This window comes from Harpia harpyja, chromosome 2 (assembly GCF_026419915.1).
Source record: "Harpia harpyja isolate bHarHar1 chromosome 2, bHarHar1 primary haplotype, whole genome shotgun sequence".
Classification (NCBI taxonomy): Eukaryota; Metazoa; Chordata; class Aves; order Accipitriformes; family Accipitridae; genus Harpia; species Harpia harpyja.
The window spans coordinates 74360230-74504408 of NC_068941.1; the positions used below are offsets into that span (position 1 = coordinate 74360230).

The following is a 144179-nucleotide window of genomic DNA, read 5'->3' on the forward strand; positions in this document are numbered from 1 at the left end:
TGCTGACATTCTACTTTTCCTGAGCTTCCCAGGAGAACATTTAATCTTTCTGACCTTGCAGATATTTAAGGAACCATTCACAAGATAACATTGCATTGTGACAGCCAGCAGGGACTTTCTCACAGACAGTATTTTGCCTACTGAGACCACAGAAAACATCTGGATTCAGATAGAAAATAATGATAAAAAAGAGCACATTATTGTTGTTCAGCAGTATCACTCCATGATATATTATTATTTCTGCCCGTTGGAAACAATGCTGTTGTGTTTTAAAAGCAAAATGACTGTGACCTATGAATCTGCCAAACTGAGAAACTGTGAAACTGTGGTGGTAAAAGCATATGAATAAGATTTACATGTTGCTAAATGCAGACCAGCCCCTGCCATCAGTACTAGGTGCCTCTTCACATTTCTTGTCCCTTTGGAGGGAATGTGAATGTACTCTACAGACATGCTATCAGATTCAGGGGTCAACAGGGACAGCAGTCACTGGCAGCTATATCTAAAGAGCTCTGGCATAAGCCTCAGAGGAAAGCTGTTTGCTTTGCAAAGCAATAGGAAGAGACACAGGGGTTAAATAGTAGAGATCAGTGGGACCCTAGTGAAGCTGCTTTGGTCGGTCAGGTGTGGGCACAGCAGAAAGCAAAATAAATTAAACTCCTCCAGCTGGAAAATAAATATGAAACAGCAAGTGAATTTGTGCACTTCATGACTGAGTGAGCAAAGCTTAATTCTCTAATTATTACCTCTATTCTACCCACTGAGATAAAGAGCAAGTTAGGAGAGATAATCAGGTTCTAAAATACTGTGCCCTCTTGAATTCAGCCCAAATGTAACAGTCAGTAATCATTCCAAAACTGATGTATTCTCTTGAAAGATCTATAACAATATAATATTTGCTATTTTGCAATTTTATATGTCAGTAGCAAGTGAAGAAAAACTTCATTCTTATTTATTTTTTTTAACCCACTTTTCATTGCTTATTCAAATGGTTGAATTGCAGAATTGTGCATCTATTGCACAAAAGTCTGGTTAAATATTCTACATTACATTATTCTAAATATTCATATTCTTCTAATTTAATAGAAATTCTGCTAATACCACCCAGATGTCATCTTGCATTCACAGTCTTTAGTTATGTCAATGGCATATCATGTTAGGATTGATCATAAAATTCCCTGGTTTCACAAAGGCACTCTGTGCATGTAGCTACTCTACAACAAAAAAGAAGGGGGGGGAGGTTCTTTTTAGTTTTTGCAATATGAAAAGAATAAAAGATATCAATAGAATAATTCAAAATGCTACTTGCAGTCAGATTATGCATTAATTATCCCATGACCCTTAAGAGTGTCTGATAGCTAAATAACACTCTAATCATTTGTTTCAGCACTTCAAGATTAAATTTTATTCATTCAATACCTGCACTAGATAAAAGCAAAAAAATGGAAGAGATTTGATTTGGGTCCATACAATTAAGAAGGGTATCAAAGAAGCTGATCAGTTCCTCCTTCTTATCTTGTCCCTTTCTTCATGAAAAAAGAAAAGAGCAGTTAAGAAATAAAGGTCTGACTGAATAGCATCTAAACTTAACACAAAGAGGAAGACAGGCAAGTTCACGCAGGAGGCAGTCAGCCAGCAGCGTTAGCTACCGCAGACAGCCAGACAGCAAGTCAGCTGGCGGAGCTCAGTTTTGAAGAGGTGACACAATTCTGAGCACGAACAAACTTGCTACCACACTAGACCCCTCTCCAAAAATGGTTGTTGCGGTGTGCTGCGTGTAGGGAAAGTGAATTTGAGAGGAAAATGTAGAGCCTCAATAGCCAGAGGTGACTGGAAGAACGATCACCACTCTTCCAGGCGATGGCCATAGCAAGGGGACAGTGTCCCCAGCTTCCTCAGCAAAGCCGTGCCAGTAAATGGTGCTCTGAGCAGCACAAGGAGCTCCTTGGTGAGCTGGCTGTAGGAAGAATGAAGCCTGAAATGGCTTTCTGAGCACAACAGAAGTGGATCTGCAGAGCAAATTGCTCAGGGCTGGACAATGCACATCTCAGTGTTTGACTTCAACAGGCTCTAGGCTGACCCCGTAGGTTCGGCTGTAGTGTGAGAATGGGCAAGGCGTGCTTCTGGAGAGCACCTTCCAGTTTAGTTTCATTTCAAAGGAACCCTTTTTTATGCCTCGAGGCTGCTCTGTGATACCAACCAAAGTGTATGAAGTAGGAACAACTGGGAAATGCAAGGTGAAAGGGTGCATAGATTCCAGGATAGGTATCTTTCAAATTATTTTAGATATTAATTAATCCAAATAGCCAAATAAATGGTCATGAGTTACTTAGTGCAATGTTCGGTAGGAGACATCTTCTGTATGTTCTCCTCAGCACAATAAGAAAACTTTTTCTAATTTCATCTTCTTGTTGATTCATGCTGGTTTCCAGACTCTGATAAGTCTGAAGTCTCTACTTGTTCTTTGCTCAGTACTTAGTCAAATTTCTCAGGATTTTCCTGAGCAAAGACTGACGCAGGGTTCCCCAAGCTTTCTCCACTTGCTGCATGACATGCTGCCCAGGGGCCTCCAGCTCTGAGCTATGGGCACTGCTGTGTGGAGATACAGGCGCTTTCAGAGCAAGCTACCAAACAGGGAGTCAGAAGTAAAACACAGAGGAAAACAGCACAATGCTGACCATCAGCTCACCCAGTTTGTGAGAGGTGTGGAGGTTTCTCCTATTGCCTGGGATTACAATCCTTAAGCCTGGAGCTAAATGTTTCTACCCCATTTGCAAAAAGTAAAGCAAGGGAGGTTCCACCTCACAGGATCTGATAATCCAATTAGAGCATCCCTGCAATGTCAAAGAGCCAGGTTCAAACCACTCTTCTGGATGATTTGATTTTTGCCTCTTCTGTACTGGGGATCCCTCCTGTGGGAGCTATTCATTGTGCACACAGCATTAAACATTTAGCAGGGACCGAGACCTCAGCTTCCTAGATCTCAGCTGAGTGCACTTACCAGAGGCATAGAGACTCAGTCAGACCAATTAGTATTTAACTTAGAATTGACCTGAATCGAAGCTATCCGAACAGCTCCAACAGGAGGAATACCCATGGAGAATGGCTGATAGTCATTTTTCTGGCACATGGGACACCAAAGCCTGCTTCGAAAATAGAAATTTTAGTCAGGACTTCCCCTTTCCCAGAAAGCACTAGGTCATTTTGGGAGCCAAGGACTGTAACCCATAGGTTACAGGTGATCTTTGCATCCCTAATGCCTCAGGTCACGTCGTTAAAAAGTGCATGGGAATGGCTACTCTGAGGAAACAGCTCTGGGCCTGCATGGGCAGAGGATGGGCTCCAGGTGAGGCAATGGAGCATCAGGGCCCACGTTCACTCTCCCCCTCCACACTTTGGGTGAATCTAGCCCTGCTGTGCAGTCCAGAGCACTCTGCTGCTCAACAAATAAATAGAGCAAACGAATTGGACAAAAATCCAATTCTTGCCTCAGTAATGATACAATTCCCCAAGGTTCCTGATGCTGTCAGTCATTTCAAGATTACAGGTTTTCAGGACAAAGCAGGTGGATGAATATGACATCAGTGTAAAAACGTCAGTATCCACTCCCTGCTGTATTGCAGTGACAGATATGCATTTCTGCCATAAGAAGAGTTACAGAAACAGACAGGTCGTGCTGACAGGACAATACATATATTCTGTGGGAGAAGCTAACAGTGCCAAAAAAAATGGTCCTGCTATTTCTTTAAATTTGAGTGATTACATAGATAATCTCGTGTCTCTTTGAATCACAGTTTACAGGTCCTCACTGATCTCCTCATTCAATCTCAGCAGGCACTGTGCTGTTCTAGCATCCTGATGGGCATTTTCTCCCTAGCATATGTTGAAATTCAAATTCAGTCCCTGCCCTGTGCCAAAAAAAAATTATCTAGCTGTTTATTTGTCATTATCAGCTGACATTTGAGGCATGTTAAGAATTTTCATTGTACAGGGTATAACCAATGCACTCATATGTTAGCTCTGCAGTGGAGACAAAACCGTTCTGAAAAAATACAAGTTCTCCAAAGATTTGCCCTAAAAACATAAACTTTCTGTTAAGTTTACATTTTGTTATTTTAACATTTTTATGCTTTTCTATATCTCTTCTAACTTTGGAGAGAAAATGATGAAATCACAGAAGGCTGCTGCTTCAGAAATCAGGAAATCTCAGCAGCTTAAAGAAAGAGCTTTACTAGGTGACGTATTCAGCTTCACTTTCAGACGGAGAAGTCTGAAACAGCGTGGTACTTCTCTGGACTTCTGAGTGCTGCTCATTAAAACTTAGTATAAACTTTGTCCCATTTTGAGATACTTCTGTATTAGTGCTGACTGAGGTATTAAGCAGCTGTAAAATCTGCCATATAAAATTTTGAGTAATATAAGCTACTAACATATAAAAACTTGCATTAATGTAACATTCAGGTTACAAACAATAATGCTTAAAAATCAGGAAATAGCAAATTTATGGCAAAGTAAGTCAGCCATTAATTCTCTTCCATTTGCTCCATTATATGGATTATAACACAAGATTTTTCTGCCTGTTATTTTATTCCACGTGTATTCCTATTGATCGCTATAAAATAAGAGCATTACAGCAAATTATCTGTAATCATAAGACTACCTATTTTTTGCCTCAAATAAAATAGTATAATCCCATAAATACAGCTGGGCATGCACTGAATTTCTCTTGTACAGAAAACTCTTTAATTAAAAAAATCTTAATCCAAGATAGAATGAAAACCAAAATGATAAGAGAAATTAAATTCTGAAAGAAAATCAAATGGCATGGGTCTTTTAGCATTAAAATTAAACCATTTTATCTGGAGTTCGACTTGCTGCAGGATGTTGCAGTTGCTAAAAGTTCATATGAGTGCAAAATACATTTCAATACATTCACAGAAGAAGAATCTGTTGAAGTCCATTCAATACAGAGATCCATGCTCCACCTCACAAAGTTTCAGAGCAGAAAACTACTAGAGGCTGCTAAAATGTTCTGTGAAAGCATACCGAAGTGTTCCCTGGAAGTGGAACAGTTTGATTTTTCCCTAGATATCTGATATCACTACTGTCAGAGACAAGACACAAAGCTCTTGCATCCCTGAGTGGGATTGGTGTGCTGGTCCCTTGGAACCAGTAATGCTGATCTACCATAACTTTCTGTTACTTGGCATTTTGTTAAATTAAAATAATTAGGAGGGAAAATCACTTAAAACATAGTAGTGAGTTACACTGTGCTGAAAAGACCAGAACACTCCCTTCTCAATTAGCTTTCCAGAGCAGAATGACCAAGCACTTTCCAAAGTAAAACAGTTACACCAGGAAACATCTTACACCCAATGTTCTCTATTAATAAGCTTTGATGCATAAGCTTAGCAATTAGCAATACAGAAATTCTTGGAGTGAGACAAAAATTAACATTTTTGTTTGTACAGGACAGGATTTCCTTTGATCAATGTTTGTAAATGGCTGGAAATGACATAGAAAGGAGAGCAAACTGTAAAATTTCACAAATAAGTTTTGCATGCTAGGACCATAATCATAGGTCTTTCAAGAAAAGAATGCCCACATTTAAGACTCTACTTTCATAGTCTCCCCAGTACACAGCCTAGTTTTGCTAAGGTGCTGTAGCTGCCATTCAGCTGCACATCCATTCCGAAAGATGAAACTTGAGGCCATGGATAGAAGATAGACATGTGCAAAAATGTGCAGATTTTGCAGTAGCTCTTTTAATTATAGTTACTGTCTATTAGGAAAAAACAATGTGTTTAATACATTAAAAACAAAAAAAAAGAAAAAAATGGAAACAAGACTTATCCAAAAGGTCGTAGAGTATCAAAACTAGGATGCATTAAGCATTCTAAATGGAGAAACAATTTGGAGAGTTTTCATTTCATTCTTATTACTTTTGGTCTTGTGGGCTCTGTGGAAGATGTCGGTATTTAGGGGTCTCTAGCATTATGCTTTAGTCATTGTCGATGAGTGTTTACAGTTCTCCAGGTGGAAATAAAATGTTAGACAATAGCCAGCACCATTGTCACATCACTGGATAAGATTATTTTCCATCTCCAGAATTCAAAAGCACTACAAATGGATAACAACCCAACTTTCCACAGGCAGGAATTTAAGAACTTGCAAAATATGCCAGGTTTTCTCATTGAAGAATAATACCATTACAGCTAATGGAGAAGCAGAATGATTTGTTAAAGCTATTGGGAAAATGATTTCAGCTATAAATGTTGAAGGAAAAGAACAGGAGCTAATGAATGTAAAACTGTCTATGCAACTATAGAGTCATGCCTCATAGTGCTATTGGCTTGGCCCCAGCAAATGCTATCTTCAAGAGAGAAATTTACACTCAGTTGCCCAACTATTTTCCTCCAGCAGATGATGACGAAAGAATAAAAATGAATCAAGTTGCAATCAAAACATTACTCCGATGCCCACCTTAAAGAGTTCCTACTGCAAAATAAAAGAACAAAGCAAAATAAAGTGGTTTTCCATTTCAGCCCTAACTGCCAGACTGATTCTGGGCTTGTTCTACAGACTTTTTCAGATGAAATGTATTTTTAAAAGCCTTTGAAAGAGGAACAGATATACAGGATTCCTTTCCCTTACATGAGCACCTCTGACCATGCTGGTGCAGCTCGTCTATTTCTGACCTAATTAATGAATGTTTAATTAATTTATGTAGCTTCAAAGATGAGGATGGAGAAAGGTTTCTTCATCTCCAATTTGAGATGGAGAACGCATCCCCTCTCCCCACTCCTCTCCAAATCCAAAAGGGCACTAGGGGTTTGGTGTCTCTGCCCTGGCACAAGGGACGGGGCGCTGGGTCTCCTCGTCAGCAGACTCCTGGGCACTGGGTGAATGCTGAGCACTAGCCTGGGGCGTACACGGGAGCTGCCAATGAAATAAGTGTGTCGGCTTTAGAGAAAGACCATGACATGACCGTAAGCAATTGAAGAGGCAGTGGTACATAAGTTTGCTTTCATAGGAGACAGATAAGTTAGAAGGAAAATTCAGAAACCAGGATGATCTCAAGATTTTGGGCTCTGGAGGCAGTTGACGAGTCTGGATCTCAAGAACATGGTGTGTAATGCCTTGTAGAGTAGGTAGTTGAGAAGGAAACGCTTTTTCAGGCTTAAAAAAAAAAGTGATACTCTAAAGAGAGGAAAAAATGGTTCATTTATGCAGCCAAACCTTACACATCAAGAAGAAAATAAATTAGCTGTTGACATTTTACACTTTCGTGGGTGAATCCCCATGTATGAAGCACCCACAAATAAAAGCTTCGCATCCATTTTTAACTTCACTTTTTTAGGTGCTGAAACTTGCTGAAGCAAAAATAAAGCAATGAACTAAAGTAGAAGGAAGCAGACTGAAGTTGTTAACAGCCTAACAGCATGGCCGTTGCCTAAGGCCAGAAATAGCTGATGGATGATAAGACAACAGTCAACAGACAAATCCTCATTACAATTGTAAATTTTGTGTCCCAAACAATTTACTCTCTTCACTATCATCCCTACACTCACTTTTTGCAGCAGCTGCACTACCACCTTTCAGTGCTGGCATAGCTTGCCTATTCTGTATCCCTGGCACAGACCATAAGCTCGGAGATTGCCACTGTCAAAGTAAAATGATGTTTCTGGAGGAACATCATGGCAGAGGGACCAGAGGTAATATCCAGGTGTGTACTGGCCAGCCTACAGCATGCTGACAAGAAAGGCTGCCCAGTGGGGCATTTTCTGGGGAAAATAAATAGGGGAAGGGAGCACCGCCCATGAGCAGATGCGGTACACAGTCCGTATCACATGGCAGAGAGAGGATGAGCAGCCACAGTGTGTCTGGCTGAACTGTACCCTCATGTCCTCAGTTCACACGAAAAAAGTCTTCAAAAGAACATGATAGCATTTGAGCAGAAAACTGATGGAAAAATTAGGCACTCAGAAAAAGCCATGATTAAGTTTGACCCAAAAAACATCCTCCTGCCTGTCGATGCATATAAATACGTGGTCACATGCTCTTCTCCACCCAGGACTTTTTTACATACAGTCACATAATTATAAACTGTATCATAAAGCACACACAAAGGTATAGAATTAAAGATGCCTGGGCAATTTTTTCTCCTCCTTCCCTAAGCATCTGGTGGTTTTATTTGCAACATACAGAATGCTTTTTATACGTAGGATTGGTGTTGCTCACATTACAAATAGGTGAAACAGAATATAACATGCAGAGCTAACTTCCAGTCTGCTGTAAAGTCGCTGGAGTCACTAGACTAACACAAGTTGCAAACGTGGTCTGCATATAAACAAAGAATGTTTTTTTCTTGACTCATGTATATTCTGGTTGGGCACTGAGACAGACCAGCTCTACAGAAGAAACTTAACTTACCTTCCTTTAAAAGCAAAGTGGTGAGAGTAACTATCTAGCTGCTTGATTAATGAAAATGGTCTTCAGTGTGAAGCCTATGACTAACATGTTCAATAGGTCTCTTTATTGATAAATTACCATATATCTCCAAGCATGCTATAATTAGGTAATAGGGCAGAGCTGTAAATCTAATTCAATTTTTATTGATGTACCTCAGCTCTGTATCCCATCCTGTGGGACTGCTAGAAAACCAAAGAGTTGTTTTTATACCTTTCTAATTTCAGAGAAATACATCCACTGCACTCAGAAATCTTCTGGCTGCAAGCTATTGCTGAGTGCATTAAACAGGGAACTCATCACTCTTGCACCATTTTTGGTTAATTCTTCACCTCTTTCTCTTTGTTCCTGCCTTCTAAGCACACAAGAAACAGAGACAAAATGGAAAGGTACTTTCTCACTGCTTAGGTGTTGCTGCCTGAGCTTCTGTTTCCCATTTGATTTGAGCTTGGATTCACCTCACCTATAAATTCATTGATATGTTGAATCTGCCTGAAATACAGAGAAGTGCCTGTGGAAGAATGAGCCATCTCAACTCATCAAGGTCCTAAACAAAAAGGTATCAACCTCCCTGTTCTGGCTGGAAGGACTGAGTCTCCTTTTTTGTTTTGGGTTATTAGCCCTCGGTTTATAAAAAGTGCTGCAGTTTACTCATGTGCTCAGCAAGGTAACCTGAACAGAATTAAAATTCACTGCTGGGATCTAATTATCTCACCCTGCATGTCATTTTGCACAGTTCAGGAGGAGAAAAAAATAAATAAACAAATAAATAAAGTTTATCAAAATTTGCACATTGGAATAGAAAAGTTACTGATCCAGATACCCCTCAATTTATTTCACATGGAAGAAGTAGTGACCTGAATCATTTTAAAGGTGAAATTCAAAGATGAAGCAAACTTTTGACTAATCCTAGCTTTACATATTGCCCCAACCCATGAACCAATGTGTGTTTGCCATTCAGGTTCCCCCTCCCAATGGCAGAATTTCAACTAACAAACATTTTTTTCATTACCCTCCACAGTTCTTTTGCTTTTTTCTGTGCTTGCCTCTGTCCACAGCCTAATCATCTCCTAGGTTGCTCTGCAGCTAGTTAGGGTTAAACACTTAAGTAATGTAAAGAGATTTATTCTGTGGACATGGAAGAAGCCAAGATAATGCCGCACACCTACCAGCTGAGAACCTGGGCACTCCGTACATCTCTTTTTCTCAAGCACTGGGCTTGCATAGCACACCAGGATTCTTGGGTAATAAGTTCCAAGGGAAACATCAAAAAGGTAGTTTGACTGAATTAACTTCTCAAATGTTGCAATACATTGATATTTCCTTACAAAGGCAGATTCCAAAATTTAATTTCTGAATGTCTAAGTTACCTCTGAGAATTGGGTGGAAATAATTTTCATCTCTTGCATGAGTGCAGAGAGGTGATTTTAGCAAAGTTTATAAAACCAAATATTTAACTATTCCTTCATATGACAGTGAGCAATCTAAAGACTCCTCGATAAAACTCTGGATTTCTTTAACAATCTATAGTTAGTCTGCTACTATTTCACTTCAAATATTGATTTATTTGGTTTTCTGAGTTGTCTGTTGCCTTTCGATTATTCCTTGCCTATTACTCTTTGGGAGTCTTGCATATTTTTTCCACCGATCAGTTAAGTTTAAGCGCTGATTTACAGATAAGTCAGACTCTTCAAAAGCTGTGGCTGTTGGCCGTCAAACTGTCTTCCTTAGAGCCACTAAAACTGCGTTCCCTTCTGTTGGTATGTCTAACTGCTTGTGCACAGAAATATACGCTCCTTAAGTTATGAGATGTCGGAAGGCATCAAAGAAAAGGATTATAGGTATTAATAAGAAGCTGCTGACAAGATGGCCATTGGCAGAAAAAATCACCCTTTCATATAAGACATAGGAAGCTGGGATTTTACTTGCTGGATAGAAAGACATAGATAGGAAATAATTTTTATTTGCCATTTTATGACCTGGATTCTATTATTTCAAGACTTGTAAACTGATAAACAATAGCAATAAGAGAGGACTGGGCATTTTGAATATTACTGCAGGGCTCATGTTATAGCTTTCTTACTTTGCAGGAATGTATGCTATACTTTCATCACGAGGTAAATCTCATCCTTTGCCTAATTTATGGAAAGATAAAAACATCACTGGTTAGTACCAGCAAGCTTCTTCAGAGAGGAACACAATAAATCCACAAAGCTCCATACTTATAAATTGACAATACTAGATCATTTGAAAAAAAATGGCTGTTTCTATCTGGTCAGCATCTGTTAAGCTCCATGCTACTACAGAACGTGTGAGATTTTTTCCTCTAGCGTTTGCTAAATTTGACCCAATTTAATTTCAAAAATCAAGCAGATGCACATCTTAGAGAGATGAGAGAGAGAGAGAGACAATCTTCTTTATATCTGCCCTCGGAGATACCTGTACTGATCATCTCTTATATTAAACAACTGAATTAGTTGGCCCCTTCTACATGCTGATCCCAACTCTATTTCAGTTCTCAGGGACGCTGTCCTTTAATGAAAACCACTATGGAATAGATGTTTTATATTCTTTACTTATTATTAGCTGATTTCATTAGCCAGTAACTGTGCAAAATACATAACAATTTCTTTGGTCAAGGACAGCTTCCTAAACTTGTAAGACAAACAAGAGATGACATGGGAAAATTGGTGTGCCCAGGATCCCATGCTAGGTCAGGAGCGGCGTTAACTCAGCCTGTCCCTATGTCCCAGCTCAATCCTCTGTCACCTTGCGCAGCATCTCTGCTCATGGTGAGGTACAAGCAAGTGGCCAGCTTACAAGCCACAGTTACTGATCTTATATCTCACAACATCCACAAGGCCTTTTTGTAATTTACTTGATTCTCTTCACATGAAAGCTAATCACAGCAGCGAATAATGCCAGTTTTACCCATTAGCATCATTTGGTTTCCATACTTTTTAAACATCCAGCTTAATCTTTTGTCACTTCAAGTATTATAAAATGTCTCCTTTGGTAAAATATTGGTGACAGAAATACATGTGAAATATGTCTGCTGTATTAGCAGACATAGCATATTTTTTGGCATCAGTGGGTTCTCAGCCTGGCAAAGCAGTAAATTCTTTGTTTATATGATACACATTTTCATCTAAAATGCCTTATTATCCCGCTTATTGGGTAACTTTTGCCTATTTTATACCATCGTTATTCCACTTTCCCCAGGGAATCACTACTGATTTGAAGCAGTATTAGATAAAGATGAGGCAGTACCATACCTCAGAATGACTTCAACTTTCCTTTATTTCATGAAAGGTTGATTTAACATTAGATCAGGCATCTCTTGAGATCTTTCCATAAAATTGAAGTTCTACTGAAATATCATGTTTTGAGATAATCACATGCCTTAGAAGTCATGGATTATGTGTATCATGTAAGATATTAAACCTGTCAAGATGTTGGTTTTAATATGTCTTTTAGTTAAGACCGTATCTTGACATGAATTATTCCTAGCATAGTTTCTCACACACTGGTTCAGCAAGCAATCATCCACCACATCCATCATTTCTGTTGCTGTCTCACCATATGTCTCAGAGGGGGTGGAGGGGGAAGTTTCCAGTTAATCATTTTTTTGCATTTGGTATGCAAATCACTTAAAATTGAATGATGTGGCAATTTCAAATAGTATTGTCTTAAGAAAGACTGAAGTTTTAGTGCTGAGTTAAGTTTGATAGGTTTACTGGGTGGTTTGGTTTTTTTGCTCGCATCTTAACAAAATTTTACAGCTAGAAAAAATTCTCGTGATAATCTCTAGCCTATTTCCTCCTCAGAGATATGTTTGCAAGAACTGGTTTTATATTATCTTAGCGAGAGGCTTTTGCTTGTAATATTTCAAACCTTCATCTGTCCTTGGCTGCCATGACATTCATCCATCTGACAAAATGGAAAAAAAACATGCCAGCCAATGAGTGAATGGTCCTTTAAGTAAATTTGTTACCCAGGCATAAAGGGTACCGTGCTCACTGAGGCTACATTGGCAGCCGCATCCTCGAAGGTCTTGTGACTCCTACAGGCAATGGGTAATACAGGGCAGCAAAATTCACGAAGGGACATTCGAACAATAGAGCTTTTGGTTGTAAGAACAATCTGTTTTCATCAGCCGTGAATTAATCCACAGAACAGTGGCACTGTGTAGGTTGCTCTTGGCTCTCTGAAGATGCATATAATGAGATAAACAATGGTTTGTTAAGTTTCGGATTCATTTTCTAACCTCGTGAAAAGCTCTGCATACTGCTTCTCAATATTGGGAATTGTCCAGCCGTAAATGCACATCAGTAAAGCACAGAAGGCTCAAATTCAAAAAACTGAGCAAAGCCTGAATAAAATCTTTGCACAAAACCAGCAAGGCACTGAGACCTGAATTTCTCAGCTGTATAAGACAGGATGTCTGTGCAGTCAGGCCTCAGCTGGGCACAGAACAAGACAGAGATGGGGAGAAGGGATATTATGAATTTTTATCCTTCTGAGGTTTTTGTGAGAGGTCTGTGCTGTGCATAGACTACCAGGTAGTCTCTCAGGCTGCCTGCACTTTTTTTCTCTGTAGATAGTAGCAGGAATCCATGGAAGCTGTCACCACCAGCAACAACTGGTTTTGATTTCATACTTTCTCTGCAATTAAGACATATTTTATAGGCAGCTCTTTGTTTTGTGGGATCATCAGGTCAGCTCGGAGCTTAGCTCATGAGACAGATACAGCAGCTTACTGAGCATGTTTTCATCTTTCCATTCAGCAAGAAAAGCTTCATATTTCTGATAAGGGTTCCTCCCACACAGAGCACTTATGCACAATCCAATTAAAAAAAAAGTGAAAACGAATGTAGGGTCAGATTTTTTTTTTATGTTATCCAATGATCTTTCCATATAAAAGCATGCAGATATGTGTAGGAGAGCGGGTGGTATGCAGATTTCCTTCTGCCAGGTGGCTGTACAAACTGCTAGATGATACACTCTTATTTCCTCTTGGTCCCTCTTTGATCTATTGAATTTTGAAGGTTTTTCTGCGCAGTGGAACAGCTTCAGTCAAAAAGACAACAGATGCTCTCTGCCCCCTCACGCCCCACTCCAGCTCCTGTACCAGCATCGTAGTGGTTGGGCCTCTTATATGGGGGAGAGGTGAGAGATTTGGGTTTAAACCATCTCCAGCAGGGCAGGAAGCTGAGACGGAGTCTCTAAGACTCTTCACAAATGATCCAGCTTTTACTGTAAAACAAAAAAAAACATATAATAGCAGGCAACTGTGGAGTTTAGGTTCCTCCATATGTAAGTGAGAGCTGAGAAAATTACTTCAAAATTACAGTTTTCAGTATAACCACTTTAGTTTTGCCTGTTTTAGGCACCTACCTCATTTTTGCAGGAGATCCTTATACTATGTCCTGGAAAGCAGTCCCTCTAATTCCTGAGCAGAAGAGCTACAAATGCTACATTACCCACTATCAACAGAGAAGTGGCTGTTTCTCAAGCTGCCTGGATATTACCGGTGACCAAATTTCTCAGCTGAGAGTATTTCCGTTATTCAGAAACAGGAGGTCTTGTGGTTTAGTGCCTGTGAAGGCAATTTTGTCCATCATAAAGCAGTTCTCTGGAGCTAAGCTGCGCCACTGCGCCCAGAAATTATTAAGGTATTTCCCTTGCACACCGATACTTTGAGGCTGGGCCTGAACACTCGTGTGTTACAGTATGGGGCTCCAAACCTCTGAATCTTCATTAAGGTATTACCTTCTGTTTCGCACAAAGAATATTTGGCTGTTGAATGGGCAGTTGATGCCCTCCACAGACACCCGCCGGGGTCCTCCCACCCATAGTCACGGAGCCACTAACAGTCCTGTTAGTGAACCGCAGCTCAAAAACCTCTGACCAAAACCTCTGCGGGTCATGCTGGTATTTGGGTCTCAAAGCATTTGCCTTTCAGGTGTAGAGCAGGTAGGTCCAGAGCGGCCTGCGGCAGAGGGGGTTTCTCCCACAGCATCCTTGTGCTATATGCAGGAGGAGGACATACCACCTTTGTCCTAGATCAGTTGGAAAATGACTGTCTTTCTTCCCTAAAAAATATAGTTCTTTTTTATTTTACTGTTAAAGTAGGGCCTGCAGATGCGACCCAAAGCTTGATTCATCTCTTACAAAAGGAACAAAGAACCAGATGTGGATGGGAAAGGTACAATAGCCTTTGGCCGGGAACCTCAGCTGAGGAAGGCCTACGCAGGGCTCCATTTCACACCAGTCCTAAGGGGAAAGGACATTTCTTCTTTAGCTGAAAAAATAATGACCACTCTCTGAAAACCATATATTTTATTTTCCCTGGGTAACTCACAGGCATTTTACAATGGCAATAAAGTTTTAATTTAAAGCATCAATGATGCCATCTTTCAAGAGGTAATGCTTGGTTTAGTCTCTGGCAGCTCTTTGGTCCAAATCTCTTGGTCTTCACTTTTCATGGGCCATTAATGAAGAGATGAACTGCAGAAGAGAAACTTGATCCATTAAATCCATGCCATTAGTTCTTTTGTCCTCTTTATCAATCGTATCCAGATCCAGGTAGTGACTGGAATTTTCCATAAACCCCTATTGCTTGTTCCATTTTTCTTTCTTCTTTGGGCAGTTGTTATTTTAGTCTAAGCATAACTTTTGCCTACAAGATCTCTTGCATGGAGAGGAAACTTGCTATGAATACTGATATTTTATTGACTCATTTTATTTCTCAAAAAATGCTATGACTTTTCATAACTCTTGATCTGGAATGTATTGTTTTGTTGCCTAAAGAAACATTAATCATAAATTCAAGAAAGACAGGGGAACAGAAATAACAAAGATGAAACTGGAACAAGAAATGCATAAAACATTGGAAAGATGTAAATAAATTCACCAAACAAGCCTGTTAAATCCTAAGAATATCAATGATTTTATAGAAATAATTGCTTACATGCTAAAGCAAAATGTTTCTGATCATGACTGTTGTATTCTGTTTTGATAGCCCAAGATATTCCACTGTCTGAAGCATCTGAAGCATTGAAGTAATTTTCCTTTCAAAGTAAAAAGAAATACCAGATACATAAATAGAACTAACAATAAAGGCATTTTTCCTACCAAAACAAAAAAAACAGTTAAACCAATTTTGAGTAACTTATTTTAAAGGAGATGATGAAACCAGATTTTCTTTTATTCTGAAAAAAAAAAAATGCTATGAACATTTTTAGCATAAATAGATATTAATTTCAAAATCTCTTTACTTGACAAGCTATTTTCTTTGAAATATGAACCCAGAAAATTCTCAACCATTTCAGTATCTGAGACCTTAAAAGGCAATAACTTTTGCTTGGTGGCAACTTCTCCATGATAGCCATTTTGCTATGTATAATATTGTGTGACTTTCTTACGCTTGCTTATCACCTTAGAATTTGAAAGTTATTTAACAGTATTAAGGAAAGACAAAAATCATTTTCCAACTACAATGAGGACACTAAAACAGACAGACATGGTCAAGCCGAAGTTTCAAAAACATCTACTCTATTTTGGATGCTCAGTTTGAATTCTTCCAAGCTAAGCACGGAAAAGACAGAGGATCTGAAATTAATGGGCCTGTGTTAATGACTTAATCAAGGACACTCTGAGAAGAAAACTGCAGTAACATACATGAATTCACTCAATGCAGTACCGTTCCCATCACAGTGTGGTGGGAGGGTCAGTCAAAACTGGCACTCGTCCTTCTTCACCACCCTGACAGAGGGTAATTTACCCATACCAATGGCAGGAGGAACCAGCTGCTGTTATAACAGACTGGCCCAAATGTCTCCAATCTTGTAAAAACTGGCTAGTCAAGGAATCTCTGTCTAACCACATGGAGGTATGATTTGTGTTGAAATATCACTTAGAGGTTGTAACCAGGGACGTGGTCCTTCTGGTGATGGTCCACTGCCTTTCTTTCTGGGGCAGGAGGTCCTGGGCATAGGGCTGGGAGCAGCAGGACAGAATAGCTCGCATACCTGTGGTGTATGACCACACTGGCATCCTGCTATGTGGGCAGAGTCACTCGGGATGTGTGTAAGGTGGAGAAGGAAGAGCAGTGCCCATTTGCTCTTCTGGTGCCTCTTCTGTATTTACACATGGGTGGGAGTTTCGGCATCAGGTCCTGAAGTCCATCAGGTCTGTCACTTAAATCCAGGGGGTCTAGCACTGCTACCCAGCATGGAGGGGTTCAGGAAATGCACACCAGAAAAAATATGTTTCCAATGTTAAGAAAAAGAAAGAGAAAAGGATTACAAGAGCAGTGAAAATGCTATGCAAAGGATTTACCTATCCTCTACCTGTGTCACTTGTAGAGGATTTGGATGGATTTTAGCTACAGGGAGTCAACTATTCTGACTGTGTATACTATACAGTAAGGACTGCACAAACAGGCATAGTGTCCATTCAGGTAATGCAATCAACCTCTTATTTCCTTACATTACACAGCAGCACCAGGGGTACACATTGTCTCAGTTTGTCACATAGCCTACCTGCTTCCATGCTTCACCCAACACTTTTCCTCCGTAGGAAACTGAGCCCACAGTCTTCTTCAGCATATGGATGATCTTCTTCTCAGGGGCTGCTAACATCTCATCGGTTAAGTCAGGGTGCCAACCAAAAAATAATACATTTTTTTCCTGAAGCTAAAGGGCAAAAAATACAGCAGCAATGAAGCTTAGATTATGCAATTTATGCCATTTATTAGCTGCTAAATTTCATTGCAAAGAAGCTTCTAGTGTGTATCACTGTTTCTCTGTCTTTTCTTTCTTCCCTCCAAAGACATGAGTAACTCACATCCTATCTAACGTGGCACTGACCTGTAAAAAACACAAAGAACGTGTTTAACAGAAAGGAGAGAAACACTAAGTAAATGTATATTTATTTTGTTTGTCTCTGAGAATATGCACACACACAAACTCACATACACAGAGTTTCCAATGTTGTTTTACTAAAACAAATCTTCAGACCCCCAGCAACAAACAGCCAGTCACTTATTAGTAAGAATCCAAATGGATATTACAGAGCCTGACTACTTGTGCTTTTGAGATGTAAATATCAAAATTGCTTTTTGAAGAAGTAAAATGTAAAAGCAGTTAAAGTTCAGTATTCAATTTTTTCCTCTTCTTTTGATAAATGCATTTACATTTTAATTTTCAGTGTTTTCAATTTTCATCAATGAAAGGCTGTATTTCTGGATGAAAAGCACAATAATAAAATGTTCTCCACTCCATAATTTTCTTGTAATTCACAGAAATGATCTGAGGGCATATAGCTCACAACGATATATATTATAGTGTTCAGTGCAGAGAACTCAATTGTTAGGGCTGCAATTTCAAACATATGTATATTAATGAACTGGCTGTGGCTTCATTAGAAATTCCTATAGAGTTTTTTGCTGACATAGAATCATCACCGCTGTAATCTTACAAATCTGCAAAGATTGTCAGGACTGTGCATGTTATTTCATTTATTCAATCAATATAAGTGTCAATGCCAATTACACTGCAGAAATCCATATAATAGTCCTATTTTTTTAAGTCCATATGGCACCATAGATTATGAAAGGAACAGAACAATGCAACATGCCGTGTCTTACATAATTTGGCAAAGCAGCGTGGCTTTATTTATAAGAAGAACATACTATAAATCCTTTTCTGCTTTTATTGCAATCAGTTCCTTTCCTGCACTCAAAATGATAAAGCAGATTTTGCTAATGTGGAAAAAAAGGTCCAAACAAACGCTGGAAACATTATTGGTCTTTATCCATAGCATGGGATAGATTTTAGCTATACACCTTAATCACTCTGGCTACTAGAAACTGAAGAAAAAACATTGTAACTTGCCGAACAGACAACAGCATCTACAGTTAACAACTGTTCAATGCGGTACCCATTATAAAATGTAAGATTGGTGTGCAGAGCTATAAAAAGCATACAGATTCCATTCTCAAAAAAACTGGTACATCAATAAATAACGTAAGTTGAGAAACCAGCGGATAAGGCAAAATACGTAGGAGGTCAACAAAAGTCTGGTAGATAAAGCTCAGAAGCGAGGCTGAAAAAGCACAGAATGGAGAATGCATTCAGCACGCTGCCGAAGAATAGAGACAGGCTGCAAGTAATAACAGGCTTCCTTGGGGGAGCCTGCGATTTCTTCTCGGTACGGAGAGCTTGCCGCTGTAGGGAAGTGTCCCTCTGCTCTTGCTGAGGGAGCCCAGGGAGCCGTTTGAAGGCTTGCTCTTTGGGGAGACTGCATTCTTCTTTTCTGCAGATATGGCAATGGGGGGGGGGGGGGTCTGCTTGCAGCAGACACCTTGCCCTGCTCAAGTTCATTTCTTTTTCCCTCTCTAAAGCTTTATTTCTCCCTGCCTAGCTTTGTGGAAGCTCCCACGAGCACTCCTTGCACGTAACTTATGTCTTCTGATCAAGTTTCATTTTTCAGCTTTGGTCAGCGTTCTCCTCTCCACATGGCTGTCAGGTTTGTTATCCTTTTTCAGTGCAGAGAGATGGGACTAAGACGGACCTATAGCCCTCCCTCCTTCAGCTCTGGCACTTCCCATAGGCATCCTCCTCCGCCTCCACATCATCTCATCTGGGGAGAAGAATAGGAGGTGAAAAAGCCTGGCCTTAGCAAGCCAGTGACTGAGAGCTGGCTGCTTTCTGGAAAAACCTCTAAGGATAAGCATCAGGAAGAGCTTTTTGAGCTAAAAGTTAGAATTGGCCCAAACATCATGGTTGTAAAGGAGGCATGAACCACATCATACTGGAAATAACCACACACACAAAAGAACTGTTGGTCTAGGAGTCTAACTTCTTTTAAGAGAAAAGTCAATAAACATAAGAATAAGATTATGTAACATAATGCTCACTTGCTCAAATCTGGAGTGTCCCCAGCCCTCATACAACTGATACAATTTCAAACATGAACATCATATGAACAGTAAAGTACCTTAAAAATAGGAAGGAAGCGTATTCACTTCTACAATAATTATTCCTCATTATATTAACATAATTATATGTATTATTCTAAGCATAGTACATGCATATTTATTGACAAAGTGATGTCATCAATATATTTTTCCTGAGAAAGTGTCTACTGAACCAGTGCTGAAATCTGAGTATTTTAGTGGAATTTAACACATTGCACTTGTTCACTCGCAAGATCATGTCCTTCACGTTTTTGGAAACTTAGTCAAGATTGTTGTGTTCACTCATCCTAAATTTATTTGACCTTAATCCATGCTTGATGATGCACTGAGAAAGCCAAAGGGACATAGCAGACATAATAAGAGATGTGCCTCACGGCAGGGAGCAGTTTATTCTAATGATTATTTATAAACCCCTTCGGTTCCCCAAGATGTGCTTTAGCAGTTGATTAGAGTTTTTTTCAGCATATTAGAAGCTGTTCCTAATAATATGGTAGATTCTTCTAGGTCTTAGAATTGTTTAAGTTGCTGATTAATTTTGTATCAGTTGTGATACTAAGAGGAGGTACTTGTCCCTAGTCACAGCCCGTATAGCCAAAGAAAGGGAGCTTCGCTGCTGAAGACCTACCCCTAGTACAAGCAGGCAGTTGAGAGGCTTTTTAAGATAAAACTCCCTTTGATTTCTCCAGATATTTTTTTTTCCCAAGTTAAGGCTGCAGGACTTGGCTGTGAGTTTGCAAGTGCCAAGGAGCTGAACTGAGTTTTACTACTCCATTACTCATGTGTCTCTATTTTTCCCCAAACTCTTTATATAGCTGCCAGAGTTCCTCTGCACCTAGCAAGAGATGGATGAGCCAAGAAACACCTCTTTAGCAATACCTGTAGCACTTGCCAAGTGCCAAGTCATCTATTTTACGTAGGATATAAGCAGTAGCTCTGTGTGCTATACTGCAAGCCAACTGTCCTGTAAATAAACCCTGGTCTTTCCAAGTTGACCCTCTGCGCACATTTAAACACTTCATCCTGCAGGACTCGGGGCTGCACTGTGATGCACAGCAGCTAAGAGAAGGAGTCTGCAGCCAGACAGCCCTGCAGTAAAGTACTGGGGACATCAGCAGAGATGGCTTCCCAGAAAAGTTAATTACCAAAGTCAGGATTAGAATTTGACTACTTCTGCCTCTGTCCAGGAGGTCGCTACTCTCTCCTCTTGCCCAGGTTTGACTCTGGGATTACAGGAGCTGAGGTTTCCCTCGCTGTCCTTCTTGGCAGCTAGCCGTGATGGACAGCGAGTCCATGGTGGGGTGGAGAGGACAAGGGAAATAAATAGTGGGATAAGCCAAGCCTTGCTGTTACCTGTATATTGTATTCTCCACTACAAATGTTTGGCAGAGACATTTGTTTCTTAGGAACCACTGAAGCTATTTGTACGCTGCTTGTACTGCAAAACAACTGATTGTTCCTATTCATAGGCAGAGCTAATTTACCTTTCTGCCAAAGCAATTTTCATGGAAAACAGAGTTTTAGACAACAACTGCAAAAAATACCTTCTTTATAGAACGATACAACTGACAAGCAGTAACTTCCCTGACCCCAGTCCAAAAATGTAGCTTTTATGCAGGAGTCTGAAAAAATCTGTAATAGGTGAGGAGAGGGAAATCACTGCATCCTTTCAGGATTACTTTTTGCTCTTCCAGCACCTACTTCTCTGAGGGGCTGGATCCTGCAGGATGACAGCAATTGCTGTGGTTTCTGTGCATGCTGCAGTGTCACTGCTGGCCCAACAAGGTGAGATAAACTACATTGTGCTGACTAGTGGTCCCACAAAAGTTCTGTGACCATTACATGCACAAAGACACTGAGAATTCGACTTGCGAAATCCAGCGGGGGGGTGGGTATGATAATGTTTCATTAGTGGCCATGCAGTGACTTTCTTCCAAGATCAGGTTCTCCCATACTTGGGCAAAGCTATGCCACAGCAAGCTGCAGGAGTGGGCTTGTAACATGCAAATAGCTACCACAGTCAAAGTACAGTCCTGCTTCCACTGCAGCTGACTGCAAAACTACCTGACTTCAGCAGGATGGACATGTGTGGGACTGAATTAAGCCTACTCCCTCTTCTGCAGCACAGTCACTTCCCCCGTATCCCCCCTTCCCATTTAAGCGCAGGCACAGAAGCTTCTCACTCAGCTAAGGGCAGTCTCTTCAACCCACAGGCTGTGCAGAACACCTCAACACATCTGAGCTATGGATGCCTGCCCTCCCCATGACCTTCTGCAGCCCACAGTACCATGCCCTGGCTTATCCCAGGTACAAAGTGAAAAAAAAAAAAAAAACCACCTTACAGTGGGCTTTGGTTTCCTTAGTCTGTAGCTTCTGGATTTGGTGGGCTTTTCTGCTTGCAGTTGAGCTGACTTTCACAGCAAATAGCATAGATTAAGTTCTGTGCTCTGAGCAGGGATTTCTCATTTCATACATCATTTATAACTTTCTGCAGTGATTCCACAAAGTCAGTATCTCTCCATAACACAAAGATGAGAAGGATGGAAAATATAGCTGAAAAAGTGACAAACCTGCAAATTGCATTTATGTAGAGTTCTGGTGCCACAAAGCTTCTACAGCAATTTTATGGAAACCCAGCAAATTCAGTATAAATAAATTTGCAGTTTAGGAAAGTTATGCATTTATGGATTTCAGCACAGTGCCATATTACAGCTTAGCAGAGATGCTAAATATCTCTCACACAAAATGGAAATTAAATCTGCTGTTCTATTTTGTCAGATCAGGTCTTTGCCCATGGTACCCTGGGCATAGATTTCACTGCTCTTCCCTCACAGAAGTTGCAGTAGCAGTGAAAAATCACACAAACAAAACCCACTTTTGCAAAGGTTGCAAACACTAAGTACATCAGATGGCTCTATAACTGGCAAGTGATGTCTTTTTTCAGTTCCTGTTTCTCTGGGATATTCCATCCATCACTCGTTACCAGAAAGTGAACAGAGGCTACGACGGAAGAACCCCAGTACGTTTTGATGGCATCCTGATTCCAGTGAAGTAAGTAGCAAAAACCCCACAGGTTTTATTAGAGCCACAAACTGCTCCTTTGTACTCTGTGCTTGTTTTCATAGCCAGAGCCGGTTGCCAAAATGCTGGTCCTGATCCTGCTTTCATAGCTGGATAATCAGGAATTACTATGACCTAAATTAGTGAAGTCAGAACGGTGGAAATGAGAGGAGAACTGGGGCCATCTGCTGTGAATTTCCAGACATCAAAAAGGAACTGAAGAAGTGAGAGATTTTCTTACCAGCTTTCAATTCCTAATGGGCAAAGGTTTACAAAGAAAAGTCCTATCGTGCCTGTCACCCATATTTAACTGTATCTTAAGTCAACAGGAAATAACGTCAGTAGTATACACACACTCACAAACACACACATATGAAAACATAAAATTGAATTCAGGTTGAAATGCTTTTCATTTCAGTGCAGCATATTGCCATCAGATAAAGAAAAAATATATATTATTCTCTGTCTAGCTCTTCCAAAGGAAATAATACCAAAGGTTTAAGAACATGCATTGGCTTCCTTCCTGATATGATTTTAAATGTTCTTTTCCAACATAAGTGCAAAACCAAACATTAAGGTTGAAAATCAAGCACGCTAGTCACGCACGTTCAAAACTGATGTGAAAAACCTGGACTGCTAAAGCCAGTGGCACAACTCCCACTGACTTCCATGGGGCCAAGATTCCATCCAGTGTTCCTAGGAGAACATTAAATTGGCCACATTATGTATCTCATTTAATGGACTACGCTAACAGGCATGATTTATTAAGATTTACATTCAACAAAGAAATCAATTGAGTTGTGGAAAGTATTTAAATTAATGTATTTGTAACAATAGGACCTCTAAATTAAGGTAGCATTCAAAATCTTATTTTTGGTACTGCCTGACTTCTTGCTTTCCAAAGAAGTATTGCAGTAAGGGATTTGAACTTGATTTCCCACTTTTCCCACAATAGAACAGCAAAGGTATGACTTAACATAGGAGTTTTATCAAAAGCTTCCTTAAAAAACAAATGAAAAAAACTTCAAATCAGAATATATTAAGGCACAAATTGTACAGAGACATGAGTAAATTATTTTGTTCTTATTTTTCTCAAACCAATTCCCTGCTTATTTTTAACCTGATTACAAGTCTACTGGCTGCCAGTAAAATTTGGATCCAAATTTTTCTCCTGACCAAGAGAAATTGTTTGAATAGTAAAGTCAGAGTTTCTAACATCTTAATCAGGTTGCTTTCTGACTTTTTTAATAACAAAAGTAATTGGCTACATTAAAACTGGAATTCTTTAAAGTCCAAGATAAACATCATCATAAAATATCCATTTCCTTAGGGAAATTCTAGTATAAGAATGAAACTAATAGGATTTTATTGAAATTACTTTAAAAATCTATAGCAGTTAACAGATTAATCTACTTTCTGTAAGTTTTGCTGCATTTTAGATAGTTTTCTAGGAGGACTGGAATTACACATTCTGTTACACAGCCGCTACACCTCTTAAAAGGTTATGCATTTCTTGTCACTTCGCTGTGGCCAGAACAGACAAACAGGTCATTTCATTTGTTTTCCTATATTGCAAAGCTGGAACATTTTACTCATTTTGCTTTGTCCAGTACCTTTGTTTGGCCTCAAGCATCTCAGTAAGCAAGAGACTGAGCTGTCGTGCCTCGCCAGTCACGCCAGGCTGGTTGCATTCTCCTGCGACCCTGCAAAAGCAGCACATTGACTGGCGAAGGGTGGGCAGGCGATACCAGCACCCTAACCAGTGGGAGAAAACAGCTGACCCACAGCACAAACCCCGCAGATTCCCGGTGCGGGCAGCCACGGACGTGCAGGCAGGCACTGTGCCGCGCTGCGGGCCGGGGGCGATGCTTCTGGGTGCAGGCAGGGTCCCGCGCAGGAGCGGGTCACCCCGAGTGCCCATGCACAGCACGGGGCACGGGACACGGGACGCGGGGCACCACGGCACGCAGGTGAGGCAGAAATACTTTTCTCACCCCAAAAGTGGCCAACAGGCAGACCTTGAGCGTGTGGAAGGCAAGCACAAAGCAACCACTGAGAATGATTTTAACTTCCAAGAGCAAATAATTGCCACCTCCACCCAGCCCCAAACAAAATATTTCCAGGCAAATCTGTACTGAAAGGGAATAAAGTCTGGCCACTGCAAGCAACTGTCAGAAACTCTAAATAATGAGATTTGGTTATAGGCATTTCTTAATGCAGAACAGCAGTAGCAATGAATATGCTGGGACAATGCAGGGTTTTTTATTCTCTTTCTGTGGAAGAAAATAAATGGGGAACTTCATATATTCACTGGCTCCAAAGCCAAGAAAAAATAATCGCAACCACTCAGCATAACCCGTTGCACAAGCAAGTTGTATAACTTCTTCCAAGTGCTTGATTAAATATTCTCCTAAAAGATGTGCTTTACTTTTGCCATAAACACATCAAGAGATGCTGAATTTACCACATTCCTTGATAAATTATTCCTTTTCTCCCTGCTAAGAAACCGCATCTTCTTTCAGGATTCATTTTATCTAACTTCAATTTGCAGCCATCTTGTTATGCCTTTCTCAGCAAGATTGAAAAATCCTCAGCAAGAGCCTTGCTGGAGAACCGTGCTGCATTCTTGTTATGCCTTAAGCACCCTTCCTTCAAGCCATCTCTCAACTTTCCCTTTGATAAGGAGTTCAATCTGTTCACAGCTTCTCACATCACGACACTTCGTGTTCAGCCACTGGATCTTGTTTGCAGCCCCTTTTTGCTTCACAGCCCTTGCAGTCCTGTCCTTTAAATAATATTCCTGTCTTGTCTTGCATATGTTCTCTCGTTTGTGCTGCAAACTTCACAAACCAGGAGCCTCCCGAACACACTATCAGTATACTTTATCCAGCAAAACTCTCACAGAAACTCAGCTGTTAACCACTGAAATATGATCTTCTGCTGTGTCTCCCCTGCCCTCCAAAATGGCATGATAACAAGAAACTTTTACAGCAATTTCAGTACCGAGGCCTATTTTAAACAACATCAACTTGTTTTAAACCTCATCCTATGGACACACCATGCCCCGGATCTCCCCTTGAAGTATCATGGGAAATAGAGACCATCACCATAGTTACTTGGATTCCCTTCTCCTTTCCTTTCTGTTACTTTTCCCAACCACGACAGCTTCCCACCGGCATGATGCAAGGGGAGGTTTGTCCACAGGGCTGGACAGGTACTGCCCTCCCTTCCTCACCCATCTCCTCCCACCCCCATGGCTTCACCTGGCCACAAATATTTAATACCATGCCTCACTCTGTAATTTTTCTTGTCTGTGATTTTTTTTCACAGTGGAAAGAGAATACAGTTTATTAGTTGGATCTTGTGGGGTTTTCTCAATATTACTAGAAGCCGCCAATATTTTACCAACTAAAGGAAATTTATAAACAGCCAATTTCTAAATTAAACAGATGGCTTATTAAAAATGAGCAGTCGCTGCTTTGGCACACAAAACCAGTTTTAACTCTTTTTGTATTGTAATATTACTGGCTTTGTGTATGTTACAAGTAAGAAGAGTGACAGTTATCACCGACCCACCGTGTTAAGCAACAAATAAAAAAAAACAGTTGTGTGTTTTTGTTACAAATTGCAAAGATCCTGTTACCTTCACTTATATGTATGTAATAGAACTAAGTAAAATATCAAGCTAGTACTGAATTCATGAACAATTGGTTTCATTTATTGCCAAACATTTGCAAAATTGATCCAGACCTGCTAGACAGAAAAATCACCGTACTGGATTTCTGAAGTGACTGCTGATGCCATGGTGCACCTTCTTCAACTAACCCAGGGTTAGATTGCTCACTCAGGATGTGGGTAATCTAAGTGAGCCTGAGACTTAGAGATTTTTTTTCTTCTTAGAATGTTAACAAAAACCTCTTAACACATGAACAAAAACCTCAATAATTCAGACAGCCCAAACATGTAGCCTAAACAAACAATCACATATGAGACAGTCTTAACTTCATAATTGCAAAAATGAGTAAAGACACATTTTCTTGCAGCGCTGGACAAAAATCTGGAGAACTTTCTTTCACTTTTCATCAAAACTCCCCAAAAAAAGTTTCACATGCGCTTCATACATATATATAGACATATATGTATCAGAAAGCTGTAGATGTGACATTAGAATACAGCTTTAATTTCTAAGAAATTAGGGTACTTGGTTTCTCTCCATTTATCACATCTTATCCGAAGACTGGAAACAGCACACTAGTCTGATTCAAAACCTCACATGCCCAATATTTCCTAAGAGCTGAAAACAAATTAAAAAAAGACAGTCTTGCCTATTCCTCATCCAAAGACTGTGGCTGTTCGTCTGAACCAAACTCCTGATCTAAATCCTGAAACTTGTGAGATTTCCTTTTCTTCATCAGTGTACTGTATGAAACAAGCAGCTTTGAATATATTTGTTTGAAACTGAAGAATATAACTCCCTGAGAATATTAATAAACCTAAATAATATTAATACATCTATATCTAGGTGAAAGGTATGATAGTTCATCATCTGAAATAACTATTTGGATTTTCTTCACAAATACAGAGCAAGCAAGCATTGACCTCTAGAATTATTTTCGGCAGAAAAAGGGGGTCATTGCAAAAACTACATACTTGCTAGCAAGGTAGCATTTTTTATGGCCAAAGATTTGCATGTTTGTTGATTATCTAGTGTGTGCAGCTTCCAGAAACTTTAATCAAAAACTCACCGTGGCAGAGGAAAAAGTTATCACCTTAGTTACAAATACATTTCTGTAATGGATAGCTTCCCCAATCTTGCCAAGTTAGCCTACACTGTACTTTTCTGGAATGATGTTGCTGACACTATCATGAGATATTGGTATATTTAAGCTAAGTCTGAGGATTTCAAAAGACTTTCAAAGAAAGAAACCTCATGACTTTCTATAACTGGGTCTCTGTCTTGATGCTATGAATACTGAATTTGCAGTAATTTCATTTAGAGAGAAGCAGAGAAAAAGGTCACTTCAAACATGGGAAATTAGGCAATGTGATTTTACCAGAAATCACGTTGAAAGGATTCATTTCTTCAAAAATAAAATAAAAGAGTAGCTAAAAATATTAATCTTGTTCCACAGATGTTTGATGGAAAAGAACACGTGAAAGAAGCTCCCAGCCTGTGACAGATAGACTGATACACTGCCACATCCAGTCTATGATTCAATTAGACAAAGAAAACACATATACGTAGGCTGCATTTTTCTTCAGTTGTTGCCTCCCTTCCATAGGATATTATGTGTTGGAAATGCTGCAGCTGCTCAGTGCCACACCGAGGGAAATGGCTTGGGCTCCCACGGCTGCAGGATTTTGTCCAGAATAGCTGAAGACACTGTGGCATTATCTTGCCACCTTTTCCAGGCGTTAGCAGAATAGTACAGGGAAACAGAGCACCAGACGTCCTGACACATCACATGTGCAGTGATTTGATTTTTTAAATGCCTTTAGCCAGCAGGACAGCAACTGAGGGCATTTCTAATATCCATGTTTTATCAGATCATCCTCTTTAACCAATAGTAGCTTTAAACATTGATGTGTGTCTGCACATCCTTTAGTAGCTGGCCTCTTCTGTGATAAAACATGGTATTTTCTGTCTTGTAGATACTCTCTACCCTAAAAGGTTGTCATTTGTGCATTGGCCATACTGGATAACAATTATCCGGAGTAACAGTGATTGATATTTTTAAGTCTTAAAATAGTAGCAATGTGGCAAGCATCTAATTGCTGTACTTGGTCTAAAACCAGAAATAATATCCAGTCTGAGCTGAATGAAAGCCAGACAGTGACAAAACCAAGAGGATTTGTATGTGTGACAGTGCACTTGATTTATTGCCTCAGATTGCAAGCAGTAAAAGGCAGTGTCAGTACTCATTTTCAGGTGACAAAAGATATAAAGAGGTTATTATAAGGACTCCAACAAGTTTCTACAGGTCTGATCTGGGAGAAGATAGTAATGTTAGGTGTTACATAGGGACGGAGCAGAAACACAAGAGGCTGAGAATAACTGGCCATGGAGGAGCTTCCCAGAAAGCAGCTGAGGGCTTCAACCTTTGAGAGCTGTATACACCCAAAACACAGATTTTCAAAGCTTTTATCTAGTCCTGAGGCGTTTCAGCTGCTAACAAATAGTAAAGTCCCCAAGGCATGTAATATTTTGCTTCTAGGTGAAAAACTATGCTCAGAAATGAAGGGCTCAGCGCTGAGCTCACGCCTAATTCCCAGCAGGACTGGCACAGTAAGGTCCCTTGTCTCTCTCTGTGGTTCAGCCCCACAAGGTCACGCATCCTGGCAATATGTACCCCAAGCAGAGCAGACAGCGTACGCTTTGGATCATTCACGGGGGCTGTCAAGGGAAACGTGCTCAAATCCCTGATGCTTACACAATCCATTTCTCAGAGCAGGACCCCAGCATCAAACTCCAGGATCCTCAGAGGCGAGCCGCTGGCAATAAAAATCAATGGCAAAATCTCAGCAGAGTCAGATATTTCACACTTGTCTCTTTTATGCTTTCAGTGGGCCACTGAAAAAACACAGTTAGTCAGTTAGGGTGGGTTTCACCTTGTCTAATTTCAGCTGCCTGAAAGTTAAGTGCCTGTTCAAGGGGATATTGTCAACACAAGGAGAGAGACACTTGCAGGGGGCAATTTATCCCATGCATCTCAGACACCGACCTTAGGATCAGACAGCTCACTGTCTGGAGGGTTCTCTTTCTCTTAGTGGTTTGGGGTATGTCTGTACTGCAGGACAGTGCAATCCATGGTGTGTCCTGTAGTCCTGCTCAGCCTGTTGTCAGCCCGGAGAAATGCTGGGGCTCCTGGGGCTCCGTCCCAGCCCACAAGCTCAGGTTTTCCTGCAGAAACAGCCAGGGCATGCAGAGGGGCAGGAAAAACTCTGGTTTCACCCTAAGATGCAGTTGGGTTGCAGCTGGAGTAGACATCTGAGGATGAGGACCATGGAGGGTATTGCAGTGCTATATATTGTAATATAAACACTGCTTGGATTCACAGATAGGTGAGGACTCTTTTAGCCAGATAATTAGGGGAGATGAATCCAGAATGTAATGATACATACTTTAATAATACTTTTAATGGCACTTGTGAAACAACACCAGAATAAACCTTGAACATATTCTCTCTTACTATCTTTCAGACTGAACTCATGCTAATGGCAAATACGTTTTAATGCTGATTACATTTTTTTTTAATTTAATATAGTACAGTAGCTTCTATACAAATATAGTGCTGGATTTGAAATATACATCTTGCAAAGAAAAAAAATAGAGATATACAGGAATGCATCCACTACCAGTGAACACATTTTCCAGCTTCCAAAGTACTTCTCAGATTTCAGCATATTTATTATTACACCATATTTATTTATTTTAATTCACGTTCCTAATTCATATTCATTGAAATTTCACTTGAAACTTTACATAAATAAAAGAAAGCTGGTCATATTTGGTCTAGATTTTCTTCTTTTTTTTTTCCAACTAGAATTGGCCAAAACAGAGATGAAAAGAAGCTTCTTTCCCATTCTGTTTTATTCTGTTCTAAAAAGAAGGTCTTAACTGGTGTTACTTTTCAGAACTATTATATGAAATTATGTCAGAACTAGAAGCACATGCTGCCTTCAGATACATACCATTAAAATGGTAGCATTTAATATTACAATATTGAGGTACCTTTATTAGTGCTTTGTTTGCCCCAATTAAGTCTTTAACAGTATGCTACCCCAATGTTTTGTGGATTCAACACGAAATGAATGGTATTTTGCATACTATATTGTTTACTGAGCATCACAAAGAGGTCTTGCTGTATAAACAGCAAGAAAGATTCCTTATCCACACAATTTACAAATGTAACAGGCAACAGAACAGAAAATAGAGGCACAGAGAGTAGAAACTATGTATTTATGATAAATATAAGCTTATGGCCTATAGGTTAATAGCAAAGGCAGGATGAAGATTCATGTCTGCTGATCACCAAAGCAGGGATATCCACCTGACTTGTGGATAGAGGCAGGAACTGACCTGCCTCCAGACAGTGTTGGGCACACACAACTCAGCTTTCTTCCAGAAGATGTACAGGAATATTGTATTTTGTCTTTGAGTTCATATGGTTAAAATCCTAAAGCCAGGTTTCAGCAGCCTTTTAGCTGGCTCTGAATTTGCCAACTCTTCCAAGATCAGACCTGAGAAGCAAGCCCTATTTTGGGCTCCCACGAAATGTGAAGCATTTAAATAGACTAGGTGAAGATGGGTCTATTCACCAAGTACACTTATTCTCACGTTGTTACAGGTTTCTTTTGAATCGTCTCAAGTTTCTTCAGCACTTATAAGCTTAAGCATGGAGCTATCTGCATGACATAGGGTAGATGAGAGAGGAGACATGCACCATCAAAAAGCATTTATTCACTTACAAATGCTTGCTAAAGAAAATGCTTCAGAAGGTACCAAATAGATACTCTATTGCAAAACAGGAATTTAACTAATGTGTTTTGTTTTATAAGCATATAAGATAAAACTAATGGATAGCTGACATACAACAAACAATGAAATATGGGCTGAAAACCAACTATTCTGAGCAAATAAAAAACATTCTGCTGGAGCTGTCTTCTGTAATCCCAATTTATCTTAGTAAAGCAAGTTAGGACCTTTCTAGCCTCTTAGAGAACTAAACTACTTGTGCAGCTCCCTCATCCAGTCCATTTCATAGGTGCAGTGCTGTCACTGAGCTCTTGATCTTGGATAACATCCATGTCTGTACCACCAAACCGCTGTCCTAGCAGCCTTTTGCCCAACAGCTATAGGACTTTCATACCAGATTAGCCAAGAGCAAGCTTGAACATTTTTGGTTTTTAGTTACTACCAAAGTTTGCCTTTTGAGGAAAGTTGCACAGCAGTGGGAGACTCTCTCCTTTATTTCTGCCCTTTCCTTGATTATTTGGGGGCTGTCAGTCTGTGACACCTTTGGACTGCATGGTGTCCTCCTCTCCAGAGATGCCTGGCCACCAATAAATAGGACTGCCACTAGATTTGGCAGAAAAAAAGGAACAGTTTGATAAAGTGCCTGGCAAATTCAGTCAGTACTGGTAATTGTAGCTATCTGGAAGTCCTGGACAAATGCGAATTTCTGCTACAGGGGTTGACTCTACAGTGCCTGCACAGAAAGTTCAACACTTTTTGGCTTTGTTGCTTACATCCACTGTCTTTGCTGCACCAGACATTCTGCACAGTTACCTGGATTGCAGTGTTACTGTCCTCAACACATCAACAGATGTAAAACCTCTCTCATTTGCAATAATCACTGCATGTGCATGCTACTTGGCACATGTACACATAGCCTTGCCCAGGAGAAAAACAGAAGTCCAGCTTCTACAGAGCTGAGCCCCTTAGAAAATACTGACTATAAAACAATCAGGTAGGAAGGCAATTGGTTCTGGGACTTAAGTAAAGAAGCAGAATAGGTGCATATGCTGCCATTACAGCTTTAAGAGAGCATTTCTTCTTCCGGGGATGCAAACAGGACAGAGCCCTGCAGGCCCGCATCTGGACTGGACCCGCTATTGGCCATCACTTTGAACCTTTGCCTGGCAGATGCTGTATGAAAAAAAATAGGTTTGTACCATCTACGTACAGCATGTGCCATTGTGGGTTCACTAGAGCAGTTCTGATTTACTGTGTCTGGTCAGTGAACGGTACACTGAGCCGGGCAAGTCTTTGCAGCCAGGCGAGAAGCAGGACAGACAGGAACCTGGTGAGGCAGATCATTCTCAACAATAGTCTCTAATGCAGAATGAAGTGGCAGAAACAGTACATTATGGATATTATCATCATTATCTCTTGCTACCTCTAATAGGTTTTTATATCATTTTGCTCATTTTTATAGCTTGCTGGCTCAGAACCGACATTCTTCGTAATTCACTGGAGGAAATGCTTGATTTCTGCTCCCCTTGTTTTAACCATCCACAGAATGGATGAAATAGGGATGTGAGCGCTGGGGTAGAACAACCCTATCTTGCATGATTCAAACTAAGACATTTCTAAAGCATGGTATTTTTTATACACAAAGGGATAAAGGAAGCTTCCTTTTACATTTCTTTTGGGCTAGATTTTTTTTTTTCATTTCTTTCTGCTGATGAAAAAACTACAGAAAGGTGCAAACTGGGTGAAGCTCAATCCTCATGAAGCTGCAAGGAGGGATTCAGCAGTGAAAAAATCTTAGAAGACTATGATGTAAAATGGTTACACAAACCCCTGAACCAATATCTGTAGGATTTTCCCAGAAGAGAATTGATAGTCTGCCTCTTTCAAACTGCCTCAGGACATGGAACAGAATGATAACTCATTATGGAAATATCATAAATTGTTCCAGCATTTTTTATCATCTGAAAATGAAACCTCTTCTATGCAAAGGCTAACAACAAGTTAGCAATCTGTTTTATGATAGAAGCCCCACTATAAATACGAAATAATTTAAAATCACCACTATCCCGAGGGTGTGCCAAGAGCCTGCATTGGGGCAGCTTTGGGGAGCAGGTAATGCATGTTACTTTGTACCTCTTACTTCAGCAGTTTATTGTTCTTCTCATGTATTTGCTGATATAGGCAATGCCCTAGGTTTCTGCATGCTCTGCAGGGACGTACACCCCGAGGAGGGGGCACAGGGAAAGCAGGGAGGTTCCAGTTTGGGGACATAAAGGGAACAAGGGCCAAGGGTGTATTGCAGAGCACAGCAGGGCGAAAGCAGAAGCACTGGGACTGCAGAGTGGGAGCCGGACTGGGAGGAACTTGACAGCAGAGACGCATGAGTGTGCGTGGGGTCCTGGGGGAGGAAAGCCGAGTCTGGAAACATGGTGCAAACATCAGTTCAGTGGGAAAATGGGATTGTGCACGAAGCATCTGAGCGGTAGGAGATCGGAGATGAAAGAGAAGGAATCTGCCACAGGTACAGGGGAAAGCGGGGATACAGCCACCAGCAACACACTGCAATGCTAATGGACACCTGCAGCGTGGGGATTAGCTGCTTGCAAAATAAAATAAAATTTAGCTACTGAGTGACATTACTGAAAGAGGCAGTTTCAGGTGTCACATCCGCTGCTGTTTCACACTGCTAGGTCTTTATTAACCTGCCCACACATTTGCCTCACATACCCCACTCATACTGTTATTTTTGAGTATTCTGCTGGCCCTGTTCTTGTTACATTCAATAAGTATTTTTCAAAATGGTGGGTGTTTGGTCTGTTATGGGAAAGGAACAAGAACTCACTGGGGAAGGCAGGTGAGTTTTCTGCCTTGCTTGCTCTTTTCTAGACCATGCATTATTCTCTTAATGTCTTTTCTTATTTTTTTAAGGTAAGTACAGTCAATTCCTTACAGTCTCTCTTATTTAGAGATTTTTTTCTTAAGCTGTTTATTACTGACAGTGTTCTTTGCTAACCCCCTCTAGTTCTGCTTCCAGCCAGGCTGGGCCAGTATTGCTCCAGCTGTTCTAGATGAGGTCCAACCAGAAGCATCCTGGGTGACATGACAGGTGGCAGTCACACATCCCCTGCAATACTGTATACACGTACATGTGTATGTGTTCAGTGTTCGGTAGGAGTTTATATATCATCTCTAAATGTTATTATGCCACTTAGACAAGTACAAAGACTTGCACTTGAGGAGGAAGATAGTAGGTTTGGGATTATCCTCATTTCCTGTGGGTGTTCAGTCTAAACTTAGACAGGCTGTCAAGAAATTTCTATTCCCAACACAGTCAAACATAACCTTTATCTGTAGGAAGTTCTGTTACGCCAGAGACATCGAAACCTTGAGCACAGTCTTTATCACAAAGCTTTAGCTAACACTACATGTAAACTGAACCCCAGCCATCAGATGTCTGAAGCACAAGGTCCAAAGCCTCGAATTTTCTTTAGGGCTCTGCAGGTTGGTTTGGGGAAGAGAAAAGATATAGGTTATGTGGGCTCATGTTGTTGTTGTTTTCTGCAACTTGCTGGAACAGCTGGAGTGCCAAGCCTTTCCATGCAGGTTTAGGGGATTGCCACTGCCTGCAGGAAAGCAGAGTCATGGGGAATGGGTTGGTGTTTCTGAGATGGAGCTAGGGTCCTCAGGATAGCTGGAGACAGTAGAAAGCATTCTATACCACTATACTGCTATGCAGGAGCTTGTTTGAAATCTATATATTTGGCTGGCACTTGGGTTCCTATTGTCTAACCTCTTGTCTAGTTTTTGCAAATATAAGTTAAATAAGGCAGAAAAAAAGAATTAATCCTTCAGGGACTCTACAAATGAAAGAGTGCCATGGGGAACACTGACAGGTCCCAGATATAGTCCTCAGGGCTTATGCTGTTAAATTCTGTACACAATAAATGTTCACACTCGGCTGTTTTTTAAGGAGGACTGAAACATACACAGTTTTTTATCCCTCTCTGGCAAGTGGTGTCACTATAATGCTTCCTATATATTTCACAGAGATAATATCCTGCTACACAGTGCTGCATTTATTCTGGAGTACCTCTATGTAAATGAAACCATCAGCACCAAGGAAGCAATAGATATATCAGCCAAATACTGTTTCCTTCTCTGAGTTCTGCAAAAAGTTGTGTTTGCTGAACAAATATTGATATGATTATTACTTCAAGATCTTTTATTTCATTTGAGAGCTTATGTAAGAGTGTATTTAAGATCCACAGTTGACTCTGCTTTTTTTCTGCATGCAACCATGTTTTGCAAAAAGAGTTAGTGAAAACCTCATCTTTCCCCTTTAAGTTCTCCCTATTAAAGTGGATGTTGAAGGTTTGGTTTCATCTGTTGAAACTGTTACTGACAATACATTAAGGCCACACACCACTGGTAGTTTGCTCGTGAATACCACAAAAACAGTAGAAGCACATTTTTAAACTGGTGGCTTCTCACACCATTGGTTTTTCTATTCTAAAACTGGGACTAAATTCTGATTAAACGGATGTACATATGCAGTTGCTAGACAAGAGCTCACACCAGTACAAAGCAACGGAGCTGTGCCCATAGATTTCTTCCAGGTGCCAGTAAACACACCAGTCTATGTGTATTTTTCTTACAGTTACTGCTATAGTATTCTTTATAAATGAAAGTCCCTATGAATCCTGTCCTTAAATCAATCAGCTATAATTTTCAGCCTCAGTAGTGGTACAGTGTGATAGATACAATATGTTGTCAATCCATTTTCTTGATCACAGTTGACTGTCTTGGACAATGCTGTGAGTAGTAAGAAAACAAAGCATTGCTATTTCATAGTAATGCCATGGTACTTTAATGACAGTGAAGACTGTTGCTGAGAATCCTGCTTATAAAACTGACTTCATACAGTTCCATCCTAGGACACATTTTTTAAGCTATAATTATCTAATCGTGCACTCATCCAACATGAACTTTGTCTTCTCGTGAAAAGATACAATATTATATGGTTTAAAATAAAATGTGGAACTGCAACCATGTATTTCAGTTTTGCTTGCAATGCTAGAATACACACAGTTGTGCTAGCTTTTGAGAGGAGGCACAAATTAAAAATGCATGTTACGAAATGCATTTCATGTGAATAAATGTCAAAAGGCACACAGTCTCACCCCTTGACTAAGCTAAAGAATTAATTAATACATTAAAATGAAACTAAATAGATTACAATGGAGAAAATATTAGCAGAGTATCAAATTCAGATTATTATTACCTGCTATCCTACAGAGACTCTCTAAAAATGAAGGCTTCCATTTTCTTGTTTTTCTACTTCAACCCACCATCCATCCTGCTCACTTTTAGAAATCATATAGTTTGAGAGAGCTATAGTGGGGTGGCAGATATAGCCCACACATGCCTATGGGTGAGCTAGGATTGCAGAGTTGTTAAATCAAGAGAGCAGATCTTAGGAGCAACACTGCGCATTACAACCTCTGCATCACACAGCCCAGTGCCGTGACTGCAGGGATACTGCAGGGTGAGAGCACACCAAAGGTACAGCCCTGTTTAGAAGCCCTTCACAGTACTTCGCTAATAAAAATTACAGTTAGAGAGAAAGGAAAAAGAAAATATAGATTACCCTGTGCCACATTAACAAAATTTCCTACAACAGTGTGTTTTCTTAAGGATAAGCAGAATCCGAAATCTGCTGTGCTTTTTAAAGACAAGGAGAAAGAGCTAAGGCATCTGCACACATACAGCAGGTAGGTAATTTGGGAGTCCTTTTCCCTACCTGTATCTGGAAAGAAAATGTAAGTGTTCACAGTAGAAACCCCATTTTGGAAGCTTTTTCCACCAGAAGGAAGTATGTCACAACACTATCTCATGGACACTAAACGCACATAGGAGATGTGAAGAAGCTAGAGAAAATAGTTCGATTAATAGGAAGGCATACTGAGTTTAGCCGTTCCCTTCATGACCCTGAATCCCATTCAATCCATTTGGTAAGGGCACAAATAGTTAAATAATAGCACTTACTGAAGCCTCAGGTGCTCAGCTTGCTCAGGGATGATACAGGAGAAAACATCTAGCCAATGGCCATTTATGTGTTCCTCCTGATCTACTTACTGAAATGTTTTTCCCCACTGATAAAGGCAGTTAGGCACGATTTTCCATGCACCTGCTTTGGGGACTTGCACAGCTCTGTAACCAGTTCAGCTACACAGGGGGAAGGCTATAAGAAACTTGGGTTTCATTGTTTAAATTTTTAAAGCATACATTGGGGCTAGGTGAGATCAGATCTCATCCTAAGAGAGAACGAGACCAAACAGTGGTTGCTAAAAGATATGAGTATTTAGAATAGACTTCTGCCTTACAAAGAGGAAACGATAGAGACAGAAACTGCTTTCTGCTGGAAAAAAATGCACCACATGTGCAAAACTGGAAGATGCCTAGGGGAAAAGACAAAGTTGATATCAGTGTGAGTGGCATCTTGGGGAAAACCCCAGCTGACAGAAGGAGGCTGCATAGAGGGAAGAGTGCTGGGAACTACTAGACGACTGACTGGCACATATGTGGTTTCTGGTGATTAAAATAAGCCATTTAAAAACAGACCTGCTTGAAAAGCAAAAAAGTAAATGACATTATACTGGATGGAACAGCTACCAGATGGTCCAGTTACCAGCAGCTACTAGATTTTGTTTTTGTTTTTTTAAATACACACATGCACTCGCACGAGCAAACGCTCATGGGCCAAACTGGACTGTAAAAGCCATCTGGCACTGCCTGTGTAAGTTTACTACACTGCGAAACCTCATTCTCTCTGACATTATTTGTGGTTAGAGGACTAATTCCAGTTTCAGCCAGGCAACTAGGCTGCAATCTGGAGCATGAGAATCAGAGGGCATGGAAACAAAGCAGGGAGCCATAGGGTGGATTCTCAGCTGTGAAGAGACAATTTCCAAAAGGAAAATGAACTTCACTTTCTCTGTTCCCAACATGAGTAATGGGATGGTAAAAAAAAAAATTCCCCTCATTCTTTGCTGTAAATCAAGACTTGTGAAAGCCTCCCCCACCCTTTACACAAGGCAGAGATCCACAATCCTGTTCCAGCTAGGATTTTTTTTTTTACAGTCACCCACTGTTTTCTTCTGTCTTCTCCAACTCCTGTCCATTACAACATCACAGTATTTGATGAGTTTCTATTCTCCATTCACTCATCTACTCCCAGTTCAATTCCACTTCCCTGCTCTGGCACATTAAGGGGGTTGTGATCACCTCCAGGTGTATCCTAAAAATGAAGGAGAAGCATCTGCCACCATGTACAAATGACATTTGATCTGTCATCACAAAGAATTTATAAAATATGCTTATAGCACTCATCATATTAACATGTCTTGTACATCTTTTTCTTAACTTTTAAGGAAGCTGTTTAACAATGTGTATCTCAAAAGGATCTCATTCTGGTAGTAACTGGGCATTATTTTTATAAAACAATCAAAGCATTAAAAAAAACATTTTACACCTACCTATCATTGTACAAGAGACAATGTCCTTGCCCTGGGGTCTAATCTGGCGAGTGACTCAATACAGTCAGAATTCAGTTTAGTTTCATTAAATGCTCTCCTTGGCTGCAATGCAGAACTGGGTTTTGGTGTAAAGAAGGAAAAAGAAACAAATGCAAACAAATTTCAGATCTATAAACATGCATCAACAATCAGCATAGAGCTAGTTTTCTAGCATATTAAAAGCTACATCTGCACCATATATGTTAGGAACCTATTCCCTCCCAGCTGAGACCTGTATCTCAGGATGTAACAACAGTGCTTCAACACTGTTGCTGGACCAAAGTCCAGAGCCCAAACTGAGGCTTAACACATGGTACAAACATAGCCCAAAGTAAATGCTTGGCCCAAGTTTACTTTACAGTCCCTGAAATTCACTGGCAAAGCTTTGAATTGTGTGAACATGAACTAGCTCTGATCTACAGAGCATCTTGACAAAGCTTAAAGCACTGCAATCAATGTCCAAGCCACTAACATTGCCATATAGCCCACTTGTGGGGACAGAGAGGCTCAGGTTTATTGAATTTATCTATATAGACTTGCCCTTGCTGTACTTTGCCAAGAAAATTCAAGTCACAAATTGTGGCTGAGGGCATTTACACAGGGACTGGATGTGGTTCAGTTTGTTTTCAATATTCCGAGATGGCAATTTAGAACTCTGAATTAGGAGGTTATAAAATTCACGAGTCTTCAATATAACAAGAAAAACGCTTGTGAAGGAGATAGTGGAAGCTGCAAGCTCCCCTCTGTAAGGCTGCTAACACTTTGTAACCAATTCAACCCAAAATGTTCCTAGGAGAGTAACAAGTCAGGGAAAATGTTATAAAGGGCCAATTATCACTATATAACCCATTCTAAAATTAATTCAAGTTACAGATAAAACCCAGAAATGCTCTGGTCACAAAAGATGACACCTGCAATGCTTCTTAGCCATTTTCCCCACAGAAACACTCAGAAAAAGTAAATCAAATAAACTAATGTGAAAGCTAGGATAGCTCACTGGGATTTTCACAATCCCTTTTTCTCTCTCTCCCACCTTAAATGCATTGTTTTCATGCTTGAAAACATCTGTTGAGGAGGCTGATCCACAGAGCTTCAGCCCAATTCTTCCAGAGGTCAGGGACAATGGCTCAGCCCCACCTCTGATTATTGGTTATATATTTTAGACTAACTTTTAAAAGTATAAATATCGGTATTTTGATGATAGTCATTTGATTGACTATAATCAGGCTGTTGGAGTTTCATCTTACAGTAGTGGAAACACTAAGCGCTTGTCATGATAATTCTGTGCAATTTACAGAGGAAGATCCATGCCCCAAGGGCCTGTGTATCTCTCTACCGAATGTTAGAGCAGACCTCTGAACTCTACAGGACAATTCGAAACCCACAAAGTCTTCACACATACTTACAATCCTTTTAATGGAATTTCACTGATGGAAGATAGCTCTTCGAAACTTTTTGTTATAGGAATAGAGGATGACAAACGTATTTTTTTGCCTTAGTTCCCAAGAAGCTGTATGCAAAAATGTTCATGAGTCAGACCAGAATTTCTCAGCCCTTTCCCACTCCCATTGCAAACAAAAAATAGGCTGGAGGTCTCACTTCAACTTGTAATAACTATTCTACTTAAAAACTGTAGCACTTAAAAAATACACTTTTTATCAGATTTGGTGTATTTTAATGATTTCTGGTTCATTTGGACTCAGATGGAAAACGCAACTTTGCTGATGGTACTGTTGCATATAGCTGATCATATGAACTAACAGACATTCCTTCGGATTTTTAAGTTTTGGACAAAACCAACCATTGGGGTGCATTTCTAGACACCTATCAGACACATATTGGCAAGCCCTACCAAAAGATAAGATCTGTGAGGCTTTTCCCAAGGAGGACCTAACCAGATGTGCCATAGCACTGCATGCTCTGTTCCTGTGCTCCTGGAATCCCAGTTTACTCGATACGTCACCTCCTATTTACAACCAAGTGCTCCCATTAAAAGAAAATACATGCACCCACAGTTACCCCCACCCTTCTGCAGGCACCTGCCTTGCCTTTTCTGCTTGCAGTTACAGGGCATTTGCTGGAGGGGGAAAAAGGGTTAAAAGAAAAACAGCCTAATCTCCATTCACACATTTGTCACCTTCCCCAAAATAGCTGCAGAATTTGAGCATAGTATGCCATTTTCCTCCCTGACAGGTTAATCCGTTTATTATTCATCCATTTAATGAAAATACTGTGTCTCCATGCTAAGAACAAAACAAAACCTCCAACAACACTGGTTCTCTTTAAATCATATTCATAATCTTGCACAATTTGATTTGTGTTTGTATTCAGCTTTATTTTTTAACTATAAGTTAGAAGCAGGAAACCTATTTTTTCAGATTTCGCATTGTTGCCTCTAGCCACATTTATGGAATGTTTTCTGGGTTTTGCAAAATTATCAGCATTTCATTACCTGCTTCTGCAACAGCCATGTATCTACTGTGAAAAGGTCACCCAAAAGTTAATGAACCTCATGCTTAGCCAAACTGCTCTTGTCCTGTGGGACAGAAATTTTCATGAAACTCTGCAAGGCTCATCTTGCAAAGTTTCCTGAACATGTTCCAAAAAAGGAATAGTTAGTAAATCACGGAGCAAATCTGTCCCTTTTCACAGGCAACTGGCTCTATTAAGCTTTCCGCAAAAATATGGGGCTCGTGTTCTCAACGGCATCATTTCTAAAGGAAAACTACAGCAGTGTTTTGAACCAGTCACAGAAGTATTACAGCCATGTAGCTATACAGAACAATCATATTCCCTTCCAGGCTTTAATTCTTCTAGAGGATTACCTATTTCCACTGGAAGCACCTTTTTGATGCACGACATACAGGGTTTTTTTCACAGATTCATCATATTAGAAGACTGGATTCATGATCCATTCAGATAGTATGCCTAGATCTTTCTCCTCCTCAGGCATTTTCTCATTATAACTACCGCGAGTACAGAAGAATTACATAACATTGCATTTTGAACTACTGAATTTCATACCACTCCTCTTACTCCAGTCCTCATTTCCATCTTATATCCCAGCCTTTTTCTGTATGAACAGTGCTTCCCAACTCCAGCCAGCCAGCATGCTCCCCTATGTTTCAAAGTATTAACGAAGGTATGAAATAGGAAAAGCCCCATGAACAATATTGGATTCTCTCTCTGATACATCCTTTCCCAGCACTGACGAGTGTTGCCATGTTCTATGCCCTCCAGTTCCCTCAGGTAGCCTCTACTCCAGCACCTTCCACTTTGGGACCATACCAAAAGTTTGCTCTTATCAAGGGGTGACATCAGAGAAGTCCAGCAGCATCTATTCTTCATGAGCCTGTTTTATTAGACCCCACTTCGCCTTTCTTAGATCCAAATATCAGAGAAAAATCTGTGGCCATTTATTGCACATTTAGTTGGAGCTCACAACATCCTGAAATACATTTGTCAACCTGATGCTGTCTTGAAAGTGAAACACTGCAGGCAGTTAGATTTTGAATCTGATCTACTACTTAGGCAGAGTAACTGCATGAACAAATTGCTGGAAAACGATGACTGGTTGATTATAGTTATTTTATTTAAGTTTTGGAGGGAACGTTCTTGTACCAAGGAGTACATTCAAAAGGAAAATATTAAAAACAAAAAAATAGGAAAAAAAAAAAGTGTGAAAGACAAGGGCAGTTGTTTTGGGTTGTTCTGCTTTGCATTACAGGCAAATTGTTCCAACAAGAAAAGGAATGTTTTGTCTTTTTACTCTTAGAGGAAATTATTACAGCATTAAATGTCTGTAGGCGAACTAGAAATAGAGCAAGACTTGAGTTTAAGGGATGCTAATTCAACTGAATGCAAACTCTGCTAGACTCTGCAGTGTCTGGATTTCATTCACTGATAACAGGAGTTGCTAGTTCGAGTGAACTGTGATTTTCACCTACATCAGCCACTCAGTTCAGACAATGCTATTCCCAAAAGAAAGAGACTATGTTGTCTAATGCTTTCAGTTCACAATTAGGATCTGCTGTTTCCCAACTAGATGAGGTTATGGAATTTAATAAAAGGCATATTCTGATAAAAAGCCAGATTAACAACAAGGGAGAATTTTAATAGGACTAAATTGTTTTGGGGGTAGAAACCCAAAGAAGTTTGTAGAAGCTGTAAAAACTTCTGGTCACCACTAGAAAAAGACTAGGCAAACCCAGAATACCCAGAGGTCAAAAGATCTGTGGTGTGCCTCATTGGTCCAGAGATGTTAACCTTGCCTCTTATGTTCCCTAAGTGCCCTTCCCAGTTAGTTATTAGTTATTCTTGACTCTGGAAAAAGGGTCTTTCTCTTTATCTTTCCTTTGAAATGTCCTGGTTTCACCCTAGTACAAAACAGGAAACGAATCTGGGGTGGGAAAACAGTTCCTTCTCCAGCTGCATTACCAAATCCTGATCTCAGCCCTCATGGAGGCCTCCGTGGGTCTTCAGCCAGCGTCACCTTTTCCATGGTTCCCCCAGCAATAATATGAGGTAACAGCTCACAGAACTCCTGAAAGTTAACTGTTGTCTGAAGCACGCCTCGGAAACGAATAGTACCTGCAGAAGTGTAACTCTTAGAGCCAGGACTTGTAGAGGCACAACAGGGCTTGACCAGGTTCAAGCCTCGAGGCAATGCAGCAGTCCGCGTGCATGATCACAACCACTGGGGCTGGAAGGGACCTCCAGTGGGCTCCAGTGCAACCTCCTTACCAAAGCTGGGTCAGCCGTGAGGTCGGACCAGGTTGCTCAGGGCTTTTTCTAGCTGGGTCTTGAAAACCTCCAAGGACAGAGACTGCAGAACCTCTCCAGCCAAAATGTGTATTTTAAAACATCTGTTGTTCAAGTGCTGCCTCAGAACAGCAGTTTTTCCAGGCCTGAATATCCCACTGGTTTTAAGTCAGCAACCGTTCCTACTTATCTGTCTTGACAGAAGTTGTCACCATGGCACCCAAGCACCTGGAACAATTACCTAAGGGACAATATGGAAATTGCAAGGCAGCTCCCAGCACAGCTAAGAGGACTCAAGGGCGATGCAATGCCCAGTTTGTCTGCAGGCTGTCAGGGGCTAACGGCAGGCTCTTATTTCACCCTAAACCTGGGTGACTCCGCTCCGGCATGAAACCTCCAGCTGCCCGCCTGTGGTGAAAGCAGACGGTGCTTCCCGAGCTGTCAGTGGATGCTTGGGTATCATCACGAGCAGAGAATAAATACACCCGGGCATAGGTGGAACGGTGAGGCAGGTCATAAACAAAGTAGATGCGGTTCTTAAAAATAGCAGCTCTCTGAGAGGTTACACTTGAAAATGTAATGACCCGCACTTTTTTCTTTATCTGTTACTGTAACTACACAAACTCCACAAAACTATCACTGTACTTTAACTGAACAAAAATAATGTTTCATACTCTGCTTTCGACCAACAGACATAATGAAGCTGTGCAGGTTCATTTGTTCTGGTGGACTGCATGCCCTTAGCGTAATTGTTTAACTTAACTGTAACTTAACTTAATTTCCTAATAATCCTCATCAAATTTCCTCAAGCTGTCAGAATACAGACCATATTTAAATAGCAGATTCTAGGTATTAATAGTCCAGAGCAAATGACAGTTAGACAATGAAAAACTTTTTTTTTTCTTGCCACTGCCAATAGACAAGCAACCAACAAGGTATTTTAGCTTGCTTGTGTCTCTCAGACAGCAAGGCTAAAATCAAAATACCTATTGTGAAAAGACTTACATATGTCTCGATTTCAAAGAAAAATTCAAATTTCCCACAAAGCTTAGGCAAAGAAATCAGTATTCATTCATTTTCATATGAAACCATGCACTGCTGTACATTTTGGTATGCAAAAGAGGTCTCAGAACGGGCCAGGGAGAAGGGATGTCAATACTGAAATAGCCTTAGATAGAGCTGCTTTGCAAGACTGGCACTTACACAGCAGAGAGCTCAAGGACTGGCTGACCTTGGGTATGTTATTGGCCAATTGTTCCACAAGGAAAGGACGTTACATTGCTTCGACCTAATAAGTGAGGCAAACACGTAACAACAGGCATGGAAATACCTGTATTTTTTTCTCATTCCATCATCCGTTTACAAGATTCATTTGAAATATTAATGTGACATTAAGTCTGGATGCTAGAACATGCAAGTTTATGAGGTCTGAGTACTGGCATATTAATTAATGTCTACGGTTCACAGTAAAAGATACGATACACACAACTCAATTTATACGGCTCAGCTTTGAGTTGTGGGAGTTCCTGTCTGTAACTGAGAGCTGGGGATGGGAAAGGAACAACTCTGACTTGTAAAGCAATAGGCTTTCTAAGTTCTGCTTTTAAAAATACTTTGATGACTAAGCAAGCGTTTAAATGTTAAGAGAGATTTGGAATGAGATCTCGCCCAGCTCGCAGTCAGAACACCCGATGCAAAGCAGAAACAGCTATTTGAATAAAAAGAAGAGTTTGTGTTGTGCACACAGAACTTTTCCGAAGTTCAGACGAAAAGTAGAGATTGCCACCTGCTGACCAAACGGAGGGTAGCAACGGGGATGAGAGAAGCGCTTGCAGTGAAATCCAGGCTCTGCCAAAATCAACGGGGATTTTGCCGCTGATTTCAGCAGAGTCCGGATCCCACCCTTACTCTTACCTTGCCTCGCCAGCCAAACCAAGACGTGTACTCATAAAACCCCAAAGCTGTCTACTTTATCCGCGGAAGAAAACAGCTGACAGAACAAGAAATGTATTCAGCCAGCAGGTCTCTGGTTCTGTCAGCTTCGGCTGATGAGCTCATATTATCATAGAGTCATGCCATGGTTTGGGTGAAAGGGGACCTTTAAAGATCATCTAGTCCAACCCCCCCTGCCATGGACAGGGACATCTTTCACTAGACCAGGCTGCTCAAAGCCCCATCCAACCTGGCCTTGAATACTTCCAGGGATGGGGCATCCACAGCCTCTCTGGGCAACCTGTTCCAGTGCCTCACCACCCTCATCGTAAAGAATTTCTTCCTTAGGTCCAACCTAAACCTACTCTCTTTTAGTTTAAAATCGTTGCCCCTTGTCCTGTTCACTACAAGCCTTGGTAAAAAGTCTTTCTCTGTCTTTCTTATAAGCCCCCTTTAAGTATTGAAAGGTCGAAATAAGGTCACCTGGAGCCTTCTCTTCTCCAGGCTGAACAACCCCAACTCTCTCAGCTTTTCTTGCTAGAAAAGGTGTTCCAGCCCTCTGGCCATTTTCATGGCCCTTCTCTGGACTTCTCTAACAGGTCCATCTATTTCTTGACCCCAGAGCTGGATGCAATACTGCAGGTGGGGTCTCATGAGAGTGAAGTAGAAGGGGAGAACCAACTCCCTCGACCTGCTGGCCACGCTTCTTTTCATGCAGCCCAGGATACAGCTGGCTTTCTGGGCTGCAAGTGCACATTGCTGGCTCATGTCCAATTTTTCATCTACCAATTGATCAAGTGAGGGGGAACACCTGATCAATGGGATCCTACAGTGGCATGAGGGCCCCAGATGAGGTGGTTGGTGGAGACAGGAGGCAGCACTGGACCGCACCAGGGGCATGCTGCTGCTCCGTCTCGGATAAGCTCGGAGGCTCCTCACCACACCAGAGAGAGGGCTGCAAACGCACCTGGTGTGGCTGTAGCCACCTGGAAACACACGGCCTGTACCACACTGCATTTCCCAACGAACAGAGGGTAAGAGCGGGGAGAGGGGGACCCCCTTCGTGCTCTGAGAGGGGTTGCAGCTTGTCACCCCTCACGAGCTACCACAGGATCCACACAGAATGGGGACCTTATAAATACCTCAACCACAGAAGAAGCTTCAAACCAGAGCTCACATCTTCTTAAACACCAAAGCTGATCGCTTCTGAATAGATCTAGAGGAAACCAGACTACATCCAAGCTGTGCCTCTTACTTTACCAGGGAGATCAGGCATCATTCTGTTATACTGCTAATTCCTTTCCATATTGACAAGAAAGAATAAATAATCAAGAAAATATTTGCTTTGTTTTCTTTCTGAAACACAATAGTCTTTTTCAAGACATGCATTGCACACACTATTACAGACATGTAAAAATATAAACCCTAAAATACAAATTTCAACATGCTTTTTTTTTTTTCTTAAATTTTTGAAATGTATTTTTCATTCAGGGTTGAACTGAAAGCAAAACGTCAGTTTTCCACAAAACTGAAAATCCAGCCTGATGTGCTATGGGGTAATTGCAAGAGGCCACTGGTCACAGGACCAGGGCCATGTGGGTTTGCCTGGCTCCTAATACACAGCCAAAGCCACACAAAGAAACTTAAAGCATGTCTGGAGAGACATTACTTTTGTACAGCCCCAGAAGACCTTGTGTGGATGTCGTGGTTTAACCCCAGCCAGCAACTAAGCACCACACAGCCGCTCACTCACTTCCCCCCCACCCAGTGGGATGGGGGAGAGAATCGGGGGAAAAAAAAAGTAAAACTCGTGGGCTGAGATAAGAACAGTTCAACAGAACAGAAAGGACGAAAATAAGAATGTTAATAATAACAATAGTAAAATGGCAATAATGATAATAAAAGAATTGGAATATACAAAACAAGTGATGCACAGTGCAATTGTTCACCACTCACCGACCGATGCCCAGTTAGTTCCCGAGCAGCGATCTGCACCCCCAGGCCAGCTCCCCCCAGTTTATATACTGGGCATGACATCACATGGTATGGACCCTGTTGGCCAGTTTGGGTCAGCTGCCCTGGCTGTGTCCCCTCCCAACTTCTTGTGCCCCTCCAGCCCTCTTGCTGGCTGGGCAGGAGAAGCTGAAAAATCCTTGACTTGGTATAAACACTACTGAGCAACAACTGAAAACATCAGTGTGTTATCAACATTCTTCTCATACTGAATCCAAAACATAACACTATACCAGCTGCTAGAAAGAAAATTAACTATCCCAGCCAAAACCAGGACAGTGGACTAGTACCGTGTCATTAGCCCCTAACCTCTGCATTATACCACACTGCAGGAACTGTGCCGAACTACTCGCTGTCCTAAAGTGTCCCCCCCTGCCTCTCACATCTCAGCCATAGTTCCTACCCCTGTGCCTGCAGCACAACAGAGTTTTGCCTGGTGCAGAACCACACTGTAAGCTGAATCAATAAATTGATTCAGGCTTCTTTTCTGCAGAGAGGGGGAAGACTTTTTTAACCTGCCTCAGTTCAGAAATTTGGCCTACACCAAAGACCCACTAGCAGTTATGTGATGGCGGGTAAAACAGTGACGCAGATGTAGGAACAAGCAATCTGACTTGGCAGGAACTCCTTAAATTCCTTAAGTCAGCTTCAGTGCCAAAGTCAGAACATCATGGAACTACAGGATCAAAAAGTTGTGGCTGGTGTCCAATAATCTGGAGCAACAGCATTGGATTCGCCCTGCACTTCAATCAGGAGAGCAGAGAGGTAGAGGCTACTAACAAATTCTTTCAGCAAAATGCTTTTAGGCTGCATGTAAAGTAAATTGGATCAAGTTCATATCAGTTACTTTAAAATACACATCTCAAATCCAAAGGGAAGTGAGCTAGGCATTGCAATGCCATGAGCTTCACACACAGGTTAAGCAAAACCAGGAGTTCCCAAATTGTCAGAAAACAATTTATTCTTGTGAAAAAAAACATTGCTGCAATAATGCTCCAAGTGAAAAGAACTTTTCTGCGCTGCAGGCACAAGCGTATGTACTGAACTCACAGGTTTCCCAGCGCCAGCTTGTGTTCATGACTTCTAAGCAAGTTAGTTATTTTGGATAGGTACGTATTAGTCATTCATTCACCTACTCTCTTGCTTCCTCTTGCCCCCCCAGCCAACAGACTTACCCACTAAACAAGCTGCTGATGCTTGTCTCTGAATTGCCATTTTGCAGCAAGTGGCACACAAATCCCAAATTGGCTATTATATGTGGTTTTTATGAGGGCCTCAAAATTCTGCCCGCTTCAGAGAGTCTAGCCAAAATGTGTAAGTCACGCACCACTGCACAGAGAGCTGTGTCGTGGAGGTGAATTTGGGGCTGAGAAAGGTTGGATGAGCTCTGTGGATTACCGCCTGCCTCTTGTTACAGGGAATGTGGGAACACTTTCCTAAACAACAAATTTAAGTTTTCTGGCTCAAATATTCAGGCTACAGGAGCGAATGTGCCCCTTTATATAAATACTGGAGAGCTTCTTCCTCTGAAAACCTAAGAAATTAGGTTAAAATATACTTAGCTACTGAGTTACACAAGTGTCCCCAAGGGAGGACTTTGACACAGCATCTTGGAGAAGACTTAAGGAGAAAAACCATAAGGGAACTGTCATCCTGGAAAAAAAAGTGATGACCACTGTTATGGACCAGAAGAAATGGAATTATATGGTCCTTGTTTGGAAAATTAATATATTAGATTGAAAGAAAAAAATATACATCAGATCTAAGCCTATACATTGGCAGAAGAAGTAAATAGACTTATAATAAATAGACACATAAACACAATCAGTATAGACAGTAGTATATGCTAACTGTTTAAAGTTTGTTACTTTATGTCAAACTGAGGGAACTGTGAAAGGAGGGTTAAATGAGAAAGCACAAGGAAATAAACAATTGCAAAGTTTTAATGAGTTTTGCAGTCCTTTAAAAAGCATGAAAGACCACTGTAGATTTAACAACGAACAAAGGCAAGATAGAAAAGGAAATCAGGTGCATGTTAGCGGAGATAAGAGCAGCATGCAGCCAAATAGCACATACTTAAAAATTTTCACTTCATTATATTTAAACCTTGAAAAGAAACTTTGCTCTTTTACACTATCACAATATGAAGCCTAAAAGTAAAATTGTGCTTTGAGACTTTAAATAGATCATGTCTCCCTGGCAATTTTAATTAGCATGCTTCTGTTTATACAAATGTGTCTGTGGGGAGCTGGTTTGAAGAATGGAAGAATAAGCCTAGATGAGTATATGGAATAATTTTAGTATCCATAATTTAAGTTTCCTTTGTCTGCCCATGAGCAAAAGGATCCAAAAAAGCATAAAATTAATATTTTTAAATTATCCAAAATCCCTGTTCATTTAATGCACTATGTACATTTTCCTAGCTTGCTCATATGCTAGTGCAAATACCCATCTCAAATAGCACCGCAATTACACAGAGCAGTATTTCAATAAAATGTAATTGTGAGAAGCAAGTTCTAACTGCAGTTAAACTGGAGTTTAAAAAGATAGGGGGGAGAGACAGAGAAAGAGGGAGGGACAGAGGCAAGGAAGGAAGGAGGGAAGGAGGGAAGGAGGGAAGGAAGGAAGGAAGGAAGGAAGGAAGGAAGGAAGGATCTATCTTTGAAATTCTCAGTCAGAAGACTCTCTCTGCTATTTTGTGACAGGAAGAGAATTTGAGAATAGCTCTACAGAGGAAACAGACGTGGGAGCCCCCCCCATTTACTCTGAGTGTTTTAATATCAGAGGAGTAATCTATAATACACATCCCAGGAGAATCTAGAAATATTTTCAGCTGCCCCAGAGGTTTGGATTACTTGTCTAATAAGTTATTTTAATCTGTCCCTCAGGCAAAATGAGAAATTTGGCATATGGCAACTCTGTCCTTCCTTCCTCTGCTATATATAAGGTAAAATCCCACTCCGATTTACATGCAGTACTCTACCGATACAATCAGGGGAACTGCAGCAGGAAAAGTCAAGGCATAATCTAGTGTTATAGATGTTTTTGGGGAATGGTAGGTTTCACAAACTTTCACTATTACCAGCCTTTACTGAGTTTTGAAAGTTCATGTATCTCTCTCCTGACTCCCTTCCTCTCTTGAGATATTATATTGCAGGCTTGTAAAGAAAGTTCTGTTATGCCGTATAGGATTTTAGTTTATGGGGAGTGTGTGTACATTGTATTTGTGATAATCTTGTCCCTTCAGACTCTTTTCAACAAGCAGTAAATCATGAATTTGGCTGAAACGAGCAAGTACAGAAGGCTATTTTAAATGACCAAAAAAATTTCCAGATCTTGCCAAGGGGATCTGTGTAGTAGTTTTTAAATAAAGCTGATTTTAACAATTACTTGGTAATCAAAGCTGAAAAAAATACCTCCCGAGCTCACTCCAGGAGAGACACACAGACCAGGATACAGAGAGTTGTTCTGTTCGTATGAATAGATAGACTGTGGGACAATCTAACAGACTGGCTTGGAGGCAGGACTTTGTAGCACCAGTCCTGAGAAGCTCCTTTCCCCTTTAGCACTCTCAATGACTACACAGCTTCATGGTTTCCCTCCTTGTTACTTTAGAAAGCAAGAAGAAAAGAGACTAAAGTACCCTTGTCCAATGTGAGCAATTATTCATTCTGTCTCAGTGGAGGGAGAGTTGGAAGCTGGTGCTTTTTTCATTAATGGACAGAAGTAAATACAATCAAAACTCTGGAAAACTTCAGACTGTTTTCTCACAAGAGAAATCAAACAGCCCTGGGAAAGGACTGCAGACTTACGGAGAGTCACGGAAATAAATTTCCATCTATACTCGACATTCAGACTGAGAAACCACTTTAGACGATTTCTTTTGATGCCAGCAGCCTTGGCAGGACTGGAATATTTTGTTATCAGTGATAAACACTGCAAAACATCCCACTGTGTGTATCACTTGAGGGCAGCAGTCTGAGGGCCAAGGAGAGTTGTCCTCGTTTCTCAAGCTAGGAGCCCCAGTTACCAGCCTCTGAACGTGACACAAACGTTTTCAGCAGGCCAAAAAACACTTTGGCCCCTGCCACATGCAGAAGCACTTCCTTCCCGCTACAAAAACATCTACTGGCACTAGCTGGAAACAGTGGTATTACTGCAATGACAAAAGACAGAGAGATGGAGAGCGGGTTCTTGCTCAAGAGTCCTTAGGACAGAGGAGCAGGTATTGCTTAGGCTGTGGAGGAGAGCAGAGGGTTACTGGCATACAGTTTGTATTTTAATTCTCTAAGCCTTTCACTCTTTCTCTAAACCTGCCTTTCTTGAAGTTTGAACTGCTAAGATATTTTGGAGAACCCTGAGCAAGCAGGCACTTTGGATGATCACGTTTCCTTTCATTGATCCACTGTCACATAACAACATACAGAAGAGAGGGGCATTGCCCGAAATTTTCCCAGCACCTTACTGATAAAAGTGAAGAATATGCTTTTTAAGTCAGTGTAAAATGAGAAAGAAATTAAAACTGTCTTTATGTAAAGCATACCATACAGCTGGTTAAAAGAGCCTGCGGCAAATGGAGATAGCTTTAAGATATTTCTAACTACACAATAAATCCACTGAAGTGCAATGCTGCTCTCTTAAGAATTACTCTTACAAAACAAGCTGTATGACATTAACAAAGCCAGTCAGGTGATGATCATTAACACACAGCAACAAAGACCATGGGGTAAAATAAAAAAAGGACAGGTTCATGATACCTGAGGCAACATCTGCAGAAGAGGCTGCAGACAAAGCAGTCTTGCCCTCTGTGCTCAGAAGGGGCTGCAGGCAAGCCGGCTGGATCCAGCAGCTGTGTGACAGTAGCTGTGCTTTAGCCACTCGTCCTCCTTCCAGTCAGCATACTCTTAAAACAGGAGAAAAAGGCTCTTGCAAAGTTGTTTTCCTCCTTTACAGCCTCAATAGCTCCTTTCTACTGAGCACAAAAAATGTTCAATTTTTTTTACTAATCCCATTGCTGGAGCAAACATCACACGTCTCCATTTCAGGAAGGTTTCAAACCTTGCTAGAAGCAAATGAAAGCTAAAAAACACCAATACATTCAGATTTCTTACTCTTGTACACATTCCTGAGAATAAATTTTAAAAATGCCCTCTTCCTACTGTAGGATCAAACTTGGGATGCTTGAATGTTCTGGCTTAGCATTGGTAATACTGTTAATACTTTTCCCTGACCTTCCATTTTCCTCCGGTTAAACAAATTAAATAGGAAACCTTGTATTTCTCACACTCCCCAGCGTGAGTGAGCGGGTGCGCTAGTCTGAGATTGTTTCCCCTTGTCTGACTCCTACATCAGTTCCTATTCAGAAAGCAGCTGGTCTCTGAATATATTCAGAGCTGGTTATCTCCATACACAATATATCCTAGCGGATCCAGGCTTCTATTCTTTTTTTTCCCCAGGAAACAATTATTTCGCTATTTGTCAGGCTTTCTCCAACCCCTGCCACATAACTTTTGAAACGGTTGGCCAATTTTAATGAAATCTGGCAGAAAAGCACGAATCTTAAAGACATTAAATTCCTATCATCTTTCTGCAGATCAATAAGTGAGGAGGAAAGATTTTGAGCAAGCATTATTATTTCTGCTGTTTCACTGAAGACTTTTTTTCGCCCATGTTCCACCTTCTTCAGAACGAGTCCCAGAGGCTGCCCTTGGCCTGGAAGTGCAATAGTTTGGGGTAATCCTCTGGGCAGGTAGGAAACCTCTGGGCTCCCGTTCAGGCACGCTGCCTGCATTTACTGTGGGACCAGCCTCTGGTGGGCAACACTCTCCCCCTCTCTCCCTGCTCGATGAAGAGCCAGGCAAGGATCCCAGGCGTACTGCTGGGGTATCCAGTGGGATCTGCAGTGGACTGGGAATGGGGGAACACCCTTGACTGCATCGGACCCACCGCCTCGATTCGCAGCCGGACCCAGCAGAGTGGTGGGTTCCACCTACGGCTCCTTCACACCCACTCTTTCTCTGCACACTCCCGCCTCACCAATGCCTTCGGATAGAGCTCTCTTAATTGCCCAGCTGTACGGGGAACCAAGCATGGAAAGTAGGTCAACAGGAACAAAATAACCCATCTCACTCCCTGCCTCCACCCCACCTCTCCTAAAAGAATGCTGTTGGAAGGTGACTCAGCATCCCTCGGCACCTGAACGTGTGGCACCCCCAACACAAAAGAATAAGTCAAAAGCCCCAATTTCCCTTTTTAAATTCTTTCATTTTTTTACTTTAAATTATTTTCCTGAACAACATTTTCAAAAATTTCCATGGAAAATACTATTTTTGTACTAGATATAATAACTCTAATTTTTACTTGAGGATTACAACCAAGGTTGCAAAAATGATGGCATGAGCAATTTTGAGCACCCTATTATTTAACAGCAAAGTCCTGCTTTGATCCATCTCCCTGCTGACTTCAATGGAACTACACTAGGTATAAATTAAAGCAAAATTCAGTCCATCAGCTCTACTTTAGGCTTCATGCATCCCATTTAAGCAATGCCTCCACCTTGATTTCACCTTGCTGCAGTCAGCAAAGACTGCTGATATAAAAGGTGTCATGCTTTTGTGTATCCACTCACTCTGCTTTCATGTTTAAGCTGTACCATTTTACCTTACCATTAAAATTACATTTAGGCAAAAGTGAAAGAGTGTATAATTTCTTGCGCTCTCTCTGGAGAACAAGCCTCCATTACGTTTTTCTCCGTCTCCCTGTACACAAATAGCAAAAACATGTATTTTCCAGTCAAAAACAAACAGCAAAGTAAAAAGTCTATTAAAGGGAGCACAGTCACTGATTCTAACATTTTTCATCTGAATGGAGAAATGAAGTGGTATTTCTCTAGCAGGCAGGAACCTACATCTCAAAAAAGGAAAAAAAAAAAAAAAAGATATGCTGAGATCATCAATCACAGTAGCGGGAATTAGATGTCCAATCCCTTAGATGCCAATAACAATCCCAACCATATTGCATCAATTAGTCATTGATTGCTTGTGAAGAGGTAAGAAAGCTTTAGCGCTTCTCTCCCTTCCCTCATTACCATGGAAGAGTGCAGCACAAAGAGCTGTACCATGAGTCGCAGCCATGGCCACACAGGTGGGCTTTCCTCTCACAGGCAGGTCAAGGCTCCATCTGCCCTGGAAGATTTCTTCCTGGTTACAGAAAAAAAATCAAATAAGTCTGTGTATTAAAGCTATTTGCAACAGCAATCTTTTTTTGCTCTCAAATATCATCTGCTAAGCAGGCTCTACTCATCTTGTCACAAAATTTGGGGATCCAGGAACTCATCCCTTGGCTTTGGCAGAGACATAAAATGAGAAAAAAGGGAAAAGAGGCGTAGCTGTACCTTCAAAATAATGTACTTTAAAAGCATCATGTGCAATCTGGGTGTCACATTGCAGTTCTGAAATTGGAAAAAATAATCCTAACCTTTCATATAAAGTTACACTCAGAAGTGTAACTTTAAATTGCTTTTACATGTTAAAGCTAGATAAATAAAGATGAATTCGTTTCTCTGCACATTAATGAAAAAGTATTAGAAAATGCAGTTTGTTGAAATGTGACTTAGAAGACTTTACAAGTGTTTTTCAAACTTTAACCTATCTTCCCAGGAAATACAACCAGTACGATTTGCTGAGCATGAAAATCTTCCTATTTTTAAAGAGCACTTCAGTCTATTTGACCAGCCACTTCGAGGAGCCACCACGTGCTGTCTCCATTGAAGTAAAGTGTCACTGACAACAATCACCCTGCTCAGCTCCGGTGGGAGAACCTGGGTCTCACAGTAGTTTTCGTTTTACTCAAGGAATCTCCTTAGAAGTCACCGAAAAGTTCTAGAGCTGTCAGTGCAAGGTCATGACAGGCTAGTTTAAATAAAAGCTTTCTTTTCATCACTTTAAAACATGTTGATCAGTCACTGTTTTCATTTCTGCCAAGTCTTTCGCTTGCCAAAGGCTTGCCTGTGGAAAACACTTAGGACAGGGAGCCTCCTACTGAATCAAAATACATTTGCTGTTCCATGGATACACTTAAGGCACCAAGCTTCACCTTTTACATAGGGCCTATTTGCCAGTACCAAACATAAAAAATATATGTATGTATATACATGCTTGAACAAATAAAAATACTACTAATACCTGGAAAGAAACGTGGTTGTAAAGCCAGAAAGAGAACTTCAAGCATGCTTTATTAAACAACAGTTTTCCTAAATGTTCTTTATTTATCCCCAAAAAGATGACAAAATCATATCCTCCAGTCTTGGAAGTCCAAGAGCATTTCACCCACCACGACTATTGCCATGTAAGAATACGGACGTCACTCTGATCACATCACAGCTGAAGGTATAGTCCATGTCTTGGCTACATTTTAGTCTTGCAACTAGAGCATTTCATGCCACAGCTCAGCTGAAGCCACATTTGCTGTTATCGACAAAGCATAAAACCTCAGCAACGCTGGCACCACTACTCTGCTGTTTCAAACCAGAGTGGACTAGATTGTGATTACTGCTGTTGCTCCTAGGCATAATAATTTTGCCTTTTTTGGAAAAAATCCCATATCAGCAAGCATCAGAAAATCTGAGACTTTCTTTAACTAGAGACGATCATAAAATACACTGTTTATGCACAGGGAGAAGCAAATGTGAAGTATGCATCAGGAGATGCACGTTTATACAAGCAATCAATTCATCACCGATGGTTCTGGGTTTTATTGTACCACAATAAACAACACGTAAGCTACACACCAAAAGAAAATAAGCCTCAGAGAATGGAGCAACAGTGGTAACACAGATGGTGCAAGGCACAGACATGTTACCACATATGTAGAGGAAGAAGTGAGCAATTCATCCGGGATGGATCTCTAGCTGGTGTTGGGCAGCTTTAGAGTTTTTACTATCCACGAATCTGCTCAGACATTTCAGTCACTCCTGGTGAAAAGTCTTTACTTTTTCCTAGACAGCTTAAATTGCTTCAAACAGCTCCCCTTTCTGCGTACCCTCATTTGTAAAAGACCACAGAGATTTAACAGGAACATTACCCTTGTAACTTCAACACTGCCAGCAACACTTTATCTTTAGAGAGCGCAGAACTTTGCAACAGAGTTCATCACAGAGGAAGGGCATCTCTTATCAAAACCAAACTTGTTCAGATCAGTACTTCACTCCTATGCAAAGTGAAGGATTTTTACCTTCTTTTTACTTTCTTAATCCAGCTGTCACCTGGATTTCAGCCACTTCATAAATTTAGATTCATTATCAGCTTACATTGCATAAACAAAGTTTTTGAGATAGAGGAAAAAATTGTGCAAAGAAAGTGTTTCACTGGAAAAAAAAACAACCAACAGAAAATATCAGCTCATGTGCCAAGTTCTGTTACCACTTTTATCAGCTATGGTATGAACTGTCTTCAAGAGAGTTTAATTTTATTAACACTCATGAAATCAGTTGGGGAAGTCGGCCACCGACTTTGATGCTTTTGGCCTCAGTCTCCTCTTGCAGGCGCATAAACTTCTTGTTCCCACAATATCACACGCACCTCCGTTTTGTCTCGTATCTTAGTATTTCTTCAGCAATTTAAATGTTGCCTGAACTTTAAGAACTGCAGCTGGAACTAAGAAATATCTGTCATCTACTTTATTGATATTAAGAAACTTGCTGAGACTTTTCATATTAAATATGTCAAAAATATTTAGAAATGAGACTGTTTCCCTAAAAGAGAATGCAAAAGCAAATGTAATCATTACCAGTTTGTAAATACCCATAGCAGGGGCTGCAGGTTGCAGGACACGAAAAAATGAACAAATAACAGTAACATGATTTTTTTAAAACAAAGTTCCAGATAAAGTAAAATGCACTACAGTCAGAACCCAGAGTATAAAATGAAGATTTTCATACCGTGATTAGGGATCACAGATGTTAACGCCAGAAATATTCCAAATTACTTTAGAAAAAGTATAATTCAGGGTACAGAAAATTTGCAGTGCAAGACATAAGCCAAACAGACAGTATATGTAATTCGACTGTTTACATAAGTGAAAATTGAGGAATGAGGTGAATATGGAAAAAGCAAAAGTTAAGGAGAGCTACTCTTAGGACTGTCCAGAAAAAGAATTGTTCCAAGCATAAGGGAAGATATGAAGCATGTGCAAATTCAAGGGATAACAGAAATATAAGTTAGGAAAATCAACTGGGACCATGAAAGTAAACAAGGAGATTACTCAGCCGAGAATGACAAAATACTGAAAAAAAACCAAATCCTTTGTATTCATGCCAAACTGTTTCTGTTAGTTATCTGACAAGTCTTTTTCAATGTCTACTCACAGAAACATTTTACTAGCACTGGGTATCAGGCATCACTAAGTGACTACATCAAATGACAGTAAAAACTACAGTAAACTACAAAGACAAATACCGAGTACAAAATAAACAACTACAAGTACTTAATAGTTCTGGAACAACTGAAACAATTACACTTAAATATGTAAGCTCAATTGTGAGCTCACTGAAAACAGCAAGATGGCTTAATATTTAGTTGTACATTCATAATTCTCTGTATAGCTATACTGTAGTGCAATCAAAAATAATGTATCTTTTTATTAGCATACAAGACTTCATGTAACCACATCTCAGATAACGTAAGACGGCAAAGCATCCTTAAAACAAACAGACAACAAAGGCCTGATTTCGGTTTAATTCAAATTCATGTTTTATTTTCAGGAGGCTTCCAGTTTCCTTTACAGCATCTTCCCGTAGGACACTGTACAGTTGGACGCAGACAACAAAAAAACCATTTTCAGCCAGCATTTAGGATATTTTATTTGATAAATAAGATATCCAATGAGCCTGTAATACTCAATAAGTTGCATGAAACATGGGATGGTACATAATTCAGAGCACAGAACAATCTTTTACATTCAGCTGTTGAATCAATTAGAGTATGGACTGCTTGTTGCAATAGTTTCAGACCACTGGGCATAACTGATTCCTGATAGCCCTTAAATTCCCAAATCTCATTAATAGATTCCTGCTCCCTAGTATGTATCCTTCACAGTGCATTCATTGACATAGTCTGAGACAAAGGCCACAGATATTCCAGGTTGTCCATGACATCTTGTGTGTGAATGGTATACCGTTCTGTGAGGCAGGTATCTCGCTTGTGCTCTTAAAATAAAGAAGAAGACATTTTTTTATCATTTTCTGCACGGGGGGGGGGGGGGGGGGGGCAAAACAAAAAAACAAAAAACAAAAAACGAAAACAAACCAACCCACCAAAAAACCCACAAAACCCAACCACAAACCAGGATGTTGCAGTGCCTTTTCCTAACACAAAATGCTGAAAATGTTAACTTCCCAGTAATGTCTGAAATTTCCATTCACTATCACAGTAAGTCACACGCTATTTCAAAGATCAGTATATGCATTTACTAAAATGACACCCTTCAATTCTGCCCTTTCTTGCATACTGCTACATGATCTTTAGTCAGCAGTGAAGAAACTTTTCTGTATTGAGAAAAGATGTAACAGAGTCAGTAGATCACGCATTTGGATATACCAGTAGGGGCTGTACCAGGCTGTGAGCTGCCAATTCCCCACCCCTCTTAAACTTTGGTGCTTTAATCCTGTGAGACGCCCATGTAGAAAATACGAAACTACACAAACAGAGGCCAGAATTTTTAAATTACTCTGGTATCCAGAGATAAAAAACTCACAATACTTTTAAATACTTGTCAGATTTGTTTCCTTCTGTTGAGTTCTAAATAGTTTAGGAGTACTTAGTTTACAGTAGGAAAACTAGGGGCAAGCTTTACACTTCTAACCTGCTTTTAAGTCTGCAATAACAATCCTGACGCTCCTGCCTTTAAAAACCAAACTGATTTCTAATGATTACTGCAGAGGGCAATTCCTCTTGTAGCTGGACAAGATCTCCACTCATTAGGCTGCAAAATTTGTGTAACCAAAACACTATTACTGCCAAGTCCCTTTTCTTTTCCTGTAAGCCAGTCACTCTTTCCATTTTTAAGTACATTTTTACACTTCCTTTCATCCTTACCCCTCCTGGTTAGGACAGGAGCTCAGCCACCTAGGCAAGAAGAGACTGGAGAGCCAAACCGCACCCAGTGAGACACGACTGTCCCTCAAGTTATTGTCTCAAGTATAATGAAATTAACTCCTCTGTTTCCAGATTTTGTTTACTGCCTCTGGGGTCCTGTTTTAGTTGTAAGAGGTCAGCCTGGGAACTACCAGACTGCAGTCTGCGCTGAATTCAACATCGAAGACTGTGGAAACGGAAGATACTGAGAGGAGCGACAAGAGCAGTTAGAGCCACTGACAAGACTTCAGCCACAGCGTATTAAGCAGTTGTAACCGTAACACTGAGGTAAGTGAAAGAATGCGTAACAAAGCGGCAAACGAGAGACGGCCTGAAAACGTTTGCACCAAAAAAGCACGTGGGAATGCACTGAAAGGTGAAGGAAACGTGCTTAAACTCGAGTATTTCCAAGGTCATCTGCCAGCTGCCTCACCCAGGCCCCTCACGGAAACGGGAGATACGGGATCCCACCTGAAGACCGAAGCCTTCCGTTATCCTTGGGGTGAGGGCAGCAGCGTCCCCTGAAGCAGAGGAGGGAGGACCGGGGCGGGGAGGCGGGAAGTGTCCGCTAGCAGCCAGCAACGGCTCCCGGGCGCCCTGAGGGGAGACCTTCCGCCCCCCTCCCCCCGCAGCCCCGCTCCCCCACAGCCCGCCGGCGCCGGCTGACAGGCCACGGCCTTGGCCCGACACCCGGCCCGGCCCGGCCCCGCCCCGCCCCGCCGGGCGGAGGCCCCGCCCTCGCGCCGCAGCGCCCCGGCCCCACCCCGCGCCTCAGGGAGGAAGCGCGCGGCGCTGCCCCCACCATGATGGCGGCCAGCGCAGGAAGGGGCGGGGCGTGGCGCGGGGCGGAGCCGCGGGGGCACCGCCGGGGAGGGCGGCAGCGGCGCGGCGCCGGGCGGCCGGGGCGGCGGGCGCCCCCGCGCTGCCCGCAGCGCCCAGCCGCGGCCGCACGGGACGGCGCGGCGCGGCGCGGCGGGGCTGCCGCCGGCGAGGCGGGCGGGGGCCGAGGGGCCGCCCGGGCCGCCCCCCTTTCCGCCGCCTCCCCCCGCGGCGCCGCCGGATCGGGGCCTCACTGGAGCGGGCCGCCAGCGGCTCCGCCCCCCTCCGTCTCCTTAAAGGGCCCGCGGCTCCTGCGCGCGGCGCCGCCAGTGCTCGCCTCGCGCCGATGGCGCCGCTCTCGGCGGCGGCGGCGTCCCTGCTTCCCTTCTGGTCGCCCGCCGCTTCCTCCCTCCGTTCCCTTTCGCTTCCGGGGTCAGCGCCGCCGCGGCCGCCGCTCGGTAACAAGCCCCGTCCCGGGGTCCGGTCCGGCCGGGAGAGCCGGCAGCCGCGCCCCGCGCAGGCCGCGCCGCCCCGCCGCCCCCATGGCCAGCAACCCCCAGCCGCAGCCCCCGCCGCCGCCGCCGCCGCCCCCGCCGCCGCCCCCTCAGCAGCCGCCGCCGCTGCCGGGGGCTGGGGCCGCCGTGGCGGGTGGCGCGGCCGAGCCCGAGCTGGTCTCCATGATCGTCAACCACCTCAAGAGCCAGGGCCTCTTCGACCAGTTCCGCCGCGACTGCCTGGCCGACGTGGACACCAAGGTGCGGGCGGCCGGCGCCTCGGGGGCGGGGGTGGTCCCGGCGCCCCGCCGGCGGCCGTCCCCGGGCTCCGGCACGTCGCGGGCAGGCTGGGCCCGGCCGAGAGCGGCGGGGCCCGGCCCGGGGGTGGCGGCGGCTTGCGGGGGGAGCGCGCCCCGCGCTCGGAGGCGAGCAGCGGCCGCGCGGGGCTCCGGCCCGGCCCGGCCCGGCCCGCGGCGCCGGGGCTCCTCTCGGCGGCCCCGGCGGGCAAAGCCGGAGCCCGTGTTGTCGGAGGGGAGCGTGGGCTGGCCGGCGGTACAGACGCGCCTGGTTTTGCGGGGCGTTTCTAGCCGTGCGGGCGCGCTTAGCACGCTGCCGTCGCCGCGAGGCAGAGGGGGCGGCTGCGCCGTCAGTGGGTTGGGGGGGCCGGCGGGGCTCCCAGCTCTTCCCGCCCGGCCGCCGGCAGGGTAACTGCTCATCGAAGCCCTCCTGTCCATCCTCTCTGTCGTTGCTTTCCAGCCTGCCTACCAGAATTTGAGACAGCGTGTTGACAACTTTGTTTCCAATCATTTGGCAACCCATACCTGGAGTCCTCACCTCAACAAGAACCAGCTGAGAAATAACATTAGGCAGCAGGTTCTCAAGTAAGTGACAGCTCTGGGGTTTCTCTGTTTGAACACGCTCATGTACCGCAGTAGGTGACGGGGGCTGTAGGTCAATTGTAAAGTGTCTGCTTTCTTCAAAGAAACTTCTGAAGAAGCGGGGTTTTTTGTTGGTTTTGGTTTTTTTTTTAGCGTTTAAAAAGTGGTGTCATTTCAGATAGCTCGCCATCAGCATTAGTCAGAATTAGACTGCAAATATTATTTTGTCTGATCCACGTAGATGCAGGGGTGGAAAGCTTGTTTCTGACTTGGCATGTAACGCCCTAGCTGAAGTCTGTCTTTACTGTTTCTTTTAAGGGAGATGCAAATAAAACTGCTCTTATCATCAAGTTTTGGGCTAAGGACAATTAAAAGGATTCAACAAGCTAAGCTCTGCAGAGTACAAAGCCAAATTCACAAAACAAAAAACTGGATGTAAATCTAACTAGACAGAGAAGACTTTTTTCAGAACTGCTGTTAACTCAAAATGATGTCAAACACTTATCTGATGTTGCATTTTTTCATGAGGCTTCCTCTAGTTTTTCTTCTCAAAAGTTAGAGTCATGAGCGTTAGGAAATTTCTTCAAAGTAGCATGAGTTTGTCACTAAACTGGGTCGAACAAGGGATTTGGGAACAAACTTACTCAGTTATGCTGTAGTGGTACCATTGATAACTTGTACTGAGGAGCTATTTTGTTTGGTGGGAGGGGAGCAGTTCTTGTTTGGGATTTTTTTTAGCTCCTCTTAGAGAGGGAATGAGGACAAGAGACAATACATGTTCCACAAAAGATTGCAGGGGTCTAGAGAGAATCCATAGACATAAAGCTCTCTATTGCCATTTATTTGATTTTACTGAAGATTAAGGGTGTTCTCTAAAGCTGCAGAACTCTGAGGCGTCACACTGTACCAGGCAGAAAGTAACTTAGGGCAGTGATGTCTGGTCTAGTAGTCGTTTGTCCCTCACGCCATCTACAATTCATCTGTCTTGTGCATGGAAATCGATAACATCAGGTTTCTTCTTAATTTTTTCCACAAACATCGCTTTTACAGTTAGATAACATTTTAGGCATAACCAGTAATGACATAACAACAGGCTGTTTGTTGTGTTAATTCCATGCAGTGGGATTGCTTTGTTTCTCTAGCAATTTTTTTCTTCGTTCATAAGGCATAGAGAGAGCTGTTGAAGTACAGGCAGCTGGCTAAATACATAGCTGCAGTGATGCTCAGAAAATGTTAATGCTTCATTGGAGGCTCTTAAGAGTGTTTTCGTCACATCTAAAGGAGCATATTTCATCAAGGTGTTCTTGAAAAGTCATTTTTCTTATTAAGTATTCATGTAACTCTGTTCCAGGTCTGGAATGCTGGAATCTGGAATTGACAGAATTATTTCTCAGGTTGTGGACCCAAAGATCAACCACACATTCAGACCTCAGGTGGAAAAAGCTGTCCATGAATTTTTAGCCACATTGAATCACAAAGAGGAGGCAGGCCCCAGTACAGCTCCAAGTGAGGAGAAAACAGATGCTTCTATTACAGTACAAGGTATTCTATCATTTCTCCGACTAGTCTGTTAACAAAAATTTGTTTTTCAAGAGAGCAAAAACATTGACTAGGTTTGCTGCTAGCACAAAATTGTTAGCATCAGTATTAACAAGCTGAGCTCCAGGCAGCGTACCACAATACTTGTCTCTCACTGTATGTATAAAGGTAGAAGGCGAGAGAGACATCACCATGTACCGCCATGTCACTCTGTCACTCCTGCTTGAGATTACAAGGGATTGGTTTACTGTAGGGAAAAAAGTTGGTCTTGGGGTTTGGCCCTCTGAGTATTATAGGATCAGATAAGACATAGCTGTAAGAGAAGAATGATTCAATTTTTTTGTGCATTGGTAGATCAGAAAAAGACTACCTGTGAGACAGTTATCTGTCTTAATGCAGTTGCTGTGTGCCATAGAATTTGAATGGCTAAGGTCCTCTCAGGAGCTTAAGTTCTGCTGTAAATCAGCCAATCTTTAGTTTGCTTATAACCACAGCACTTTTTCTTTACGGTTTTCATTTATGTTGCCTGGTATCGACTTCTAAACACTCCTGCAGGTAATTGTCCATTCTTTCCCTTCCTAAGAGACTCCATAGCAGTCCATCTATTTGTAACCAGACCCTTTATTTAAATCCTAGCCCTTTTCCTGTGAGGCCCACTTCCTTTAAAGTAAGTGGGTTAACAAGCCAGCTGCAGCTCTTAGTGCTAGTCCAGTTAACCCTTTCTCATCCATCTTCAGAGTTGCTTCTACGAGGATGGGAAAGTGATAAGGTATTTCTGATGGTCCTGTTGTTATATAATCAATATGCTGAGTCCATTTTCCATGTCGTTTATGGAGATACCAGAAGTATGAAATACAGACTTTCTGCTGCAGTATTCTATATTGTGCTTCTCCAGAGTCGTCATCATCCCACTTGGGATGGTGGTAAAGTTGAACAAGGATTGTGTTCAGAACATCCTTCCCATAGACAGCCTCTGCTTTCTTTACGTGATCTCAGGAACAGCGGTATGTCAGAGACCAAAATGAATCTCCGGTAATAAGATCATAATTGCTGCAGGAATGCAACTTATTGTTCTTTTTTTTTTTTTTTTTCTTTTAAACCAAAATCTCTAAAGGCAAAATTAGTCAAATCTTCTAGTTAATTTTACTTCTTTTAAATAAAGTAATTATTCTTTTTCCTTTCACTTGCTTAACATTCTATCTGAACGGTATTACGGAAACCAAGATGAACTAAAACTATTTTCTTTCTTACTATTCAAGGTGTCTCTGCTACAGCTCCTGGTGGCAATGTAGCTAGTGATGCAATGTCCATTTTAGAAACAATAACTTCTCTTAACCAAGAAGCAAGTGCTGCCAGGGCTTCAACAGAGAACTCAAATCCCAAGACCAACGACAAAGTTGCAAAAAGACTCTCATCTCAGCAGAGTGTGGATGGTAGCACTGATAGAGAGAGAAATGCAGAGGACTTGCCAGACAGAGAGAAAGCAATTTGTGATCTTTCTGGAGAAGGGGCTGAAACATTTGGAAAGTGTGAAGATTTAAATGAGCTTCCCTGCCAAAGTGAAGAAATTAAAAATTCAGCAAAGGATACTAATAATTTGACTTTTACAAATAAAGATCCAAGTAAAGAAATTCAACCGGAAAATGAAGATCAAAAGAGTAAATTATTAGATAAATGTGACAAGAAACCAGACAGCAGTGAAAAAGGTGAAAGAAGAAAAGAAAAGAAGGAAAAACTCGACAAGAAGTCCGACCATTCAAAGAAAAGTGATGATACTATGAAGTCAAAAGAAGAAAAGCAAGCAAGGGAGTCGGAACCAGTGAAACAGTTAGTTCCAGAAAAAAATAGCAATAAACATAAAACAACTGAAAGCACTAAAGAAGGTATGGTGTGGGCAATGCTCTTTCTTAAGATGTGGATGTGGGGGGTGGGGGGGGTTATCTGTATTCAGGAGTTGAATCAGAAGTATATTTGGAATGTGGGTTCTCTGCTAGTTCTGGCACATTTGTCTAGCTAGCCACAGCTAGGTCTTGGTTCATTCCACATTAGGAATTAGATCTGCCTTACTCTGGCAAGTTCTCTCAATGATTCCAGTCTGCATTTAAAGTTTCTAGTTGTACCTCAGGGTGATTTTTGTTTTGAGTAAACCAGTTAGCCTAAGAACATTTCATTAAGATGCTACAATTTTTTTCCTATTTCATGTTCTTAAGATAATTTTGTTTTCAGTGGCAAAATCACTGTTTTGGTAAGAAAAGTTTCTCAAACTGTGCTGCATTACAGCCCTTTCTTTCTCTTTTTCCCTTTGCAAGAAAATGCGTCAGTAGATTCAGATATGGATGCACTCAGTGACATCACTGTCAGCTCTGTCCATACCAGTGACCTTTCTTCCTTTGAAGAGGAGAGTGAAGAGGAGACTGTAATTTCTGACAGTACTGAAGAGGGGGAGATCACATCAGATGGTAAAATAATTAGGTTGTTAAGTAGCAAGAAGGAATATGCAACACTTTTGTTGAGTGCATCATATCTTAAATCTGAGGTTTTGCAGTATGTTTTATTGTACTTATTTGTGAGAAGGAATTTGAATGTGGAATGGATAGTATTTGTGCAGTTATAAAAAAAACAAGGATTGGACATACTTTGAGTATTTTTTTAATAGCTTGACATATTCTAAACATTGTAAATCTTATTTGTGCTACAGTATTTCATAGGCGACAAAAACACTTGACAGTGATGGATATGTCGCTTTCCTATGGGGTTTTTTGCGCTCCCTTCTGCTGTGAATTTGGTGTAACATTGGAGTGCTTTGTTTGTGACCCCGGGGTAGTGGATGTAGCTGACTTTGCAGATCAGGTTGGTTTTAGAGCTTTAGGACTGCAGGAATTTCCACATTCTACATGGCCACAGTAGAAGGAACAGGAATGGATCTAGCTTTAAGAGCTTGGAAACACCAAATCTTTTCACTGACTGGGTTACCTTTTTTGTGTTCTCCTTGTCTAGAGCAGACCTCAGACTCTGATTTCTGTGGATATGGGGCTTTTGCAGTTAATAAGACTTTCCACTTCATAATACAGAGTGCCTTAGTACCTGAATGACTTGTCTCTACTGTGCTGTGAGCTTTTCTGCTCTAAGAATATTATTTAGAAGCACTGAATCACTTGCATATTCTCTGGCTTTGGTGTTACCTTTAAACAGGAGAGATTGCATTCAGTTATGACTAAATATTTGTGAAGTGAAAACAAGCCTTAAGTATATTTCAGGGATATAAATAATTCGTACGGTATGGAGCACCAGTGGTTTTGCTTTATTTCTAATAATCCTGATAAAACTGAAATAGATTTATTTATTTTTACTTGAATAATATTTGCATGAGTATAAACAACAATGCTTTGTGTATATATTTCAGTAAGCCTATCTAGTTATTACATACTCAAATATTGTACAAATTTTTTTGGTGTAGGGAAGAAGCTTAATTTAATATATAGCAGAAATTATATTCTGACTTCTTACATGGTGTTAACTACTAAATTCTATATGTAAAGAGGCAACGTGATTACAGGCAAGAGGGTAAGCCTAACTGTTGTATCCCAGTTTATCCTGGGGTTTGTATCTTGCAGTTTTTTGGCTGAATGGTGTGCACAAACACATGAATATACCTTTCAGGTTTTCATAATCTAGTGATACTTTGACGTTAAAGGGTTTATTTTTTTTAACTGTCTATGTTTTTAGAATAAATACTTGCTAATACCTTTTGAGTAGCTTTGCCTCATCAAAAGTTACGTTGAAAGCACTGCCCTAATTTATCAATATATCTCTATGCTTCACTAACCTTTCTTCAGACGAAGAGGAGAAAAACAGTCAAAGTAAGACAAAGCCTCATGCTAATGAGCTGAGTGATGGGAAAGCCAAGCCTGTTCGTCATGCTTATGTTCGTAAGCCTTTCTTGTACTCCAAATACTTCAGCGATTCTGATGATGAGCGAACTGTAGAACAACGCCGTCAGTCCATTGTAAGTGTGAATTTTGTTACCGCTCACATTCTGGCTCCTTAAACTTTTCAGCACAGAAATTCCACTTCTTTGATGGTGGTTTGTGAGGGGGAGTCTTCTGTTTCGTATCACTTGCTTTCTTTTTTTTTTTTTCCTTTTGTGTTACAACTCCCCTCCTTCAGATTTCCACCAATATTGCATGATCTGCTCTCCAGCAGAGCGCTCTGTTTATAGCTTGAAGGCTTCTGGTGGTGAAAGCAACAACACGCTTTTCCGTCTTTCCCCCCCCAGCTCTAAAGTAAACAGTCTTTTGGTGTTGACAGAGGATTTACTTATTAAATGTCTTCACAGAATCACAGCAACAGGTGGATTCTTTCTCAACTGAGCGATTCGATAGGGAGAGTAAGAACTGCTGCACATACGAAAAACTTGTCTTCGATAGATTTCATGCATATAATGACAATTTGGGTGGAAAAAGTAGCCCATATCTACCTGCAGCCTGCCTTCAGTGGGACTTTGTGTAGTTCGGGCTTGTGTTGACTACTGCAGGCTACTTCGTTACATCATCTCTTTACAGTAGTTCTTGCTGTCCATGAAATCAGTAGTCTGTAGCATGTCTGCAGCCATTGAGAGTGAAAAGAGAGGTTTAAGCATGTTCATTGTGTTCTGTGGAAGAAGGACCAGCACACAGAAGAGGGAGCAGCAGTTCTTTTAGATTTCTTTCCTTTGGCGAAATATAGGGGGTTTTTTATAGTTACATGTATTTTATATATATTTTATATATATAAATAAAATTAAAAATAAGATATATTCTTTGAGAAGGTCTTATAGCCTCAGTCGGTGGTGTTAAGCAGCAATGAAACTGGAATTCAGCTAGTTTTACTTCACAGAAGTATTAGAGGTCTCCATTAACTTTCATGTAATGATTTCTAAGGACTATTTTTTTTTTAGTTTGCCTCAAGCTACAATGTTCTGTTTTCTGTGGGGTTTAGACATATATTTGTAGTCAAAGAATACTCTTTGACCTAATGATAAATTAATTCTTTTCCTTGGTTTTGTATGTCCAGGCCAAAGAAAAAGAAGAGAGACTCCTAAGAAGACAAATTAACAGAGAGAGACTTGAAGAAAAACGTAAACAGAAGGCTGCAGAAAAAACAAAATCCCTGAAAACTGGAAATCAAAATGCTAAAGGTATGAGAAGTATAACATTAGCCCCTGCCACCCTGCTCTTGCTCACTCTGGAAAAAAGCATTCAGCTTAAAATATTGGTAATAGGTGTCTAGTCATTTCCCTTTAAAACCCAACATTTCAACAGTGATCTAATGGAAAAATGTGTAATACAAATTATTAATACAAAGTTCTATATCTTCAGTCTTTCGTATATCCTTTCATACATCATTACATTGCTTAAATGCAATGAATACCCATATACACTAGTATTCTCTGCTACATGTTAGTACTCTCTGTACTGCTTTTCAGTCATGTTTATAGCTGAAACAGTAATATAATGACATGCTTATGTATTTTACCATTTGTGTATTGTTTTAGGAAAAAGTGGCTTGAACTTAGAAGAACCTTCATCAAGAAGTCTTGAGTCAAAAGCTACTGGTACCAGCATTAAGGATGTGCTTAAAGAACAGAAATTTTTAGAAAAAAAAGTAGCTTTGAGCAGAAAAAGAAAAAGAGATTCAAGGTATTCGTGTATTTGCTCAAAAGGAATTAAGTTTTTGAATACTCATTTTTTACAGATTTAAAACGTTCTTTTCAACTTCGCAGTTAGCCTTACCCATTTTAACAACTTTCTCTTAAAATACTCACATAATTTTGTTACTAATAAGCATCAAGTTCAGGCAGAAAATCAAATTATAGCTGCTTAAATATATTGCAGCTCACACTGCAGTAGTGGCCTCTATGTGGCTTTTCCTACACAGAATGGTAATAAAGGGATGAGAAGGGAAAGCTTTCAGATGTTTGTGCATCTAATATGTCAGTCAGCTTGGCTTAGTCTTTAAATTGATGTTTTACATAGCTGTGTACACGTGTATTTATCTGTCTACATGGTATGTATGGCACAAAGAGATCTTGTCCATTTTACAGGGACAACTGTAGTACTAATACTGTCATACTAATATTCTCTGCTTTAAAGCACTGATGTCCGGAGGATATCTTTGAAGCTGGTACACATTATTTTTCAAGAGAAAGAAGCTTGGACAAATTGGCTAGTTAAAAGTTGTGTGATCATGTTCTATTTCAGTATTTTTAGTGTGCATTTCTCTCTCTCTTTCAGCTTTAAAAGCAGAAAGTTCACAAACTAATGTTAGGCTGATACCGATTTTTCTTTTTTTAATTGTCCAAATACCTGTTTCAGGCATGCTGAAGATGGCTGCAAAAAGAAATACGAGCCACCTGAAGAAGATCCTAAAGAAATGCAAAAGACAAATGAGGTATGTGTCTCTTAAATATAAACCTTATGATCTTCCTTTTTAATTATAACAGCACTTGTTCATTTGTCCATACCAAACTGCATAATATTGCATTCGTTCTCATTAATTAGTTTTTTCCTGCTAGAGTTCTTTCAATTGCATTAGTGATCTGACATTGCTGTAGTAATGTTTTCTGAATTCCAGTAGCCGCCAGAATATACAGTCTTATGTATTTAGTGCTGGTGCATGTTGTAGTAGAACATGAGATATAGTTTAAGCCCTGTTCTGTGAAGCATGTTGGGTTTTTAAAAAGAGCAAAGTGTGTCTTATACACAAAGACTTGAGGATCTTGATCTATTTAAACTTCTCACTGGGAAGTTAAGGGAAAACTGAATGTAGTCCAAACACTAAAGGGAAGAGAATTTTTATGGTGGGAGTTTTTACCAACAACATTATTAACACAAAAAAAAGTGATAGTTGGAAGTTCAAATGGAATCTAGATTTATCTTTTGTGGGGTTTGGTGTGTTGTTTGGTTTTGGGTTTTTTGTTTTGTTGGGTTTTTTGAACAGCATAATGGCTGTTCAGAGTAACTTATGGAGTTCTTGAAATTGTGATTGTCCATTTTAAAATCCATTTAAATCATTTATTAAAGAAAAATCACTTTATAAAGAAAAGATACTCAAGTTCAAACAGACTGCTTAAGGTTAACTTCTCTTTCTTTGGATTTTCCCGCAGTGGCAGATAGTTGAAATGAAAACAGCAAGTTTCATTTTCTTACTGCCTGTGTTTTAGGTGACTTTTTATTACAATGTTAAGTGTATTCTCTGGTGTATTGTTTTTATGGAGAGTTTGCCCTTAACAGTTCTGTTCGGTCACGTAGTGAAGGAACTGTTGCTTATATGTCTAAAAACTTTCTGTTGTAGACTTGTGAAAAAACTTCTTCCAAAGAATTGAAGCATAATCATGGGAAAAGTGAAATCTCTAAACAGCTTAGAAGACTTTCAGAATCGGTGCATTCAACTGAGGAAAGCAAAAGTGATTCTAAAGCAGAAAAAGAACATAAAAGAAAAACCTCCACCTCTCTTCAGGCTGAAGGAGCCCAGCAGGACAGTGAAACAAGGGATCCAAAAAGACAACTGGATAGAGCAGAAGTCAATACTGAAGAACTACAGAAGCAGAAATCTATACTTAAAAATGAAAAACACCCCAAAAAAGATAGTGACACAGAAATTCAACATATTAGAAATGCTGCCAAAAAAGAAGCCAAGTCTTACAGAGATAAAAATGAAAAGGAAAGAACTGCTTTAGAAGATAAACTTTCTTTAAAGCACAAGTATAAAGGAGACAGTATTCACAAACTAAGTGAAGATGTTGAACTCCATTCATTTGAGAGAAGTTTGAAAGGAGAGGATGGTGGTCAGAAGCATAATCAACAAATAAAGGTTTCCTCAGATGACAAATCTGAAAGAAAAAGTAAACACCGAAGTGAACGGAAAATATCAGTAACTGGAAAAGATGGAAAAAATATTTCTGAATCAACCTTAAAAGCTGAAGAATTGCTGCGTAAGGAAAATAAAAAAGACAGACATCTCTCAACAGAAAAATCAAGAGCAGAATACAAGTCCAAAAGGTCCCTGAGTGATTCTAGGCCACAAAAGGATTCCCAAAGTGCCTCAAAGCAAGCTGCTTCTGCATCACACAGAAGGAGCGAAAGCTACTCCGAAGATAAACGTGAAATAGAATCAACTAACTCTGATTGTAGTTCGAAACAAGAAGATGGTGTTCATAAAGATAGACGAAGATCTAAGAGCCTTGTAGAAGACAAGATTTTGTTAAAGTCTAAGTCAAAGGGTCATACTAAACAATTCAAAGCATCTGAAACAGAATTACAGGAAAATTTAACAAAACAGGAGACTGGTCAGAAACTAGACAAAGAGAAGAGCACGGAAGAGAATGATTCGGATAAGCAACACAAATCCAAGAATGAAGACAAAGTTTTTGAGGAGAGTGGTGCTGAGTTTGAGCTTGTAAGTGGTACGCAATCAGCTCAGGGATCACAAAAAGATGTTAGTCACAGAGTTAAGTTACATTCTGGAGAAAGAGGTTCTGTAAAAGAGAAATATAGAGGTGATAAAGATTTAAGCAATTCCAAACTAGAAAGAAGGTTCTCTGCTGAAGGTCACAAAAGCAGAAACTTAAAGCATAGCAACAAGGAAATAAAGAAGAAGGAAGAGAGTATGAAATTGGAAGATAAAGATATTAAAGAAATGGATAGTGGGCATGAAAAAGTATTGAACATCACAGTGGCAATGGATAAAAAACAAAGTAAGAAGATATCATGTGAAAATAGAAAAGGCAGTATATCAAACCAAGATATACTTGGAGAGGAAAAGGAATCAGCTAGCACAACTGAAAAGAGCCATGCTCCAGTCCCTCAAAATTCAAGTATGAATAATGATGACTTGCATTCTGGTCATGAGGAAGAGCTGATGGAACTTGATTTGAAACAAGCAAAAGTACAGGAAGCATCTAACATAGAAGGAAAAAATGTTCAAAACTCACTGCAAGCCACAGATGCTGAGTATGCAGCAAAAGAAAAACTATCTCTCTCTATTTCAAATAAGGTATTAAAACACAGCTTGGCAGATCCTGAAGCTTGTGAATTGCAGTTTCTGCCTGCAGCTGAAAAAACTGTTGAACAAGAAGATATCCCTAATAAACAAGTTGGTGCCTTAGACACTTTGTCCAAACAAGCTTCCATGGATCAAGGACCCAATAAACAAGGGGCTTATAAAATGAGCGTTGTGTATGAAACAAGTGGTAGAATCTTACTGAATGTTCCCAGTAAGGATCAAGCTTCAGAAGGTAGCAGAAGACCAAAGAATTTTAAAACTGTGATAAATTCTAATGCAGATGATGTTCCTTTAGCAATTAATTCTTCCAGAGAAGATGCTGCTGATGCAAAGTCCATGGATATGGATATCTCAGATTTTACAGATTCCTTGGGTAGTATGTCTAAGGAATGCTATAATTCAGATGAGACTTCGTTATTTGAAGATACTTTCATTTTGAAGAATGATGCAGCACAGGTTGTATATGTGAAACAAGATAGTGCAGTGCTGAGTTCTATCTTGAAAGATGATGGTGACAAAACCACTATGACAAACAGTATAGAAGAAGATAACAAGGTGCCCCAGCCTGATGAACAGGCAATGGAAGACAGTACAGCTGGGTTACCTAGTCAAGAAGACTGTGATGAAGCAGCAAAGTTAGAAAGCACTCCGGGAAGTGAGTTGAAAATAAAAGAAGAAAACTTGATGACTGACATAACTGAAGATTGTGGAGATGTAACAACAAAAGAACTTCTAGAAAGAAAAGAAAGAGAGTGCTTGAATACAGATCCTTCCACAAAGGGAGAAAGGACAATGATGGATAATGTGGAAAAGAATGAGGTGCATGATATTGATGATATGATACAGTCTTCCTCTGTGTTAGTGTCTAAAAGAGTTCCTGAGGAAGCAGTCAAAGGCTCTGTTATAGCCAGTGGGCAAGAAGGGAATACTGTGATTGGCATGGAAGATAAAAATGAAAGCAATGCAGTAGGTACCAGTGCAGGAAGTAGTAAACTTAGTTTGTTGTACAGCAGCCTACAAACAACTCCGGCCACTGTGATAGGAACTAGTACAGAAAAGATCATTGAGAGCACTGTAATGGCCACTAGTACAGGAGAAGAACGAGCTGAGGGTGCATCACATTCTGAAAAGGACAGTGATGCTACAACCACTTGCTCAGAAGAAGAAAGTGAGGTGACAGTAATCTGCACAAGCATAGAAGCTGATGAAGGTTTCACAACAGGCATATGGGTAAAAAGTAGTGAGAGTGGCAGTTTCATCACAGGAGCAGATATTGGTGAGTGTACTGTTGCAGCAGCTGAAGAAGGTGGTGGCAGTGTTGTCACTGAAGGATTAGCAGAAAGTGAAAGTTTCCTAACAAGTACAGAAGGAGTAGAAAATGGTGACTGTACCATGGTTGATGCAGAAGAAAGTGGTAAGGATTCAGTCAATGCAAGTGGAGTAGAAATTGAAGACAGTGTGAATAGTGCTGGGGCAGAAGAAAAAGATGACGCTGTGACTAGTGCAGGCTCTGAAGAAAAGCGAAAGACCTCAACTTGTGTAGATACAGGCAAATTTGAAAGTTCTGTATCCTGCTTAGGTGAAGTGGAGAGCGATGGAGCTGTAACTAGTGCAGGGACAGAAACAGGTGAAGGGTCGACACATGGTGACAGTTCAGGTGAATTTAGGGGCAGTACGAGAGCTGGCCAGGTAAAAGAACACGAAGGTACTGTGACTTGCACCGGTGCAGAAGAAAGAGGTCATAACTTCATCATCTGCTCAGTGACTGGTACAGATGCACAAGGAGAAAGCACTGTAACTGGTGCATGTATTGCAGTGGTCACAGACAACAGTGCCGCAACTGGAACTAGCCATGACAAATCTGAGGATACTGTAAATGGTGAAAGCGCAGTGACCAGCACAGGCATAACTCCAGAAGATGATGCTGAAATTTCAGTAGTCTGCACAGGGCTAGAAGACAGCAATGAGGGGTTTGCAGTTTGTTTAGAAGCTGAAAAATGTGAAAGTCTAATGGACAGTACAAGGGCGAAGGAAGAAGCCAATATCACTACAGTCAGTGTAGGTCTGTGTGATGATGAAGGTTTTGTGACTAGTACAGGCTCAAAAGAAGAGGATGAAGAAGGTGAGGGCATTGTGACCAGTACAGGAAGAGGAAATGAAGAAAATGAGCATGCTTCTACTTGTACAGGAATGGAAAGTGAAAATGCGCTAATTTGTATAGGTGCAGAAGAAGGTGAAAGTTCTATTATCTGCATAGTTGCTGAACAAATGGAAGCTGAGTCAGGAGTGGCTGGCACAAATATAAATAAGCTTACTGTCGACAGCATGATGAGTGCAGAGAAAGAAGCTAACTGTGGCACAGACTGCAAAAATGATAAAGGGATTGTTGAAAGCAGTGTAACCAGCGCAAGTGCTGCAGATGAGGGTGCATTGACTGCCCGTATAGGAAAGCATGAAGGTACCTTGATTCCCTTAGATTCTGAGGAATGTGAGGGTCCCATGACTAGTGCTATGGCAGTGCAAGATAAGAGTCAGTCTGGTGCTGAAGATGAACGTGAGAATGCCATGACTTCCTTTGACAGCAGAGAACTTGATCTCTCTATAAGTAGTGCAGTTCTAAAGGAAGATGAGAATTCTCTTACTCCTGCTGACAGAGAAGAAAAAGTAAAAGGGGATATCATCTCTACCAGTACAGTGGAAGAAAGTGATGCTCCCTTACATTCAGCCATGGATGCTGAGGAAGGTCCACTTGCTGTTGCAAGAGCAAATGAAAGTGGGGAAAGCTCTATGATCTTGATAGACGCTGAGGACACAGAGGTGCCTATGCCCAGTACAGCTACAGAGTTTAAAGAGTGTGTGCATACGTTTAGCAGTAAGCAGGAGAAAGATGAGTGCACTATGATTTCCACCAGTATTGTGGAAGAATTTGAGGCTCCTATGTCAAGTGCAGCTATTGAATATGATGGTCAGCTCCCCTCTGTGAAAACAGAAGAAATAAATGAGAATGCTATGGTTTCTATAGATATGGAAATATATGAGGTTCCCATGCCTAGTGAGTCCAGTGCAGGAGGAGATGATAATGATGATGATGAAAGTCACCCAACTGCCAGCGGTAAGGAAGAAAAAGATGAGTGTGCTATGATTTCCACAAGTGTCATGGAAGAACAAGTAATCCTAATGTCAGGTGAAGTCACAGAAGAGGCGATTCAACATGTGTCAGACACAGAGTCAAAAAATGAAACGGTAATGATCTCTACTAGTACAGCAGAATGTTTTGAAGCTCCAATGTCTAGTGTGGCTATGCAAGATGAAAACAAACTCACTGCTTCAGAAACAGAAGGAAGATATGAAGCCGCTATGATCACTACAAGCATGACAGAAGAATGTGAGATAGTCCTGATCAGTGCAGCACCACAAGCTGAAAGTCAACTCATTGTAGCAGAAGAAGATGAAGATGCCATTATTTCTCCAAATGCATCAGAGGAATGTAAGATTGTGGAGACCACTGCAACTGTAGATGAACAGTTTGGACTAGCTGCTTTCAATGCAGATGCAAAAAGCAAAGGTTCTGTGATTTTTGTGGGAGAATGTGGAGCTCCTGTGCTGAGGGTTGCCACCAACAGTGAAGATCAACATGCTGCTTCAAGTATAGGAGATAAGGAGGAGGGGGCAGTGATCACTCTGAGCACAATGGAAGAATGTGATAGTCTCTTCACCTTTACGGTCATAGAAGAAAGTCAACTTGCTGCTGAGAGTACAGAAGTAAAAGACAAAAGTGAGGAGATTTTTAATACTGCTAACCAGATTGAATGCATCCTATCAACTACAGGTCCAGAAAAAAGCAATAATTCTTTGCTTGTCATTGGTAGAGAGAACGAGACCCATGAGAGTGGTGTGAGGGGAGAATCAGCAGCATCTCAGACCACAGTAGACAGTGAAAACACAGAAACAGATGAAAATTCAGTGAACCTCATGAGTGTAGATGAAGCCCTTTGCGTGGAGATTAGTACAGAGACTGCTGTGAGTCCAAGTCCTTCCTCGGAGGCAAGTGAGGATGATGAACAAGCTGAAGATGTTTTGCATGAGGATGCTACATCAGAACTCCCTTGTATGATTTCAGAAGCAACAGTAGAGAGTGAAACTCTAAGGAATGTAAACTATAAATTTAACTCAGACTTGCTTTTAGAAAGTGACTTTTCTGAAATAAGGACTTCCCTGCCTAGGGCAGAGGCTCTTTCCTTAGTTTCTGCAAATGAAATGACTGTAAATACCAACCATGGTGAAGTGACAATAGAAGCAGAATTAGGGGAAAAAAGTGACTTACGCTTGTTGCATGTAGAAGAGCTATACAGCAGTGATGACAAAACAAACTTGGTCAAAATAGATGATATTAGAATTGAAGTTCCTTTTCAAAAAAGTAATGCAACCTTTAATTCAGGTGAGGATTTCTTTTTTTTTCCTCTTTTTTTTTTTTAAGTTTTTGGTTTATAAAATGTCATAAATAGTGCATTTTATCATTATCATAGTTAGAAATAATTTACACTGTTCAAATATACCAAATTTCTTTGTTGGTTGCAAAATAACTGTTAATAATATATTTAAGAATTTGTGACAAATATTTAAATAGGCATGTGATTCTGGGAGTATAGGAGTGACTGAACACAATTATCTGAGGTATGTTGGAAAAGAATTAAATGTTTCTAGAGTGCAAAAAAGTTATTAAAATACATTGACTTAAAATTGTAAGCTAATATTTGAAGTGGTTTGCGGGGGGTAGTTATCGTGGAGCTACAGATGGGGTTTGTTATTAATGTGTTGTGGAATTCAAAAATGCTTTTACAGGAAAGAGGATGCATTTCATTTAGGCATAGGTTCAACATTTTAAAAAGGTAAATTCTCTAGAAAAAAAGTAACTTCTCTAGTAATTTTGAAGGTTAAAAGTGGCCATCCTCAATCATAACCCCAGATTTTCTCTGGATGGTTATTTAACGGTCAGATTCACGCTCTTATGCTGAATTTTGTGTTCTGCATGCACTTGAAATAGTCCTCCTTTGTGTTACAGAGGAATCAGTCATCCTAAATAAATGAGTATTTTAAGTGAGCAATGATGATAGGTGTCTATTTTAAATAGAAAACTTAAGTTATGATAGTATATGACATTAAGGATAACATATTTTATTTCCAGATCCATTTTTCTGGAAGCTAACATTTGAAATGAACTTGCATGGTTGCTAGTTCCTAAAATACCATGTAATGAACATCCTGCTATTTTCAGCCTTTCTCCATTTTGACCCTCCACAGTAGTTGAAGCACCAAGTTTATGAGAATTCATACATTCTGTAGATGCCACAATGAATTCCAGATTATGACTTCATTATAAATTTTGGAGAAATTAAACTGTAGAAAAATAGTAGAGAAATCTGCTTATTTTTCTTTATACCAAAGGAAGTGGAATGATGCTGTTCAAGCACTAATTTTAAAACCTTTTCCTTCTCATGTCTGTCTTTGCTATTATTTCAAAAAACATAAAATGTGAGTTTAGGTCCAGTTTCTCAAAGGTTGGCTTTATTTTCTAGTTTTATTGATATTTGGGGTGAGAAAGCTCACTCTGCAGATCTTGGGAATCTTAGGAATTTATCAAGGAAAGATGCTGATTTAGTAAACTTGAAAAATGTTATTCAGTATTTATGCAAGAGACAGACATGAGCCATGAAAATGTGAACTGCTACACTAAGGTATTTCTGTCTTGGTGCTTTGCTCAATCCTTGTTGTCCCTTGACGTAGCCTCTGTAAGTACCAGTGGTAATGGTAGTCTTATTCTGTGGACCACAACCACAATTTAATCACTTCACATGCATCGTTGATGAATTACCATGTTATAACTATTTCTTTTTGTTTAGGAAAAGCTGTATAAACAGGCTTCTGAAATAGGTGTCCAAAAAGGCTGTAGAAGTCATATGAAGGTGCTGTCTGCATGGTCTGTTTTTCAGATGTTACAAGCATACAGCTGTTCCCATGGGGAATGAAATGGGTGGGGTTTTAAGATTTTTGGAAATGACGTTGTCACTAACAGGAGCTACTGAGCTTTCAGTGTCTATGGAAATTGGAAATTTCAGTGGTTATGGTTCTAGAGCTTATGGATTTAGATCTAATTGTCACTTATAAAAAAATGTTAGTATTAACTCTTAGCTCTGCACTCATTAATACAGAGGTAGTTTGCTGTTTGGAATTTGGTCTGAAAATCTGTTAGTGGTTTTTTTAAAGGAAACGCAAGAAAAAAAGCCAAAATCAGAATTCTAAGTAAGCTGTGGTAAATCCTGATAGCCCATATTTTCCAATCCTTTTTTATTTAAGGAAAACATAGAAGTACTTGTGTTCTTGCAGATGCCAAGTTGGGATTTTTTGAGCTGGTTTGCTGCAGACAGACTTGCTATTGTTTCTGTTGCCTACAGGAAGGGATTAAAATTCATGTGCTTTGTTCATGAGGTGATACTGAGAAACAGCATCCTACTGTAGCATGAGATAAATACAGCATAATGTAATCTAATAATTTTAACATATTTGTATTTCATTAGGCAATAATGCAGCTTTACCAAAGTTGGCAGAAGAACTAGAATTTGAAAGTAACTTGAGAACTGACGAGGTATTTATGTTATTTTGAAAATTTTGACTATACTGTTTCTTGTATAATTACACATCTTGCTAGGGTTTCTTACTATACCTTTTGATTTTTGTGCAGCAAAAATGGCATTTGAACTTCAAAAATTTTGAAGGGTCATTTTTCAGACTATTCAGCTGTACTGTTCTAAGCAGCTGGCATTGAAATTGTGGGCCGTCCATGTTATTCTGTGGTAGAACCAATTCCCTCCCTCAGCCATGCTCTTTCTGTGACCACGAAATCCAAATCTGCTTTTTTCAGAATTGGTCATACTGTGTGCATGTTGCTTGTGATAGTACTTGTAAATAGTCATACGTGCCTTAGCTCTTACAGTTGGCAATTGTTAGTGTAGTGCTTTGAAACAGTAAACATACACTGCTGTTCATTTCATTGTATCACTTCCTTGCCAGTCATCAGACTTGCCCATCCTCTATGTGTTTGAGGAACGCTTGCTGCTGTTCTGTACTGTGATAACAACAGCCTGTTATCTGCTGTAACAGAAGAGTAGGGCATCCTGGATAATCCAGGATATTGGGGCTCATGGTCACCTATAGCTTGTGTAAGACCAAAGTAGAGCCTGTCTGTTTGTGTGTCTGTGGTGTGATCCATACTAGCTGGGATTCCAAATGGGTTAATTCTTCATTCAGATGCAGGGTTGGATCCATGTATTCATATCTTGCCAAACTCTGGTAATAAGCATTTTGAGGGAGAACATGGTTCAGAGTCTCCCAAGCATCTACGAAAGGGTGGATCTGCACAGGGCTACTGGCTGCAGCTCCAGGGTAGAGTATTTCTGAACCATGGTTTTGATCCCTGGGATGCACTTCAGAAAAATCCAACTCGGCTTCAGTCTGGTGGGATTTATTGATTTGAGTTGAGTTCCACCTGCAAACAGCTGTACTGTTTGCCAGCATAAGGTGATCCTAGAGTCAGTATAGCCGTGTTCATATGGCACTGTATCTGAGTTTACAGTGTCCAGATCTGACTTAAGTACACTTAGCTCCATATAGCATTATCTATGCATCAGTAATATATAGCTGATCTGCAACTTGAATTTAAAAAAAAAAACACAAAAAAACCAAAAAAACCACACGAGTTGAGAAGTGTTCACTGTACCTTGTTATACATTGCAGATACATACTTTTCTGTATACATGAACATTTCTAGAATATTGCTCATATTTGGAACTCAACTTAGAGTAGGTATTGCACCTTGACTTCCTGAGTTTTCTCTTGAGATCTCCTTTTTTAAATTAATCTCTGGTGCCAGTGTTAACTCTAAGGTCAAGGTTAGGCACTGTACTGTTCTACAGTAATGTGACTTAGCTCTGCTGGTGTTCCTTATTAATATTTGTACTGCTGTCTTAAGAAGAAAGCTTTTGAAGACTTTTATAGATCATGATAAGACAATGTTCATCATAACATGAGGGAGGGGAGTGAGATTACTTGTTCTGGATGTCTGCAATATTTTTGTTTCTTTTGATTCTGTGTTTAGCCACAACAGCCTGAAAGTCCAAGAAGTGAAGAGCAATATGTGGATCTTGATACTAAAGAGTTTCAAAAAGGTGATTTTTATACTGATAGCAACTTACTTTTCATACTGATTTGACTATTACTTATGATGGGAGGGTTGTAGATTTGATGTATACTATATGTAGAGGGATTGTAGCAAAGCTTGCAGAAATATTCTTGAAATGTTTCTAGGAGCTCGTGTGGCTTTGCATTTGGTTTGTGGGAAAGAAGGAGGGTCAGCCTTTTCTTCCAGTATGATAGGCTGAATGAAAAGTGAAAAGCATTTAGGATTTTAAAAAAGTAGACTGCTAACATTCTATTTAAAATCAATATATACAGAAAAATGTTTGCCTGGGAAAGATAAAGAAAATTCCCCAAAGAATGGCTTTCTTCCTTATAAACTTAGAACATGCTTGTTTCGGGTGTTGTGACAGGCCCTGTGAGGATATGACAATAGTAAGTACTATATGACTTAAGTCACAGAGACTTCACAGAAAGACCTTTTTTTTTTTTTTTTTTTTTTTTTTTTTTTTCTTTCTTGCTCTCCAGAAGATTAAAATATTTCTGGCCATCCACTGAAATTTGAAGAGTACTTATAAGTAGATAATCACTTAGCTAGAAATCTCAATTAGTCAACTTGGATCTGTGCTCAGTAATTCCTTTTCCATGTATTAAATTAATCTTCAACAGGACAAAAAAAAAAAAATCCCTGTTTCCCAAAACCACATTATTTTAAAATGTGTTGCGATTGTTTGGCTTTCCTATTTAAGCAGAAACAAACCCCTACTTTGTTCCCATCTTGATGGATTTTTGTGCTCCAGATGCATTACAAAGATGTTTACAACACTACCAGATGAGAGTTAATCCTCAGTTAATGGAGTAACAAAAATAAAGTGAATTCCAAGAGGTACCAGCGATACTGCTGCATACAGAGTCCAAAGAGGTTAAAGATGCATTTCCTCTTATGGAAAGTTGCAGCTGAAAGCCTAAATGCTATGAAAGGACACACTGTTAAGCTCGCGTCTAAATTTTTAGACATGCATACCAAAGCAACGTTTTACCAAATAGAAAACAAAGATAGGAGTGGGATATGAGCATTGGTAAAAAAACCTTTGGATTCCTTTTTATCCTTGGGTAGGTCAAATTCACATACCTGGTTTGATGGTGGTGTATATTCATCTAAATCCTAAGAGACATGCTCTCTCTACTCACAAAAAAGAAAATGTAAACCCTGAGAATGGGTTAGAAGAATGTGGTCTTCAGGACAGCAGATCCAAAACTTGAACCAGTTTTTCGTACTGTGATGTTTCTTTGAAGTGCCTGAAAAACTGCCACTTCACATCACTCAGTCACCCAGACAGACAGTACTTAAAATTTAAAATGTGCAGATTGAAACTAGCTGTGATAATCTTGTTCCATGTAAAATGTTTAACAAAAATCCCTTTGTTGTGTAAATCATGTTGGACATTACGTACACTGAAGAATAATGCTTTGTAGCCCTTCGTAGAGTTTTTTTCTTTTTCTCCCCTACCACACAATAATCTCTCTCTCTCTCTCTCTCTCTCTCCACACACACATGCACACGCATATATACATATAGCTCAACGTATGTAAAAGGAAGTTGTTTAAAAGACAAATGTGTGTCCTGTCATTAGTATGAACAGCAGACACAGTAGTTTAGTAGTCCAAGATTCCTTGGAATGTAAACAAATCATTGCTGTTTGAGTGGGTAGGATCTAGCTCTTCATTTGACACTGCTTTAAAAATTGAAAGATGTTGTGCAACTAAATAGTATCACTGTGAAAGAATTGTTGCTAAAACATGTAGATTTAAGAAATGAGCTACAAATTAGATAAAATTGTATGTAGAATTGAGTGGTTTTATTGGATCATAGATTTATGTTCTTACTGTAGTTGAAAGGAGAACTGCTTGGGATGTTTTAGCAGCTTTTTTTTTTTTAATTATTAATTCAGTGCCTTTATGAATCGGACTTTAAGGGGTCTGTAGAACACTCAATGGAGCAGCTTCTTTATGGTTCTCTATGTATCTAGATGAAATGGCTTTGACAGTTACGGAATTTTTTCAAAAGTGCAGAGCATTCGTCAGCACCCATAATTCATAATTATTTTCCACGTTTTTGTGATATGGAAGGCTAAGACTCTATCAGAGTTGGAGTGCAGCAGAGTCTAGCAGTTGGACGATTTCCTTATGTGCACTGTATCAGCTACAGGTCTCACTAGTACAATTACGGAAGCTATTTCTTTGGAAGTGTCATGTTACAGCATAGTTTTCATCGCTTTTAACTTGATCCCATGATCCAGCATCTAGGGTTGTGATGGATAAAATTCTGATTCTTTCAAATGCTAGAACTATATTTGAAATGTTAAAGTTACCATATATTTCAAAGATGACAGCCCTGTGATTGCCTGTATTTTAGCCATAAAATGATTCTCAGATATCCTGTGCTTTAGAAATCCATATTCCTTATTTTTATTGTTTTGTTTGAATATTGTTAATGTGAAGATTGGATGCCTCTTATTTCCAACATTGAAAGTAAATTTTATATAGTTTCAGGTACTCTAGAATCCTTTCAGAGAGGTGAAATAGAGGATACTATGATACTTCGCTCTTGTTTAGCTTTTCTGATTATTTTTGTAATTATTTTTTAATAGATTTGCTGCAAAGGAGTATTGCTTTGGAAAGAGAAACTTTTCATGTAAGTTCTTGGGTTTTAAATTTAATCTCTGTCTGTGCTGCTTTTTTTTTTTTCTTACTTGCATTTACTTCTATTTACATTAAATATTCTCTAAAGGAAAATACAATTTTTGTATATTCAGAGCCTACGTATATTGAGACTGTGCAGCTGTGTAGGTTGATGTCTAATTATTCTTTCAAATTTGCCAGTAAATAAATCTTCTTGTATTGTTGTTTCACGGTCCGTGACTATTTCAAGACTGTTGTTAACTGGCAGAAAAGAGAAGTTTGATTGTCCTCCTTGAGAATAGAGGACAAAAATAGGGATTATTCTTGGGGCTTTGATCAGGATTAGAAACCTGTTATTTTAATGCAGTCTACTGTGATTTCACAAGAACTTGGAGCTTATAAGTATAAAAGGGATGAGTGGGAAAGTTGCAAATGTAAAGTGTTTCTTAGAGAGCAGAAGCAAGATGTTTAACACAGATGACAAGCTAAAAAATGTGTTTGTGGTTTCTTAAACTTGAGTAGTAAATTTATTTATTACTATATTGTAATGTTGGTTGGCCACAGTTCTGGTGCTAGTAAGATACTTCTGTTGCTGCACGTAGGAGAGTGTCCTTTTAAATCCAAAAATATTTTGAGTGAATTGCCATGATAAACTGCTTTTAAAGCACGTACTAGGGTGCTTAATTAAAACTGAGACTTTTTTGATTAAAAATATCAACTAGAAATTCTGAAAATACTGTGAGTCAGAAGTTCTTTCATGGTGCTATCCTATAGTAGTAACATTCCTTGAGTTCTACAAATAAATTGCTGTTGTAATACTGCTTCTTTCCATTTTAATGCATGTTGCACTTGAAAGTAGCAAGAAGGAAAAATTTTTCTCCCTTCTGTGTTTATAAACTTTATGGAAAAAAGAACATAAGGAGTTATCTTTCTTTGTGTTTTCTGTGTAGGTGGAAAACTTGGATACCCAGATAACTGAAGAACATAGATCTAGAGGAATACAATGTAAATCTTCAGGAACAATGGATAAAGAAAAATGTAAGTGTTACAGAACTACATGAATTTGTGTAAAGCTTTTCTGCTGCAAAACAAAGTTCTACTGTGATTAGGCCATAAAATGGTATTTTGGAGGAAAGAACAGAATATGGGGAATTCCAAACTCCAAAGCAATTGTTCTTCCCAGAACAACTTTTAATACTACACTTAATATATTTGATAAAAATAAAGTAAAGAAACTTTTTTTTGTCTTTAAAATAATTACTAATTTTATCCTTTTGAAATAAAACACAGGGAAGGAATATAAAGCTGAGGAAGCTGATCATCAGAGGAAAATCTAGCCATTCAATAGACTTGGTGAGGTTGGATGCTTCCTCCTGTTAGATTGGAAAGAACTAAGTTTTAGTGTAACCTTTTATCTGTCTAGAAGCAAACAGTGAGAAGCAAGTCAGTCTATTGAATGGCATAAACATTTCTAAGATAAAGTTAGATAAAGTTAACTTAGAAATAAGTTAGACATTTTGTTGACATAATAATGAGACTGACTATGTAATATCTATTCAAGCTCTGCCCTCAACTGCTTTTGTCTTTTCAGCATCAGAACAATTTAAAAAAAAAAACTATTAGGATAATTAATAATGTCATTTTTTTTATAACTGTTTTTATTCTGCTTCTAAGAATTTTGATTTGATGAATTGAGTAGTTATAAGCCATGCTGTATTCATTATAGTGTCTCACATAGCATTAACTGCTTTCTCTGTCTCTGGGTGAGTTGAAATTAAGGTTGATGTTTTATTTCTTGATGTAATACCTGTCAGATTTCAATTTTGAGTTTGTCTTTAAAAACAAACAAACAAAAAAATAAACCCCACCCGTAACATACAAGAAACATGGAATTCTTTTTTGTCATTGTTTTGTCTTCCCTTTTTGAAGAGGGGTTAGCATAACTTTCTGTTCATATTTCTGTAAATAAGATCCTGCTTTTCAGAATCTTTTGAATTGCACTAATGATGAGCTGATATGAAAGGGGCATGAAAATCTGACAAATGGAGAAGGCACTTTTTTAACACTTGAACTGTTGTTTGTTTTTGCAGACAACCAGCAGATTGCTCAGGATGGGAGGAAAGATGATGAACAAAGTCAGTGTTCCAAAATGAAACCTGATAACAACAAGGTATTTTCAAGAATATGTTTTTTTAATGTTCTGCAATTGTAATGTAAATTAGATTGAAGTCTAAGTTTTTATTTCTATAGCAGTTTATTTTGGGAGGTATTTTCATTATTAACTGTAAACTACTTTTGCATTGTCTTGAATACAAAATAACTGACTATAGAATGATATTCACTTTTCAAGGGGAATACAATTTAAAAAAAAAAGTCTGTGGTGGTGTGCACAGCACCTGAATCCTTTTGAGGTGTGGTGGACCAATTTGCACAATAGTTAGGAGCTTGGGATCGCATGGAGCATTACTGGATCCCAGCTGTCCAGTCAGTTCAGCATCTTCATGGTCATACTGGTCTGAGATCTGCAAGAGAGTATTAGACTTTAGCCGAGTTCTGGGTTTGCACTGATCCCTTCTAAGTCAAAACAGGAATTCAAGACAAAACAGATGTTCCTTTTAAGAGTACGTGCAGAATATTTGGGACTATCTCACCCATTGATTTTGATGAAGCTTCTTGGCATCAAAGTTTTTAAGAGACATTACAAAATCTTGATGAATAAAATAACTACTTGTGTATTGGGTTGGGTGGTTTTGTTTTTTTTTTTAGTATAAGTAACTGACAATGATCTTTAATTTATGGTAAGATGCTCTTTTCTTTGTTGTTTCAAAATCATGTAGGAAGTTATTTCAAGTGATACAGCAGAAGAGTCCAAAGAAATTGATGTAAGGCATACACCTCCTGAAAGTACTATGGAAGAAAAAGGTAGTGAAACTGCCCATTCTGGGCAATTTTCTGAACCCATGCTGAATGCTAATTTCTTTTCATTTGAATGATTCTGAGAGAAATTAGGAACTTGATCCCAGCAAATACTTGCATATATTCTCTAGTTGCTGTCTGTTCTATTACTGCTATCAAATAATGCATTAATCCTAGTTCCTTTAATGGTGAGAGCAGATTTGATGTTTCTGCTGTGCTATCACCCATCCAGTCCGTTACTGCTTCAGTATGTACCTTGGGTAGGAAAGCTAATTGCAAATAAACAGGTGGATAGGGAAATAGCACAATCAGGGTATGTGACAAGAAGAACTTCTCCTAACTCTGACCACAAATAAGAGGTGTCCTTCTGTGAAAAAAAACATGACATATTCACCATCAAAATCAGTCCTGTTAGTTTCTGTAGAGAAATGAACCAGGAAAGAGTGTGCAGGTTGCACTGTTGTAGTTGACTTATTCATTGCACTAAAATAAATAATAAAAGATGGCGTGTCCACAGCGTGTTAAGTGTTAATATTGGCTTTGATGTAACTGTCTTTGTGTGAGCAGTGTGAGTATCTTCCCTAATGTTAGTTTGACCTGTTCATAGTTTTGTCTCTCCAGTGAGCATGTTGATAAGTCTGAAACTGTTCTGCAATGAGCTGGTATCCTCAGCCTCCTGTTTCGTGGAATGTGGGAGAAAATTGAGTAGTGGCTTTTATCTATCTTGCCACTTTACAGTGGGTCACCCTCTTGAGCTTTTGTTTTATCTTAAGTTAGAAGACCTATCTATCTCAACTAGTGTTAGGGAAGCATCCTGGCAGACCAATATATTGTTGCTACAAGGCAAATAGTGTTAATTTGTGATGGGTGTTTTTAGGGAGTTTTGGGCTACAGAATGAAATAAGGCTTTTAGTGCAGAGGTTGTGGCTTGTACCTTTTTGTTTGTCTAATAAAAAACCAAAGGTGTACAGTTTCTCTCTTCTTTGTTTTTTGCATGTGTGAAGATGAATTTATCATCGAACAGGAACTGTCTGAAAAGGAAAAGTGTGGTCTAGAATCAAATGAAAATTCTCCAGAGGTGAGTGGTCTTATTCATGTTAACTAACTGAGATAATGTAGGTTCACACTGAACATAAGTACTTTGTCTTTGTATTTTGTTGACAACAGTATTAAAACTTTGACTTCACCCAACACAGAAATAGCTGTGAAAATTTTTGTTTGGTACTGTAAAGTACCAGAGAGTCATGTAGTTCTGTGTCAAAGTATAAATTGGTACTGTAAGTACCAGAGAGTCATGTAGTTCTGTGTCAAAGTATAAATTCACAGACCATAAGACATCAGTGGCTGATTATTGAAGTAGAATTAACTCCCTTCCTACATTTAACAGCACTTATAAATTGTATAAAAAGCAATTCTATAGAGTCATATTGTATAGAAATCATGTTTTCTGAAAACCTTGTAATTGAGATGTGGACACTTTAGTCACTAGCAAATATGACTTGGCTTTACAAAAATATTATCACTCAACAATTTTAAAATTCCTTATGTTATCTCTTAGGCATATACTTGTGATACTCTACAGTGGTGGTTATGAACAAATGTCTGAATCCTAGAGATTAAAATTATTGCTGGCCTCTAGAAATGGACACAGTTCTCAAAAGATGTTGGGTTTTGTCATTTGCTTTTTTTGCTTCTAATTTGGAAGAAAATTTTAAAGAATAAATTGTTACATTTGTTCACTCAAGGCTTGGGTCACTAAGATCCGTTGCGGGAGAAGACATCGCTAGACTTGAGTAAATGCTGAATGAGGCACTTAACCTTCTTTCCTTGTAAATAGGAGAACATCTATTATTGGTGATTTTGTGATCCAAGATTGGGGATATTTGTGATCTAAACATCTGACCATATTCTTTACTTAAATTTGTCTTTCAAAGCTAAAACTTCAAAGTAAGGGGCCTTTTTTATTAAAGGCCATGTTTATATAGAGAATGTCACCAATCTGTATATTGGGCTAACTAGGATATTGACTGTTTAATAGCACTTGCTCAACTATTAAAAGATGTAGCCTGTGCTACGTGGCATTGGGAAAAGGGGCTCACAAGATACAAAGTTTGGAGTTCTTGTAAGATAGAAAAGATGTGGTGGGATATACAGGGTAAGCCAGCAGCGTTTGTGAGACCAAGTGATAGAGTTGTTGTGGGGACAGGGGCAGAAGGCACTGTGTTCTCAGGCATGCTTTGTGCCTGAGGCCAGCCACAGAGAATCTTGTATAATTGGGAGTAGTCTTGTTTCTTTTCAGCTGTATCAGTGGATGTCATAACAGGCAGCATCTCTTTCTATGAAACCTGCCTCATCTATATTTTTAAACTGACGAGCACTACTTCTGCCACTATCACATTATGAAGTTAGCAGCAATCTTTGTGTTATATTTCTCAAATGCTAAATGTCAATTACAGTAACAAAAATATTTTTATTCTTTACTTTTAATAGGAAAATCAGCCTGTAATAGTGAAACGGAAAAGGGGAAGGCCTCGTAAATACCCTCTTGACGCTGTACAGCCTGGTGGTAAGTAGTTCATAGTACCTGTGTGGAAAAACAAGGAAAATAGTGACATTCAAGTTCTGAATTCATATTTCTTCCCTCAGGTGGGGAGTCAAAAGCTGATATGAGCACTGGGAATGTAAGTGCCTTTATTTTGTTTGGGTGCATTTAAACACAGTAATTCAAGAGCCATTTATCTGTTTAACAGTTAACGGTATTTCAGAAACATCTTATGGAAAACTTGATAATCAAGTTCAGTCTAAGCAAACAAAAACTTAATAGTATCTCCTAATATAACTGAACTTTGTAAGCAAAATATACTATTAAGTCAGAACACAGCAAATAACCTAACAGTATGAAACTTAGTACAACGTACTTAATACAAATCTAAGTGTTACACTGGCTAGCAATATACTTGTGCGCAGGGTGAAATTCTGATTATGTGCACACATGTCTTTTAATTTGTGCTGAGAGTAATTTTGGCCTGAAGATCAAGGTGACTTTGTTTCAAAAACTTGAGATTTTTTTTTCCTCTACTGAACCTGTCATAATAATAGCTCATAGTAACTCTTAACATCTGTAAAATACAGTATTGTGTAATGCAGTTGTATTATCTATATTACAATGTGTATAGTTCATTCAAAAGATGACATGCTGGTTAGTAACTTAAGAGCTCATGAAGTCTTTTCAAGTTCAGCAATATCTTAACTTCTAAACCCCTGTGAAGTACATTCACTGCTAAGAAAGTGTTCTGTTGGGAGTGTTTCTGCAGTGCAGTTGGATTACAGCACAGGGTAGTAATGGATCGGGCATGTTTGTGGAATACAACTAGTTGGATTTATTCTGGTGGAAGGCTTCTCTCTTGTGAATTCCTGTATGTCAGAGTCAGTGTTATTGCGTAGAAAAGAGGTGATTTTAAAGACAAAGTTGTATTGAAACTCATGTTTTCTGCCTGCTTGGCTGGTGAGGTGCCAGCTGGCGTGGGTGTCAGAAGTCTTGGGAATTTACCTAGGCTATAGATAGCAGGAGTTCTCGTCCCTGCGTGTTCTGTCCCTGCAACATTTCAGGCAGCCCTTTGAGTCCTGTCCCTTCTACAGGTCTGGTGGAGTTTTGTTTCAGAATTCCTAATCTTTCCTCATCGATCTTACCCCTGCCCCCCCCCGCCTCCCCCCCTCCCCCCAATATTAATTTAATAAAATGTAATTTGAACTGGTGTGGTTTTTGATGTTTGGGGGTTTTGTGTTTGTTGGGGGGCATGGGGACGTTGTTTGTTTGTTTTTCAAATAAGAAATAAAACTAATTTTAAAATCCCCCTCAGAAATAGATGTACCTTGGCACCCTCAGTACTGGAACAGAATCATCTTGTTCTAGTTCGACTGTTTTAAAGGTCTTGTACCTCTTAGTGATGACTGATTGGTGGGTCAGTGAGTTACAGGCTGGCTCCTGGAGGAGCGGTATCTGCCCTCCATCTGAGATAATGGTTGTATAAGGTGAGATATTATCTTTGTGTGACAGTTTCCCCTAGGCTGCTTTGAGAACATGTTGCCACTTCAAAGGAAGCATAGACATCCTAGTGTAGTTGTTCAGTGATGAAAGCAACTGGATTTTTGGACAATCATTATAGGAGATTACGTAATTGTACATAGCTGTTTCTCATTCTGAGTAAATACAAAATTCTGGTGATTTATAATTCTGCAAATCTGTATATGTGATTGCATAAAGTGACTGCACTAAACTTTTTTGTATTGTTAATAATTAAGTTTTCGGAAATGTATTTGAATTTAACTTTGTGTCTTTTATTGCAATGACTTTAGTGTCAATTAGGTTACTGAAACTGCTAAGATTTCTTTTGTTTATGGGCTGATTTGACTAATTTCAAATATTTATCATAAATGGAAAAATGCATACTACTGTTAAACTCAGTACAAACTTTCTGTATGCTCATTAGAATGTTCATGCTATCTAGACTTGCAGATACATTATACTATGAATGGGAGCAAGTTTCTGTGTCTGTGTAATACAATCCTGGATTTTTCTGATTTTCTTTAAATTAAAAAACCCACTCTCTTTTAATTGCAGCTGCAGTTTCCTATCTTTGTGAGTAGAGGAAAAACACCTCAAACAGGTAAGCAAATGATATCTGCTTTAACAAATAAACAAAGATGAAAGAAATAGATAAGAGTTTTCAAGAAAATCACATGGGTTCTTCCTAAACATCATCCCTGACAGTCAGTATTATCAACACGTGAAAATATCTGAGTAAACAGAACAGTGAAGACTTGTCCTTAATTCCTATTGAGTTTTTAATTTAAAAAAGAGCAGCTTGATAAGAACTTATTTCAAAGATGCAGCAGCACTGTTAAGTGCTGAATAACGCATTGTAGAATATACCAGATAATTTGTTTGTGTGGATAGGCACATGGCAGAGCTTCAGAGATAGGTAGGTACCCCATCAAACTGGTTTTTAGTGACTGTTTTCCATTTCTGCTTATTTTCTTTCATACAATGACTATCAATCACACTTACTACATCAACTGTTTTAAAATACACGAAGGAAAAACTCAAATTTTGTTCAGTTAATTGGATTATCTGTGGATATGTGTCTAAAGAGCTTAGTGGTAGCTTGAGGGGATATTTCTTTCCCCTTTCACAACTGCTGTAAGATCTTTAGAAGATGATCGCTTAACTTTACTCAGAAACGTACTTTACTCAGAAATGTACTTCTAGTGCTTCAAAGTAAAGTCAAATAAAGTGAGATACTTCTGTATTTCTCTTTCCTATTCAAACCTGTGATTTGTAGGCGGTCAAACTTTGGTGAATTTTAGATGGTGTAGTTAATTTTTCACATGGATGGAGTCTGAACTGCCCTGGTTGTTTAAATGTGTCTTTTTAATTGTGACCATTCATAAAATAGACTTTAAAATCCATTCAGGAAGCAGATGAACCTGAAAGACAGGTTAAAAAATGGTTTGTAAACAAATACAAACATTCGTGCAACAAATCTGAGAAAACAAGTCTTCAAAACAAATGTCCTGGAGTTTCCAAAAGATTAGGTTTCTACAGAGATACTGATCTGGCTGCAGTGCACATATGGACCATTTCCTATTTTCTCCACATTTTTTAAAATCTCAGCTTTAATCCATATGCTTCAGAATTGTCTCTAAAGGGTTAGCTGGTTGTGTGGTACTTGGTTTCTGTCAACTGCAAAGAGACCAGACAAGAATGCAAGAAAGGTATAAAAGTGCATTCTGGTTTGCTTTTATTCAAAAGGACAGACATCTGACTGAGTACTTAAAGCTTAATTTAGTGTGTTAAGCAACATTTTTTTTTCCAGGTAAAAGGCTGTTGATGTCACAGCAATGTTAAGAAGAGTGTATAAAGTGGATGAAATACCCTGTTAAACTTTTCATCATATGTTAGCATTCATGTAAGAAACGGAGTTGAAAACCTCTGGCAGTGAAAAGAAAAGTGGAATCCCTCTGTGCAGTTCACTTATTCTGGTAATTTTTGGGTGCTCTGCACAAGGGTTTGCAATAGGGACAGACTCACGTATAGAGTGGGAAACAGAGTTTCTTTTCAGTCAGTACAACTCATGCAGTTAAGAGACATCTGGTTTCTGAAGGCAGCATCCTCCTGTAACACTGACACTGAACTTGAAACTAAAATTATTTTGCGCTTATCAGCAGTTGCTGCTGTAAAGTTAGTAAGATTTTAAAATACTATACCTTATTATTTTTATACTTATCTTGAGGCAAAAGTACTACATTTTCATGTGCTAAAGAGAGGGTTCTATCTCTTAAGAAAGGCATGTCTTGTACTGACATGGAGTATTTTTCAATCAAAAAGCATTTTGCTACAAATTTGCCAAAACTTACCAGAATTTTGAAGTAGCTATCTTTTGAACACAACAGAACTACTAAATGTTGGTTATATGTTAGACTTATTTTGTGTAAAATACTTAATATAGTGGTCAGTCCTATGTTTTATTGCATTTCTTTATTGAATAGTTAAACATCTTTGCATTTTATTTCATTTGCTTTTGTGTAAATTTTTTTCCTCGTAACCTTAACAAAGGAGCTGCAGAAAACTTGTGTGTGAATTTTAGAATATGCTTCTGCTCTTTGAGATCTATTTTTGATCCATTGCATTGACATTCTTCTGTTTGTTCTATCAGTCTAATTGGTGATGGGTTTAGAGCTTGTTGTCTTTTGTGTTGCTTTCAGAAAACAAAAATAGGCAGCAATTTTATGGAAGGGGAAAAAAAGTATAAAAACTTGCTTTTGCTTAGGTTGCTTCTATTTCCAAGGATTTTTATCCTTGCAGTGTTGCAGATAATTCCATTTGACAAAGCTCAAAAGCTTTGTAAAATAATCTTTCTTATCATAGAGTTAGTCAGGGTAGAAGTGGTAAGCTTCTACTATGGAGAGAGGCCAGGTTGAAACATGGGTTGTAGGGTTATAAATGTATTTTAACATGCACAGGCCAGTTTGTAAGAAGTACTGAATTGAAAGTAAAAAGTGGTTCAACAGAGGAAGTCACTTAATTTGCATGCCAGGTATTAGACAGGTTTAAATATTGTCTTTTTGAGCTACAACCATCTTAGTGCTTCACCATGGGCATAGTTAAGCACTAGAACAGATTGCCTGGAGGGACCGTGTTCTTGGAGACTTTCAAAATTGGATTGAACAAGATCTTGAGCAGTAGGATCAGATCAATTAATTTAGCCATGCTTTGAACAAGAGATTGGACTAGATGACCTCCAGAGGCCCCTTCCAAGCTAAATTTTTCTGTGATTCTGTAATTGGTTGACAGTAATTAAAAGGGGTAAGTAACTTTTGCATTTCCATTAAAATAAAACAGCATATGCAACAAAGCAATAAATAATGTTAGTCTTATAAAGTCTTACTACTTAAAAATTAATCATTGTCCCAGTCTCTGTATATAACAAAATACAACAAAAACATATTCTAAATTAGATAGAGACTTTAAATGTTTTCTGAGCTTCTGTGAAGTTTATGTGAAGTTGAGAGAGTGTGAAAGAACTCCTTTTTAAACTGATTGGCGAAAGATTTGAAGCTCGGGATTAAGTTTTGTTCTTTCCTTTCTTTCTAGGTACAGACGTACCTGATAATAAAGAAACAACAAATGTAAGTGCAGCCATTTTAATTTGTAAGTTTATAATCCGTATGTAAGGAAAAATTTCTGTCTTTTATTTAAATTAAATTGTTCTTGCCTTACTTGCTTCCATTTTATTTTTTCAGGAAGATGAAGCCGAGAAAGCAGAAATGATTTTGCGTAAAAGGGGAAGAAAGCCCAGGCGTTCTCTGGTTCAATCAGAGGAAACTGGTAAAAACATGAAACTTCTACTGCTAACAGAATGAGAATATATTACTGTTTACTTTCTGTTTACTGCCTTTCTGTTTACTAATAGCAACAAGATAAGCTTTATTCAATTTTCCTTTCTTGAGGAAAAATCATTGAGTTACAGCTAGTATAAATATTATGTAAATATGTGTAAATTACTGTAATCTCATGTCAGAATTGCTACATCCCAGATGCTTCTATAAAGCGTCATGAATTTTCTACGAATTCTGGCTATGAGCTGCATAAGTAAACTATGGTGAATGTGTTAGCAAGATTAAGTCAAACAAGTGTGAATTAAAAATGTTGAAGCATAAAGGAAATGGAAAATTACTTAATTAAAATGGGATTTGTGAATAGAATACCTTTTCTAAACTAAGTGTCCATATCCTTTTGGAGGGCTTTTGGAAAATTATAGCACATGTGTAAAATTTTACATGGACAGAAACACTGGAGCCAGAAAGAAAACGTCGGAAATTAACATCTTCTGAAGACGAACTAAAAGAGCAGGAGGAAGGTGAGGAAGAAGATGGTGAGGAAGATGATGAAGCACATTCTGGGGCCACAACTAGATCAGCCACAAGATTAGAGGCTCAAAGGTAACTGTGTGTAGAGACACCAATAGCAGGGCTTTTTCTACATTGTTCTTAGCTGTTGTGGGGTTTGGGGGTTTTTTGTTGCTTGTGTTTTTTACTACTTTTTTTTTTTTTTTTTTAATTAATGAGAGCTTCCCAAATAATTTTGGTTCTAATTCTAGTACCACTCTTCTAGGGATGAAGAGACAAAAGGGGAGGTGGGGAAACTGTTAGGGTCTCAAAAGACATACTTGAATATGTCAGAAGGTAAGAATTGATCCTGTTGGCAGTCTTCATCCTAGTGATGGCTCAGAACTTGGGTCTAAGGGCACTTAGTTCTGATACTTAAAAAGGGACCTCTGACTTGGCTGTGCAATTCGCCATTTGATATTTGGATTTGGAACACGGCGAAAATGTAATTTCCCATGTCCGTTTCTTTTTCCAAATATTATCCAAGTTAAATACATCAAACTGCAGCACTGGAGGATCTCATTTTTAATATGGTGATCTGCAAGCTCAGAAGGCAATCTTACTGCAAAAGACTAGTGTGGTAGCAAGAGTTCTGTTTTCAAGAAGCTGTTCATCTCCCTTAGTGTAGGTCTGCCTTTTTGTAGGCAAACTGAATTATAGCAGAGCTCATCCTCTTGACTTTGTTTCCACAAACAGAGATAGATATCAGCTTTGGGAAGCTTTAATTTATGTTTCTGCCTTCCAGAACAGAGTTGGAGTCCAGGCTTTGTTTTTTATGTTCATGGTGAGATTTCTGTAAGTTCACTGGATTTACTTCATTCCTAAGATATCATATGATGTTAGCCTTTGGGGCTTATTTGAAGCGCTGTTCACAGTATGCTTTTGAATTCATAATTTCAGAGCTGAATCAGAAAGTAGTTATGTAGTCTTTATTTAAATAAAAACTGTGAAGGTTTACCACTACCACTTTGCAAACAACAGCTTTGTTTTGGTAAAGGCAGAGGGGGTTCCTTTAGTCTCAAATAATTGTTAACTCTAAAATTGTAATGAAAGTTCAGATATTAGTGTTTTCATTCTGATTGCTTGTGGAAACATCTACTTTTTTTATTTATAGATGTGTGTGTGTGTGCGTGTTTTGTGTCTTAGATTTCCAGTGCTATCTTTCTAGCTCTGACTGTTACAAAACATCTCTATTTTAAGGTGCTGCAGACAGTCTGCATTTTATAAGTAGCCTTTGGAAATCTGTGGAAGGGGCGGCTGCTTCATCTTCAGCATTGTTGGATTATCAGGTTTTCTGACTTCAGTAACCTGTTTTCCATTATATGAAGTTGATTGCCAGTAACTAGTTTTTCATGTTCCTGAACTGGTGGATACTGAAGCTAATGAGTTTGTTCTTTACACTGGATAAGCAAATTCTCTTTTCTTCTGCAGCCTGTTTGCCTTTGTTTCTTTTGTTCTTCTGCCTGTACTACAAGCTATTTTTTAAAATGTGGACACTTATATACCAGAATTATTGCAGATTTGGAACTAGGATTTTTATTTAGTTAAATACTAGAGATTGTCAGTAAAGTAGCCTTTTGATTCTACATTTGATATGAAAATACACAGCTTGGCATTGCAGTTTGGGTCTTGAAGCATGCAAATGTTTTTTTTCACTGTTTCTTTTGGCAGCTTTGATTTACTTGTTGCAAATACTGTGCAGTCTTAATTTTCTACACTTGGAATGCAAGAAGAAAGTGCCTTGGTAAAAGTGTTTTGTTATATATACACTCATCATTCTTTTGTATTACAGAAAGCAGCCCAGCAAGCCAACCACACGTGCAACTTCTAAAGGCAGCAGTCCAAGTTCAGTTTCTCCTAGAAAACGGCAGAACCTAGCAGCAAAAAAAAGATCTCCAAGTGATACAAAAATTAATAAATCTCCTCCATTGACACAGTAAGTATTAAAGTTGAATCCGCTGCTATTGTTTTGGAAGCTACTACATTGATCCCTTCCTTATATGTAGTATACTGCCTCAAAATCTGAAGAGCAGTCTAGCTTTGCTCTGTTCTTTCTCTTGTGATATTTAAAAGCTTTTGAAGGATTTTCTTCTGTTTATGTTTTTTTCTTTCTTTCTTTAACATTTTGGAAGCCTAGAATTTTTTTCTTTCCATCCTCAGAAACCTCTTGGGAGAAGCTGAAAATGCTGTTATGCAGTATTTTAACTTGAGCTGTGATTCCTGAAGGGGGGGAAGAGCAGCTGTAGTTCAGGTTAAAGCAATATATGATGACATGATTCTAATGCTTCAAAGTTCCTTCTAAGATCAGCTGATAAAAGAGAAGAAACTCTGAGAGTCCTTATATCAAGTTTTGAAAATACTTCCCTTTCCCTCCTTCCCTGGTTCATTTCAATTTTTAAAGTTGAGATCACAGTGTAAAATCCCAAGGGAGTAATAAATAGGATGTACAGTTGCTATTCATCTTGTAGTTTACCTGTAAAATGGGTTATATGCCAAATACATTTAGTTGTCAGCCACTCTGAAATGTGGCAATGTCTTCAAACTGAACCTCAGAAATATGTGTGTCATGCACTGATCAGCTGTCACAGTTCACCTCATGTTAATTACTTTGCATGGTTATGAATGGCCAGGAGTTTAAGCCACATTTATAATTGGTTGCAGCTGAAATGTGGTGGACTTGTATATGTGAGACTTAAGCCACTATTCCTATTCTTCTGTCTTTGTGAGACAGGGTACAAGATAATGTAGTTCATTATATTCTGTTATAATCCACAAGTCTTTCCAAAAGAAAGAGGAGGAACGAGTAGAGCTCTAGCCCCAAATTCTACATCTGGAGAACTCTGCAAAAACAGAATTAGTATGCAGTACCCTGCTAAGATGTGATGGGAGTGTGCAAGGCCTCCCTATAGTCTGTGCTGGTATATAATGTTTTAGTAGTGAGCTTTTAAATAATATGTCCTGGTAATTCATCAGAGATGGACAGTGAAGTTCCATTCTCTAAACAGGATTGTGCCTGCTGACCCTTTTTGTTTTACAGGTCCTACCATTGTTAAAATAATTATTAATAATGCTTTTCAGGTTAAAGGTGCAGTCTACTAAGCGTAAAAGGGAAGACAGCCCAACAGTGGTACGGAGAAAAGGCCAGCAGAAAACAGAGGAGACACCAGTAAAGAAAGCAAAACGATAATCTTTACCAGCTAGTACTGTTCATGGAAGAGTCAAAAGAAAAAAAACATCTGTGCTTCTATTTTTTTTAAAGCAAAGGGATTTGCACGTGCTTGTTTCAGAGCTCTAAGTTAATCAATGCAGTACTTTTAAGTTACATTTTAAACAGCTTTATAAACTATTGTTTATACAGAATATTATGTACATTTATTTCAGATGAAAAATAAGTTTACTTTGTATCTGAATGAAAAACAAAGTAGTTATATATTTTATCACTGACTTGGAAAGTTGGGGTTTCCCAATGTGACATGCTAATGCAGATGCTTCCAACCCATGAGGCACCCCTCGGCCTACTAATACACTTTGTAAATAAACTTGTAAAAATAGGTTGTATTTTACTCTGTGTATGAATCTAATCAATGATGGACATTTTATTTATTATATGGAAAGCATTGGTCTGTAAACTTTAGTATATACCTTAGGGTTTTTTAATTATATATTTTACATTCTATGCAGATGTCAGTAGGAAACTTCCCCTCCGCTCCCCCAGGGCTGTCTAAAACCTGAAGTTCTCTAAAATATGCTCAGACAGTTGGTAAAGTATTTTTCTCGCATGCATTAAAGTAGTTTAGCATAGTGAAAGGGACTTGGCTCCTTTCTGTTCACATTTGTGACAAAGTATAAAATTTAAAATGTAATCTTACTAGATTATATTTTCACTTGTGAATTTACTACCAGCCTCAAGAAATAAATAGTATTAGGTTAGATTTATTCACAGTCAGCCAACACTACCCTGAAATGAAACAGTTTTATTTTGCAACTAAACACCTGTTCTTTCAGTATTTGTCTTTTTCAACAGAGGGACCCATTGAAATCAAATGTCACTTCTCCTAACTATAGAGCTTCAGCATTTTATGTTACATTTTATACACAGGTATTAAAAATAGAACCTGGTATTATTGCCAGAATCTTTTTTTAATGTATATTAACTCTGGTAAGAGCAAATGTTCAAGTGAAGTTGTATATAAAGTTAAACTTTTCTTATGATCAAATGTGTCTCTTGTTATGATGTGATGAGTTGCCAAACAATCTGAGATTATTTTAAGTGTTTTGTTGATATTCTGGTTTATAATTAAAAAGAATTCTGGGGGGTTGGAATTTTACTTTTCTTTTTTTCTCTTTTTCTTTTGTGAGTTTTTTTTGAACTTGTTGTAAGGCAGATGTTTCCGTCAGATATTTTGCTTGGTTTCTTACTGAGATTTTTATATAAAAATTATAAAATGTTTGCCAAAAAATCTGAGTTGCCATATTTTATTTATTCTTTAATTGTATTGCTGTGGAACTTGTTTTTACAAATGTATTTGGTTGGAGCCATGTCTATAAGCTTTACCTGATTAGTGTCTTTAAATGTTCACAAGTGCTTATATTTTAGGTATTTGAACAGTAGGGAAGGGACTTAACCATTTACCAGGCTTAGTACACTACAAAAGCAGGTGCACACATACTGGGTTTTTTTCCTAAGCAAACTTGAGTCTAAAAAAAGAAAACCTCTTTGCTCTGAAAACTAACTCCTTTTGATTTCTACCTTAACTCTGCTCCCATACTAATACATACCTTGCTAACGTACTGCTGATATATGCCTGTATATTACTAATGTTCATGCACTTCTTCGTATGCAGTTGTAGGATAAGTTGAATCTTTTCTTTTTTTTTTTTTTTTTCCTTTATTTCTTCTTTGCCCGCTGCAGTATGCGTAGGCCAAAATAGTAGATTTCTTTTCAGCCTTTTTTCTGTAAGGCTAAACAAGCTGAACTGTTTGTTTTTCAATCGGTGCTTTCTAGACTTTTGATCATACTTGGAGTCCTTACCTGCATCTGTTCCGGTTTTGTTCCCTTACACCTGAATTCAGCAGTGAGATTGCTCAGGAGGTTCCTAAGGAAGCCCCCCACCACACTGTACATTATTATTTCTTCTTCTCTCTCTATTTCTGCTGGTGGTACCTCTCCTGCCACAGTACAGTTTATATTTGTGTATTTCACTGGCACATCTGTTGTGATGGATTATAATGATTGACAAAGCTCCTACTTGTAAGTGTCTGATCCTCTTTGACTGCCAGTTGTCTAATGATCTCAGCAGAGAAATACAACCCTGAAGATCAATGACAGTCTCTCAGAGTTAACCTGCTTAGAAAGTCTTCTACTGTCCTTCCTCTTAGCGAGGGGTAACATTTAGGAGAATCTTCTTGTCTATGGAATGTATCTTTGATCGTTCATTAAATTATTATATGAAGGCATTAAAGGAACTATCTTCCACCATGAGAGCAACTTTTACTTAAAGGCTGGGGAGGGGAAGTGCCAATTCCACAAACTATTTTAACTTAAGCACATTTCACTCACTGGATAATGGTACGTATGACAATAGCATCTTGTTCCTTTTCAGCAAAATAGACATTTCTGCCAGGCCACATCACTGTCCATCCATGTTTAGAATTTTTTTTTTCTTTGCTTAGTAGTTTCAAGTGCCTGTCATCTAAATTACTGTTACACTTCACAGGTACTGTAGTGGTCTGCTGTATTTAAGCATAACTTGGGCATTGAATGTTTACAGTTTCCAAGTTTTTCATACACTGTCTCCCAGAGCCCTTCCTGAGCACAAGGAAGGAAGGGGGGCAGAGGAATCAGGTTTTCCCTTGGGTGCAGCAGAAGGCACATCCATCTTGTTCAGAGGTAGGCTTGTAGTCCAGCTTGAACCTTGACATATGTATAAAGCAACTACACTTTCCTACCCCATGCAAATTTAGAGAGTTCAGGAAAAACATACTATTCTGCACTGTGATGAAACAGAATGTCCTGAAAGTGTTTTATGGAGAGATTTGCTCGAGGCAGTTTGCTGCCACCTTTAGTGCAAGAACATGGCTACCCTGCAAATTTCTAAACTGCTTGGCTATTTTTTTTATGTTGTAGTAGCTGTTTTTTCTTCCAGTTCCTTCTCTTGGAACTGCTTCCTTTCTCTGAATATTAAAATATTGAGTGAACCAGAGATGTCCTGGTGGAAGATGGAGTTCAAGTCCCCCTGCTGAGTTTTACAGAACAAGAACTTGAATCCTGCTTACCCTACCTCAGCTGCCTGTGTTAACCAGCTGACTGTTGGCTAGTTGTCAGTATGTCCTCATTTTCTAGTGTATTCTGCTTAAAGGTTATTTACATCTCTTTACTGTCTTCAACCTAAAATACCATGGAGTTATCTACTATATAGATTTTAAATCACACAACTGGATTTTGTTTGGTTGGGGTTTTTGTGGTGGTGTTTTTTTAAACCAACTAAGGGCTCATCAGTAAAAGTTCATTTGCAGTTTTCATTTTTTGATGGGGTCTGGCAAGCTTGTGACTTGCAACTGGTGAAATTTCCCTCTAGAACCTGATCCAAAGTCAGTAGGTGCACTCAGCAGCTGGGGCAAAGTTTTTGCTGATGCTGGCAGATCTCTAAATGCTTCAGTTTTCTGTTCCAACAGCTTCTCTCCTAACGCATCTACTTCTCAGTTAGTTGTTTTGGTTTTCTTCAGTGTGTGACATCCATCCCAAATACATATGTCCACTGTTTCTTCTCTCTCAGCCTATGTTCTGAGAGCATCATGTGTACAGAACCACCTCTGGCCCTGATCCCTCAAAGGCTGCATACTGTCCTGAGCTGCCTTCATATGTCCAGAGACTCAGTAAAAATTTGTCCCATAAAACTTGGCAACCAAGAGCAGCAGGTGCTCCTGGTCACAGTGACTATCAACAGATGCCCGCTATGATGCAAGTCCAATACAGGCTTAGGAGTCAACACTAAAAGTGGTTGAAGTCTGATACCTGTATCAAGTTCTGCATTGGGAAAAGACCATTTGCCACCACAGATTCTTGTCACTCCTTGCTTTTGGAAGAGGTCCTGGGACTTCTGTGATGCTGAGAATCACTGGTCTGAAGAGAATTGCTGCCCTGAAGCTGAGTGACTTGTACATGTCCTTCCAAAGCAGCCTTTGATTTCCTTGGAGCTGCACCTGTTTATATTGTAAAGAGTGAATTTAACTGGTAGATTTTTGTTCTCTTCCACTGAAGTCATTCCATGTGAAATGTTTTCAGTTTCAAGATTTAATGTGAACATCTTAAAGTCAACTGCACCTTCATATAGCATACACTTACTCCAAGCTCTTGGTAACTTACATATTCTCAACATTGCCTGCTTTATCATTTCATATACCAGCTCAGAAGGCTCTTATCTTCACGACTTCAGCAGCCTTCCATCTATTTCATTTGCTTGTAGCTTCAGTTCAGAGGAAATTGCCTGTGTCAGCCTTCTGCAGGTTTTGGCAACTTCTTAAAGATACTGTGCTTACTTCTTCCAGTAGATTCCTTGTCCCAGCTATGTACGTCACACTCCATTACTTCCATCAGCTTCTCAAAAATCCTGGGTTGGTTTCAAGCAGAGTGTTTTTTCCTACTAAAACATGAAAGTTTAAACACCAAGGAAATTCTATCTACATTCTAGTCTTTGTTTCCTTATTCTGATGTTTCACCAAAATTCCTTGAAAGGCTATTTCTGATTTAAACCCCCTTCCTCTTTCAAATCTCAGCTTTTTAGCTCTTATCCTTGCTGGCTTTGTGAATAAAGTCCAAAAGAAAAACATAATAAAAGTAAATGTCTCTCTGGGAGTCCCTAGATAGCTGTATTTAAAGCTAGGAACATAACACTCTTGCCAAACAACCAGGGAAGAAAAATATGGTTTGAAATGGCCGTAACTTAGTAGGGCAGGAATAGATTTTTTGGCACTGACTGTGCAATTAATTAGCCGAGGGTAGGGTTTCAGAGGCTGCGACTGCAAGGCACCTTTCACCTTCCCTCTTCTTCTGTCCCTTGGCCAGTGCCTTCCTCCATGCCAGTGTTGAGTTGTACAGTCACAGACTGCTGGAACAGGAAGCCTGAAATTTCCTCTACAAAACAAAATTACAGATTAGTTTTTAATGTGGTTGGTTTCCTAAACCAGCTGTTGATGAGGCTGTGCAAATACTGCTGCCTGTACAAAGAAGATGGCCATGTGGCAGAAAGGGGATGTGGAATCACCCTTCCATTATTCCATGGATTTGAGTACACTTAAGTCGGTCCTCCAGGTGCACCTTTAGCTCTTACATGCATTTGTGGTACCTCTGTATCGAGTAACTGCTGTATAAATGGACAGTGAGCTGATTTGTGGGTTTTATCTTTTCCTAGTGACAAAAGAAGGAGGCTTCTGTCGCGAATGAGTGGTTTGGGCCACTTAAAGAATCACCGTCAAAGGTATTAGCAAAAATGAGCAACCAAGTTGGTGAGGGGCCTTGAGCACAAGTCTTATGAGGAGCGGCTGAGGGAGCTGGGGTTGTTCGGTCTAGAAAAGAGGAGGCTGAGGGGAGACCTTATTGGTCTCTACAACTACCTGAAAGGGGGTTGTAGTGAGGTGGGTGCTGGTCTCTTCTGTCAGGTGGCTGGAGATAGGACAAGAGGAAATGGCCTCAAGTTGAGGCAAGGGAGATTTAGGTTAGATATTAGGAAAAATTTTTTTACTGAGAGGGTTGTCAAACATTGGAATGGGCTGCCCAGGGAAGTGGTTGAGTCACCATCCCTGGAGGTATTCAAAAAGCGAGTGGACAGGGTACTCCAGGGCATGGTTTAGGGGGCATGGTTAATGGTTGGACTTGATGATCTTGAAGGTCTTTTCCAACCGAAATGATTCTATGATTCTATGATTCTATGATTTAATAGGAGTTTATAAAAGTGCAACTTCACAAAGTTTGATGGCAAGTTTCACTCTGTTACTTAATACATGGATGAAGTGTACAAAGAAAAATCAGGTTAGAATCAAACTAGAATGATTTCTAGAGACACCAAAAGACGAAGGGAGAAACATACAAACAAAGATCAAGTTATAATTCATTTTTCCTGATTTGTACAAAGATTGGGGGTACAGAACGGTAGGGGAGACCGTCCCATTGACTCATGAGGTTCAGAGCAGACCCCCTTGCTTTCTAAACTCCTGTTGAGCTTAGGTGCAGCTGGATCCACTCCTAGTCCCAGACTTGGTCAACGGTTTATGTCTAAGGGATTATGTGTGTAGCAGCAGTCCGAGGTTCATTTACAGTTTGAGGTACATGACAAGATTTAGTAAAACTTAATCACTGACTAATTTAACATTTACAAAGTGATTCAATAGAATATACCTAGGTCAATTCACACTTGCATGCACACAGACATAAAGAGAGAGAGAGAGAGAGGTGTACCTGTCAAAAATTCCCCTCGATTTCAGTGAAATATTCACATCAAATGTCTCAGCATTTCTCAACAGGCAAAGGGTTGAGCCTCAAGGAGTGAAGGGTATCAGCTTTCAGTGGCAGTCGTCCGATTTTCGCAAACTGGCGAGTCAGCAAGCTGTGCGAGGCGTCCCCCTCCGAGGGACATGCTGGTCGCAGCCCGCTGTGGTCCAGGAGAGCTCAAAGGGCCTCACTTGGGACCGCTGCTTATAGGTTCGTGATATGATTGACTTCAGTCTTTGTAATTTCATTCTGGCCTTAATTCTTGTCAGATAACCACAACAGAGAGTCATGATCCAAGCAGCAGGAGTCTCAGGTATGGATCCGGGCGACAGGAGTTTCGGGTGCAGTTAAGGGGGTGCCTACTTGTCCAGACTCACTGTACCATAGCCGGGATAAGAAAGTACCAGGCTGTCCCAACTCACTGTGCAAGAACACAATGTTGGCTGGTCCTGACATTGCTTTAAATTCTGACATGGGACAAGATTTTTCAGGATTTAGGAATTGAAGCCCCATTTCTAAAACTGATGTAAAGGTTGGGGTTGTGCTCAAAGATTAAACTGGATCTAATGTTGAAACATCTGAATTTAAGCCAGCTGGCTCCCCGAAGAAGTTAGGAAGCCAAATGAAGCATCAAAGCTTCCTGTGTTAGGAGACTTAGATCCTCAGATGCGATCCACAAAGCTGAGCAAGCTGTCCTGGAAGCTAACAGCACTGGCCTGTAGGAAACATCTAGGATTAGCTCCTCAAAGAGAAGCATGTAGTGCTGGAAGATGATATCTACCCTCTCCTTAGGTTTCACCAAGGATGGACCATTGTTGGCCTTTCTTCCAAAGACACAAAGAAAGAAGGCTTTTTTTTATGCTGTGGTTAGAGCATGGTGGACTTGAACCTGTCTCAGGAAGGAAGGCTGTAGGGTGTCTGAAGGTGGGTACTACTTTCTCTCCTGTTAAGATATTTCACAGCCCATGATGTGTCCTACTTGCTGAAGCAGGAGCTAGGGACCAGGTCTCACTGTCCACATTCCAGATGACTGTTTCACTCCGTAGTGTATTGAGGAAATGGATGTTAGGGGCATACGTGTACCACTGTCTCATTCAGTGTTTGTCAAAAAGAAATGCTTAGGCTTTTAATTCCAAGGTAGGCTTCATGTCTGTGGCTCCTGAACAGGACGAGGCATCTCCTTCCACCCTAAGTTAGGTGTTAAACAGACTTCGAAGGGTTGTTTGTCCAGCTCGGACATCTCACCAGGCACCTGATTAGCCTGGCTGCTTCCCCAGGCACTGTGCAGGATTCCTGCTGAGATGGTGTGACACCCAGTAGGTATCTACCTCCAAGGAAGATATCACAATATTAATTATTATTAATGTAAATCCTCTTATAATCACAGGCCCCTTGTTGCTCTGTGGCCTCAGCATTGTGGAAATTCTTCCTTTGCTACTTTCTAGAGACACAGTCTAGGTCAGGGCAGCTCAGTTTTCCCCTGTGGGAAACAGCTTATGTGAAGATTATTTTAAAAAAAGTCATAGAAAAAAACGAAAGCATCACCAACAATGAGGTTTATTTTGTGTATTTGTTTTGGCTTGGCATACTGACACTTGAAAGGCAAAGTGGGAGCAGTGGGGGCAGACGTTACTGGCTTTTTGATGTACTACTCTTTTCAACATTGTCACAGTTTAACCCCAGCCCACAACTAAGCACCACGCAGCCGCTCACTCACTTCCCCCCCACCCAGCGGGATGGAGGAAAGAATGGGGAAAAAAAAAAGTAAAACTTGTGGGTTGAGACAAGAACAGTTTAATAGAACAGAAAGGAAGAAAATTATAATAATAACAATAATAAAATGACAATAATAATAATAAAAGGATTGGAATATACAAGTGATGCACAATGCAATTGCTCACCACCTGCCGGCCAATGCCCAGTTAGTTCCCGAGCAGCGATCTGCACCCCCAGGCCAGCTCCCCCTGGTTTATATACTGGGCATGACATCACATGGTATGGACCCTTTGACCAGTTTGGGTCAGCTGCCCTGGCTGTGTCGCCTCCCAACTTCTTGTGCCCCTCCAGCCTTCTTGCTGGCTGGGCAGGAGAAGCTGAGGAATCTTTGACTTAGTCTAAACACTACTGAGCAACAACTGAAAACATCAGTATGTTATCAACATTCTTCTCATACTGAACCCAGAACATAACACTATACCAGCTACTAGAAAGACAATTAACTCTATCCCAGCCGAAACCAGGACAAACCTCACCACCACCGCTTGTGAAACTTGCAACCTCAGTGTGGATGTGATGTAGAAATGACAAGATAGGCAACCAACGACCTAGACTATGCAGGAGGACAGACTGGGTTACTTTACTGATCCCTGCTAGCACTGAGATGTAGATCTTCATTAGTACAACGTAAAAAACTTACTCTATGCAGGATATGATAGGTAGAGCAGACACAGACTGGAAAGTAGAGGTGAAAAGCAAGTACTGAAAAATTATTAGAAGTACTTTGCTGGGACTGGTGGCTATAATGTCACCCCTTTGCTTGCTGTTAGCTTAGCTTAGCTTTTATTTATTGAGCGTTCACAGGCACTAACATAACTGCTGAGGGTTAACAATGAATGGAAGACACAGGTGTACTGCAGGTGTGCATCTCTGTCCTCACCATCATCTCTTATCGGCAAGCTAAGGTACTCAGTAATGTAGAAAAGCTGTCTGAGAGCCCTGATCTCTAATGTCACCAAATACATTGAAAACAAATATGATTTCCTCTGGGGAAATATAAACCTTTCTGTCAGTTGTGAGTTCGGTTTGGAGATTATGTACCTGCTGCAGTCATCCAAGCTCCGTTTGGGGCTTTTCCTCATGGAAGGACAATGTTTATACACAGCTCCAGCTAAGCCACACACAAAGTGCAGCTCTTACCTGGCTTAATCAGCCAGTGGGAATAGAGCTGAAGTATAAAAAGCTCTACCACGTATTTCAGCGTAACTTGGGCCCTCCCTCACTAGCGAACCACATGAATGGACCAAAATTGAGCCATATTTTTAAACAGGGTTCCTTTGCTGATCACACAGCCAGACAGCACAGGCACTGGCTGTGCCTCTCTGCATCTACTGAGGACGTAACTGAGAATAACAGAGGAACATCAAAGCTATCAGTCTTATTGTCAGCTGGACAACCTAACCCCCTAATGATGTCCCTTCCTTTTCTAGATTTTATTGTAACATGTCACACATGCTATGCAATGATTTATATAAGTCAACATATATTAAGATGAATGAATAAAGATGAATCCATAAGAGAAAAATGCTCAGTGATCACATTCATGATACTCCAGCACCAGTTCCAGTATATAAATTTTAAAATGTTAAAATTAAATAGTCATTCCTGCTTCAGTGCCCAAAGCAAGCAGAGATCTGGAATGTGACTTTCCTTTCAGACAATGATAGGTTCACTCTGCTCTTTTTATATAAACAAAAGCTAAGAATTGCTCAGTAATATAGTGCTTATTTAACTCTATTCAGCCAGGATTTTTCAGGCTAAGTAAATAGGCAATATAAGGCAACTTAAACAAACAAAAAAATTAAACTGATGATAAAGCTTCTTTCAACTAATTTTGAACTTAGAACTCTATTAGGCCCTCAAGCACAAGAAATATCCTTTTGGGGAAGTTTTAATCAAAGTAAAATGGGACTCCCACACTCCTGGGCACATTCCTGTCGAGCTCCTTTTCTGGAGCAGAGGAGGGCTGGGTGGCAGAGACTGAGCATGGAAGTGGAAGAGAGAAGGCACCAGGGATATGGGATTTGCATGGCGGGCTGCTGGGCCCAGGGGAAGCACTGGGAGGTTGTGCCTTTCCCCTTCCCCGCTCCCTGCAGGGGTAGGTGTGATGGGACTGCCAAAGAGGGGGCTGGAGGTTGTAATTAGTTAGTTCACTTCTCTATGAAGGTCCGGCACAGGCAGCTCTGGAGGTCAGCTGCCTGGTAGCCACTGCCTTGGGAGGAGGCAAAGACCGGCTGATCCAGCGGGCAGGTTGTTCCAGGTTATTCCAAATATGTGAGATGTCTAACCAGACCCTACAGATCTCCAGCAATGGCAATCCCCCATGTCACATAACCCTTATTGTTGAGTTTTAAAATATTTTTTCTAATCTGAAATTTTCTGTTGCAATTTATGCCTTTTATTTCTTATATGACCGTAGCTCTTTACAGCACGGTGGTACCCCCTTGAAGACTTTCATTTTGCTGAATTTAGTTTTGTTACTTTTCTGTTTTTAAAAATCAAAAATGTTTTTGTTCTCAACTTTCAGTGTCTCATATATTTCTTTCCCTCTTCCCCACTGGAAAAAAAAAAAATAAAAAGAAAAGGAGGAACAGCATGAAAGCCTCAATTTAGAAAGAAGCATAAGGTAAAGTTTTCTTCTGTTTTGAAATAAACATATAAAACAAGGAAAGTGTTCTGCATTTAAAAAAAAAAAAAAGAGAGAGAGAGAGGTTGTTTTTTCCACTGTTAAGACTTCTATAGTTTTATTTTTTTGCTGACCTTTTTTTCATATGAAGGCTTCAGATTTTTGCCCTGCAGTCAAGCTTTGCAGGTATACATTAGTTTGCCTTAGCCTGGAGCTAGCAGACCAAGGAGCCTCTTCTAGAGTAGCCAAGAAAGGAGAAAGGCAGCTGTGCCATATAACATATTAACAAAGCTTTACTGTTACAGGCATATTGCTAGCTTCATTTTTCTTGCATGAACAAAACACATCCAGTTACCATTTGTCCTGGTTTCGGCTGGGATAGAGTTAATTGTCTTCCTAGTAGCTGGTACAGTGCTGTGTTTTGGGTTCAGTATGAGAAGAACGTTGATAACACTGATGTTTTCAGTTGTTGCTAAGTAATGTTTAGACGAAGTAACTTCATAATAGATGTTAATACAATTTTACTGTATTTTCAGATTTTGGGAAGTTTTGCTTCTGAAGGCAGCAATAGGATCAGGGTGTAAGTACTAAGTATTTAAAAAACAATTGGATAATATTTGCTACTATGATTATATACCACAATGGCAATAATCCAAAATGAAATAAACCTTCATAAGTGAACACAAAGACAAGCAAATGCTACCACAGCACTGGGTATGGGGATGTGTTGTGCTGAGGCACTCTGTGAGACAGAGAAGGAAAATTCTTCCATTCCTTCGTAGCTGTTTCCTTTTTAACAAAATAACAAAATGGGGTTTTTTAATTTCACTTTTCTAAGTAAGTTCACCTAACTCTTCTCTTGGGATTTGTCCATTTGATTTCTTGACATAACTGGACTGTTCAAAGACACCAGTGAATACAGGGCATCCTTCCCAGATCTCATTCCTTCGCTCCTCTCCCTCTTTTCACACCCTTCTCAAATTTTCTCAGCTTTTATCACCTCTTTTCTTCGGGGGGGGGGGGGGGGGGGGAAGAAATTAAGAATGGGAAAGTGACTGGCAGCTTTTAAAAAAGGGAAAGAAGTCCAATTACTTTTGTTTTCACTCAAGGGCATCAGACTTGAAACAGTCCATCCGTACCAGCCCTTCAATTTTCATTGACCAGGGGAGAGATGGTGTGGAGCCAAAGTGCAACACATCCATTGGACCAGTATTTGCTCTCTGCTTGCCCAACAGCTAGAATATCATGTCTTGGTCTGATTGGGATCTGGCAAGGGTGAATATACTAAAACATAATGGGAAAAACTTTCAGCATATTCAAATAATCTATTAGGGGCCAGAATCGTTACAAGGGAGAGGTAAAGATCCTGGTGCTGCTGAACTCCTTGGAAGCGCTGCCGTTTTGCCAGTAAGGGAGCCAGCCTTTTCCCAGCAGGGCTGAGGTCTCATTTGGCTGGTCTTGAGAGTTACCCAGCCCTCTCCTCCTGCAAAATCCACACCTAGGAAGCAGGTGAGTAACTTGTCTGATTGCAAAGCAAGGCCAAACTCAGTGCACGCTACAGAAAAGGAAGCCCATTCTCCATTAGGTGCATCAACCCCTTTGTTCCTGTGCAAGTCACGCAAGTGGCTTTGGGGCACGAATCGTGCAAATCTTCTCTAGAAAAGCAATTGCTGGGTGGCAGGTTGGTTGGGAAAAAAAAAAAAATTGTTTTCCACGCACAGATAGTCCTAAAATAGCCACTAGATGGCAACTGGTGCCTGCCAGGTAGCCCGGCGCTCACCCTGCACGCACAGGCACAGGCTCACGGCCCCGCTCCCGCCGCTGCCTGCGCCCACGGCCGGGGGGGGGCACGGGGGGGTCGACCAGACCCATAAGGGCACGACAGAGGAGCAAGGAGGGGCTGGGATGCGATGGTCCTGGGGCCACCGTTGCCTCGACATCCCAACCTGCCCGTCCTCCGGCTCCTCCTGAGCTGCTGCGCTGTACAGATGAGCGCAGGCAGCGCGCCACCAGTTTTGGCAGGAATTCCTAATTCTAACTATATTCATGACTATACTGTATAGCACACCATGCATAGGTCTAAATCCATCTAGTGTTATGTTTATAGGTACAATATATGCATGTTAAATTCCATATAACATGGGTCTATTTTTATAGGCACATCGAACTTCTCTGAGGAACAAGATTTAGAGGTTTATTACAAGCTATCCATTCCAGTCACAGGTACCTTGCCCAGACCTTCCTATTTCTCTCACTTTCCACCCCCTATTCCTAGCACTTTGCCGATCTAATTAACTCCACCCTCACTTCTCATCTGACCTGTCTTTTGCTGCTCAGTGTCCCTTTGTTCCCATCCTGTGCCCTCCGGTTTCCTCACAGGGTCCCACTCAGCTCTCGGTTCTCCCTTCCTTTCCTCTCCCCCTTTCCCTCACCAGTTTGTTGCATACTCTTGGATCAGGCATTCCCTGACCTCTCCCTCTGCCCTTGTCCTCCTTTTATCTCTTCAGAAGTCTTTCCTTCAGCTCCATTTTTCCCTTCTCTCAATATTCTTGCCATGACCAACAACTTTTGTGGACGGCAAAAGTACATGGACGTACTGACATCCAAACAGGTTAGACGCAGGCTAAGGAGCCTTTATATTTACTCTTACTAGCTGCTGAGAGTAAAGATGAAATGAGAAGTTGTGAAAATACCAAGTAGAGCAATTATAATCCCCTTTTCATTAGCTATCCTTATTCCTCATATTTTGCAGTTAACTCTGATGTGACTGCAATCACCTTTCAGGCTCCCAGGACCCAGCAAGCAAGAACTGGGACAGGGTCAACATCCAACACCAGCTGAGCCAGCAGGTGGGAAAATAAAGCCTGTTCTTGAAGGAAATCATCAAACACTCTCTGCATCTTGGAGAAAATGCCCAGGGGATTTCTGTAAGTCAGCTGGGGCCCAGATGCTAGGGCACATGATAAGGGATGCATATCAAAGCTAGCTACAGCCAATAACATCCCAATGTTTTCATAAGCTGGTCTTATCATGAGGGTCAGAATTAACACTTTTTGAAAAGCAGTTTATTAAATGCAAATGTATGGCACTGAGATGTTCATGAGAAATACCACATACCATGTGTGTCCAAAGGGCTATGGCTATTGAAACAAAGAAATGCACAGATTCCTGTCATGACATTGATTTGTAGATGACAGGCTACTGTTCAGCTACACAGCTGGTAGTCTTGTCTTCTCCTCACTGAAAGGATCTCACTATCTCATTATCCAGGTGTTCTGACATTTAATATGCTCAACATAAAAGCAGCTGCTACCTTATACCAAAGCAGTTATATGACCTGCCCAGGCCTGCTTCTCTGAAGTCACCATGTATTAGAAAGTAGCTCTAGGAGCTGTAGTAGTGCATCTGACCAAAGGCAAACCAAGAAGCAAGGCATTTGTGGTTGGAAGGAGAAAGTTCTTCCATGCCAGGTGCTGCCATAGCCTCCATAGACTGCAGAGATGTCAGCTCTTCTCTCCAAGGGTGCTGCTGCTCTTCCAGAGTCTGCCAGCAGTTCTCAGGGCTTCAGGGTCGACACACCTTATGGCTGCAGAGATTTCCTACAGTTAGCTCTTGAGGAGCCACTAAAATAGCTAACTTAAACCCTGTGAATGAAATATTATTGTATGCGAAGGTCCTTTGCCTTTGGATGATTTTTGTCCCTTCCATGGTAACTATGGGCAAAGTCAGAGGTATGACTATCAACTGATCGCTGTGCATATATACCATTCCTGTTTGGGATGGTAAGTTAACTAGACAAGCATTGTGACAGTACAAGATTAGATTACAAGGACTTTGTTGCATATTTTGCAGAAGACTACACTTCAGACGTCTTTTTGGAGCTATGAAGCATAACACTTTGCTTTGTTGAGAGTTGTATTTCTTGTTGAGGGAGCATATCTAATACAAAATAGCACATTCCCTTGCACAACCCTTCTCAAAAGGAGTCCCTTTGACACAGAGGTGTTCCACTAAGTGTACAATATGTGAAAAAAATATAGCCACATCAGAAGTCCTCCAGAGATATGGAAGGACAGCATTTTTGGCTGAAGACCGGGTTTTAATGCCTCCTACAGTGGTCCTATATGGAGTTGGAATGCTGAGTGTATAGAAAAAGCGTGGGGGTTTTAATCAGCTCTCATAAAATGCAGACAATACTATAAAGCACCAGAAGGCTACACCACACACTACCCTCTTTCCCAAGCAGGGAGAGCAGAAAGCTCTCATTCCTCCTGCCAACAATAACCTCATCCATAGTGCAGGAAATCACAACTTGCCATCTTGAAAGTATTACCAAAATGTCCTTCCAGCCAGCACTCCTTGCCTTCCCCATTTCACTCGCTGGCGGATTTCTGCATCCTTTTGTTGTGAAAAACCTTCTGGAGAAATAAAAGGACTTTCTTGGTTTTTCCAAGGGATTCAGAACTGACGTTTTGTCTACCCGCATGTCTGGTCCCTCTCACATTGCAAGCATTTTCCAACTAAGTCACGGGAGTCCTTTAGTACTGGAGACTGCTTCAACCATCTCATTTACTCTCATTCATGTAATGAGTAGGGCGCAAACTGCTTTTGTCATATTACCCATTTTTATTCTTTGTCATCTGCCTTAATATTTTTTTCTTCTGTTAGGCAAATCCCCAAATGTGTCTGGCTAATAAATTATAGAAATAGCTACCTCTATGACAGGAATACCCTGAGAACCTGCTCAGGCTGTGCTCCCCTCAACACTATAAAAAGGCTCAGCAGGAGGCAACCTATAACTCAGAATCGCTAAATTTAGGCAAAGACAATGCTAATGAAGACGGGAATTCTGAGAGGAGAGAATGAGTGTCATAAGGACAAGACGGTGCATACTTGCAGTTGTCCGTAATTGACATATTCAAAGTCACTATTCTCTAAGATACACACAGAAAATATGAACAATATCTGTATTGCCTGCAGACAACTTATGTCATGTTTGCTAACGTTCAGGTGGCCAATTAAATCTGCATGTGAACTGAACAAAACAGGGTCACTAATTTATTTGTGAAGTTTATGTAAGTATTTATATTCTCACTGAGCAAGCCAAAAAAATTAGTGATTTAATGTAAAAGCTGTGTTCAGATGAAATGTACAGTCACTGTACATACAAAATCATTGCCAGTGGAAACAACTCACTTAGTGAACCTGCTAATTGCCCTAACTTCATAAACCCAGCACTGGATCCAAGGTCTCCATGCTCAAACAGCTTGGCTTGGCTGCTCCACCATGGGTTATCAGGCATGGATTGCGGCAAGGCCAACACCGTGGCCGTGTAAGGCAGCTGCAGGTGTGGACTCCCCTGTCACACGGCGTGCAGAGCTGGGGGCCTTGTTTGCCACCAGAGGTGTCAAAAAGCTCTCAGAGAGGCTGGGGTCCCTTCAGAGAACAGAGCTACCATGCAGCGAGGTGCTCAGTCTAACCTGCCTGTCTTCCCTCTCTGCTCAACGGAGGGATGGGTACGCTCCCAGACACCAGTCCACCCACCCTGTGCAATTACCTGGTGAACTCACACCTCTGGTTTCTCTTCAGACATATGAAGTCAATGACATGGGCCTGGATCCAGAACAGGACAGACGTACTGCAATTCTCATCTCTGCAACACACCATGTTTGAGGCACCTCAGTCCAGTCCCGGAGCTCCTGAGTCAGATCTGCTTCGCCGAGCAGGCACCCCAACAGCCAGCACTGCATGCAAGAGACCGCCCATGACATGCACAGAAATGCCATGTCCTATCATCTCCACAGTTTAGGCTTCCTATTCAGTGTGAGGAGGATGTGAAACAAATGAGTCCTTGATCTCACATTCTGAAATTTTTGAGTAATCGGTGATCTGTGTAAACTTTTAACGGCTGAGTCCCAAACACTTCCAGGTATTACCTTCAATGGGTGTCTACTCCTGATATGAATAATAAAGAGATAGAAAAATTAATATAAAATGACTGTTGACTTGCTATCAATGAAGATGTGACTCTTAGACAAAGATGTAAAATCACTTTATAAATGTAAGCAGTTCCAGTACCCTGAGAGGCAGGCAGGCTTACTTGATTTACCTAAGCGTCAGAAGCAATAAAAATATTTAAATGTTACCCCAGTGTAGCCATTGATTTAATTACCAAGTTAGTCCATGACACGTGAAAAGTGAGCTCAACTATTTCAAACAAAAAGTAGGAAAGGTTATTACTTATTTATAGATTGAGGAGCAATGGTAAAGGAAACCTGGACTTCACATGATGTTGTACCAAATAAACATCAAATGATTAATCTGTGCTATGAGTGTTCTTAAAAGCCTAGAGACTTGCACACAGCAAATGCATCTACTGTAATATGGTGAATATTCATTAAAATGTTCTAGTAAATAATGAGGAAAAATTCAGAACAAGTAGATAGACCAGATCCTGTATGGATGACTCATATATGACTTTGGCATAAGTCATTTGATCTGTTTCTACTTCAATTTTTCTACCAGAGAGTGCAAATAAATAGACACACACACCCCCTTTTAAAATTGTTTGAAACAGATAAAAAGCTAAATACAGGTGCTAAATATCACAATATTTATTTCACAGAAAAAATTCAAAAGCTTTAATTAATGACCATGAAATGCATCTGGCCATTTGGATATGCTGGTTTGCTTTTTATTAGTAAATCAAGTTAATCTTGTCCAGGTTGTACTTCTATCCTACAGATAAATAGGTCAGAAGCTGAGGAATATATAGCCATTTACTGGGGTAGTAGAAAGCCTAACATAAAAATAAGGAAAGAGTCAAGGAGAAGATTTATTTCAAAAGACAGTCTTGCCTGAGCACGGTTGCAGAACAGGGCTCTCGGTGCGTACACAGCTCGTGGCCTCCTGGCACTAAGCGGAGGAAACGACCGTACATCCTCACTCTTTCGCGGGAGTGTGATGATTAGATAGTCCGTATGTCTTTTCCTTTGCAGGGTCTTGCAAGGAGGAATAATTCAGCAGGAAAACTGCCATGCAGTGAAATGAAATGTTGGTAGTTTGTTTTTGTGCTGGGTACTCTGCATGCCAAGCCTTCACTTTTTACTATAAAGATGAAGCAACAAAAGGGAGATTTGGGTTGGTTTTCCCAGAAACAGCATCTCTGAGCAATAAAACGGGGCCAAATTGTGTCCCCACATATATGCAACCCGCAAGATTCAAGCTCCTTTCAGTTTGGTTGTAAACTCCTATAGAAGTGCTTGTGTTTGAGCTTCCTAGCCTTAAAGGACACGGGCTTTTCCCCATATAAGGAATATGAGCAGAGAAGGGGATTGCAAACCAGCTACTAAAACCTACTGAGCTAATTTGCTAAGAGGTTGTCAGGTTAGTAGGATTAAAGTTCTCATTGTCAGCATTATAGTTGCACATTCACCAAGTTTAATATTCAGTTGGATTCTAAAAATGATTCAGATTTTTCTCTTAATTGTAGGTGGTATATCCTTCTGTCACTGAAGTCCAGAAGCACCTTACAGTTGACGTCTCAGCAACAACACAGGATCCCGACGTCAACTGCAAAAAGCAATTTGAAGGCTGAGTGGTTACTTACACGAGGTCCCTCACGAAATGCATGGAGAAATCCTGCTAGGAACTTGTTTTAGAGATGCACAGCTGTCACCTACTGTGTAGCTACAGTTACATTTGCCTGGAAATAAATTGTTATTACTTAAGAAATAGAGTCAAAACCTGATCAAAAGCAGATGACCCGAGATTTTCCTGCAAAACCGGCAAGCTGTCCAGGACACGTTTATGTGCCTTTGCTGCACAGCCAAAGAGGAGCACAGCCGAGGTAAAAACCATGAACCAAATCTTCCCCACCACCAACAGAGTCACAGGGGATTAAAATTCCTTGCAGGAAGAAGCACTGTTTGTACCATTGCCGTCTTCCACCGAAGACCCAGCAGAAGACTCTGCAAGGATTTGCATCGCTCTGTGTGTGTCGGGAGGCAAACTAAGAAGAAGTCTGGGGAGACAGCTTCAGTCTAGGAAAAAAATATCACCACTAATGAGGTATGGCAAAGGTATTACCCACCACCATGCAGGCTTTGGGAAGTGCTGCCAAGAGGGCTACAGTGTGGGGTAGCTCTGGGCCATGAAATCCTTTGGCCTGCCTCAGAGCTGAGATAGTCAGGACAGAAGTGGGACTGAGCTAGCCTGGCTCTGCCCGAGAGCTGGCACATGGTGGCTACATCACTAATTAATTTCCCTTACCAGGCAAATCCTGCCCCGAAAGAAAGGTTATAACATTTCCTTTTCCCAGCGCAAGCTACTCCCACCCAAGGGACCACCTGGGTCTTTTTATACAACGCTGTATGTTGTATAAAAAATGTGTGCTCATACAAAGGCTTTTTTAAGGTTTTGCAGCCACCTTCGCGCTGCCTTTCACACGTTGATCTGATGCTTTTCACCAGACGCCCATGAGTGGGACACGTCCTTCCCTGTTTCATTGCCCCAGGCGCTATACGCAGTGCTTCTGCGAGCGGCTTTCCCCACACCTGGAAAGAAAAACCTCTCGGGTGACTGCCAGAAGCCACCTCACGCTGCAGCCGGGCAGGCTCCGCTCCTGCTACGGCTCGTCACCGGACACGGGGACGGGGCACTGGCCCTGTGCCTTCTCACCGGTGTCCCCCCCCACGGGCTGGCCCTGCCCTGGCCCGCCCCGGCCCCCGATGTCACCGGGGACCCGCGGGGCGGCCGAGGCCGGGCAGTGCGGCGGGGACGCCTCTAGGGGGGGCCGCCCGCCCGCCGGCAGCGCCGGTGGGGAACGGGAGGGCGCGGGGCGGCCAGCCGGGCTCCTCCGCGGGGGGTCGGATAAGGAGCCGGGGGCTTCTCGGGTGGGCGCGGGGAGAGGCGGATCTGGGGCACGGCGGGCTCGGGGTTTTCCCCGCTGCCGGGTCATACACGGCCGGGCAACGGCGGATCCGACGCGATAGATGGGTTTGGGCCGCTTCCAAGCCGCGGGGAGCGGCGGGGTGCGGAGCCCTTATCAGGGGTGGGGGCAAGGTGGCATTCGTGCCCCCGCCGACATCGCCGCTTCGGGCGCCGCCCTGCCCGCTCGGCTGCCCACCCCGCCGCCCGTCCCCGTCCCGTGTGTCCCGTCCCCCCGCCCCGAGCCCTTTCCTGCGAGGAGGGTTTGCGCCCAGTTTCTCCCCAAACCCTCGGAGGGGGCCCTGTGCCCGCCGCAGGCCGTGGCCGGGGAGCCCGTGCCCGCCGGCGCTGCCCCAGCTGAGGGCGGCCGGGAGCCGGCTGCGAGCCCTCCACCCGGGCGGTCAGCGCGCAGCAAAGCCGGGCCGCCGCGCTCCCCGCTGCCCGTCTCCCCCCGGCGGGGCTGCAGGGCGGGCGCGGCGGGACCACCCAGCTGGCCCCCGGCCGCCGCAGCCCCGGGACCTCCGGCCCGGCCTGGCCCGCCCTCCCTCCGCCGCTCCCCTGCGCCTTACCCCCGCTGCTGCTCGCTCTCCTCCCGGCCTCCTCCCCAGGCATTTCCTCCCGCGAACAGTAGTTTTCTGGTCGGGAAGAGGGCGCAGAGATCGCCCCGGGAGGCGGGAGAAGGGGAGAGAACAAAAAAAAAAAAAAACAAAAAAAAGGGGGAAAAAAAAAAAGGAAAGGAGGTGGCGGGGAGGGAGCTGGGTAAATTAGCAAAGAATTACAGCCATTGTAAACTAACCGCAGGTATTTCCAAGAGCTTGGACGCGAAACCGTGTAAATCAGGGACTTCGCGGGCTGGAGCCCGGCTGCGCCGGAGCTCGGAGGGAGGCTGCACGGGGGGGAGCAGCCTCTTCCTCCCCCTCGCCGCTCCCCCGGCCCCAAAGCAGCCGCCGGCTCGGCCGTCTGCCGCACCTGAGCAGAGCCCGAAAGAAGAAGGGCACGCCGGAAAGCTGCCCCGACCAGTCCTGCCCGCAGCTCCCCGTCTCCGCCGTGCCCAGAGCCCCTCTCCGGCCGTCAACCCAAGACCACGGCTCCCGCCACCCGCACCTCCAGCCTTTCCCCTTAGAGAAAGAAGCGCGGAGCCCTTCCTCTCTCCCCACCTCCCCGTCCACGCATCTCCTCTGACACCCCAAATTTCATCTCTCAGCTGTTTAGCACCCCTTAAAATGCCCGCACAGGGCACCCTTCCTACACCTCCTACACACCTCCTCGTAAGTGGATTTCTCGCAGCTTCCCCAGATGCCTCTTATGTCCCTCCAGCTCTTAAAAAAAAAAAAAAAAAAATCCCCTTTGGCTATTTCCTGAGTGTATCGTGGCACCGGAGACTTGGGCGGCAGAAGCGATGGATTTCCCGGGAAATACCCGGGTGGGTAAAAGGGATGGTGAGTGAGTCCAAGCAAAGTTACTAGAACGGGCTGAATTTCTTCACAGGGATAAAGCCTGTTCTCGTCCTGTCACGCAAAGGTGCTCTCCGGCGTCGTGCTGCGTATGAAAACGGGATTATTTATTTTATTAATTTATTTTCGGGGTAAGAATGATGATTGAAACCATTTAATTCCTGCCAGAATCGTTGATAATCAATTATCGTGGCTTCGTGGTCTGCTGCAAACAGACGCTCGTCTCTGCGGGATCACGGAGGGCAATGCTGGAGGTTGGACGCACGCCTGCGAAGAAGCAGGTTAACACCCCGGGAATTCGGCTCACGAAGCAAAGCCGAGTCTGAGGGTATCATTTCGATATGCTCTAGCTCGTTACGTTGCTGGGTCTCCCCAGCACGAAAAGGACGCGGCGGTGAAGCGCTGGTGTTTCATTTCTCGTGTACCTGCTTGGTACCCTCGCCGGGATTTTTCTGTTAGCTCTGAGAATGCCAATAATGCCTGAAATAAAGAAAAGCACGGTGTTTGGGGGCACGCTGTTGTTTTGGCAACGAGTCGCATTTATACCATTCACGTGGGTGTAATAGTTTCCAAAACCTTCTTGTTTAGGGCCATTTTCTTCCAGGGAAAGCATCGTTTCGAGGACAGCACTCTTCAATCGCCCGCCTCAAACGGTCTTTAAAAGCCCCGGGGACCGAAGACCGTCCCTAACATAAAACCGACCGCGTTTCTAAACAAATGGAACGGCGAAACCCCCCATTTTCGAAGACCGGTCGAGGCAGGTTTGCATCTACACCCACAAGGCGAGCGGCCGGAGGTTCGGGCGCTCGCCCCGCGCCGCGCACGGCCCCGACCCCGGCGCGCCGTCGCCGCCCACCCCCCCCGACCCCGCAATAAGCAATTTCCCCAGGCTCTCCCCCGAGCAGCGCGCATCAAATGCTTGCCAGCCCGTGGCGTTGTTCCCGCTCCCCCGCGACGTTTCCCCGCCGGGCACCGGACCCTTCCCCGCCGCCGGGCTGCGGCGCTCATCGCCCGCGGCGCGGCGAGAGGGGAAACACCCTGAAACTACCGTCCCCCGCTCTCCCTCCGAGGGCGGCCTCCGCCACGGCCGGCACCGGCCGGCAGCGCGGCGCCCGGCTGGAGCGGGGGCGCGGGGGGTGTGCGGCGGGAGGCGGGGGGGAGACCCGCGGGCCGCAAGGGGTTAAGGCGCGGCGCGCCCCGCCGCGCGCCCCGCGGAGGCGCATCGCCCCGCGGCGGGGAGCCAATCGCCGGGCGGGCTGCGCGGGGGCCGCCCAATGGGAAGGCGCGGGGCCGGCGCTGTCAGGCGGCGGTGAGGGATGACAGCGCCGCCGGGAGAAAAAGGAGAGGGCGGGCGCGGGGCGGGACAGAGCGGGGCGGAGGCAGCGCCCGCGCCGCCAGGGACCCGCGGCGGCGCCCGGCGGAGCGCGGCGCGGCGGCCCCGGCCCTATGGGCGGGCGGGCCGGCAGCGGCGCAGAGAGGCTGCCCCCGCTGGCGCCCGCCCTCCCGGCGGCAGAGAAGGGCCCGGCACCGGCACCGGCGCGGCCGCGGCCGGCGATGCGGTCGCCCAGCTGAAAGGCGCGGCGCGGTCCGCTGCTCGCCCGCGGGGCCGCCCGCCGCCGGGCCATGGCCGTCCGCGGCGGCAACGCCCTGACGCCTTTCTCCATCCAGGCCATCCTCAACAAGAAGGAGGAGCGCGCCCGCCACGCGGCGGGGCGGCCGCCGGCCCCGGGGGCGGCCGGCGGATGGCGGCTGTGCGGCGCCGCCGAGGGCCCGCCGCCGCCCGCCGCCGCCCGCGCCCCAGCCCCGCGGACGCCGGCGGGCTGGGACTCGGACTCCGCGCTCAGCGAGGACCCCGAGGGCGAGCGGCGCTCCGAGGAGGAGGGCGCCGGCGGCAGCGCCCGCACCGCCGAGGACGCGGGCGGGGGGCGGCCGGCGGCGGCGGCGGAGGAGGAGGCGCAGCCCCCGGAGGCGGCGGAGCGGGACGCCGCCGGCCTCAGTGACAGCGAGATGTCGGCCGCCGTCTCCGGTAGGGGCGGCCCTGGCGGCGGCCTCTGCGCACCCGGGCGGGGGGGGTGTCCCGGGGGGGGGCGGGGGGGGCTGCTGGGAACGGGAGATGATCGGAGGGGGGGCTTTCCGCCGGCCCCGCGGAGTTGTGCCGCGGGCCCCGGCTGTGCCGGGGGGAGAAAGCCGCCGGGCGAGGGAGGGCGGATCGGGGAGAGCCCGCAGCCCGGGAGGGCGCCCGGCGCTTAGAGGACGGCGAGAAACCCCGGCGGCGGGGTCGGCAGCGGCTCGGCCGGGTCTCCTGCGCGGGTGCGGGTCCTCCGCGGAGCGGGGCGCGGGGATGTGGGTGTCCCGGTGCCTTGCTGCCTGCCCTGACGGCCGTGCTCTCGCCCTGCCCGCAGATCGCAGCCCCCCGGAGGACGAGGACGGAGCGGGCAAGTGCGGGAATCTGCTGCCGGGGGAGGAGGAGGCGGCGGCGCCGAAGCCGCGGAAGAAGCGCTCCCGCGCGGCCTTTTCCCACGCGCAGGTCTTCGAGCTGGAGCGGCGCTTCAACCACCAGCGGTACCTGTCGGGGCCCGAGCGGGCCGACCTGGCCGCCTCGCTGAAGCTCACCGAGACGCAGGTGAAGATCTGGTTCCAGAACCGGCGCTACAAGACCAAGCGGCGGCAGATGGCCGCCGACCTCCTGGCCGCCGCCCCCGCCGCCAAGAAGGTGGCCGTCAAGGTGCTGGTGCGCGACGACCAGAGACAGTACCACCCCGGCGAGGTGCTGCGGCCGCCCTCGCTGCTCTCCCTCCAGCCCTCCTACTACTACCCCTACTACTGCCTGCCCGGGTGGGCTCTGTCCACCTGCGCCGCAGCCGCCGGCACCCAGTGAGGGGCACACGTACATTACCCGCTCCCCCCCGCCTCCAACCTCCCCCACCGCACACACTGGCAGCCAGGAAACCCATCTCCCCTCTGCCACCCCCCCCCAGCCAGCCAGCCAGCCAGCTTCTGAAATCCAGAGCCCCAGCTGCAGTTCTCAGTGCCTTGGACAGTATTTATTATTATTTTATTGTTATTTTTATTATTAATATTATTTGGATGGTTCCTCACCCTCTCCTCTTCCAACATAGGACTTCTCAGCCACCCCCGCCCCGACCCTCACCCCATCCCCACCCCGCCAGCCGAGGACTCTCGCGATTCGGCACGACTAGTTCATGGTATCCATGTTGTCAGTGTATTTGGTGTAGACTTTTTGTTTTTATTTCGCTTCGGATTCGTAGAGACTCGATCTTGTGTGGGAGAGAGAGAGAGAGAGAAAAAAAGGAGAGAAAAAAAAACCGCAAAACCAAATGCAGCTCAAAAGAGGAGATCAAGGACTCCCTCGGTGGATTGTAAGGAAGATTATTTTTGACATCTGTTTGAGTCCTTGGTCTTCCAACTCGTTGCAAACTGAGTGTGCCTTGTATGGTGCTGAATGTAAGGAAGCCTCTTTCAGATCCCCCCTGCTTTTGTTGCCCATGTTATTGCTGTACTCCGTGATCCCTGGCAAAGGATAAATATGTCACAAAAGGGTGAGACTTATATCGAAACCCCAGACTTCTTCTTTTCCTTTTTTCCTGAGATCTTTCCGTGTTCGGGGAGGGAGGAGTTACAAATTTTTCGCACTTTCCAGTTGTATTAAAGTTGTTGTTATTATTATTTTTATATTCAATGTGAATATTTCTAGTCAGGCTTTTTAAGAAATCGATGTAACGGGAAATTTTAATACCATCGGTGCCTTTTACAGTTCTTCTGCAGACCTCTCCTTCAGGGGCGGGGATTTCTGATCTGCTCAGCAATGTAATTACAGTCTCTTTCTTTCAAGGTAACTCATTGCTTTTTTTTTTTTTCTTCTTTTTTTTTTTTCCTCCCTTTCTCTTGTAATGGCACTGTGCACTCAACTAGATTATTTACTTCAAATGAATTGTGAATGTTTGTAAGCTACCCGCTGTACTTTTTTTTTTTTTTTTTTTTTAATTTATAAACTTTAGTTTAACACTTAGCTCTGCCGCTTGTGTCGTTTCTGAGAGCGGATACAGATTTCCCCAGCGACTTTTTCCCCGCAGCAGACTTTGGGCTGTAGTTTGGACCACGTCCCTCCTTTTCCCACTTGCATGGAGGCTGGCAGTGGCTCTGGTGGGAACTGGCATCTCCGGTGGTGGGGATGTTGAGGCCTGGCGGAGATCTTACCCCCCGGTCCCCGGGGCCGCTCTGCCCGTGGGGACCGTGCAGCACTGGTGCCGGTTCCCTCTGTGGGAAGCGGAAGGGGCGAAGGGGCTGGGGCCGGGCGCCTTAAGGAGTTATTTGATAACGCCTGTCCAGGACGGAGCGATCCCTCCTGCCGGAGAGCCGGGATTGCTGGTTTAATTTATGGCTGCCGGGGTTACGGTGAGGATGCGGTGCGGGCAGAGGAGCCGCGGGGACATCAAATCGGTTCTCCCGGGCGAGGGCGGTCTCGCTGGGACGGGCGGCCCGGCAGCTGCTTGTTTCCACGGGCCGTGTCGGCTCAAACCCTTGGCAGCTCCCGGGGAAAGTGCGCGGGTCGGCGGAGTGTTTTCTCTCCGCCGGAGTCTGGCGGGGAGGCCGGGCCCGGGGGCCGCGGGCGGGCGGGCGGAGGCACCGGCTGGGGCTGCGGGATGGGGCTTCGCAGTCCTGTTCGTATCCCGACACAGCCGCGATAGCCGCTTGGGGCAGCCTCCCGCCTTGGACTGAATCCCCTCCAAGCCTCCGCGGCGAGCCCGGGCCCTCGGCACGGTGGCTGGCAGCGCATCCCCGCCGCCGGCCGCCGGCCTCCGGCCCTCCCCGCCGGGGCCAGCGCTGCCAGACGGGGTGGGCAGCTCCAAGCCGGGGGGCCGGGACCGGGCAACGGCCCTCGCAGGGACCGGAGCCGGCGGTGGCTGCGGTAGTTTCTCCGCGCCGGTGCAGCCCTGCCCGGGCCTCCCTCACAGGCGGCCGCGTTGCCTGGCCGCCGCCGCCGCCTCTCCATCGCCGCCGGCTTCTTTACTTCCCCGCCAGGTCGCACGGGCTTCCCTCGGGCTCCCGAGCACGGAGCGGCTCGGAGGAAGCCCCTGCTGCCCCATGCCCCCCCGGCCGCGGTCCTTGCGAGCCGCCCCGAGAGGCGGCCGGGCAGTTTCCTCCTCAGCCCCCTCGCCCCGGCCCTCCCCAGTCGTTATTCCGCCCCCCCCCCCCGCCCCCCCCCGCGCCAGGCTCGGGCAACCAGCGGTGCGGGCTGACTGCCTTCGCCCCGCAGGGGCGATGCACCCGGGCTGGCACCCCCGGCTGCCCTCGGCGGTGGGGAGAGGGGCGGCGGCGGCTGCCCGGGAGCTGCCCCGGCCCCGGGGCGGACTCGGGGCGAGCTCTCGGCTCCTAAAGCCGTCAGCCGTCGTGGCATCGGGGCGGGGGGGAATGCTTTGGGTTTGGTTTTGTTCCGCCGGGCGGGTCGGGAATCCTGCTCGGCGAAAGGAGCGCTCCAGATGTAGCGGTCCTGTGCTCTATGGCGAAGACCTGGGGGGACACGGGAGGACTGACATTTATTAGGCCCGATCCTGAAACCCTTTTTTTTCTTTCTTTCTTTCTTTTTTTTTTTTAACTATTTCCTTCCACCTTTCCCACCGCTTTCCCTCCTGGGAAAATGAAAGTTTTGGATGGCAGGAGCAGGGCCCCCGTGCACTTGGGAAGGTGAAGAGGAGCCCCTGCTGCCCCGCAGACAGCTCAATTCCCTCCTTTTCTTGCCCCTGGGGACGTTTCTCTGCCTGCAGCCCCGTGTCCCCGTGTGAGGCTTGCAACCCCATACAAGACGTAGAGCCGCTCACTCCCGTCCCAGCTTCGATGGGACAGTTTACACCAGCGGAGGTTTTGGCCCCGGCGGGGATGGGGAGGCAAGGCGGCGGGGTGGCTTTTGGCGAAGCTCGTTATGGTTGCTACCGGGCTCCCTGTTGGAAAGAGAGGATTATTCCGAAGCCTTCTTTTTCCCGTAGGTCACCGTGTTTTATTATTTTGCTTCGTGCTTGCTGACGGATGTAGCGCTATAGGGAACCGCCTGATATGAAAAGAAAGCGTCGGTCATTAGAGCTTCCCCGGGGATCCCCGGGTTGTAACGCTGGATAACATACGCAGGATAAAGCGTCAAACTGGTTTTCTTCGAATCCGGTAAAACTAAGATTCATTTTACTCGAGACAGAAGTTGCTGAAAAAGATGATCCGAGTGAAGTTACTTGGAATTTTAGGATTGTGTTTAATATCGAATATTTACGCATCGAGAGTGTCTTCGTTTGACGTTGGCAAAATCCGGTATTTGAGAAACGTCAGTGTTTTGCATCGGGAAAATTTAATCGATAATTTAATGGAATTTTACCGGAATTTGGAGGCATTTCTATTCCTGTTTTTATTGAGAATTTTACGATTTGAGATATAAAGCAAACGCTCCGAGTCTTTTTGTCTTTTCTTAATGACGAAATCCCTAGTAACTCGCGCGTAACTGTACCAAGGCCAAAGGAATCGGTCTGGATTTTCGGCGTTGAAGCAAAATGATAGCAAAACTATATATAGCTGATAGCAAAACCTGGGCTCTAACACGCTCTCTCCATCCCCTCCGAACACACATTCAGCTCATCAGCACATCCACGGCTGCAGCAAGAAAATAATCTCCCTAACGATATGTCCCGACTGCGGCCTCTCTCCAAAACCCCGAATCCGTACAGGAGCCGTGGGAATCACTTTCCATCCGGCCATGGACAAGCTCCAGCCTTAAAGAAGAGAAAACAGTCGCGATAGAAGGGGGGGGGGGAGAGAGAGAGAAAAACCACCGCAGCTACAAGAAATTCGATTGTTGAAATGTAATGTAAATTGTGTATATCTTTGCATATGTCTCCACAGGCGCTTGTGTTTGCGTATCAAACACTCGCACAGGCGCACAGACCGACTCTGCAACCGGGAGGCTGCCTATATTTAGATACGTCCCGCTCGCTCGCAGGGTAATAAAACAGGAAACCACGTAGATTTCCCCCGCGACACACACACACACACACACACACACACACACACACTTGTCAGGTAGAAATCAGCGACGCTTCCCCGGGAGGAGGAGAAGCAGCAGAAGATGCCGGAGCACGGGCAGTCCCCCCGGCAGCGCAGCACCTGCCCGGCCTCCCAGGGCCTCCCGGGAGCAGGGGGCAAAGGTGGCCCGGAGGTTAAGGGCCTCTCCCCGGCAGGCCCGGGGCTTTGGCAGGCGATTTTCCGCTCCGCTTGTCCTGTCAGTGGGAAGGGGACGCGCCCCGAGGGCAGCCCCCGGCCCTCCCCGCGGCTCCCCCGGGTCTGCGGCACCAAACCGCCGGAGCAGGCATCTCCGCTCGGAGAGTCCCGCAGCCCGAGGCAGGGATGCTCCCGCCCGTAGGCGGTCGGGAGCGCCGGGAGCTCCGCCGGAGCGGGGCTGACCCAGGCGGCCGAAAAGCAGGACCCCCGCGGCCAGGGGAGCCCTAAGGTGGTGGCAGCGGTGGCTCCAGCGAGCAGCCCGGTTTTTTTCCCCAGGTGATGGGAAAAATAAAGGGCAGGTCTGTCTGCCCCGGCCACAGGTACCGCTCCTAGCCTGTCCGAAAGCCTCCCAAAAGCAGACTCTTCCTTCGCGTCGTTCGCTGCTGCGGAGAGCAGCGCGATTAACCGGGGAGCAAGGTGAACCGGGGAGCAAACGAAACCTTTCCCAGCCGAGTCGCACGGCGGTCAGCGCCGGGACCCCGCACCGCTCCGCGCCGGGGCAGCGCTCCCGCCTCCGGAGGCGAGCAGAGACGCCGGTGGGCGAGGAGGCTCTGCCCGGAGACCCCCGGCCCGCCGGGGCTGCCGCCCGCCGGGCCCCGCGCACCGCTCTGCCCCCGGGGAGCCGCGCCTCCCCCGCGCCGAGGCAGCTCCGCACGGCGGCTAGCCGGTGCCTTGCCGAGGGACTTGTCCCTTTTTTTTAAAACATGGTTTGTGTTTGTATTCTTTTTTTTTTTTTTTATTAAGGGAGGGAGAGAATTTCGGCAATCCGCACGCAAATCCTCGCTCTCTCTCCGGAGGGACGGAGCGGAGCGGGAGGGCAAGTTCACGCCCGGGCCCGCCCGGGAGGGGGATGTCGCGGTGCCCGGCGAGGGCCGGCACCAGCCCGGGGCAGGCCGGGGGCGAGGGCTGCCCTCCTACCCCCGCTACCGCAGACGCCTCCCTGCCCAGCTCCCGGCCGGGTCCCACGGGCCCGAGAGGAAAGCCCCGGCCAGAGGATGAGGGTTTTGGCTCCGCGGCCCGGAGCTCCTGGGGCGTCTGAAGAACCACCCCCGCCTCTTTCCCCGGCTGCCTCCCCAGCTCTGCACCGGAGCTGGGAGAGGTGTTATCCACGAGGCTGGTCCCAAGCGATGCTGGCCACTAGCGCAATTGTCGGGGCGCTCCTTGAAAAAATAATAGCGGGGAGTGGTGGCTGCAGAGCCGCAGGTTACGCCGTTTTGGGGGTCTCAGGTGCGGCCGTGGTTTTTTGCCTAAAATCTGACTCGGTAGTAAAGAGGCCGGCGCTTGGGCTCCCGAAAGACGCTGCTGGCAACCGGCAACGGATCCTCCGCTGAAACAGAAATGCATCCGAGCCAGGGAAGCCTCTCCTCGCCCGCGGCAGTAGCTCGGCTCCGGGAGCGGCAGGCAAGGGGGGTTGCTCCGCTGCTGGCCACGGGCGGAAGGCGACCTGCGGGGACTACCTGCTGTCTCCAAAGGGGTGCAAGTTGCCACCAGGACTGGTGACTGATGTCCTTCCCACCAGAGTAGGGACACAGCTATTAATAAAAATACATATCTAGGTAACAGTGCTCGTAGGTATTCAAAAATTTTTTTTCTTTCTTTCTTAAAAAAGAAGAAAAAAAAGGCATGGAGCTAAAAAGGCTACACGCAGCCTTTTCATGGACGGCCGATTGACAACCAAAACACTGCTTCCGCACCGAGCAAGAATGGCCAGAAATCCATGAAACGGGTGGAAAGGCAAAGAAGGGTCTGATGTCCAGCTTCCCGGGGCTGGACGGCATCAGCGTGCGAGCAGGGGTGCCGACGGGCCGGGGGCGGGGGGGGGGGGCAGGCCGGGACCGGGACGAGGACCCACGGGGCAGGGGCCGACTGCTCGGGGGGGGACGCACGCGGGTTACTGCTTTGTTTCCTAAATTGCTGTGGGGAAAGCAAGTCCTGCAAGCAGTCGTGGCTCTGAAAGACACTGTCCCCCCTGCCCGCTGCTTCGGAGCCCGAGCCTGCCTTGCGGCTCCGGCGGTTTGAGGAACCTGCTCGGCACCGGCGATCTGTTCCCCGTTGAAGCCGCCCAACGGCCAGACCCCCCTGCTTTTCTCCCGGGTAGGGGTAAAACACTTTTGCCCTCGGATCTGCGCCGCGTTGCGCTTAAACCGGCCGGGGAAACTCTTTGTGTCGCAAAGGACTCGAGTGATAATTAGGGATGAAATGCGCGTGGAGAGGACTAATATTATTTTTGGCTTGTGCGGGAATAATACCGATTTGCAAACTGTACGAATAAAGCTGGGTAGGCTGGGAGGGGAGGCGGTTCTGCCGGCCGCCGGCAGCTCTTGGGCTTGACGGCGAGGTTTGTGCCGGGCTCTGCTGCTCGGGACAGCCGCAACGAGGGACGGGTCGTGTCCGGGATTTGCCTTTTGGCACCGGCGTGCGGTAAGGGGATGCGGCCGCGGGGTGGCTGGGGGGGATGCCTGGAGGCAGCAGGGCGGGTGGCAGGGTGCGCAGCCCGAAAGGCACCCCCGAGAAGCCGCGGGGCCGTTTTTCTCCATGGGGGATGGCGTGGCCGGATTTACCGAGGTGGCGGCGTCGCCGCTCTGTTCTGCGCGGTGGCACGGTACTTGTAAATGAACACAGCAAACAATTTTTACTTGGCTCATTAAAAAAAAAAAAAAAAGAAAAAGACGATTGGCGGCTCCCTTTATTCAGTTAAGAATAAAAAATATTCGCAAACGGGGAACGTCTATGGACATAGTACATTTTCCCAGCGACCGCAACAAGAAAAGAACATAAGCTCTCATTCGCTGCTTATAAACACCACTCTGCGGGGGTGCAGACTGTCATTTTGTCCAGTGACTCTGAAGGATCCTTTAATTTGTCTGAAATCTTACTAATTCATCGGATTAAAAAAAAATTAAATGCCTGGAAGAAACGGACGATTTTCCTTTCTTTTAGGGAGAAAGCTTTTCCGTGTTGCTTTAAAAAGTACGGTCTGCGCCGTGGATTCGCGGACCCTGGGAAGTTGTGCTTAGATGTCCGTGTCAGGCTATGGCCCGGGGGATCACAATGGCATACTTTAATCAAAAATACCTCCAAAAGATACCGAAATATCCGCTTCGTTTTTGCGAACAAATGATTTCGCTGAAGAAGGATCAGAAACGAAGGGAGAGGGTGCAGAAAAAAACCCAAAAAACAAAACTGTCGCAAGCTTTCGCCGTAAGGGGCGAACTTTAAAAGGAAAAAACCGACATTTTATTTTAGAAAAAATATATGCAACCTTTGCAACGTGGAAATTACTTGTAAACCGATCTCTCCTCGGGAAGAATCTCGTTTTCAGAGCGGTGGCAAAGCCCTTTTGCCAGGCAGGCGCGGCGGGGCTGAGCGGGGGGCTGGCGGCGCCGGCTGCCAGCTGGGGACCGCGGCGGGGCCGGGGCGCGCTGCCCCCCGTCCCGTCCCGTCCCGTCCCGCCCCCCCCCCCTCAGGAGCGGGGGAAGCGGGTCCCCGGACGTCCCCTCCTGCCAAGGACTGGTGTAACTACGGGAGGTGCAGACGTGTCCCTTGCAGAGGACATCTCCCAGGATCCCTCCCCATCCTTTCTCTCCTCCGGGAGGTTCCTGCTTGCTGCTCGGTACAACCGCCCATCGCCGCCGCATCCCGCCCGGCTCCCTGCCCCTCGTCCCCCTCTCCCTGCAAAACCTTCTCTGACAGACCGAGGGCCTCTCCCCTGTCCCCCCACCGTGCGGAGGGCCACGCAGGCTCGGGGCCAGGCCCCTCGCCCCGGGCCACCGCGGGCTGCGGGGCGGGAGCGCCCGGCGGCCCGGCCCCGGCAGCGCGGTCGCCTCGGCGCCTCTGCCGGTGCCTGCCAGCGCCCCGCCGGGCTGCTCCCGGCCTCCCGCGGCCCGGCAGGGAGGGTCTCCTCAATGCCAGGCCTGTGTATTTGTAGTTTGATTTCGCACGTCAAGGGTAATTTCTTCATACAACTTAATGGACGCGGCTTGACATCCATAATGATCGCTAATCACTCAAATTATTTTTGCTAGCGCCCAGACATGTTCCAGTTGTTGTGATAGATCGCGTTTCACCCATAATGACGGACAATTACCATTTCTAATTCGCCGGCTTTTGACACCTAAATCCACCCACCATATGTGGCTGAAACGCGCCGGGCTCGGCGGCGAGGCTCTGATGACATTTGCAGCAAGCCCCTCTCCTCTGAGAGGGGCACCTGGGATGCTACACCCCCCCCCCCCCGGCACCCCCGGCCCTTCCCCAGGCCGCTGGAGCTCGGCCGTTTGCCATCGCAAGCCCCCGGACGGCAGCTCCGTGGCCGTGGGCGTGCTTGGGGCGAGCCGGCGGGGACAGAAGTAGCCCCACGCGGCGGGGAGGCTGCCCGCCTCCTGGGGCAACCGAGCTGAGCTCGGCCTCGGGGCCGTTCTACACCTCGCAGAAAGCCCCGGCGGGGGAAAGCGGCTTGATCCGGGAGTCAGAGGCGTCCCGGCGGGCTGTTCCCTGCCCGCTGCCCCTATCGCTACGGCGGCCAGGGAAAGCCGGGCGTTTCTTTGTGCCCTCACTGCAGGCGAAAAGCCCCGATCCTCCTCGGCGTGGGGACATATGGCCTTGAACTGTCCTATATGGGAGAGACAGCAAAGGGTGGCGGGGAGGTTCGGCTGTAAAAAGGGCGCGCAGTGCCTTTTCCGTCACATCCATCAGCTTTCCCGGGGCATTTACCTCCACGGTCCCCCTAGAAATCCGATGCAACCAAGGGAAGGTCTCTCCGCGGGCTCCCATGCATCCGATGGAAGCAGGACCGGCAGCTCCGCGCCTCCGCCGCCGCCCCAGCCTCGCTCGCCCGGCCCGGCCCGGCCCGGCCCGGCCCGGCCCGGCCGTCAGGGCACCCACCCGCGGCGCGGGCAGACGCGCCCCGGTGCCCCCCCCCGGCTCCTCCGCGCCGGGACACGTTTTGCCAAAAGCAACCGGACGAGGATTTACCCCGGGTGATTCCTTTATTTTACACTTTTTTTTTTTTTTGAATGGATGAAAGAATGAAGCCCTAGCGTTTTGTTTTAAAACCCGCACGACTGTTGCGCCGACGTAATGGCACGGCACAACGTCCCTGCCGGGAGCTGCAAGGCGAGAAACTCCGGGTTTCTATAGATGGGCAGGCGTCGCTTGCTTTTTGAGCCCTAAATATTTCTGCTGCACTAAGGTTTAAAGAGCCACATGAAACATTTCCTTCGGCAGGAATAACTGACTGTGGATATCCCAGTCACAGCTGCAAGAAAAGGTAGAGAGGGAGCAAACGACGTCAGACCCTGACGTTGTGCTGCTGTCCCCCGCAGTGCAATGCTCACCGACGTAGCCCAAGGCGTAGTTGGAGCAACAGAGAAGCACAGACAGGGTCACGCAAAGACACGCGTGTTTCCAGTGGGACAGGCAGATTTGTCCGAGGGCTGGTGTTCACCAGTGTGAGGGTCCCACGTCCGAGCACGTCGGGGCGTTACCCGGGGCTTCTCAGTGTCCTCGTCCCCTTGTTGAGCCCCCTGAGCGCCTCTACTAAACCCACTCGTGACCTCAAGCCTCCCCGCACACAGCCCTTCCCCGCTGCCTTGGTCACCGCTTCCCTACATCACAAAAGCTTAAAACCCACCAAACCCGACAGCTCCGGTTTAATACCCCTTTTTAATATTTTTTTTTCGGTGCTGTTTCTTCGCTGGGCACCCGCCAAAAAGCTGCCGCCGTGTCCTCCCGAGGCGAGGCTGCCGGGAGGATGCTGCAGGGATGCAGGCGGGGGGAGCTGCCGGGCCAGCCGTCGCCGCTGGCCCCCAGCTCGGGGCGGCGAGAGGGAACTGTCATCGAGGGGAAAGTGCTGAATTTGGATTTGGCCTGACGGCCGCGCCGCACCGCCCCGGCCCCGCTCCTCTGCGGGCGGCGTGAGGTCCTCACCCCCCCGCGGTGACTGCGGCGAAACGGCCCCGCAAAGAGCAAACGCACCGAACCCCGCTTGGGGCAGCTGGGGGTGAGGGAATGTGGTTCTCGTGGTCTTTCTTAACGGAGAAAGTGGAAGGATTTCTCCATCAATATGCTTTAACGGAAGGACTAGAGGGATTGCCCGTCCGAGGTTTCTCGCTTCCTGGCGAGCAATTTTGATTAGGAAGTTTATTTCTAGTTAAACGTCCATGGCATGTCTGAGGTGTTACTGCAGTTTCCCCAAGAACTAAACAGAATACTTTCTCAGCCCTCGATTTCGAGGTAAAGACGACGGAAAAAACAATCAGCCCACTACATCTTAAAAATTAGGGCACTGCGAGGCAGCTAGTACCGACTGACTACCAGGAGCGAGGGCTTCTCGCCTGGGAAAGGAAGGCTAATCTGAAACTCCCCAGCCCTCAGGCAGACCCAAACACACCACAGGGGAAGACGACAGGACAGAGAGGGAGTTTGGGAGCACGGTCCCTCCTCTGTATCCTCGCTGCCTGCCCTGACCCCCCCGGCATGCGGGACTCCAGCCCCGTGTCTTTGCCCCCCCTCTCCCCGGGTGCTGTATCCCACCGGCCCTTATTTCTGCAAGGCCCCGGGTACCATTGAGCTTTGCCACCTGTGTCTGCACCACGTGGGGCCACAAACACCTTCTCATCCTTCCTCCCCTCACCCCCCAAGAGATCTGCCCGGGCTTAGGTCAAGGGGAGAAGTGCTCGACTTGAGTGACCTTGCTCAAGTAATGACACCCAGTGAAAGTTTTGCTTGGTTGCACCCGGGAGGTTGGGGGGTCCAGAACTGCGTCATGCAAAGGAATAGACCCACGGCCTTCAGTGGGAGCAGGACTGGGGCTCAGGAGCTCGGTAGTGCTAGGAAATTCATCAAGGACACCCCGGTAAGGATCCCCCAAACTCAGGAGAACAATAATTGTCAATGACCTTCACTGGGTTTGGACGTACTGGTGTGATTAGAGGGTCTTTAAATTCCCCACAGAGATGCTACCAGGTGTCTGGACTCCAGACAGCTTAGTTTCTGCCAGGTTTGGTCCGGGGCTTTTGCCACGTTTTAGATCACGTTCGCACATTCTCCACTCTGACCTTCTTCACTTCTGACCTTCTTACTCATTGATTATAGTGAGCTTCCTAAAACAAGCAACGAGACAAAACCATGGCATTTAGGAACTAATAAATAAATTTTCCTGTATGTCTTTGACGAAGATCAGGCTCTTACTCCGTGTGTCACTCTAGCCAGCTACAGAGACTGGTGATATACGAATTTGGAAAAAAAACCCCAAACCAAACCCAAAAAACTGTATCTCCATTCTCTGCTAGGATAACCTCAGGGAAAGAAAAGCAATGTTTCAGCGACAGAAGGTCCGTTTTCCTTGATAACTTTGCAAGATGCATATTATTTTATGTCTTAACACACCATCTTAAACCTGGAGATCTGAGAGAGCTGCATGGGAGCAAGACCTCTTCTGCAGAGAGTACTGTTTCTTTACTCGTTCTGCAGGGTATTTTCTAGGTATTGTTGGAACAGAAAGGTCTCTTAGCTTCCTAGCAAGTGTTCCATAGGGGTTGCAAGGAAAGCACGAAGACCTCAGTGCTGCTTGCTTCTGTCCCCCCTCCCAAGAGATCCAGCTGAACCGGTCCGTAGTCCCCTGTGGGCTTGGTACGTGGTGTCTGACACTGCCATCTTGTGTTCTAGAGTTTCAGCTATTATGTACAAAACCGGAGTCTCTACCACTAAGTTTCAATGAAAAGGTGTAATTTGCAAAGAAAAAGGTGTAGCTGAGTCTGCAGACAGTTTAACACATGCTCTCAAAGGGAGGTGCCAAGTGCCCGTTTTATGTAAGACGCTAAATTTCAACATTTTAGCTTCTAGCTAAAGAGCAAAGTTTAAGCATATCTGAGCCTGTTGGATCTTCTCGAAGGATGAGCAGGTTTTTCTGTCTGTCATGGTACAACTCAGGCTTTGCTGGTCTCTCCAGTGGCACTTTTCTTCTAGTCACGTTTACCATTCTCTAGGAAGAAACTAGCAGAGTTTATTTATGCTTTGTAGACACAAACATGAAGGTCATGTCAATAGTTTCCTGCATATTTTTTGCCTTTGCTACCACTGCTGTAACCTCAGACAAATCTCTGCAGACTCACTGTGCAGTTTTGGTGAATGGCATCAATAGGTAAAACTGCATGAAAGAGAAAAGCTAAGGAAAATAATTCAAACGAGGCAAGACAAGGAAGTTTTACATTAACTTAATCATTTGAACTGACTGGCACAGACATCCGGACAGTGAGGACAGATGGAGGTGAACTGAGGGTGATATGCCTGTTTTATACTCACTAATAAACATAAAATCATTTTGGGGAGCTGGAAAGGGAAGGGTAAAATGGGGACAACAAAGGCATCTCTGGAAATGCAGGACTGTCAAATAATGTCTTTGCTTTTAAATTATCTATTTTTTTTCCTTACAGAGAAGGCCTAGTGGCATGTAAAGATAATGACCTAAAGTTTATTTAATGTTTCCTGACTTTTTTTTTTTTTGGCATGTTATGACCTAGATTACTTAAACACGGTTTTCTTTTTTAATTAAAGTAAGTACAGACTGCAAATCACTGTAGCCTTTTAAAAGTATTAAAGTCATGTAAGAATGGTGTAATTAGAGTAAGTGATGAAAACTTTTTGGTCAGGACTTCAAAACATGTCAAATTAATAATGAACAACTTGAGTAAGGTGTTGCAAATAATGTTAATTAAAAATGTCCACGTGCAGTCCCTTTGAGGGCATGTGAATAAATATCTAACAGTTTCTATTGGGGTCTCAGTTTATACTGAAAATGAGGAAGTCTTTATAATTCATAACTATTACAGAGTCTTTATGAATGGTCTTTCTCATATTTCCCACTGGAAACCATTAGATAATCTGTTTTTATTATACAGAGCCAAACATTTGGCTTAATATTTTTGTTTTAGAACAGACCACAGAATCGTGGGGATATTAGCCATCTCATAATTTTTAGGGGTGCCTTAAAACCATGTACATTTATTCCTGTCTTGAGAGTTTCTTAAAGTTATAATCTTTGATCCTTGTTCTCCTAAAAATGTTCCCCGAGATACATATAAAACAGGCATTAAAGGAGTTTCCTACTCTATGTTTCTTCATTAACCATCTACCTTACCACCCACCAATGCTGTGGATTTAAGAGTCTACATAACTGAGTCTGTAAATTAACAAAAAAATCCAGACAGCTGGAGCACCCAAGTAGTAGATGGCACATCGGCCTTAATGTCCTCATATTAGCACATTAAACAAGCAGAAAGGGAGCTTTTAATTATGCCTGTTTTTTTTGTTTTTCATGGCAACAATATACATGTCTTTCCCTGACCTTCCTGCAAAGTCAATATATTTTTGGGGCCAAAGCTGAATTAAGAGAGATAACACAAGTGTGTGGATTGAAGGATTATTCTGAGTATCTAAGAAAGATTGTAAGTAGGAAGCAATGAACTTCAAGTGCAGTCCAAACTGGTGTTCAGTGTTCTAAACTATGAGTTATTCAGCATTTCAAACTGACAGATTGTAAATGTATATTTTATTAAATGCAGAGCAATAAAATTTTGTAAGTTTCTGTCATTTTGAATTTTAGTGGCTCAGATTGAAGCCTCCAGCCTTTTAAATCACAACTTGTATGAGCACAGATCTCAAGCATTCACCATTCTTAAATGTGTGCTTTTTGAAACCTCATTATTGCATCTGCTTATGAGATATCTTTGTCAGGATCCAGGTATGCATGTCTCATGTCAATGACAGGCTGACAGGCTCATGCCCTCTGTTGTATTTACACTGTATATTGTATAAAGCTTTCTTCTCTTCATTCTCACTAGGCAGAAAATAAAACAGGGTTAGCAGTGATATCACCCTTCAGACCAGCCAGGTTTTCCCCTTTGATCTTAAAAAAAAAAATTCTTTGCATGTGCATGGCAAGAGTCTGTCTCAAGGATCCTTGTTTTGCACTCGAGACAGACATTGAATGATTCAGGACAAATGAAAACATTTCAGTTTAACCTATCAGTTAAAGTTGAAATCTAGCAGGGAATAATTTGGAAGAGTTCTTGCATGACAAAGTGAGATCAGTGGAGATCTCTGGTAACATTTTAATGGATAACAGAGCTTGAAGAGAAGGCAGTTTTGTGTAGGCAAAGGATCGCAGGAACTTGGCCAAAACAGCTCAGACATTTATGAGACCAATTTTTTTCCAGAAGATTACAGCTGCCACTGAAGCACCAACGTGAAGTGACAGATTTGCACAGCATCCAACAGGTTTGTGTTTGCCAGTGGGGATCTAAAATCCAGCCACTTCACTTGATGTGCTCCAGCAGTCACAGATACATACGTCAGTGTGTGTGGCTGTGGGTGTGAGGGTACATTTGTCCATTTAAAAGAACACTATCAACTCAAATATTATATTCTCTTCTAAAAATGTGTACTCTAATTACAAGTAACCATAGAAAATCACTCCAAACATTTCAAATTGTGCTGCTGGTGAGAAAGATTAGAGAGACAGCACATCTAATTGTAAGTCTGAATCCCAGTTCTCATAGTACTCTAGAAGTGTATTTTTCATAGTATTTCATCAGGTCTATGCAATAAGCTGTGCAAGATCTTAATTCATTTAATATATTGCCAAACTGAACATGAATTTTAGTCTGTTATTAACCTGCAAGAATTTTGCCTGTGTAAAGAAAAACCAACAGGGTCTGATCCACTATTAGATGCTAAAAGGGTATGTGGTGGAATCCTCAAGACACCAAAAATAATACCTAATTTCTCATTAGTAATAGTTGCATATTCTCAAAACCTTAATTGCAAGGTTTCATCTTGGTCTACTTGAGTACAGAATTAGATATGCAAATTCCGTCACAGTTGTTGCTTTTCATTTTTTCCTGGTGTGCTTGTCCTAACTATCTCTTCCTTACTATTTTCTGTATTTACCGAGCTGCTAATACATCTCTATAGTTTGGCTAAACATAGATCTGAGATAATCATGCCATAAAGCTACTCCAGCTCTGTCAAGAATGCCTATAGTTTTGGCAGTGGTAAATGAACTGCCCTCAAAGATGTAAAATTTCCTGGGAGGAAATTAGTTTGGGAGCACATAGGCTAGTGTTGAGCGAAGGCATTTTGGGTGAGTCATAACTTTTGATACCACATCAGAAGAAAATCAGTACAAAGTAGGGTTTTGAAAATCAGTTATCCCAGATACGTAATTCTGCTGGTTGTACTCACTTATGGATTATTGGCAGTTAGTTCTCATTTTAGTTTGTCATGTGCAATAAGAAAGATGGACAGGAGAAGTATCTGAAATTTTAGCCCTTTGTCATTCCAGCTGAGACACATTACCACTGAGCTGTGAGCTTTACTATGTTAAATAATACCAATAATATCCAAGAGAGTATGTTTATTAGAGCCACGACAGGCCAGCTGCTGAATTGGACCGTGATGCCCAGCTGCCCAGCCAGGACACCAGCTCTCCAGTTTGCTGGATGTCACAGTAGCTGAAGTGGCAGTGGGGATTTGTGCCCAGCCTCACTGCTCATGTCATGGCTTAAGTCACTGATGAAGATGAGTTCACGCAAAGGCATGAGGCTGTGGTGTGGGTGAGGTGTGGGCGCAGGGTCATTGCTGCCAAATCTCTTGCTGTGGTGGTAACCATGGGCAGAGGTGTGGTAGCAAATAACGGAGGGGGTGGCGATGATAACATCGTGAACTGCTGCAGCTGTTTGCTCTCTGAACGTGAGTCACAGCCCTCTGCCACACTGGGTAGTGACACGAATGCCTGTCGGGCACAACAGACATTTCAAAGCTGATTAAGACATGTTACATTTAGTTATTCAAATGGGGATCATTTTCTGGCAAACTACACTTCTGGCAAAGTTAGTGCTTCAGTCATCTTTGCCTTCATTTGCTGCCATGTTGCACTGAAATGGCACAGCTGATGAATGGCTGGATGGTTTGTGGAGGTAACACTAGGCTTCATCCGCTCTTGCCCTGTATCTTACATAGTCTCTAACAGCAGTACATAGCTGAGTAGGAGGCTACTAAACGACACTTTACAGACATTTCAAATTCATTTTGGACTGGAATAGTCGCCTACTCAAGAAAATCAGGCTTAGGTGTCTGCAGCCAGTGCAAATCTACCTCTCCCATGAAAGTTTCACAGGAAAGTGTGCATCCAGCTGAGTAATTCCAGGCTGAGGTGTACACCTGACTGTATTGCTTGCATATTCACAGCAGCTGAAATCTGTAGTCAGGCATGAAGATCTCAGTTCACTAGGTGATGTACACAGGTATAGCCAACAGATCATATTTGTTCCTTAAAAATTGCAAATTGCAATCTAGGGATAAAGAAAGAAACAGAAACTTGCCACAGTCACGGGGGAGAACCAAGAAACAATGAGACAATTTTATTCAATATGACAGACAACTGTACTGGATCATCAGTACTTTCCAGCTGCCAAGAAACTTATAGACAAGGAGGCTGCAGAGTGAAAGAACGGAGGAGGAGGCTCTCGTCTCTTCACAGCTGAGTCCTTGTGTAATCGGACTGGTAATGTTTTTTCCCATACAATATGGGAGCTTCTTGAAGAGCTATGCAGAAGCATAACCAAAATAATTCAGTCCAGAGAGATCTCTTTCTGGGAAAAAGCTCCTGGAACAGGGACTCAAGTTTTGCCAAGTGGATCACAACCCAGAGTATTTTTCTATGCTATACAGAGACTAGTAAAATAAAGCCTAGGAGTCTGGGGAACTAATTAGGTTCAAGCACACTGAAAGCATGGTTGGTATGTGCTGCAGTGAACACAGAACTGCATGTTTAGGTATAACAGTCATGACTAACATCTGCAGTTTAATGTTGGAGATAAATGTATTTTTGGAGAGGCCGAGGTAGGAAAACCTGAGCTCTAATCTTGTCTTTGAGGCTGACATCATGTATGACTTTGAGCAGGTCAGTTAGACTTGGCAGAAAGGGGATTGCAGTGGGTTTCCCATGTCAAGGCTCATTCAACTCATGCACGTGCAGTTCCTTGGACAGACATCAATAGCGAATGATTGTTGTTGGAGAGGCTGATCATAAAAATGCTGAAAGGGATATATTCACTATCATGGGAGTCTTAAAAATCATTTGCAATTAATAATTTATTCAGAAAATTGAGTTTGTCTTCTTGTGAATCATTCACAAGTAGATCATATCTTCACAGATTGATAGATTATATAAAGGCATTTACTGATGTCCTTCCAAGGGATTTCTCTTGGCATAAAGTTCAGTGTGAAAAAGAATAATTAATAAGGACCTCCAGGCAAGTGGAAAATAGGATACATTGCAACACAGGTTTACTTCATGTGTCAGATTAACATGACAGTTTTCTTTGCGGAAAGATATTTGGTGATATGGTAGTGTATTGGGTTTGCATGGCAAGGTTTTGGTAGTGGCGAGGGCTACAGGGGTGGCTTCTGTGAGAAGCTGCTGGAAGCTTCCCCTATGTCCGACAGAGCCAATACCAGCCGGCTCTAAGACGGACCTGCCACCGGCCAAGGCTGAGCCCATCAGTGATGGTGGTAGCGCCTCTGTCATAACATATTTAAGAAGGGCAAAAAACCCCGTGCAACTGCAGCCAGAAGAGAGGAGTGAGAACATGTAAGAGAAACAGCCCTGCAGACCCCCAGGTCAGTGAAGAAGGAGGGGGAGGAGATGCTCCAGGCGCTGGAGCAGAGATTCCCCTGCAGCCTGTGGTGAAGACCATGGTGAGGCAGGCTGTCCCCCTGCAGCCCACGGAGGTCCACAGTGGAGCAGATATCCACCTGCAGCCCGGGGAGGACCCCACGCTGGAGCAGGGGGATGCCCGAAGGAGGCTGTGACCCCGTGGAAGGGACCCAGGCTGGAGCAGTTCGTGAAGAACTGCAGCCTGTGGGAAGGACTCATGTTGGAGAAGTTCTTGGAGAGCTGTCTCTCCTGGGAGGGACCCCACGCTGGAGCAGGGGAAGAGTGAGGAGTCCTGCCCCTGAGGAGGAAGGAGCGGCAGAGACAGCGTGTGATGAACTGACCCCAACCCCCATTCCTCGTCCCCCTGTGCCACCGGGAGGAGCAGGTAGAGAAAATCAGGAGTGAAGCTGTGCCAGGGAAGAAGGGAGGGGTGGGGGAAGGTGTTTTAAGATTTGGTTTTATTTCTTATTATCCTACTCTGATTCGATTGGTAATAAATTAAGCTAATTTCCCCAAGTCGAGTCTGTTTTGCCTGTGATGGTAATTGGTGAGTGATCTCTCCCTGCCCTCATCTTGACCCATGAGCATTTTGTGATATTTTCTCTCCCCTGTCGAGCTGAGGAGGGGAGTGATAGAGCAGCTTTGGTGGGCACCTGGCATCCAGCCAGGGTCAACCCACCAACAATAAGCTTCAGGTGCAATCTTGTGTAATGCATTTCTTAATGAGCTGCCCACAACAAACAGGATCATGCTGATCAACTGGTAAGGATGTTGGGAAGCTATAGAGGAGGCTCAAGATATTGGGCAGAAAGAAATGGATAACTCTGTGGTCTAAAACACTTGATGTGGGATAAGATTCAGCCACATAAAGTGCAAGGTCATACATTTGGAAACTAGTAACTAAATCTTCAGGAGAAGGTAAGACATTATAGCTAAAAATTTAAGAGGAGAATGAGATGGCTACTAGATCTATTGGAAATGTGATTTATTTGTGAAAAAAGCAAATGCAATTGTAGTGCTCAGAAATAAAAGCTGGGGGAAAGGAGGAGGAAGGGGGGCATTTGAGGTTTTGGCATTTGTCTTCCCAAGTATCCGTTACACATGCTGAGGCTCTGGCCTTCCAGGAAGCACCTAAACATCTACCTGCTGGTGGGAAGTAGTGAATGAATTCCCTTTTTTGCTTTGCTTGTGTGGGTAGCTTTGTTTCACTTATTAAACTGTCATTATCTCAGCCTTCATTTCTTGCTTTTGCCCTTCTGATTCTCCCCCCCATCCGGCTGAGGGAGATTGAGCAAGTGATTGGGTGGGAGCTTATCTCCCAGGTGGGGTCAGCCCACCACATGGAGTCAAACCACTGGGCTCTAGAACAAGCTTCCTGCAAGAGCCGTGGGGCAAATGACTTTCCTGCTTTTGTGATGGAACTTGATGGTTTCCTTCAGGAATTTAACAACAGGACACCAGTGATTCAGGTAGGTCCTTCCAAACCTGCAGTCCTAGATGCTAGAAAATAATCCTAGAATTATCTTCCATGTTGTTATAAAAGGAGGAAAAAAATAATGGCTTTTATTGGACTGGTAACAGGTCAACACTGTGAGAAAGACAGCTTTCTCCATTATTCTAACAAGCATTGTGGATTGGAGACAAGAAACAGGAGTTCCCAGTGATCCTCTGTGTTCAGGTAGGAAATTTCAAATTTGTGCAACCCTCTCAGCAGAAGATAGATGTACTTTGTATGAATTCCAGTTGCCTCTTCTGTAAATTAATTCTTGTTCTGATGGTCTTTTTTACCCCTTCTCTTTCTCTAACTGTTGTTATTTAGCCTGGCTGTTGCTAGATTTTCTACTCTGAGTTGGCTAGTGTGCTTTCCTTCAACAGTGCAAAAAAGTGTTTACCACACTGAAAAGGTGGTGTGGCTTTACTAGTAAATTAGGCTGGTGGAAAGACCAGAGAACTTGTTTGTGCATTCACACAACTGAACAGCAAGTTTCCAATGTGGGTTTTTCGTGTTAGCTGTGGCCAGAATTACTGTTCATGTCTTAAATACTAGCCAGGTGTCAGCTATTTCCCTTTCCACAATGCAGGGAAAATTTAGCACCTTACACAAAGAAAAAAGCTATTACTTAACTTTACTCTTCTCTCCCCAGCACAGACAGGGCAGAAGGAGATACTTTGTTTAGGACCACATGCCTTGGTCACTTCTGCGGCAGGGAGGATGCGGTTAGCCTTCTCTTAAACATTTAGCTTGGCTTCCATAGTCTTGTGCTTGGTGAACCTCACTGGTCCTGTTTTACTGGGTAGTTTGTGGGGAACAGCTGGCTAGTGGTTCTTCCCTGTTTTATTAGGCAATGTAGTCCATAAAAGTTGCGGCCTTCAGTTTAACCATATTCCTGTGTGGAAAGTCTTGTTCACTGCAGCGTCGGGGCCAGAGACGTTTACATCACTGTAATCAACAAGCACTTAAAGCAGTTATTCCTTAAATGACCTTAGGTTAGCAGGAAGCAAGATGGAAGAATGCCCTTCCACAAGCAAGGATTTCCAACTTGAGTACGAACTGTTTTTTACATGTATAAAACCAAGAGATTATTTACCATTTCCACTCAGTTGTCAGTCTAGTCAGCCACATTAATCACTGAGTCTGACTCAAGGCACAGTAATCAAGCAGTGCAGAAGAAAAGACTATCTGGTAAAGACATTAGAGATGATACTGATGAAGAAGAAACAGTTCATTTTTTAATGGCAAATCTCTAGTGCAATTAAAAGTAACAGCTGCCTTCTACTCTGCTCCAGAGCTGAGCGGCAAAATCAACACAATAACACAAGTAAATATATATATATATTTTTTTTAATGCGCATTCCACTTTTTTTTGCAACAATTTTCCTTTTCTTTTCAAGGACACTTTCCTCATTCAAACAGATGTAATGGCAATTTCCACCTTGAAGAAAAGGAGCATCTTTGGATCCCAGCTACAGAGACTTGAAATAAAAAAATTGATATGAATGAAACACAAAAGGAAATGTGTGTGTTTGTATAAGCACAGGAAGAAACAGCAGAACAGAAGTTAAAAGAATGGCTTGTATCAGTAATGGAGGACACAGCTCCCGTCGATCACTCTGAGAAATGTGTTGTTTCCATCAAGCACTGAAGACGACAGCACAGATGACTTGCTAGCTAAATGACCCTGCATTCCTGATGAGGATGGCAAAAAGGTTGCAGGCTCTCACACATGCCGTTCCTTTTTCTGTCAGCCCAGAATTTCACGTCATTCAGCTTGATTTGCACCTTTTCTTGGAGCTTGGGAGAAGCATATGACTATTTCATATAGTCATAGGTAGTGATAGGTAGTGGGTAGATCATAGTGGTAGTGATTTTTGGCTCTTCTGTAGATACTTGCATGTAGGAAAGGCAACCTTATACTATATTCTAAAAAATTCACATATTCACAAAGGCCTAGTTTGCATTTGTACAATTTGCATTTGCAAACATAGTAGACTCTGTATGCCACAATTATTTAGTCAGGGTAGCCTAAGAACAAGGGGGCAAAGGAACCAAGACTGGAACTGTGCTATTTCTTCTTCAAACTGAAACTGACTACCAACAGTTGTTTTCTAATTAAACTGGAACAACAAAAAAAAAAGAGTATTTCTGATTGCCAGCTCAAAACAGGAGCAGAAATGAAAAGCAATGGCTTGCACTGAAAAATGTGATTGGGAGGGTGTAGGGGCAGATGTGAGGGAGGGAACTGGTGGCATCCAAGGGAGGCACAGAAATAAGCAGGTGCCAGGAAGGAAAGTTCCTTTTGACCCAGATGAGGAGTGAGCTGGGTATGTGGCTCTGGCTCCCATGAGGGAGGAAGATGTTGCCCAGGAGGAGTGGACTGCGGAGAGCGAATGAGAGACTCCCCCACTTCTCTCTGACCCTCAGAAATTCCCATAGATCTTTCCCAGCACCAGCTTCCTACAACACCCACTCAACCCTTCCAGCCCCCCTTCCCTACCTACATAAAACCTCCGACTCCTCCACCGCTGCCTGTCTCCTCTCCTAAACCTCTCTGGCTCCTCCTGTCACTCTCCATTACCTTTGTCCCCCCAAAACTCATTCAGCAGTTGTAGTGATCCCACTTAGGGAGAGCTGCCAAGCCTTCAAATACTTGAGCCTTTTCAGCCAAAACTGAACTGGAACAACTTCAGTGAAAATCTGAAGAACCAAACCAAATGAAAACATTTAATAAACTCACTGCCCAGCTGATAAAGGTGGAAGATTTAGTAGCAGAATACAGCAGCAGCAACAATTGGTCTTACAGACTCTTAAAAGTCCTCAATTGAAAGTGAAGATCTACGTAGGCTAAACCTAAGCCTTCTAGGTTTGCTTTTGTCAGCAACCTTCCATAGACTTCTGCAAGGTATTTTCAAACACTGAAAGCTCCACTGATCAAGAACTGTTGGTTTAGGGAGTTGAAATGATGTCATATAGCTCTTCCCTCCCTTTTTCTGAAGTATAGAGATAG

At 42.8% G+C, this 144179-nt stretch overlaps 2 protein-coding genes and 2 long non-coding RNA genes across 9 annotated transcripts; 2 read left to right on the forward strand and 2 right to left on the reverse strand.

Annotated features, from left to right (window-relative positions):
* Positions 1-11807: 11807 nt before the first annotated feature.
* On the reverse strand, positions 11808-54458 carry LOC128138843 (uncharacterized). Its single transcript, XR_008234162.1, has 3 exons — positions 54384-54458; positions 52024-52169; positions 11808-13725 (listed from the first exon to the last, which is right to left on the reverse strand). It is a non-coding gene; the product is annotated as an uncharacterized LOC128138843 (long non-coding RNA).
* Positions 38157-47541, reverse strand: LOC128138844 (uncharacterized). Its single transcript, XR_008234163.1, has 3 exons — positions 47210-47541; positions 38522-38636; positions 38157-38283 (listed from the first exon to the last, which is right to left on the reverse strand). It is a non-coding gene; the product is annotated as an uncharacterized LOC128138844 (long non-coding RNA).
* A 5984-nt stretch (positions 54459-60442) lies between the features above and the next one.
* Positions 60443-99138, forward strand: BOD1L1 (biorientation of chromosomes in cell division 1 like 1). 6 transcript variants are annotated; one of them, XM_052780457.1, is made up of 25 exons: positions 60446-60971; positions 61467-61591; positions 62940-63130; positions 64387-65010; positions 65437-65586; positions 66964-67133; positions 68180-68303; positions 68661-68805; positions 69481-69556; positions 70460-76607; positions 78745-78812; positions 80322-80391; positions 83011-83054; positions 83992-84079; positions 85132-85211; positions 85879-85963; positions 86962-87035; positions 88448-88523; positions 88604-88638; positions 90579-90624; positions 93612-93646; positions 93761-93845; positions 94306-94459; positions 96198-96341; positions 97484-99138. In XM_052780457.1, exons 1-25 carry the CDS (start codon positions 60759-60761, stop codon positions 97590-97592), a joined length of 9159 nt encoding a protein of 3052 aa, XP_052636417.1. In that variant the 5' UTR covers positions 60446-60758; the 3' UTR covers positions 97593-99138. The 6 variants fall into 6 exon arrangements, 4 of the variants coding, with proteins under 4 accessions (XP_052636418.1, XP_052636420.1, XP_052636419.1 ...); XR_008234164.1 differs by lacking the exon at positions 97484-99138 and having other exon boundaries at positions 60444-60971; positions 94260-94459; positions 96198-96340; XM_052780458.1 differs by lacking the exons at positions 94306-94459; positions 96198-96341; positions 97484-99138 and having other exon boundaries at positions 60444-60971; positions 93612-93668.
* Positions 99139-120056: 20918 nt separating this feature from the next.
* Positions 120057-122791, forward strand: NKX3-2 (NK3 homeobox 2). Its single transcript, XM_052811113.1, has 2 exons — positions 120057-120702; positions 121079-122791. Exons 1-2 carry the CDS (start codon positions 120300-120302, stop codon positions 121552-121554), a joined length of 879 nt encoding a protein of 292 aa, XP_052667073.1. The 5' UTR covers positions 120057-120299; the 3' UTR covers positions 121555-122791.
* Positions 122792-144179: the final 21388 nt, after the last annotated feature.

Coding starts and splice junctions, on each gene's coding strand:
- NKX3-2 (XM_052811113.1), top strand. CDS start 120,300: ATGGCCGTCCGCGGCGGCAACGCCCTGACGCCTTTCTCCATCCAGGCC. Junction 120,703..121,078: donor GATGTCGGCCGCCGTCTCCG/GTAGGGGCGGCC, acceptor CCCTGCCCGCAG/ATCGCAGCCCCCCGGAGGAC.
- BOD1L1 (XM_052780457.1), top strand. CDS start 60,759: ATGGCCAGCAACCCCCAGCCGCAGCCCCCGCCGCCGCCGCCGCCGCCC. Junction 63,131..64,386: donor TGCTTCTATTACAGTACAAG/GTATTCTATCAT, acceptor TTACTATTCAAG/GTGTCTCTGCTACAGCTCCT. Junction 67,134..68,179: donor AACAACGCCGTCAGTCCATT/GTAAGTGTGAAT, acceptor TTGTATGTCCAG/GCCAAAGAAAAAGAAGAGAG.